Source organism: Arvicanthis niloticus, chromosome X (genome assembly GCF_011762505.2).
Source record: "Arvicanthis niloticus isolate mArvNil1 chromosome X, mArvNil1.pat.X, whole genome shotgun sequence".
Taxonomy (NCBI): Eukaryota; Metazoa; Chordata; class Mammalia; order Rodentia; family Muridae; genus Arvicanthis; species Arvicanthis niloticus.
The window spans coordinates 99578527-99722705 of NC_047679.1; the positions used below are offsets into that span (position 1 = coordinate 99578527).

The 144179-nt window shown below is 40.7% G+C and overlaps 2 protein-coding genes across 5 annotated transcripts; one reads left to right on the top strand and one right to left on the bottom strand.

Annotated features, from left to right (window-relative positions):
• Positions 1–21871: 21871 nt before the first annotated feature.
• On the top strand, positions 21872–23630 carry LOC117694038 (testis-expressed protein 13C-1-like). The gene is made up of 2 exons (XM_034484764.2): positions 21872–22589; positions 23503–23630. The coding sequence occupies exons 1-2, from the start codon at positions 21980–21982 to the stop codon at positions 23550–23552; spliced, it is 660 nt and encodes a 219-aa protein (XP_034340655.1). The 5' UTR covers positions 21872–21979; the 3' UTR covers positions 23553–23630.
• Positions 23631–47366: 23736 nt separating this feature from the next.
• On the bottom strand, positions 47367–104662 carry Lamp2 (lysosomal associated membrane protein 2). 4 transcript variants are annotated; one of them, XM_076918146.1, is made up of 11 exons: positions 104593–104662; positions 102067–102131; positions 94734–94854; positions 80980–81095; positions 79022–79235; positions 73650–73808; positions 72237–72436; positions 71304–71426; positions 64903–64966; positions 63859–64023; positions 47367–48275 (listed from the first exon to the last, which is right to left on the bottom strand). In XM_076918146.1, the coding sequence occupies exons 3-11, from the start codon at positions 94792–94794 to the stop codon at positions 48133–48135; spliced, it is 1245 nt and encodes a 414-aa protein (XP_076774261.1). In that variant the 5' UTR covers positions 94795–94854; positions 102067–102131; positions 104593–104662; the 3' UTR covers positions 47367–48132. The 4 variants fall into 4 exon arrangements, with proteins under 4 accessions (XP_076774261.1, XP_034340723.1, XP_034340724.1 ...); XM_034484832.2 differs by lacking the exons at positions 102067–102131; positions 104593–104662 and having other exon boundaries at positions 94734–94930; XM_034484833.2 differs by lacking the exons at positions 47367–48275; positions 102067–102131; positions 104593–104662 and adding an exon at positions 51070–51577 and having other exon boundaries at positions 94734–94928.
• Positions 104663–144179: the final 39517 nt, after the last annotated feature.

Genomic DNA, 144179 nt, shown 5'->3' on the forward strand with positions numbered 1-144179 from the left:
ATTATTATTTATTTATTTTGGGTTTTTCAGTACAGGCTTTCTCTGTGTAGCCCTGGCTCTTCTGGAACTCACTCTGAGATGAGGCAGGGCCTCAAGCTCAGAGATCTGCCTTTCTCTGTCTTTCAAATGTTGAGATTAAAGGCACATGTCACTACCACCTGACAACATTTTTAATATAATATTTTATTAATTTGTTAAAAGTTTCATGTGTATGTAATGTATTTTACACTTATTCCCATTCTTCTCCTTAACTTCTCCCCAATATACTTCCATTTCCCCTTTTAAAGATTATTTTTATTTTTGATTTTTTATATGTATATGTGTGCTCGTGCACATGAGTATAGATGCCTGTAAAGTCTGGAAGAGAGTGTCAGCTACCCTGGAACTGGATTTACAGCTTATAAGCTGCCCGACCTAAGTTCTGGAAATGAAACTTATGCTCTTCACCACTGAGCCATCACTCTCGTCCCCAAGCCATGCTTCTTAACTTCATTTATTATTATTGTTGTTGTTTTTGTTGTTGTTGCTGCTGCTACTGCTGCTGCTGTTGTTGTTGTAACCCACAGTGTCGAATATGTGCTGGTCATACGCACATGAGCTTAGGGTCACCCACTGGAACTATTGCCTCATGGTGAGTTAAATTTTCCTTCAGTTTTATGCCCTATAATTTTGACTGGCTGCCCAACAGTGTCAAATTATATTTTCAGGACATTACAAATATTTTTTAACTTTTTGAAGATAGCGAATTTCATGGAAATAGTTGACGCTTTTAGTTTCATTTTTTAAAGTTCTTTCAAATGAGTAAAGAGAACCTTTCAATTAGGCATGATAGCGAACACTTGTAATCCTGAATATATGAGAGGCTGAGGAAGGAGGATTGTAAATTTGAGGTCAGCTATGTTAGCAAAACCATCTCAAAAATGCTAGCTCAATGATGGGATACTTGTCTGGCTATCATGTGTAAGATCAGAAGTTTGACTCCTATGGCTGAAAATAACAACACATCACCGTATAGTCTATTCTTCACTACTTGGGCAAGGCCTGCTTCAAATCTTCTTCTATCTTATGAATACTAGGCAGTCTGGCTGAAAGGAATAGACACTACTTAAATATCTGGGTTTCTAACCATTCTCTGTGGCTAATTCCTTAGCCTTTGGTAGTTTTCTCAAGTGCAAGGATCCATAGGTACCTGAGAGGACAATCAGTGATCCAGGGTGCTCTCTTCAAGTCTAGGGAGTTCATTCTACAAAACCTACTTACTCTAGTTGCTATAGATTCTCTACTCTCCTCCTCAATTCCAGCTTTTACTTGAGTTCCTCCTCTCCATCCCATGGTCCAGATAATATATATGACAAACATGAGGCTCAACTCATGTTTCCCACTTCTCACAGATTATGATCCTTAATTATTTTATACACCCACGACTAGAAATATCAGTATTTTGTATCTTTTGTTCATGTAAAAACATTTTCCCTTGTTGAAGACTATATCCAGTTTATAACATAGCAATTTGATCAATACTGAAAGTCTGCCTCATTTTATTTATTTTATAAGTTGGTATGTGTAAGATGGCTTAGTTAGGGTTTTATTGCTGTAAAGAGACACCATGACCAGGGCAACTCTTATACAAGAAAGCCTGACCAATACAGATGCAGATGCTTGCAGTCAGCCATCAGACTGAGCACAAGAATCCCAATGGAGGAGTTAGGGGAAGGACTGAGGGAGCTGAAGGGGTTTGCAACCCCATAGGAAGAACAATAATATCAACCAACCAGACCCCCCCCCCAGAGCTCCCAGGGACTAAACCACCAACCAAAGAGTACACATGAAGGGACCCATGGCTCCAGCTGCATATGTAGCAGAGGATGACCTTGTCTGGCATCAATGGGAAGGGAGGCCCTTGGTCCTATGAAGGCTCAATGCCCCAGTGTTGTGGAATGCAAGGACGGTGAAGCAGGAGTGGGTGGGTGGGTGGGTTGGGGAGCACCTTCATAGAAGCAGGGGGAGGGAGGATGGGATAGGGTTCCAGAGGGGAAACCGGGAAAGGGGATAACATTTGGAATGTAAATACATAAAATAAACAATAAAAAAGAAAGCATTTAGTTGGGGCTGTCTTACAGTTTCAGAAGTTTAGATTATTATCCTCAGGGTAGGGAGCATGGCAGCATGCAGGCAGACATGGTAGCTGAGAGCTCTATATCCAGATCTGCAGGCAGTAGGAAGAGAGAGCCACTGGGCCTAACTTGAACTTTAGAAACCCCAAAGCCCACCAACACATTTCCTCCAATAAGACCACAGCTACGCCAAACAAGGGCACACCTCTTGATCCCTCTCAAGTAAAGCCATTCCCTGATGACCAAATACTCCAATATATGAGCCCATGAGGCCATTCTTATTCAAACCACCACACAAGATAATATGCTCCGTATGGCATCTCTGTTGATATATATCCTTTTACTTTGTTCTTATGCATCCTTATTCCTCACTATCTTCCTCTTTCTCACTTCAACTTAAATTTTTTTTCTATGTGTGCAAGTCAGGCCTCAGTCAGAATAGTAAAACTACTCCTTATCTCTATCTCTGCCTTTCTGTCTCTCTGTGTATATGTGAATCTGTATGTGTGCATCTCATCTTTGAGACAGGATGTCTCTGTGTAGCTCAGGCTTCTTTTGAACTCATGATCTTCCTGCCTCAGCCTCCTGAGTAATGGGATTACAATTATCTACCACTAGGCCCACCTGTGCATAACATTTTAAAACCTGTGTAACAGACAACTGTGTGAGGTAGATAAAGTGTCTCTCAAAGGCTGCCCTCCATGTCTGATGCTGAAATTTCAGAGTCCAGGATGTGAATAGTTAGGAAGCTAAGACAAAGACAGACAAGACAGGGTCCCTGTGATCCACAAGTGTAAATCCCCAAAGGTGGATTGAACTCTGAAACCATTCTCTTTTCCCTCTCTGATCTTGATGGTAAGAGTTTCGTGCACAAACCAAGACATTTTGTGTCAGATAAACTCATACCCCTGGCTCAGGGGTGAAGAGTCTGTGAACAAAAGTTCCTGAAAAGAACAGCACCTTCCATTGAACCTTCTCCAAAACTGACTGGCTGATTCTAACGTCAATTATGTGAAGAAGTTGAATGTTTGAAGTCCAGAGACAAATTATCCTTGTGCATCTGAATCTCCCATAACAACAGTTTCTTACCCTCTTCTGTATGTGACCATTGGCATGTACAACTATACCCTTAATTTCCAAACTACCAAAGGGCTAAATGTTCTTTCTTTTATTTTTATTTATTTTTTATTGGATATTTTATTTACATTTCAGATGCCATCCTCTTTCCCCATTTCCCCTCCCTAGAAAACCCCTATCTCACGCCCCTTCTCCTGATTTCTTTCCTAGGTTTTCTATCTCCAGGGTAGTCTCCCTTTGTGATTTCTTTATTGTTTCTACTTCCATTTTTATGTCCTGGATGGTTTTGTTCAATTCCTTCACCTATTTGGTTGTGTTTTCTTGTGATTCTTTAAGGGATTTTTGTGTTTCCACTTTAAGGGCTTCTACCTGTTTACCTGTGTTCTCCTCAGATTCTTTGAGAGTGTTATTTATATCCTTCTTAAAGTCCTCTATCATTCTCATGAGAAGTGATTTTAAATCTGAATCTTGCTTTCCTAGTAATACGGGGAATTCAGGACTTTCTTGTGTGGGAGAACTAGGTTCTAATGATGCCAAGTACCCTGGGTTGCTGATGCTTATGTTCTTGTGCTTGCCTTTTGCCATCTGTATCTCCTTAGTGCTACCTGCACTGTCTCTGACTGGAGCCTGTCTTTCCTATTATCTTGGTTGTATCAGAACTGTGTCGGGTGGGTGTAACTACTGGGGTAACAGCTGGGGCCCAAAATCTGCTCAATGCTCAGGCACAGACGAGATACTGACTAGGTTAGAGCTCTAGGAGCCCCGCTTCCTCTAGGTTCTTAGAGATTGGGGGCAGAGCTGCCATCCAAGATCTGCTCAGTGCTCTGGCCCAGACCGAAAGGAACCAGTGCTCTGGGCCAGGAGTGACTTCCTGGGTCCTTGTGGGTCCCAGTTACTCCCTGTTTGGGGCAGATGTTGCTGTCTGCTTACCTAAGATACTGCCCAGGTTAGGGTTCCTGGGAGCCCCACTTCCTCTGGGTTCTGTGTGATTGGAGGCAGAGCTGCCGTCCGGAATCTGCTCAGTTACTGGGCCCAGACCAGAAGGCCTAAGTGTTCTTTCTGTCAGAGGCCTACAGCAGAATTTTCTCTGTTTTGATATAACTGACCTACCTACTGTCTCCACCCATGTATTTGAAAAGTGCCTTGATTTATGACTTTCTTTGTTCTGTTACCATGAAAACTTCATCAAATTGTTACCACTTTGTAGCATGAAATTTGGAGTAACCTGACTTGTGTTCCTGAGCCATAGTCACTCATTGAAGGAAGTCAGGGCAGGAAGTCAAATAGGGTAGGAACCTGGAGGCAGGAGCTAATGCAGAGGTTATGGAGGGGTGCTGCTTATTGGCTTGCCCCTCATGACTTGCTCAGCCTGCTTTCTTATAGAACTCAGGACGAACAGCCCAGTGATGAAACCATTCACAATGGTCTGGGACCTCCCACATCAATCATTAATCACAGACTAGCCTGGGGCATTTTCTCTATTGAGGTGTTCTCTTCTAGGCTGTATTAAGTTGACAAAATCACAACAACACAACCAGGGCACATACCATACTATGAACCTGTCATGTGGAGTACCTTATAATTTAAGTCAGTATAATGTGTGAAACATTTTACTCATTTCTATCTATCCCAAGTTATTCCTACTACAGAGATAAATCTCCTGTGTTTACCTTGTGTCTTTCAGTCTTGACATTTTCATTAATTCTATTGGTATTTATTAATGTCTCTTGAATTTCCCAAGAGCATATTTACATCCAAAATGTCAAAACTCTTTATTCAGTATTTATTTTGCTATATTATTTTCTCCCTTAATTACAGTTATTATAATCTGGAAGAGTATTGGAATAATAATTATAACAGCTTTCTTGATCATCTTGTAAAGATTTTAGTGTCTCACTCTGGAACATTTGTTTTCTTTCTTTTTAAGATTTAAGAATTAATGTTGCTTTTTTTTTTTTACTGAAACATGATATTTGCCCATATTTATCAGGCACAGTGCAATAATTTGGTTCATGTACACCTTGCACAATGAACAAATCATGATAATAGCATCTTAGGTAAGTAGATAATTCCTACTTGTGCTTTGTGTTTTTATTAAGAGTACCTGGTAGATTTTATGAGCGCCTTTTAAAGTATGTTGTCAATACTACCCTAATATATCATCCTTTAATTCATTTTGCTATGAATTACACTGAAAGGTCTATTTATACCGAATCACAATTGAGTTACTTCTACCCAACCACTCTTGCATTCCCTGTTATGTATTTAACACGATGATACCTTTGACATTATCAGTTGGAATTCTACGAGGAATAGAAAGCTGGTCATAAAATATCTTCAACCACAAAGACACATGATGTGAGTGCTTTGGCACTGTGAGAAACAGCCATTTTAGGGGTTGAATGGACTCAAGGACTCAAGCTCATTTATTTTTCCACACTGCCATTACCAGGATGTAACAATAGAGAAGTTGATTGCATTGTTCAGAGTCTGACTTCTGATAGTTCTTCCCATCTATGCTTTGCATCACAGCAAGCTATCAGAAAGTCCAGATTCTCCTTCTCTCTGTGGGACCTGGAATGACTTCAAAGCATATAGCCCCTTGTACTCACAGATCCTTCAGTTCAGCATACCTCCTAATCACCATAAAAAGCCATTCAATTCTCCCTTCCTTACTCGCTCATCTTTGGATGGCCCTAGTAAACCTCTGTGGTGGTCTAAGTGAAAATGTCCCCATAGGCTCATAGGGAGTGGCACTATTAGGAGGGGTGACCTTGTTGAATTAGGCATGGCCATTATTGAAAAAACTCTGTCACTGGGGTCTTTGAGGTCTCAGATGCTCAAGCCAAGCCTAATGTGTCTCAGGCTCTTCCTCTTGCTGTGATCCTAGATGTAGAACTTTCTAGGACTATGTCTGTCTGCATGCCACCATGTCTCCCAACATGATGATAATGTACTAAATCTCTATACTATAAGCCAGCTCCAATTTTCATATATATGAGTTGCTGTAAACATGGGGTCTTTTCACAGCAGTAGAAACCCTAACTAAGACACTCTCATTGAGCAAATCAGTCATAAATCTTCCCCATTCTCTTGACATCAAAACCAATTTTTGGTGGGGAATATGTTCTTCTGTCTAAAATCAGTACTGTGAAAAGGATGCAAAGACAACCACCACAGCCAGATGGCCTTTCTATTTTGCATTCAATTGCTAACTGACCCATGTCCAAAGGGGTCAGCATGTACTTTCAGCTGCTGCTGCTGCTGACTAACATGTATTTTGAGTTGGGCTGCATTGTGCTATGCTGGCTAGATTCTACAGAAATTCTGCTATGGATTTAACTGACCTAAATCAGAGGTTTTACTCATTAATAAGTAATTAGGATAGCAGTATGGGACTGGAACCCTCCTTGAAATACATTTAGGTTGTGTGTTTTGGTCTAGACCTAGCTATGCATCTCAGAATGATTCATTTGTCTTCCTCCTAGTGTTAAGTGTAACTGATGTTAGGATGAGGGGAAGGCTTTAGAGACTGTTTATGTCTCGAGGAAGCACTGAAAGCCAAGCACAACAGCACACATAAATGATTTTAACACTCGGGAAGCTGAAGCAGCAAGGTTGCAAGTTTAAATTCAGCCTGGGCTACATGGTAATACACTAACAATTACAACAACAACATTAAACAATATCAGGATGTCTCTGATAAAGAAAAGGACCTGGGTCAATACAGTTGTTCAAATGTCATACAGACATCTTAACGTTGTTTCTTCTGGCCAAATAACAGAATCATCTGCAGTGTTTTTCAGGCTCTGACTCTCTGGTCTGTCCAATGACAACAATAATTTCTTTCCCAAGGTTCCTCACTTTGATTTAAAGAACTATGACAGTATGCCAACTCATAGACACATATTTTGGGTAGAGTGTCATTCAAAATCACACATACCTTGTGTATATCATATATTAAAATCACAATGTAAGTCCCAATCAATGCATTTCTTATACCCTTTACTGACAGTGACCAAGGCACTTATTTGTTTCACAGAAAACTTGATAGTGGGCTCTTGAACAATGGCAGCTTTTCACCTTATTTATAAAGCTACAAGCTTCAGGCCTGGGGAGTGCCCAAATGTCTCACTTAAACAAATTTAAAATCAACTAAATGAAGCACAACTTATTTTTGTCATCAGTCAGAAATCAGAGGTGAATTAAAATAAAATCTTTGCACAAACTAGGCATGTACTCTGTTACTGAACTGGACCCCTTCATCTCCATGACTCCATTTTTTGTTTGATTAATAATAGCTTTTAAGGGGCCGGAGAGATGGCTCAGCCATCAAAGGCTAGGCTCACAACCAAAAATAATAGCTTTTAAGACTTACCTATGTGGGGCTGTAGAGATGGTTCAGTGGTTAAGAGCATTGGCTGTTCCTGCAGAGGACCCAAGTTCAATTCTCAGCACCTACATAGAAGTGGACAATTATCTGTACCTTCAATTCCAAGGAACACAACTCCTTCCTGCCTGCTTGGGGACTGCATACATGTGATGCATAAACATTTAGAAACACAATCACAGACACATAGGATAAATACATATTTTTAAAAGATGCACCTCTATACTCTCATTGTTCCCTACATTTGGCCAAGATTATATGAAAGGTTTAGTGCTTCTCTTTTGGTAAATGCAAAGGTTTCAAACCATACAAGCACCTACTCACATAAGGAGCATATCAAGACACACACACACAGACACACACACACAGAGAGACACACACTTAAAATTCCATGTTTATCTCCTCTCTCAATTTCCATCGGCTGGAATTCACTCATGATCTTCTGGGCTCCTTCAAAGGGCTTGCATTACTTCTCCAGCTCTGCCCTCTGTATCATTCTAGATTCTGGCCAGCTCTGCTCCCCTACTGCTACTTGGTGTTGTTCTTGGTGGTCATGTCATGATACTGGCATCTGCAATATGCTGGGGTCTTCTGCTACAACTGGCCTGCCCTTTCACCAATAGCCTCTTATTCATGTTGCCAAGCCTCAACTTTTCTATATAATTTCTTCAACTCTGGGCTTTCAACTGCTATTGAGTTGGCCCCTTTACTAATGGCCTCTCCTGGCCTCTCACAGTGCCAAACAATAGCTGCTTTCCATGACTCCTTGATGCCTTCAAACCAAGTACAATCTGGGTGTGACTCTTACACTACACAGTTAACCTAACAGCATGAGGTACAACCTTGACCACCTTTGAACACAACTTCTATGTGCTGATTCTCAGGAAAGATCTCACAGAAGATTTCACCTCAACAATGCTGGTCTCTTGTTAATCATCACTAATTTCTCAGCTCTGGCTAACCAGTATCAAGTATCCAGCAAAGCAAAGGCTTTACTTTAGTGGTTCTGGTCTCTTGTTAATCATGGCTGATTCTTCAGTTCCAGCTGACCAGATACCACAGATTCTTCCCACAAGGACCCTGGTAGAATCTTTGCTTCCCTCTGAAGCTTCACAAGCCAGGCCTCCATTGACTACACTGCTTTCAACAGTCTTCTCTTCCAAGTTCCTACAGAACAGCTCACTGAACTCTCAACACTCAATAACTTTTCTAGCCTAAAGTTCCAAAGTCCTTCCACAATCCTCCCCAGAACAATATGGTCAGGCCTGTCACAGAAATACCCTACAATTCTGGTACTAACTTGTCTTAGGGTTTCTACTGATGTGACAAAACCCCATGACCAAAGAAACTCACCTTAAGTTTCCACATCACAATCCATCATCCATAGAAGTCAGGGCAGGAACTCAAACAGGGCAGGAACCCGGAGGCAGGAGTTGATGCAGAGGCAATGGAAGGGTGCTGCTTACTGGCTTGCTCCTCGTGGCTTACTCAGCCTGCTTTCTTACAGAACCCAGGACCACCTTCCCAGCAATGGCACCACTCAAAATAGACTGGGCCTTTCCCCATCAATCACTAATTTTAAAAATGTCTTACCCACCTCCTGTAGCCAGACAGAAACCCCAGTGGAACGACAGAGACACTAATCCATCCACAAAACTTTCAACCCAAAATTTATCCTGTGTACAAGTAAAGCAGGCATGGCGAATGGAGCAGAAACTGAAGGAATGGCCAACAAATAACTGGCCCAACTTGAGACCCATTCCATGGGCAAGCACCAATCCCTAACATTACTAATGATACTCTCTTATGATTCTATTTAGTTGGTAGTTCAGTCTCTGTGAGTACCACACCCTGGGCCAAGGTTGGTTGACTCTATAGATCTTCTTGTGGTGTTCTTGACCGCTCTGGCCCTCTCATCCCTTTCCCTCTACTCTTCTATAAGACATCCTGAGCTCTGCATAATATTTGGCTGTGGTCTCTGCATCTATTTCTATCAGCTGATAGATGAAGCCTCTCAGGAGATATATTACACTTCTGCCTGCAAGCATAACAAAGTATCATTAATAGTGTCAGAGTTTGGCTGTCTCACATGGGATAGGTCATTGGTTGGCTGTTCCCTCAGTCTCTGTTCCATCTTCATCCTTGAGCATCATTCCACCACCATCTAAACAACCCATAATATATGTCCATTCTGCATTTTAAATATATTTTTCCTTTTATATTCATCACCATTAATAAAACTTTAGAATAACCTAAATTTTGGTGTCTTAGTTAGGGTTTCCATTTCTGTAAAGAGACAACATGACCACATCAACTCTTATGAAGGACAACATTTAATTGGAGCTGGCTTACAGGTTCAGAAGTTCAGCCCATTATCATCAAGGCAGGAAACATGGCAGCATCCAGGTAGGTATGATGCTGGAGGAGCCAAGAGTTCTATATTTTCATCCAAAGAAAGCCAGAAACAGACTTCTGCAATGGGCGGAGCCTGAGAATAGGAGGAAACCTCCAAAGCCTACTCCCACAGTGACATACTTCTTCCAACAAGGCCACACTTCCTAGCAGTACCACTCCCTATGGACCAAGCATATTCAAACCACCACACTTGGTCATGTTTTTAATCTAGTCAATATCTTAAAAGTATTAAATCCATTTATACACATGATCCAAAAACTTTCTAAGTCTGATGATGCCACCACTGAAAATACTTCAATATTAGCTCTTCATAGCGAGAATAGATAGATAGATAGATAGATAGATAGATAGAGATATATCGATAACTGTCTTAATCTCACTTCTGAGTCCAAGCAAGATGATATTGTCTCTACACCATCTCATTTGTGCCTCTGCTTCCTTGCTTACACTTTTATTTGTACTAATTCATGGAGCTGTGAAGCTTGCTCTACACTTAAACTTTTGCCACTAGTCTTCTGGATCTCAGATCAAATGCCATTTTCTCAAATGACATGTCAGGCAACAGAGATGGCTCAGTGAGTATAATGGCTTCAAAAACAAGTTTGCAGACCTGAATTTATATAAAAGCCGGGCTTGGTGTTGTGTCTGTGTTGTCCCTAGCACTCCTACAGTGAGATGAGAGGCAGAGATAGGAGAGTCCCCCAGAAGCTTGCAGGTTACTTAGTCTAGAGTACCATGTTCAGCAGGAGAAACAAGAGAGACCCTGCCTTAAACAAGATAGAAGGTAGACATGACTCCCGAGAGAAGTTGTCCTGTGACCTCCACCCACAAACTGTGCATCCTCATACACAAAATAAATACACACACACAATTATTAATTACTTTTATGTTCCTGTGGCAAACCACCATGACCAAGGCAACTTATAAAAGAAAGTGTTTAATTAGGCTTATAGTTTCAGAAGGCTAGAGTCCATGATGGCAGATCAAAGGAATGGTGACAGGAATACCTGGGAGTACACACCGTTATCTACAAGCAGGGGGCAGAGAGAGCATATGGGCAATGGCATAAGCCTTTTGAAATCTGAAAGCCCACCCTCCAATGACAGACCTACTCCAATAAGGGCACACTTCTGAATTCTTCCCCAAAAGCTCCACCAACTTAGGACCATGTACTCAAATATATGAGTCTATGGAGGCCATTTTCATCCAAACTACCACAAACACACACAGAGGAAGACTTATAATTAGTAAAACATTAAAAAATAAATGAACAAAAAATATTCAAATAAAGACATGAAGGAACAAATAATTCAATTCAAGATTTATATCAGAAACAGCAATTTGGATGGAAAAAAAGGGTAAGGGGGAAGGAAGAAGAGACATACTACTAATAAAAAGTGAATGTTGGAATTTGCTTAAAGTCATAAATCAAATAAAAACCTCTCAGTAGAATGTATCACCGACAGACCAGGTGGAAGAAAGAATATCAAGATAGAAGAAAACATTGAAAAATTAATACATTCATACAACAGTAGCCCTGTGACCAAAATAGTTAAAATTCCTGGGACACAATTACAAGGATGAAACCTACAAAAGTGCTGTATACAGAGAACCAAGATACAGACTGGACTGACAGAAAAAATAATCGATGGAATTTTAATTGAAAAGAAGTTTCAAATCAGAGAAAAGAAATGGATATCCAAGAGTAAGAAGTATTTAAAATGCCATTTAGACACAACCAGAAAACAGCCTTTTCCTGTTATATTATAGTTAAAATATTAAGAGCACAGAAAAAATAGTAAAAGCTGCAAGAGAAAAGTGTCAAGTTACATAGAAAAGCAAACCTATCAGAATAATAGCAGACTTCTCAGCAGAAACCCTAAAAGCCAGGAGAACATGAACTGATGTGTTTCAAGTGCTAAGGATAAATAACTGCAAAGCAAGGCTACTATATCTTGCAAAGTTCTCCTTTAAAATGAAAGAAGAACAACCTTCCATGGTAAATATAAACTAAAGCAATTTGTGTCCACTAAGTCAGCATTGCTTACCTTTCTTAAAGGAATGCTACACAGAGAAGAGGAAGAAGGCTTAAGAAAAAAAACAAATCACAAAAGCTCAAGAAAGAAAACATCTCACAAGGAGGATAGATTAAAAATAAGAATTATGAGCCAGGTGGGGGTGGCACATGCCTTTAATCCCAACACTGAGGAGGAGAGAAAGGCAGCTGTCTTTGAGTTCAAGGCCAGCCTGGTCTATAGAGTGAGCTCCAGGACAACCATGGCTACAGAGGAAAAACCCTGTCTCAAACAAAAACAAAAAAACAAAAACCAAAAACGAAAAGCATTCACATATTGGTCTTGCATGGTGGCACATTCCATTATTCCCAGAACTTGGAGACAGAAGCCTACAGAGCTCTATGAGTTTTAGGCCAGAGGCTAGCTTGGTCTACATAGAGAGTTCCAACTCATCCAGGAACATGTCTCAAAAGAAGTTGAAATAAACATTATCAACTTAGTAAAATAAGCAAACACCTAAGATGATGAAGAAAGTGATACATAACATTCAGTAATAACCCTAAAAGTGGGTGATGTTAATGGAACAATTAAATCAGAGTGGCTTAATAAATCAAAATACAAAAGCATTCTGTCCTAAGAATCTCACCTCACTAAGACATATACAAACAAAAAGGAAAAGGATAGAAAATGATATTTCAAGAAAATAGAATCCAAAATCAATCAGGAGTGTCTGTTTTAGTGTGTGACAAAACAGACTTTAGTCCAAATTTTGCCAGAAGGGATAAAGAAGATGATTGCATATTACTAAAGAAGGTGTATTAGTAAGGGCTCTCTAGAGGAACAGAACTGGGGTGGGTGTGTGTGTGTGTGTGTGTGTGTGTGTGTGTGTGTGTGTGTGTTTGATATTTTTTTAGAGTGGCTTACAGGATTTGGTTTGGGTAGTTGCATAATGGCTGTCTCCTGATGGAAAACCCAAGGGTAATTGTTCAGTTCATGAGACTGGATGTCTCAACAGTCCCAATCTGTTGCTGAAGTCCCAGGGACATCCTAGACAACTGTCTGTCTTCATCCTATATTGGACTCCCAGAGGAGAAGGTTTTAATACCAGTGAGGAATAGTTTCAAAAACAGAATAGGTGACTTGTCAGCAAGAGTGAGGGGAAGCAGGCAAAAAGCAAAAGCTTCCTCCTTCCATGTCTTTTTATGTGGGCTGCCACTAGAAGATGTGGCCCAGATTTGGGTATGTTTCCCACCTCAAATTATCTAGATCTAGGGTACATCTCCCAACCTCAAATGATCTAATCAAGACAATTCCCCACAGACATGGCTAGATGCTTGGTTTTTAGTTGTTTACAGATGCAGCCAAGTTGACAGCCAAAATTAGACATTACAGGGAGTAGTCCATCAAGAGGTTATAAAGGGGCCAGCAAGATGACTCAGCAGGTAAAAGCATTTGATGCCAAGCCTGACAATTTCAATTCCTGGAACCCACATTGTAGAAGAAGAACCTCCATAAATTTTCCTCTGACATCAACACTTGTGTGTTGTATTTGCATGTGCATGTGTGTGCAACATACATGTAATGTGCTCTCTCACTCTCTCTCATTTAAAAAAATTAAAGGTACTGAAAAGGCTCAACAGGTAAAGGTATTTGCTTTCTCGCCTAACAACCTGAACTTGATCCCCAGAGCTCACGTGGTAAAAGAAATGGACAACTCCTGTAACTTTTCCTCAGACCTCCACACACATATGTGCACCAACACACAACTCAAAATAAAGAAATGCTTTTTAAATATTTTCTAACTTAAAAAGAAGAAGAAAATAAAATACAATTTACCAAAACCTTTGGTACACAACTATAGCAATTCTAAGAAGAAAGTTTTGTAGCTATGAATACCTGTATGAACAAATTAGAGAGAGCCAAGCTGTGGTGGCAGGCACCTTTAATCCCAGAACTCAGAAGGCAGAAACAGAGGCAGCCAGCCTGGTCTACAGAGTGAGTTCCAGGATAGCCAGGACTACACAGAGAAACCCTATTTTGGGGAAAAATAGAGAGAAAGCAAGTCTGCTTTTTAATACAGATTATTGCTTGGTTACCCACCGGAACCTGACAGTAAGACCCTATTGGTAAACACATCACTAACTTTGGTCATAGGACATGGAGAAATCAAGCTGATAATTAATTGGAAGCTTCTTTCCTGCTGGCTAGCTTTCATAGTGCCATAAGCTGCTAGGCAGGCATCTAGGAAAGAAAAATCACCAAGTCTTATTACTCAGCAGTGAACCCTATGAACTACAGTAACAACTCACCTGGAAAGATATATCCCATTGTATAATAATGGTAACACGGATATCTTGAACATAGGTAGCCAAGAGCTGACTGTCTGGATTTGAGGCCCTGATCAACAGAAGAAATCATGCCTAGTAGGATAGATATGTCAAAAAAAAAAATCCTTGGCTAGAGAGGTGATAGACCCTAGGGGAGAATCTAATATTATTATTCTGCTTCATAGACATACATTAGCCTAGCTCAACCCTTTTGTTTGGGGTTGGGTAGGGTTGGGTTGAGTTGGTTTGGTTTGGTTTGGTTTGGTTTGGTTTGGTTTGGTTTGGTTTGGCAGTGAGGGAAATTAGTATGGAGAACCCAAATTATTAAAGTTCATGGGATAAGAGACTGGGGAACTCATCCCCAAATGGGGCATCTATATCAGAGCTCCTTCCCATAAAGCTCAGGGAACATCACAGAAGAGGGGGCATAAAGATTTTAAGATCCAGAGTTTATGGACAGTAAGCTTCAAAACTGTCTTCTTGTGTAGTTGCACTCCTAAATAGCTATGGTTGTCTACACAAGACCTTCACAAGAACAATCTAAACATTTCAAGATGATGGAGAGGGGAGTCATAAGGTCTTATTCCTAGTTGAAAAGCTATAGGAAGTCCATGGCTTTCAGAGAAGAGAAAGGTCAATTTTCTTCAAGGATAAAGCCCCTGGTAGCCACAGGCAGACCTTCTACACCCAAGTAATTGTGGGCAACACTAATTGGACTCAATAGGTTCTTTTTCTTTTTTCTTTGTATCTAATTTTCTCTCATACAGTCCATCCCGACCATAGTTTCCCTTCCCTCTACTCCTCCAGTCTCCCATCCACCTCCCCTCTCCCCCAGATTCACTCCTCCTCTGTGTCCCTTCTATAAAAATGCAGTCCTCTCAGAGATATCAACCAAATACAGCATAACAAGATACAATAAGGCAAGGCCTAAACCCTCATATCAATGCTGGATGAGGCAACCCTATAGGAGAAGAAGGGTCCCAAGAGCAGACAAAATAGTTAGAGACACTCCTACTCCCACTGTTAGGAGTCCCACAGGAACACCAAGCTACTTCTTTCCAATGCTTAGAACTGGGACTGCCAGGCCATTTTACTTCTTCCTAGACTCACTGAAATTCAGTACACTGCAAGTCAATGCTGATGCCAGATCATGCCTATCTGGCCCAAACTGTCTTTCCTATAGAAAAGGGAAACGTAGTAGGTAACAAATTTACTCTCCATTTACTCTTCAAATAAATGTGAAGCAAAATTTTTACCACAAACTCTACTTTAAAAGCAAAAATGTAAAGTTGTACACAGAAATGGGCCAGAGGCAAAATCTGCTTCCTTATCTAAAGTAAATTGTTAGATCTGTCCATCTAATATCAATGTCTCAGTTTGTGCTGCTGTAACAAAGCATCCCAGAAAGACATTTCTTTCTCCCAGTTGTCAAATAAAGAAAGGAAGTTCCCTGTTTCTGCTTTCTTCTCAAAAGGGCAGTGATTCCTATCATGATAATCTCACATGCATGATCTCATATAAATCAAATTTTCTTCCAAGGACCCCATCTCCAACTACTATGTGTATAAAAATTAGTACTAATAAATATTTATGTTAAATCTTCTAATAGAGTTAGATTATGTTAAAAAGCAGTAGGTTTGGGCTGAAGAGATGGCTCAGCAGTTAAGAGCACTGACTGCTCTTCCAGAGGTCCTGAGTTCATTTCCCAGCAACCACATGGTGGCTCACAACCATCTGTAATGGGATCTGATGCCCTCTTCTGCTGTGTCTGAAGACAGCTACAGTGTACTCATATACATAAAAAAATAAATCTTTTTTAAAAAGCAGTAGGTTCAAGATTGTATCCAGTGGTGTAATGGTTTGCATATGCTTGTCCCAGGGAGTGACATTATTAGAAGGTGTGGTCTTGTTGGAGAAATTGTGTCACTGTGGGAGTGGGCTTGGAGACCATCCTTCTAGCTGCCTAAGGATGCCTAATCTGTTCCTGGCTTCCTTCAGATAAAGATATAGAACTCCCAGCTCCTCCTGCATTATGCCCTCCTATATGCTGCCATGCTCCCACCTTGATGATAATGGATTGAACCTCTGAACCTGTAAGCCAGCCCCAATTAAATGTTGTCATTTATAAGACTTGCCTTGATCATGGTGTCTGTTCACAATAGTAAAACTCTAACAAAGACAAGTGGTCACATATGTTTCTCAGACTATTTTCTTTGTCTGTGAGCTCTGGAGATAAAATGATTTCAGAGTAAAAAGAAAAAAAAGTAAAGAATTCCCAAATAAATATCATATTGTTATACCCCATGGTCTTAGAAAATGAGCATAATACAAACCCCAAAGAAGTAGGGAGCAAAAGAAAAAATAAAGATCAACATAAAAGTTAGTAAAAATATGGACTAGAAATAATATATAGGCTCAATCAAACAAAAAGCTGGCTTTTAAGAGAAAAAAGATTGGGAAATCCCTAGCCAAATTAAGTCCCCCCCCAAAAAAAAGATCTGAATTAATAAAATTACAGAAGAAATGGGTGTTATTATAAAAACAAACTCCAATGAAACCTAAAGACTTGTTGGGAAATACTTGGAAAAATTCTATTCCAAAAATCTAGACTAGATGAAATGGATAGATTCCTAAAGACCTATGACATACCAAAACTAAGTCAAGATGATTTAAACAACTTAAACATGCCTAAAATAAAAAACAGGGTTAAAGTACCAATAAAAGTTCTCTAAACAAAGTAAAGACCTACAGACAGATTCACTGCAAGATTCTTTCAAACCATTAAAAAGCCAACACCAATGTTGCTCAACCTGTTCCATAAAATACAAAGTCAATGAATACTATATAACTCATTCTGCAAAACCACACTGCATAGAGACACACACACAAAAGAGAAAAGTATAGGCCGATTTTCCTGATGAACATAGATGCAAAGATTCTAAATACATGTTTCATAATCTGTATTCCAAAATACATTAAGAAGATGAACTTCAAGAAGATGAATACACCATAGATGAACTGTTTTCATTCTAGGAATACAAGTTTGACTTAACATAAGCAAAATAGAACTGTAATATAATATAAAAACAGAATTAATGGCAGGAACTAAGTGATAATCTCATCTAATGTGCCAAAGATCTTCAAGAAAATTTGACATCCATTTCTTCATGATAAAAGCCCTAAAAACAATCAAGGAATAGAGGGAATGTACCTCAAAATAATGAAGGCAAAGGTATGTGATCAACCTGTAGCCAACATTATACTAAATGGCAACGAAACTGTGACCATTGTTATATTATACTCATTTTTGTTTGTATTATACTTATTTTCTAAGCCCTTGGGGTATATCAATAGGGTATTTGTTTGAGAGTTCCTTACTTTTTTCACTCTAATATTATTTTATTTCCAGAACTGATAAACATTTTTATCAAACTAATAGGATACAAATCAACTGTACCATGCAAAAATAAATTTGGCAAGAAAAAAATAATAGGGGAAATGCCATTCACAATAGCTTAAAAATAAATATTTTCTAGGTGGTGGTGGCACAAGCCTTTAATCCTAGCACTTGTGAGGTAGAAGCAGGTGGATCTCTAAGTTTGAGGCCAGCCTGATCTTCACAGCAAGTTCCAGGACAGCCAGGACTACATAGTGAAACCTTGTCTTGAAAAAACAAAGATACATACATACATACATACACCTAAGTAATAAACTTAGGCAAAGAGGTAAAATACCTCTACAGTGAAAACATTAACATAATGAAAAAATAAACTTAAGAAGACACTAGAAGATAAGACCTCCCATACTCATGGATTGACAGAATTCATGTTGTGAAAATGGCTATATTACTTAAAGCAAGATACAAGTTCGATATAATCTCTATCAAAATGTCAGTAAAATGCCACTTTAAGGAAAGAACTTGCGTAATCCTAAAAACAATGAGTGATACTGAAGGTACCATCATACCGATCTCAAATTATATCTCAGAGAGAGATGCATCTGTGGGTAAGAGTACTTGAAGTGCAAACTCAGCAACCTGAGTTTGGATCCCCGGAACCCAGGTAAAAGCTAAACACAGCCTCTCCTCTGGTCTCCACACTTGGAGAAGAAAGAGCCCAATGATGATGAATAACTAGACTACAAAGAGAGCCACAATATTAAGCAGCAAAAAGAAATCATCCAATCATTATAAGCACTGATGAACTGAATAGAGAGCTCTCAAAAGAAAAATGCAAATGGCCAATAAATACTTGAAAAAATCTCATCCTCATTAGTCATCATAAAAATGCAATTTAAAACTACTTTGAGATTCCTTCTAAGCCCAGATAGAAAGGCTGTCATCAAGAAAACTAATGAGAACTACTGGCAAGGATGTGGGATAAGAGGAATTCTTATACACTGTTGGTGGGGATATAAACTTGTGAAGCTACTATGGAAATTAGTATAAAGGTTCCTCAAAAAAAAAAAAAACTAAAAATAGAACTACCACGTGACCTATCTAGACCACTATTGGGAATATGCTTGAAGGAGTCTGTCAACATATACCATAAGGATACTTAGTGCTGTATTCATGGCAGCTAAGAAATGCAACCAGTCTATATTTCCATCAACAGATAAAATAAATACAAATAAAAATAAGTAAATAAATAAAGCATGGTACATATACACATTGGAATTTTATTCAGCCAGAATGAAAAGTGAAATCATAGCTTTTGCAAGAAAATGGATTGACTTAGAAATCATTAACATAAATTATGCAAGTTAGAAAGACAAATATCATAGGTCTCCGCTCATATGTAGAACTTAGATTTAAAGTAATATCTAAGTGTAGATATAGGAGACTACAAGCTATCTTAAGTCAGAGAGAGAGTAATGGAATACATGTGACATGAAAGCAGAAGTGTGAGGAATTTGAAAGTGGCCAAAGAGAAGGAGGAAGCACTGGGAGGTAGTTGCAAGGGGGATACATCAGAACAAACCACAATGACTATTTGGGAGAAGGAAGGGGACAAGGAGGTAGTGTCTGTGTGTAAGAGTAATGGAATACATGTGACATGAAAGCAGAAGTGTGAGGAATTTGAAAGTGGCCAAAGAGAAGGAGGAAGCACTGGGAGGTAGTTGCAAGGGGGATACATCAGAACAAACCACAATGACTATTTGGGAGAAGGAAGGGGACAAGGAGGTAGTGTCTGTGTGTAAGAGAAGTGACTATAACCAAAACACATATATACATGTATAAAAATGTCACAATAAAACCCATTAATTTCAACTGAGGTAGGGGTGGCACATGCCTTTAATCTCAGCATTTGGGAGGCAGAGGCAGGCAGATCTCTCTGAGTTCAAGGCCAGCCTGATCTACAGAGGGACTTTTAGGGCAGCCATGGATACATACAGAGAAATCCTGTCTTGAAAGACAAAAAAAGCAAAATACCTATTAATTTGGTTTGTTGTTGTTTGTTTTGTTAACAGGGTCTTACTAAATAGCCCTAGCTATCTTGGACCTCACTATGAAGATCAAGGTGGCTTTGAACTCAGTAGGATCCACCCACCTCTACCTACCTCTGCCTCTCAAGTGCTGGAATTAAGGGTGGGGACCACCACTGCTGGCCCTATAGTTCGTTGTTTTGTACAATTGATATATGCTAATAAAAATGCCAAAAGGTAGACCAATGAGATGGCTTAGCAGGTAAAGGTGCCTGCTAACAAGTCCTGATAAATGATCTGAGTGCAATTGTAAGGCCCCATATAGAAGAAGGATAGAATTAACTTTGGAACATTTTCTGCTGGCCTCTACATGCATGCCATAGTACATGTAGAAACATGTTCAAAAAAAACATACATGCACACCAAATAAATAAAGTGACTTTCTAATGCCAAAATCAGAGCTGGATGGATGGTTCAGCAGTTAAGAGGATAGTTTCCAGCTCCCATCTATCGTCACTCTCACAACCTCCTGTAACTCCAGTTCTAAGGGATCCATTGCCCTCTTCTGGTCTCTATGGGCAACTGTACATATAATCACATACACTCCATAAAGACACACATGCATATGCATAATTCTTATTTTAAAACTTTTATTTTAAAAAACTTTCTGCAGATAGAAGTTTTGATTGTATGTATACTTGTGTACCACATGTACGCCTGGTGTCCAGGGAAGCCATACAGCATGGCTTGGATTCCCTGAACTGGACTGATCCAATTGGGGGCCAGCATGTGGATCCTGGGAATCAAACCCAGGTACTCTGGAAGAGAAGCCAGTACTCTTAACTGCTAAGTCATCTCTCCAGCCACACCTAACACGGTACCTATAAAACAGATATAAACCTTTTGTAAAAGGTCAAAAGAAAACCTAAGCCAATGTGGAATCTCAAAGAAAGCATAGTCAACAGAACCATACTGTGCTGAAACATCACAGAAAAACCACCTGCCAAACAACTTTCATAGTAAGGTAGAAACTGCTGCCAGCCTTTGGAATTGTCACTAAAGTTTTGGGAATGAAATCCAAAGTGTAGCATTGACTGTTGATGGGACAGTAGGGTGGTGTTGACCAATACAAGACATGGGACCAGAAAAATATGTTTAAGCAGGAAGAAGGAACTTAGGAACTTGACCAGCTTTACTATATTGAATAAGTTATCCAGTAGCAGAAGAGAGAGGAGCTATGCAGGGGAAACTGGTAATGAAATATCCTAAGATTATCAAGGAAAGTCATTGGGGGTGCAGACCAATAATCCTGGCACAGGGGAGGATCGGTAGTCAGTTTAAGACCAACCTGAGCTATGTAGCAAGATCCTGTCTTGACAAATAGGACAGACAGATAAACAACGATAAAAACCCAGAGAAAACAGAATAGAAATTCCTGGCATCTAGAATAAGATTAGGTGTTTAAAAGGGAAACTGAGGGAGTTCTGTCACTCATGTTTGATTTGGGGAACTTAGCACTTCGAAAAAATTTTGTTACAGAAAGAGAGTTATGGGACAGGGAGCTGACTCATTAAGCATCCATGTTCTCCTATTCCAGGTTGGAAATTCTTGTCAAATCCCATCTGTATGGCATCACTATAGATCTCAGCAATCAGAAGATGGTAGCAGATGAATTGAAAGTTCAATATGGGCTTTACAGGGAGATGTGGTCTTTAAAAAAATGGAAGATGGGAAGAAAGAAGGGGAAAAGAAGGAGGGGATTAAGGAAGGAAAGGGAAGGAGGAGGAAAGGAAGAAGAAAGAGGGGGAGGAGGAAGGAGGAGAAGAAAAGGAAGAAAGAGGAAAACCTTCCATGCCAGATAGGGTGCAACCTTTCAGTAGCTCTCAGGAAACTATGGACTCACTGCTATTCCCAGGACAGTTGTACTGCCATGGTGTACTTTAAAGAGCGGATACGCAACTTGACAGACAAGCAAGAAATATCTCTCCCACTGCATTTTGGTCCAAGCAGGCCATGCTGCAGGTCTCATAGCCCATTGTCTATGACGTGGCATGTTAATCTCTTGCGTGGGAGGAGTTGGTGTGAATGGCCCTGTGACTTCAGGGCTTCAGTGTAAAGAGGGGGAGGAAGAAGGGAGGCGCTAGGACCTAGGACTGGACAAGGCGGGGAGTTGACGGGTGAGCCCATTGCAGTCCACTACTTAGAGCAGGTTTGATTATGGCCGTGGACATTGATGACCCCAAGAGTGGTTTCCGCCACTGCGAAGTGGTCCTGTTCATCAATGAAGAGGTGACAAGAAACGGAGGTGGCCCTGGCTTCTACCTGACCTTCCGTTCACGGCCCTGGAAGGATATAGAAGATGGCCTGAAGTCTGTCGTTGTTGATACCCATGTACCGCGTTCCATCAAGAGGGCCTGTGCCTGGAGTGCTCTGGCCCTAGGAGTGAGGGTGGCTGTGAGGCAACGAGAAAAGCAGTTACGCCGTGTGCAGCAGCTACACGATCAGGTAGAAGAGCATGAGGCAGCCACCTGGACTTTGGCCACAGACCTGCAACGGCTGCGTGAGGAACGTGATGAAGTGGTCTCTGAGCTTCGCAGTGCAAAAGACAACCTGAAGCAGGTGATACTAGAACGCGATATGTTACAAAGGAGGCTAGTAGAGTTCGAGCTGTCACAGCAACTCCTCGCCGAGTACCAAGATGCTGATTATCCGGGTATTCCACCAAGGCCTCTAAATGTCAAAGAAAATAGAGAGGCTCTTGACGCGGGCTTGCAGAATGGGCAGTGTGCAGTGTCCCAGAAGAAAGCCCAGCTGGCATCTCTAACAGGTATGCTAAGATCCTCTAGTCCTTAAGCCAAGGCCCCACAGTCCTCTCTATGTCAGAGTTTTCTCTATGTTGTTCCCAATGGCATCCCCTCCCCCATCCAGAGTACTCTCAGAAGGGAAGGAAGGATCTGGACCCACTAGCTCACTCGCTGCTGCGGGATCCCTGTGCCCAGGCCTGAGTAACCAAATTCATGGACAAAAACAAATCTAGATGTAACCAGGGGAGCTGGGAAGCCTTAACCCCAAACAAGCTTCTCACTGAATTTGGGGGGGGGATAAAATCATTTCTCGGGGCCCCTTGCCTGTTTTTCTTGTATTTACATCATAGAATATTTGAAAACTCAAGTAAAAGCTTTTCGCTATTCTACTACCAAGCAATAACCTCTGGGCTTCTTTGTTTGCTGTGCTAAGGGATCTAACCCAAGGCCTCACAAATGCTCCAACAGTACTCCACCAGCAAGCTATATCCTTAATCTGCAACTAACATAGTAAATCTAGTTGCATATATGGATATCTTTCTGCAGATTCAATTATGTATGTATATATGTGTATATAATTTGCATTGGTTTTGAGAAGGATGAAATTCTACTGAATATGTCCATTTATCTTTAAAAGGAAAACATTTCCAGTTGCAGGTACATTTACAACTGGACAGTAGTTGACTTCTATGCATTTAGTTAAAACAGGAAAGAAGCTGATGTTATGGAACATTCTCTTTCTTTTTCTGTACTCTCCTTAACTTCCTTCTTGCATGACACCAAATCTTCTGCAGGGCATAGCTATGCTTTTAAAACGTAAGAGGCAGTGTGTTCTGGATACGTTGCTTTTTCTTTGAGAATGCTATTGCTTTACTGTAGTGATTCTTTAATTTGTTTTTTATAACATTCACTGGTGCTATTCTTTGTGTCTCTAAGTTCTAGATACTTTGCATGAGGCTGAAGAATTCCCAGCTTCCAATGTGTGAATCTTCGTGAAATGACTTTCAAAACCAATCTCCGCCTCAGTAAAATCTCAGCTACTTGCTGCTACAAAAAAAAAAAAAAAAAAAAAAAAAAAAAAAAAAGTGAAGGAATTGGAGAAATGTCTGGGTATATATTTTAGGGGAGAAAAGCATACAGATTTTGTTATAACTTAATCCATTGACATTGCAGCGTTCAAAGGGATTCACAGGCCAATGTAAAATGTTAGAGAACATCACAAATTCATTGAATTGCATTCATTGGTCCACTGAATGGTTACTGAAAAATTGACACATGATAGAAACTACAACCTATTTTTATCTAGTATGCACATTATAATCCCTTTTGTAAGGTTGGTTAGATAATAATAGGGAACATAATTTCAGACACAGCATGGCTCATGGTATCCTTTGTCCTGCATAAAAAGCAGCCTTTGGACAAACTCACATGAAAAAAGAAATCAAGATACATTTCTGTAATTTGGGGGGTAGCAACATTAAGAGACTTTTATATGGGGAACACCAAAGAACAAAATAGACTTGCTAAAATTTCATATCTCCCTTTTTCAAGGGATTAACTTGATAACTGAACATTTTAGAGGGCTATAGTATTTTGGAGGGGTTGTATAGTACTCACTATTTTTATTTTTAAATTTTTATTGGATATTTTATTTATATTTCAGATGTAATCCCCTTTCCCCATTCCCCCCCACCAGGAACCCCCTATCCCATTCCCCCTCCTCCTGCTGAGGGCTACAGTATTAATAGCAAATTTGATACATTTCATGTAATTCATAAAAACAAATAGTTATTGATTGCTTGGGGTTTGCTAAGAGTTGGAACTATATGCTCTATTAACTGATATACATCATAATCCTTCTTGGTTAGGTTATCTAGATGACAATAATTAGCATTTGGAATACAGATTAGATCAGAAGTGTTTTCTCTCTTGCATATAGTGTGGTCCTGAGTAAAACAACAGAAAGAATATCTGGGTCCATTTTTGCAATCAGTATTGGGGACAGCATGAAAGAGATCTTCACTGACCGATTTGAGTGATCAAACTGTCTGTTGTCTTAGTTGCAAGTTAGACAGATATGAGCAGTGGCAAAGACCGGGAAGGTGATCTTGTAAAACTGTAGGTAGGGCTTTTCTGATCCTCTGACCATTTCATCTCTTGAAGGTCATAGGTGTTTTCCTGGCTTCCCACCAGCCCAGTAGAGAAAAATCACTGGGTTGTCTTGAAGAAAGTAGTTAGAGGAGTGTTAACTCTTCACAACCCTGAACTGCCCCCATCCCAAGCCCCTGTCCTGTCAGAAGTGAATGAAAAACATCAGGGTCACCACGGCACTCCACATTGATGGTGCCTCCTTGTGGGGATTAATTACGTTTTAAATAGAACTGATGTGTGGGGAGTAGGTTTGTGGACTCCTCTTCCAGTAGGTGTGGAGTTTCCAGGATTTCTACTCCTCTGAACCAACGGCTGCAAGGCATGGAGGAGCCAGAGTGGAGCTAGGCCTGAGAGGTTAAATCCAACTTCAGTTTGAACCACAAGCGTTCGTAAGTTCCTGGAAGGATCCTGCCCAGCTAACCAGGAGCCACTTTTGTCAGAGTTTTTCTGTTAATTAGTAATAGAGAGTAGAGTTGCCTGGTATGTGTTCTGGGTAGTTTGTATTTCAGGGATTTGTTTAGATGTGGCAGCTCCAATCCTCACTTTCCTCCCATCCCAACTAGGTAAAGTTCAGTCTCATTTCCTATTGGAATGCTGCTCTTCTTGTGATGATTGTAAGGTACCCTCACTATCTGGTACTGCATGGGCCTTTGAAAGTGGGTATATCTATTCCTGAGCTAGGAGAGTGAGGTATTTCTGCCCTGATATCTGGGGGTCTAAGATCCTTTTGTAGGATCATTTTCCTGAGGTTCTCTATGTGTGATGCTTTGTATATGCTTGACCCAGAGAGCAGCATGCTTAGAAGGTGTGGTCCTGTTGGAGTAGGTGTGTCACTGTGGGTATGGACTTTAAGACCCACATCCTAGCTGTCTGGAAGTCAGTATTCTGCTAGCAGCCTTCAGAAGAAGATGTAGAAGTCTCAGCTCCTCCTGAACTGTACCTGCCTAGATGCCATGCTCCCACCTTGATTATAATGGACTGAACTTCTGAACCTGTAAGTTAGACCCAATTAAATTTTGTCCTTATAAGAGTTGCCTTCGTCATGGTGTCTCTTCTCAGCAGTAAAACCTTAACTAAGACAGAAGTTGGTACCAGGGACTAGGGTATTGCTGTGATAGGCCTGACCATGCTTTTGTTTGGAAGAATGTGGATTTGGGGACTTTGGATTTGGAAAGCAGTGGAAATGCTTTAAATGGGGCTTAATGAGCCATCCTCATAGGAATATGGAAGACTTTTTTACTGAGAGTGATTTGAACTGTGCAGACCTGGCCCAAGAGGTTTCAGTAAGAAGAACTTCAATATATGGCCTAGAGCGACTATTTTTGTGATATTTTGGTGAAGAATGTGGCTACTTCTTGCCCTTGTCTGAAGAGTCTGCCTGCAACTAAGGTTAAGAGACTCAGATTAATTGCACTGACAAAGTAAGTCTCAGAAATACCCATCATAGACTTTGTTCTCTGGTTAAGTCTCATGAAGAGCACTTTAAACAAGCATAGCAAGCTGAGAAAGGAAAAATATAAAATATATGATTCAAGTATTAAAAGGGCACCAGGAAGTGAAATGGAGCTAAATCCTGTGTTCAAGGTTATTAAATTGAATTAAGGGAGCAGTGACCTTAAGGTCCAGATATGGTAGGTAGTATAAGCCTTTAACCCCAGGAGGCAAAGACAAACAGCTCTCTGAGTTCAAGGCCAGTCTAGAACAGAGAAAGTTCTAGGTGAAAAAAAAAAAAAAAACAAACTTAAACCCAGGCTTGGTGGACCACACCTTTAATCCCAGTGCTTAGGAGACAGGCATGCAGATCTGAGTTCAAAATCAGTCTACAGAGCAAGTTCCAGGACAGCCAAGCTTAGGCAGGGAAGGAGTTGAAAAACAGAAAGCTGGTGATAATAGGACAAGGGGGCCATGTTCCAGCCCCAGCAAGCAGCAGAACTCGGCAGCTTTGCCCACATAGCTCTAGCTTTTGCGTCCAGAATAGAAAGGACTAGCTGGTTAGCTAACGCTAAGAAATTAGTGGTGATTACCGAGGTGAAATCTTCTGGAAAGTGTTTTCTGACAGCACAAAGAGGCTGTGATCCAGAGATAGCCAAGGTTGTACCTCGTGCTGCAACTGTACTTGGTAATGTGCAAGAGTCACCCAGGTTGTACTGGTTTTGAAGGCATGAGGGGGTCATGAAGAGCAGCTGAGGCTCGGCACTGTGAGAGGTCATGGAAGGCCATTGGTGAAGGTGTAGCCTTAGTTGTAGTTGATGGCCCAGAACTGAAGAGATCATGCAAAGGATTTGAGGCTTGGCACCATGAAGAGAGCCTATGAGAGGCTATTGGTGAAGCCTAGTTGCAGCACAAGAACCCAGTATATTGGAGATGCCAGTACTATGGGATAATAACTAAAAGCAGCAGCAGAAGCAGTGGAGTAGATCGACCTGAGCTTAGAGTACTACAGAGAGCAGAGCTGGTGAAGTGATGCCAGCCCTTAGGAGGAGCCCAGAAGATCGTGTATGGATCCCAGACACTGGAACAAGAAGCTGTAACATTGAAGTTGCTTTGGAGACCCCAAGATGTTTGAGATGACTGAGCCATGGGATACCTGCTGAGGAAATCAGCTAAGAAAGAATGAACCAGTCCCAGAGAAGGAAGTTTGTTACAGTCAACAAAGATGAAAAGGAAGTTGGAGATCTTAAGACTGCTTTGACATCAGACAGGGAGGTGCAGAATTTGGAGTTTGCCCAGCTGATTTCCTGTCTTGCTTTGGGAATTACAGCTAAGTGTTTGGGTGAATCTCAGAAGAGACTTTAAACTTCGAACTTTTAATATTATTGAGACTGCTATAGACTATGGGGACTTTTGAAATTGGACTAAATGTATTTTTATTATGCTATGTTTAGGTACGTCCCCCATAGACTCATATGTTTGAACAAGCCTATGGAGCCAGGGAGTTGAATATGATGGTTTGTATATGCTTGGCCCAGGGAGTGACACTATTAGAAGGTGTGTCCCTGTTGGAGTAGGTGTGTCACTGTAGGTGTGGGCTATAAGACCCTATCCTAGCTGCCTGGAGCCAGTATTCTGCTAGCAGCCTTCAGATGAAGATGTAGAACTCTTATCTCCTCCTGCATCATGCCTGCCTGGATACTACTTCCCACCTTGATGATAATGGACTGAACCTCTAAACCTGTAATCTAGCCCCATTAAATGTTGTCCTTATAAGAGTTGCCTTGGTCATGTTATCTGTTCATAGCAGTAAAACCCCAAGACACTAGGGTTTCCTAATATATTGTAAGTGGTTTCTCTTGCTTTTCTGCCCTGTAAGGCTTTGTCCCCACACTCCCAAACATAATTTTTCTTTCTTTTCTTTCTTCCATCTTTCCACCCTCCTCCTTCCTCTCTCCCCTACCATTCAGCCTCTCTTTCTCTTCTCCCATCTGTCTGTCCATTAGGCTGGCTTTGTAGCCCAGACTGGTCTTGAAATCACTAGCTAACTGATGATCCCTCAGAGCCTCTTGCCTCCATCTACTGAGTGTTGGGATTATACATGGCTCACCAGTCCTGGGTTATGTGAAGCTGAGGAATGTCATCCAGAGCCTTGTGCATCTCAGGTTCCAATGGAACTACATCCTCAACTCTCTCCTACACGTAAGCTTACCAAGATGCTTATGATTCTAGAAAGCAGTCAGACCATAGACTAGTCACAAGATAAAAATTCCATGAGGCTTAGCAAGGCTACCTACTTAGTATTGGGATAGGTAAAGGAGCAAATTACAAAAGTGACTCTGCCTCAGAAATCAATCTTACACCCCAGATTTGTGATTAGTTATAGTCTGAAATGTTAGCAAGAAAGGAGTCCACGAGGGCTATTAATCCCATAGCTAGACTGTCTGGGGAAAGTTTTATAATATTCTTGTATTCTATCATATCTCCATGAATATGGGAAAAACAGAATGATGAGACTTGGTTGTGTCATGGTTCTCTTTAGTATGGACCAACATGTCAGATGCATGCTGAAATTTGAGGTTTGTCTTAATCCACAGCATAATGTGGACAAATTGTCCTAGATCTCATTATGGCTGTTTCTTCAAAACAGACCTTTCCATTTATACTCTTGAGTCCCACGAAAGTATCTGTAAGTCTATGTGTGGCTTTTGTATAGATTAATATGATTATCTAATATTATAGAAATTTTTTTCACATCAAAGTTGCAGGAGTCTTTGACTAGATTCATTTACAATGGTTCCCAATTCCCTCTTCTTCATCCTAGTCTGGACACATGAAGGTAAAGATAGTATGAATGTTTTTACTACAGGGAGCTGGACTGTGAAGCTTAAAAAAATGGGCTCAAAAGGCTACTGTGCTCTGCAACCTCAAACATGTTTCTGAATATTTCCAAGCCCCCTCAAGTGTTGGCTCCTCCATCTACCATCTGGGCTGTTCTAACAATGAGGTAATGGTCTAGAGGAGTAACAACTAAGAACCTATTCATATTATTGAGCGCTTACTATCTGAGACCTTGTGGTTGTTATCCTGTAGAACTTGCTGCTAAGGTGTGAATGTTGTTTATCCCTCTGTCAAAGGTTTATGTGTTGGACACTTGCCTCCACGGGGCTAAGAAGTAATAAGTCCTAGTGGTTGGTCTCTAAGATATTGGGAGCACTCCATAGGAAGTAAACAGTCTTAAAGTGAGTTCTGAGGAGAGCACATTGTAAAAGCATGAGTGTGAGTCCTGAAAAACAGTTTACTTCCTGTCTCAAGAAGTCATTTCATCCACATGCCCTGCCAGGTGATGTGGCCAATAAGGCCATTAATAGAGTTAACCAGATGCCATTGCCATACTTTTGGATCTCCAACAATGAGAGACAAACTTTTTCCCAACATTTTTTCATTTATTTTTGAGATTATATAATTTCTCCCTTCTCTTTTCTCCCACTGTACCCTCCTATAATACCCCTGTACTCTTCCAAATCCATGTCCTCATTTTTCATTAATAGTTGTTATACATATATATGGATATACATAGATATTTCTAAATATAACCTGTTCAGTTTGTATAGTGTTACTCCAATATATGTTTTTAGGGTTGACCATTTGTTATTGGATAGCCAATGAGTGTCCTCTTCCCTCGAGAGGATTTCTACCACTCTTAGTATTCTTTGCTTTCCTGTAGTTCTTTGTGTAGAGTTGAGAGCTCCTGGGATTTACCCCATCGACTTTGACATGTATATTATTTTCCTTATTCAGCTCATGTTTAGACAGTCATGGTAGTGAGACTTCATGGGCATAGCTCTGGCATTCCTAGGAGACAGAATCGCACAACAAATGCTTTGATTCTCTGTCTTTTATAATCTTCTCACCTCCTCATGTGCAATGTTCCTTGCACCTTAAGTTCAGTAGTATTTTGTAGATATATCCACTGAGACTGTGTTCCACAACTCTGCATTTTGATTGGTTGTGCTCTTCTGGGATTGTCTCTGTCTGTTGCAAAGTTTCTCACCTAGATGAAGGGTGAGAACTACACTTATCTGTGGGTATAATTAGGGATTGTGCTGTTTAGTGAAGCAGTGGTTGTAGGTTCTCCTCCAAGATCCATGATTTCACTAGCCCTGAGTTGTTGGCTAGATTTTCAGAACCAGGCATGACATCTCTCTTGTTGATTAGTTCCTGAGTCCAATTAGAGAGCTGTTGATTACCAGCAAAGTATATATTCCACTTTTGCACACCTAGGGTTATTGGACCTTGCTGGTTGTTATTGTGGTTCATAGGCATCATAGCTAATAAAGTAGGTATATTGGTTGCTTCCTTCCTTTGGAAGCTTCCATAGTGCTTTCTGGTACCATGAGATCTAGTCCTCAGGGAGGAGGCATTCAGGTCAGATCTAGCTCAGGGATCTCTGAGCCCTGTGTCTGAAATGCACACTCTCTTCAGCAATAGGGACTTAGCTTCCACCTCTTTGGGGCAACCAATAGCAATAGCAATAGGCTGCATGTTTGGAAAGTCTCTTAGACAACCCTGACCAAACCACTCTAAAGAGGCTTTCTCATGCTTGGTTTTGGGATTACATGGTCTTTCACTCTTGGAGGGAGCACTGTAAACCAAGATGTCATTTAAATTATTTTCCTGGTTTCTGCAGTTAATCCAGGTTATGTACTCACATCTGAAGATTTGAGAAAGAGAATGCAACATTTGCTTTTCTGGGTCTGGGTTCCTTTACTCAATATGATCGTTTTCTAGCTTCCTTTGTTTACTGTAAAGTCCATGATTTCACTTTTTGTACAGCCGAATAATATCCCATAGTTTATACATAACACATTTTCATTGTCCACTCATCAATTGAAAGGCAGTTAGGTTGTTTCAATTTCCTATCTATTGTAAATAGGGCAGCAATGAAACATGACTGAGCAAGTAACAGTGGTGTTAGCTGCTGAGTCTTTTGGGCATATGCCAAAAAGTGATATAGCTGGGTCCTGTGGATGATTTATTTTTAGCTTAAGAATTCTACATACTGGTTTCCATAGTGGCTGCATCATTTTGCAATCTCACCAACAGTGAATGAGGGTTCCTTTTTCCTGAATCCCTCTAGCATTTGTTGCTCTGTGTGTGTGTGTGTGTGTGTGTGTGTGTATGTGTGTGTGTGTGTGTGTCTGATTTTGTCAACACCTTATCTGCCTCTATTGAAATGATCATGTGATTTTTGCTTTTAAGCTCATTTTTATGGCTTATTGCATTTTATTGACCTGTATGTGCTAAACCATCCCTGTATTTCAAGGATAAAACCAAATAGGTCATGGGACATAATATTTTGAGATATGTCTATATTCTGTTTGCAAGTATCTTACTAAGCATTTTTGAGTCAATGTTCATCAGGGATACTGGCCTATAGTTTTCTGGTTTTGTTTTGTGTTTACCTGGTTTTGGTATTAGTGGTGATGGCTCTGTAGGAGTGTGAGACCTCCCTCCCCATACCTTTCTTTCTTCTCCTCCTGCTCCTTTGTATATTTTAAGGATTGGCTGTAGATCTTCTTTTAAAAATCTGGTAGGAGTCTGCTGTGTATTCTTGCCCTGAACAATTTCTTTTAGCCTGGAAGATTGCAGTGGTTGTTGTTGTTTTTATCATCATTGTTGCCATTTTAATCTACTCACGTGTTATAGGTCTGTTTAGGTTACTGAGTTCTTTTTGGTTTAATTTTGGTGGTTTGGTTGAACCTAAAAATTCATCCATTTCCTTTAGGTTTTCCAGCTTAATGGCGTATAGGTAGTCTATTTAAAAATATTCCTTTATAACACTGTGAGTTTATTCAGTATCTGTCATTTCCCTGTTCATTTCTGATCATGTTAATGTGGGTCCTCTCTTTCTTCTTTTGGCTAGTTGTGACATAGGTCTGTCAAGCTATTATTGCCAAGAACCAACCTTGACTTGGAGACAGGTTATAAGGGAGAGGTGTTTGAGAGTGGCAACTTGAAGTCACATGGCGGGTACAATCTGATAGCCTGTGTTCTGCTTGAGACAACTATCTCTGAAGATCTCCAGCAGCTCTTCCAGATAGCTCAGCTCTCACAGACCAAAGCCCAATCTTTTATTTACATATCAGTTCAATCATCCACATCAGTTTCCCTTTTGATTATTCCATGAACCAGCATCCCCTGACCCTAGCCCCCTGATTCTTAGAAAAAGTAAGTACATTCTTTTTTTTTTCTTAACATTGCAAATGAATTCAGAGATTTACCTGCCTTTGTAAGCAAAAACAATAAGTTTAGCTGGATGGAATCCTGTCCTAAAAATTACCATTCCCAATATGCCTGGGCCTGGACCTAAACTGGGTCTGTCCCAGGCTAACCTTAAACTCAGGAATCTGCCTGCCTTTGTAAGCACAAACAATAAACTTAGCTGGGTGAGCTAAGTTGCCCACCCAGCTAAGTTTATCTTGCCCTGCCATCATCATTCCCCAAATCTCTATATCTCATCCTTTGATAATCTTTCTGAGAAGCTGGCTCATACACAGTGCACCTGCCTCTGTTTTTAGGTCCATGGAGCCTCTCATATAATTCATATTGCATCCATATATTTTACATAGTTGAAGAATTATATATTTTTGAACTAATGTTTTCAGAGTTCTTTCCCACAGCCTTAAGGACTGTCCTGAAAGTCACAGCATTTATCATTTTTGTTAAGGACATAGGCATACCCTCGTCTCCAAGACTCATGCTGTTTCTAATTATCATGGAGTCATTAACTTTAGCAGAGAGGATATTCCTGTGAAGGAGGAACATAAAGTAAGATATACAAACAAGACTTATGCCTAGCAACTGCCAACACTCGTGGAGGCCCACACTCTGATGGCTCTGCTCCAGGGACAGGAAACCATGTCACCCTGTCCCTTCCACATAGCCATGCAGGATTTGGCAGTTTATCTTCTCAAAGAACCAGCTCTTACATTTGTTCACTTTTTTGGTATTGTTTTCCTTGTTTCTATTGCACTAATAACTACTCTGATTTTCACTATCTTTTGCCATTAACTGGGTATGGATTTGTTCTTGTTTTTCTAAAAGTTCCAGTTGTATCACCATGCTATTTATATGCTCTTTCTGTTTTTGTTTGTTTAATGTAGAAACTTAGAACTATAAATTTCTCTCATAGGACTGCTTTCATTCTGTCCCAAGAGATTATTTTTGTGTTCTATTTTCATTTTCATTTAGTTACAGAAAGCTTTTTAAATTTATTGATTTATTCTTTGGCCCATTCATTGTTCAGTAGTGAGTTGTTTGATGTTTGGGTAGAATATCCTATGGATGTATAATGTCAATTAATTCTGATGTTTATTTTTTCCAAATGACCTATTTATTGGAGAATGTGGAGTACTGAAGTCACCTACTACTAATGGATTATTGTTATTCTGCCATTAAATCCAGTAATACATTTTTTAAATGAAACTGCGTACTCTAGAGTTTGGTGGATGTTTAGGATAGTAATGTCTTCCATGTTAACTTGTTCACTTGATTAGAATGAAGTATACCTTTATCTCTTGAGATTAGTTTTAGTTTGATGTTTATTTTATCAGAGTAGGATATTAAAGCATGCTTGCTTCCTGGTCCTATTTGATTAAGTATTTTTGCTCATCCTTTTATTCTAAGGCAGTGTCTATCTTTAATGCTGTTTCCTATGGAGAACTCATAGATAAATTTTGTTTCTTGATCCATTATTCATCCTGTGTCATTTGATTGGGGAATTAAGGCTACTGATATTTAAAGTTATTATTGAAATGTGTGTACTAATTATGTTCATCCTTTTGTTGATTTTTAGCACTGTGTTCTCAAGTGATACTTTGTGTTTTAGTGCTTATGGCTCATTATTTCTTCCCACAATTTTTCTGCTCTGCTCATTTTTCTCTTTAGTCAGAAATAATACTTCATGTATTTTCTTTACATTTGGTTTGCTGGATATAAAAAACCTTTTAAAGCATCTTTATGTTATGGAAAGTTTTTCTATCTTCATCAGTACTGGAAGATAGTTATACTGAGTATATTAATCTAGGCTTCCATCACAGTCTTTAAGAACTGGGAATGCATTGCTCCAGGCTCTTCTGGCTTCCAAAGTTGTCACTGAGAAATCGGCTGTGTTCTGATGGGTTTTGTTTTATATGTGACATACATTTATTTTTCTCTTTCGGCTTTCAATACATTTTCTGTTATGTAGAGTTTTTGTTTTAACTATGATATGCTATAAGGATTTTCCCGTCTCATCTTTTTGGTGTTCAGTATGCTTCTTATATCTACATAGGTGTGTCTTTCCTTAGTTTAGGAGCTTTTTTTCCTATGATCTTGTTGAAGAGCTAGTCATCCTATTAAACTCTTCTCCCTCATCTATGCCTATAATTCAAAGATTGGTTTTTTCATGGTATTACATATTTCCTGTGTGCTCCTTCCTTGTAGTGTTTGAAACTGTTCATGTTCCATGCTTATTTGGTCTAGATACTCTTATTAATCTTCAAGTCCTAATATTCTGATTCTATGTCCTATTTGTAAGGCTTTCCTTCAAGTTTCCTAGTTGAATTCATTGGGGTTTTCAATTCCATTTTCATTTCAGCTTGAGTCGTCTTCATGTTTCCACCTACTCATTGTATTTTGTTCTCAAGTCCTGTATTGTTTTTGTCATTTCCATCAGCATTATGGTTGTGCTTTTTAGGTATCACTTAGACATTTATTCTCCTTAAGCTATTTCTCCTTAATTTCATTGAATTACTGCTTTCTGTCTTCTTTAAGCTCCTTGAGTTCTCTGATGAAGTTTACAGTTGTTCTTTTAAATACTACGCCCTGGGTCGATCTAGAAAACTGTCATTGGCAAACACTTCTACAAGACTGGTTTCATCTTTCATACTGTTGGTATTTTTGTGATGAAATCTGGGCACATGGACTTCTTTTGTTAGTTCTCATTCAGATAATGATAGAGCAGGTTGGGGCAGAAGAGAGGAAATACAGGTAGGTTAGGCCTAGAAGTTGAAAATAGCTTGGGTGAAATGAAGTCAGGTAGACAGAGGGGACTAAACTCGTGTACAAAATATGTTTCCTGGTCCAGTCCTGGAGTGTGGGGGTAGATCTGGCTGGTAGGAAAGGTTGGCTATGGCATGGGAAGGGCCTGACTTGGAGAATAATTAGGAAAGATCTTGGCCAAAGCCTAGAGATCTTTTGCGGTCTAGGCAGGGGAGCCAGATCAAGCTTATGAGCTCAGCACCATGTGACTAGACTAAATCAACAACAACAAAAGAAAGGAACTCTTCTTCATAAATGTAAAGTGCTGGGAGATGGGGCAAAAGTCAAGGCCTTGTCCTTTCATGGGGGTAGGGTCTTATTTATCTGCAGAAGATAAGAGAAAGCCGACAGGATTCAAAACCCACTGTGAGGAAATTATTTTTCCTAAGGCCTTTCTCATTATCAAAGCAAACCTAAATTAAACTCAAAAAGTAGTGAAAGCAATTCATAACCCCAAAACCAGAAGCAAGGTATTTATAGTTTGGTCTATTTACTTTGCTCATATGAACACATACCCTTTTACATATATGCATAGAAACTATGGGATTTTTTGTATAGATTCCAGAGTTGTAGAAGCAGTGGCCCCTGAATGAGGGAAGATCCAGGGACGGGAAGGATGTTTGAAGAAGTAGTGGTGAACAGGAAGAGAGGTTTACTTACCCAAACAAAATGGGACATAGTTATGAGAGTCAATCTTATGTATCCCCAGATAGCCTTGAATTTGTTATGTAGCCAAAGATGACCTTAAACTTTTGGTATTCCTGCCTCCAGTGCCCAGTCACTATGATAGAGGCATGCAGTGCTAGGAGTAAAACTGTGTTTCATGCCTGCTAGGCAAGCACCTTATCCATTGACTACATCCTCAGCCCATTATTTTTCCTTAACAGACATAATCATATTGCTGTTCTTATTTGAGAATGTGATTTTTTTAAAAAAATGGCTATATGGTATTCTATCATATGCATGTTTCATGATGTATTTGTCAAATCAAGAATTTTGACTACTTGCAAATTTTCACTTTCACTCAGTATTATGCTAATGTACAGTTTTCTGATTCACAAGCAAAAGTAAATATTATCATTTTAAAAATAAAACCAATCTAGGGGGCTGGAGAGATTGCTTAGTGGGTAAAGCACTTACTGTGCATGCCTGGTAATCGGGATGTGAGCCCTCAGAACCCACATAAGAGTGGAAGGAGAGAAGCAGTCCCACAACTTGTCCTCTGTGCCATCCATGTGCCAGTATGAGCACCCACACACTCTCACACATCACACACACACACACACACACACACACACACACACACGATAATAATTTCTAATTTAACATGTAACCTGATAGTTATCTTGTTTTAGTTCCCATTCCCTCCCTGACTAGGAAGATGGAGCATCTTCTCAAGTTGTTGGCTACTTGCAGCTTTTCTGCTTTGATTCACCTATTCAAGTCTTTGTTTCAGTTCACTCCTGGGAATGGCTGTCTTCTCTTGTTTTGTATTTGGTAGTAAGGATATTATCCTAACCCATATACTTCAGAGAACAAATATTTTCTTTTGTTTTTGCTGTCATAGTCATGTTTAACTTTGTGTCTGGTGTCACTTAGATGCTCAGAAATAATACATTTTTATATATTGAAATGTCTTTTTCACTGTCATTTTCAGGTGTTCGTGTGTGCGCACACGTGTGTGTGTGCGTGTGCGTGTGCGTGTGCGTGTGTGTGTGTGTGTGTGTGTGTGTGCTGGGATTACTCCACAGCCCTGTACATGCCAAGCAAGTGTTTCTACCACAACATCCCCACTACTGTGCTCTTGAGATACGATATGTAGCTAGCTATGTTCAATTCTGGATCTTCTGTAGTTTAAATTTTAACCTCTTTAATCATATTTGCATTTGTTTTAATGTTACAAAATTGGGTGTCTAAACCTATTTCCCCAAAAATAAGTAAACTATTGTTTTACTAGCTAAGCATTATTTTCAATGCTCTACTTTTTCTCTACTGATTGAAGAGAGCAACCTTATAAAGTAACACACACACACACACACACACACACACACACACACACACACACACACACAGGTACACGTCAGCCAGACAGTGGTGGTACATGCTTTTAATCCCAGCACTTGTGAGGTAGAAGCAGGTGAATCTGAGTTTGAGACCAGACTGGCCCACAAGTTTCAGGATAGCTAAAAGTTACACAGAGAAACCCTGTCTGAAAATAACAAAAAACAAAACAACATTCAAAAATAAAAGCACAGCATGCTTGTATGGTTTATCTGTTAAGTGGTTGATCTATTAAAATCATCTAATGTTTGGTTCTAGTTTTATAACACATTTCAATAAATGCACGATTTTATTACTCACCAGTTGTCTTTTGAATTCATCCAAATGTGGACTTTTAAATTATTTTATATATGATGTGTGTATGCTGTACATGCATATGTGTACCATATGAATGGGTATGTGTACCAGCAGAGACTAAAGGACCGTGGGTGTATTCTCTTGAGACACAGTCTCTCACCTATCCTGAAGCCCACCATTTCAACAGCCCTGTTTGACCAGCAAGCTCCTGGGATCCATCTGTCTCTTTCCCACAGCTCTGAAGTAAAAGGCATACATGATGACCTGGATTTTACATGGGTCCTGGGGACTCAAATCAAGGTGCTCTTCCTTGCATAGTAAGCCTCTTACCCATTGGGCCATATCCTCAGCCCAGACTTTTAAAAAAAAAAAACGGACACATAACTGTACATAATAATGGGGTACACTGTGACGTTTTAATATATTTCGCTATACATATGTAATGATAAGTTCAGGGCAATTGATATATATTTCTCTGTGATGTAAAATTATTCCTACTTGTTTTTTTAATGTTCAAAATGATATTTTCCAACTATAGTTATCGTACTTTGCAAGTGAACATTAGAGGATATTCATCCTATCCAGCTTTGTCTCTGTGCTCTGAAAGCATTCTCTGCCCATCCTCTTTCAGCACTCTGGGAACAACTTTTTAAGGTTGCTCTTATCAATGAGAACATATGGCATTGTTTTCCTATGCCAGATACATTTCACAGAACATAACCTCCAATTCTATGCATACTGCTGCAAATGACCAAACTGCATTTTTTCCTCTTTCCATTTTAAAAAAAAATGTATGCATATGGGTGTTTCACCTGTCAAGCATGTCTGTTCACCATGTGAGTGAGCTGTCTGTGGAGGTCAGAAGAGGGTGTCAGACACCCTGGAACTAGAGTTTCAGATGCAAGTGAGCTGCCAGATGGGCAACGGGAATTGAACCTAGGGCCTCTGGAAAACTGTAGCCAGTGTTCTTAATTACTGAGCCAAAAACTCCAGTCCCAAACTGCATTCGTCACAACTAGAAATAGAGCTTTCACACAATACAGCAGTCCCACCACTGGGTTCAACATCTGGGCTCTGGTGAACAGTACTGATTAACCTCTGAGTGTAGAACCATACTGATCTCATTTCCTCTGGATTTGAACCCAGTGGTGAGACTGCTGTATTGTGTGATGGCTCTATTTCTAGTTGTGATGAATCTTCATGTGGTTTTCTACAAATATATGTCCACACCGACAGTTTTTAAACCTTTGTTAGTTTTTACCCTTTTAGTGGAGGTGAAGTAGTATCTCACTGTGGCTTCTTGGTATTCTTCACCTATGTATTCTTTTAGCTTAAACTTTAAAATCAAAATATTTATTCCTTTGCATCTCATGTGTGTGCATTTCAAGTAGATTCTGCAACTCCCTGCATAACTTCACAATTCAGTCCTGTTTTTTAACGTGGTTTAAGCAGAGTTTTTCTGTTCATCTGGGTCTTATCTCAGCCCTATTTCCTCTCTACTCCCTCTTCTTAGGATCACAACATCTGAAATTTATCATCTTTTAAGGAAAAGATTCAGCCTGATATCATTAAGCTTACTATATCACTTATTGCTCACTATATTCGGTGGCATTCTCTTCAATCTTTTAAAAACTTTAAAACTCTACACCATAGAATGTATTGTTACTTTAGAGATGGGCAAACCTAACCTAGAGAGGTTAAGTAAATTGTCCAGGGCCACATAGCTACTCTGGATTTTAAAGGGCAAAGTTCAAAAATCTATCCTGACATATAAATCATATTATAAGATACAGCATTTAAAAGAAGCAAACGGAATTCTGAACATGCCATCTACCTTAAAATAGAAAGTGGGGAATCAAGTCATAGCTTTTAGAGTGCTGGAAGGGTGTGAGGATGTGAAGAAAGGAGAATGGACAGGGAATGCTTTCAGAGCACAGAGACAAAGTTGGATAGGGCAAATATCCTCTAATGTTCTATAGCAAAGTAGTATAACTATAGTTGAAAGATACCATTTTGAACACAAAAAAAAACTAGTAGGGAGAATTTTGAATGCTCACATCACAGAAAAATATATATTAGATACCTAACAGTGGGGACATGGAACCTCCTGTAGCCAGGCAGGACCTCCAGTGGAGGGATAAGGGATACCAACCCACTCACAAAACTTTGACCCAAAATTTGTCCTGTCTACATGAAATGCAGGGACAGAGATGGAGCAGAGACTGAAGGAAATGCCAACCAATAACTGGCCCTACTCAGAATCCATCCCATGGGCAAGCACCAATCCCTGACACTATTATTGATACTCTGTTATGCTTGCAGACAGAAGTGTAGCATAACTATTCTCTGAAAGGCTCTACCCAGCAGCAGAGTGAAACAGATGCAGATACCCAGAGCCAGACATTGCATGGAGGTTGTGGACACTTATGGAAGAGTTGGGGGAAGGACTGAAGGAGCTGAAGGGGAAGGGAACCCCACTGGAAGACCAATAGAGTCAACTAACCTGGACCCTTGGAGCTCTCAGAGACTGAACCAACATCCAAAGAACATACACGGGCTGGACCAAAGCCTCCCAGCACATTATGTAGGAGATTTGCAGCTCAGTCTCCATGGCTGCCTTGTCAGGCCTCAGTGGGAGAGGATGCTCCTAATCTGCCAGAAACTTGATGGAGTCTACCCTCTCAGAAAAGAAGGGAGGAGTATGGGGAAGAAACTCTGGAAAGGAGGAACTGGGAGAGGGAGCAGCACTTGGGATGGAGAGAGACAGAGACAGAGAAAGAGAGGCAGAGAGAGAGAGAGAAAAAGGCAGAGAGAGACAGAGAAAGAGAGGGAGAGAGGGAGAGAGAGAGAGAGAGAGAGAGAGAGAGAGAGAGAGAGAGAGAGAGAGAGAGATTGATTCCAGAAATCACAGATACAGGCTACTTTTTGGAATTAGAAGTGACACAAGAAACACTCTGTTGTTCCTTTAGCCATCTGGAAAATGGAAATTAAAACTACAGTGAGATTCAATCTCACCCCAGACTACCAACAAGAAAACTGATAATGACAAATGCTGGAGAGGATGTGAGGAAAGAGAAAGTCTTACACACTGCTGTTAGGGATATAAACTGGTGTAGCCAGTACACAAATCAAAAGACTTAAAGTGCAACTATCATATGATCTAGCCATAACACTAACTATACAAATTGGTCCTACCTACAAGATATACTGGGGTAAAGGTAGAGCAGAAATTGTGGGAATGGCCAACCAATGGCTGGTCTGGCTTGAGACCCATGCCAAAAGATCACCCCTGACACTGTCTGGAAGGCCAGGATGCAGAAGATGGATAGCCAGAGGCCTAGAATAGAAAATTATTCCTAATGATATTCTGCTATACTCATAGATTGGTGCCTTGCCCAGTTGTTACCAGAGAAGGTTCACCCAGCAATTGATGAAAACAGATGCAGACACCCACAGCCAAACATTAGGCAGAGCTCAGACAATCCTGTGGAAGAGGGGAAACGAATGTAGGAATCATAAGGTTCAAGGCCATCACAAGAAAATCCAGACTCAACTAACATGGACTCACAGGGGCTCACAGAGACTGAACCACCAACCAGGAAGCCTGCATGGGTGTGACCTAGGCCCTTTGCCCACATGTTACAATTATATAGCTTAATCTTCTTGTAAGATTCCTAACAGAGAAAGCAAGGGCTTTCTCTGACTCTTATGCCTGCTTTAGGGAGCGCTGTCCTACTGGGTTGCCTCATCCTGCCTCAATATGAGAGGAAGTGCTTAGTCTTACTGCAACTTGATATGCCATGGTTGATTGATATCCATGGGAAGCCTATTCTTTTCTGAAGAGAACTGGAGGAGTAGATGGGGGGAAAGGAGAGGTGGTGGGGAGACTGGGAGGAGAGGAGGGAGGGGAAACTGTGGTCAGAATGGAGAGGGAGAGAGAATATTTATATTTATATTTATATTTATATTTATATTTATATTTATATAATGGACGTAAGCCTTACCACAGAGACCACACATCCATGTATATTGCTGTACTCTTCATAACAGCTAATAAATAGAATCAGATCAATGGATAAAGAAAAAGTGTTCAATGTATACAATGGATATTTTTATTGCCTTTTTAAAAAAACAATGAAATCATAGGGCTGGAGAGAAGGCCAACCATTAAGAGTATTTGCTACTCTTCCAGAGGATCTGAGCTCAACCACCTGTAATTTCAGCTCCTGGAGATTTAACACCGTCTCTGACCTCCACAGACCCCCACACTCACGTTCATACACAGAACACACAAGGGTACGCGTATACACACAAATAAAAATAAATCTGTAAAAGAAAGTTTACAGAAAATCAGCAGAACTAGAAATTATGTTAAGTGGTATAGCAGACAATTATCACACATGCACACATTTTAAAAACATTTTCTTTCCTGTGGATCCTAGTAAAAATACACATTTTAACTTTATATGTTTATGTTTCTGTGGATGTGTGAGATGCCCTGTGGTTGCTGGGAATCTAACCCAGGTCCTCTGTAAGAGCAGCCAGTACTCTTATCTGCTGAACCATCTCTCCAGCCCGCACATGTCAATTGTTATTAAAGTGTTCAGAAGAGGATCAATGACATACATAGCTCAGTGGGTGAGCACAACTGGCACCAAGCCTGGCAACCTGGATTTGATTGACACTCATGTGGTGGAGGGAGAACCAACTCCCATAAGTGGTCCTCTGACCTCTGCACATACATGCATGTGTGTATACAAAATAAAAATGTATTAAGTTTCAAAAGAGAACTGGTATGTTGTTTAATTGAAAGGTTGTAATAAGAGAATATAAGCCCTGGCTTGATCTGCTTCCATAATATAGATGGTATATAGTTAGCTATTCATTATTAGATAATGTTTAGTGGTGGATGACATAATCTATGTATAGCACACTCCATGGTGCCTGGAAAATATCAATTCCAAAATCTTTTTTACTTCAATTTTTAACATCTTTGAAATCAGCAGGCCTCTTATGGCCTCATTATAATTGGCAATATTGACCTTATAATTGATAGATCTTAGACTTGATAGAATAAGGCATTTGGTGCTTAATAAATGTTTAAGCCTATTTCATGAGATGATTGCTCACTTCAATAATTTTTCCTGTGCAAATTATATACCAGGCAGTAAGTATTTTAGGGATTGGAACAGAATAGCAAATTCATCAATAATACCTGTTCTCACTAAATTCATCTTCTAGAAGAAAACATACTTGAAATACACATTAACAAGAGACACAGCATATCTGATGCAGTTAAATGACACAAGGTAGGGAGAATGGAAAATCATAAGAATGCTGGGGGGTATGCACATGCCCATACATGTACACATGTGCTTGCACGCGTGCATGCACACACCTGCTCATTGTATGCATGATTAGTGCATGTCCATGTGCATATGCAAAGACCAGATGACATTGGGTGTCCTGGTCTGTCATTTTCTGCCTTATTTGCTTAAAACAGGGTTTCTCTCTTTTTTTTTCATACAATATATTTTTATCATGTTTCTACTCCCCCAACTCATCTCCCTCCTTCAATCAAAACAAAAACTAGTAAAATTAAAAAATTCAAAAGAAAATGAAATAGCACACACACAAACACACAAACCCATAGGGTTTCTTACTGGCCTGAAGTATGCCATTTCAACTCCACTGGCTGGCCAGGGAGCTCTTCCCAGATCTGTGTCTGCTCTCCAGTGCTGGGGGCTATGAGTATGCATGGCCATAGCCAGCTAGGGCTTCAAATGCAGATCCTTAACCTTCCACAGCAAGTGCTCTTAGCCACTGAGCCATCTCTTCAGCCCTGAAGTACCATTTTAAACAGGCTGGGCAGGTAATGCTTTATTGACAAGATGACAGTTCAAAGCGACCTGACTGGGGTGGGAGGGTGAGCTACGAAGGGAGCTAGGAAGCAAGCTTTCCAGCTAGAATGCAGATAAGTACAAGGACCGTGAGATGAAAGCACCCTTGGGGGTTTTGGAGGGTCAATAAGGCTAGAAAGGAGTACAGGGATGCACTAGACAAGATATGCTACAGATTATAGATGAAGTTTAAATATGAAGGTAAGCATCTCTTGAAACTCAAAACTGCCCTAGATTTGGAAGTAGGAGCTGTGTATCAGGGCTCAAACTGCCAAGTGTCCTAGCTACAGTGCATTTAAATCCAAGGGATGACTCCAGGATAGGAGTGACATTAAGGAAAGAGAGGACAGAGAGAGTTCCATTTAGTTTCTTAAACACACTAATGCACAGTCAAAATGATTCATGATGCAGAAGAATCTGAGGGCAGAATGATAATGATACGTGATCAGAATAAATGGATGAGGCTAGCTTGGAAAAAAAAATGATACCCAAAGCTTAACATCAGTAATAAGGCACACTACAAATTGGCACTGAGTTTTCAAAAAGGCATGTTGCCACAAAATTCATCTACCCTTCCAAACTCAAGAATAATGAAGAGTATTTATGGATTGATTTAAGGGGAGCTAGTAGAGCACAAAAGTCACATTTCTGTGACTAATACAAGGCCTAATATAAGCCTAAAGCTTCTTAGAGGTGCAGGATGTCTAATGCTAAATGGCATGGTCTGTGGAGGCAGACAAACCTGAACTCAGATATCTGCTTGACCACTGACTTCAATGCTTCAGTGACCTCACTTCTGTGAACTGGGAATAATTTGCAACCCCAGAATTACTGTCCTGAATGATACAGCGTGGGTCAGGAGCTTAGCACTGGAGCTGCTCATTGAAAAACTAGAGTTGCTATCAGGTGGTGGTGGTGGTGCACACTTTTAATCTCAGCATTGGGGCGGGGGGGGGGCGGGCAGAAGAATCTCTGTGAAGTTTGAGGCCATCCAGAGCTATATCGTGAGACTTTGTATTGAGAAAACAAAAGAAACTAGAGTTGCTTTGCTATTTAAAAAAATGTGAAAACAAAAGGCAGTTGATTTCCATGCCACCATTCCCATTTGGGCAGTTGGAGCACAGACCTTTAATCCCAGCAGAGTCAGAAGGATCTCTGTGAGGTTGAGGCCAGAGCGAGTTCCAGGACAGCTAGTGAAACCCTGTTTCACAGAAACAAACAAACAAACAAAACACTGTGTACCAAAAGTTGCTGTTCATTGTGTACACCTCTTGAAACAAAGTGATCCAAGTTTACAGTGCCCTAAAAATACATAAACAATAAAAGTAATGGAAAAGAGGAAATATTTCCTCAGAGTTCTACAGACAGTAGTAGCGTTCAGGGATTACACACACTGAACTTAGAAGGAGGTCGATCCTTCAAGTTGGCTTAGATCCTTAGGAAGCCTTACAGCCAACATACATAGAGTACTCTTGGAAGCTGTACTCTTAAGTATTGAATTGTGAATACATTTGGTAAAGAAGATGAAACAAGAAATACTCTGTTGAGACTCCTCTTCCCTAGCCAGTCCCACAAATCTTGTGTAGTGCCACTTTTCTAACTAAAGTTGTGTGTGCCGGTGCTGCCTATAACATCAGTACCCAGGACTTCAAAACCGGAGGCTCAGGACTTCAAAACCCCAGCCTGGGTTATGTGTAATCATATTCTCAGAAAGAAACAGTGGATGGGGATAAAACATGTAGCAATCACAAAATGAAATGCTAACATTTAAGAACTGAGAAACAATACTAAATTCCTTCCCCCAATATCCAAATTAATGTAAACAGTAATAAATATATTTATGTATTATCTAATGTCATCCAGGTGAGCAGACAGAGGGCTTGTAAGGAATGTAAGGGGACATCTCAGCCCCCTCCTGTCCCTGCTGGAAAGCATCTTACAGGTCATTAGTATTCACAAACATGTTAGTGCATTTATTAAGTTCTTAGAATTGTTGATGTATACATTTCATTATGGATATTTTCTTGATATTTTCACAAATATGTAGGCCCTCATATTTGAATTGTCTATTTTAAAAGATTCTAGTGGCTTCCTTATAATGGGGCCTGAGTCAAGTTGCAGACCTTTGAGATAATGATTCATGCTGACACTTCAAAAGAAAAGGATTTAAGGATATAAATCCATCTAAGTTCTTGAGGCTGTACACACAGAATAAAAAGGAGGTTATCCATGGTGGCATGGAATGTATCGTATCACCTTTATGAGCGATAATGTATCAATCTAAAATCAGACATATGAGATCAAACAAGGATACCACAGTATACTTTATTTTCCCTGGATCCATTAGTTTCTTAAATGGACAAATCCAAAACTTGAAAGAACAGCAAGCATCAGTTCTCCCAAAGAGGATTAGGTAGAAAATGATTCACCATTCATGAGTTCAAAGTCTTAGTTTGATCCACTGTTATACTGGTATAACATGAACTCACAAAGAAAAGCTAATTGAACACTCGACTCAGTTCACGCTTTGAACTTCATTGGAATTGAAGCAACTTTTTTAACCTCCTATTTTAATGCTCAGAAAATAAAAGACATGTCTGCTAATTGCCTAAGATAAAGCCATAACACCTAATGAAGAATTAGTTACATTAGTTTCCTGCTCAAAATGTAGAAAGGTTTTGAATATACCCATATTTTTGGAATCTCTCTGAACATTCAAATCATATACTTAGCAAGCCAAAAAGTCCATTTAATTAATTAGACTTGGCAATAGCCAAAATATATATTGAAAGGAAGCCACTGTTCTTTATAGTACCTGCATTTGGGCTAAATGACTTTTGCTAAGTAACAAATAAGCAGAAGCTTTTGGAGGACATTTTGTTAAAAGCCGTTCTGTATCTATTAGAGCAAATAGAGCACTTGACTCTGCTAAAGGAAAGGGATTGAGTTGCCCAGCATTCTACACAGTTGGGCATCTCTACTTTTGAGATTCGTAAGATAGTAGAAAAGCATCTTGGCAAACCTGCTTTCTTTTTTAACAGGATTTCATAATTGCAGTTAATGGTAAAACACCCTGGCATCAGCTCACGGCAGCAGCACAGTGGTGAGCAGCTGCAGTATGCTGAGAGGTAGATTGGGATTTGATCCTGGGATCTGCTACCAAAGTAACATCACTTAACCCAGTGGTCCTCAACCTTCCTAATGCTTCAGCCCTTTGTGTTGACACCCAACCACAAAACATTTTTGTTGCCACTTCATACCTAATTTTGCTACTGTTACGAATTGTAATATAAATATTTTTGGAGACAGGGGTTTGTTAATGGGGTTAAAATCCACAGGTTGAGAACCACTGACCTGGACTTAAGATTAATATATTAGGATTAACTAAAATCTCTGAAGTGAAAACAGATCTTTGGACTCTTCAGTTCTTAGTAGAGAGAAAATAGCTCGAGAAAATTCAACATCTGCCTCGCACTAGTATCAGGTGTGCGAAGCTGACATCTGGGACATAAACATGCCATGGGCACTTGTGGCCCCTACAGGGATACAAGTATCTATCAAGATCAATACATTTGTAAGATCATCCCAGGAGAGCTTTGGTTAGGCAGCCACCTGACAGATGACATGTCAGGGTCCACTAGATTCCACAGTGAGCACTTGCAACGGGGAGAGGAAAAAGTCAATGCATTAGAAATATCAATTTTTTAACTCACTGAGGCACAAAAAGTATACCAAAGGATTTTTCTTTTTGTTAGTGCAGGATAAATTAACTTTCTCAACAAGTTAAAGCTGGGAAACAATTCTACATTATACCCTTCAACAACATAGCCCACTCTAATTCAAAACGTTAAGAAACACAAACAGTATTGCTTCATCTTGTGGTAGAAATACCAGGTTTAATATAATCAATACATCCCAAACTGCAGAAGCCAAACAAACAAACAATTCCTTCTTAAAATATAGTAGCTCTGACAGTAATGGAGAAATAGGCAGAATTTTCTGTTGAGTGCAGTTTGTTTAAAATGCTACTTTCGAAGTTGTGAGGCCGGAACCCAGAACTTCACATATTCATGCAGTAAGTACTACTGGGTTACATCCTCGACCTCTTTTTATTTTTGGTTGTGGGTCTAACCTTCGATGACTGAGCCATCTCTCTAGCCCCCAGACCCCTTTTTAAAGTAACAGAATTACACAGATTTAAACAATTCCCCTTAGAAGGTGCAGAAAGTCATTCTTATTATGAGCTAAATTTTATGTTTGTCCTCGAAGATGATGAACTCATTATGTTTCAAAACTTATTTAGGGAAGCAAGTGATATTCTCTATCAGCTCTGATTTTGCAAATAACATCAAAGTAGCAAAATACAATTAATCGCAACATATAAAATTATACTTCGGTAGAAATGCTTCCAAAATTGGATCCAGATGCTTAAAATTATTTACTTTAAAAAGACAGTCTAAGTTGTAAGTTTTCTTTCGGTTACATCTTATTGAATGGAGAGGAAAATGACAGAAATAAATACATTTTTAAAGTTCTACTCATACCCAAGTCAGCTTGCAACTCACTGAAGTCAGTCTGTGAGTCCTATTTATCACACAGGGATTCTTGGCTTTTGGCCAATGGAAGCACTAGACTGGTTTGATTATACAGACTGATAACCAGTACGACTTTTCTGTCTTCCAATCATGTAAGATATAAACACAGCAATTATAAGGAAGCCCAAGGCCACACCCACTGCAACAGGAATAAGAAAGTTGAGGTCAGAGTCAGCAGCACATTCTTCAGCTGTTAGAAAAGAACAGACAGACAGCAAAGAACGGAAATTAGTAAAGAATACAATGAGACAGGAAGAAGCAAACACGAAGCATTGAGAGTGTAGACACACACTATCTTTTTCTTTAGAGCATTACTCTTATTTTCTCAATATTCACCGGAACATTTCACAGTAAGATCATTGTTTCTTAACATTTCATGTAAAAAAAAAAAAAAAAAAGTTCTCAGTATGGAAAGGGAAACTGGGAAATGGTTCAAATTCTGAATTAAGCTTAACAATATTGAGTTATATTATTAGCTTATACAACTTTAGCGTTGCCTGATGGCATTAGGGAAATTATTGCCTCTGCATCTCCCCATTTCCTTTCTCCCTCGCCATATCCAGACTTAGTGTCAAGTGGGAAACGGAAGCTAGCTCAGCACTATGGTGCTTCTACAGCATGCCTAAGGCTCTCGAGTTCCATACCAAGCACATCTGGAAAAAAAAAAACTTCTAAGCAAGTAAAAGACAGGATCAAGATAATGTGCTATAGCTTTCTAAAGATTAATTTACAAATATCTTATTATGAAGGTGTTTTGCCTATGTGTATGGCTATATATACCACATGTGTTCAGCGCCCTGGAGGCCAGAAAAGAGCATCTGATCCTCAGAACTGAAGTTACAGGTGGGTGCTGGCAATCAAACCTAGGTCCTCCGCAAGACCAACACATATGCTCAGTAACCTGTCCAGGGAATATATTTTTTCATACAGGCATTAGGTAGCTCACGGGTTACAAGTAATTCTTTCCAACTAACTTATGGCCGTGGTGAAGAATAGCAGTATCAAAAGCATACAAGTCCATCCCATGGAATCACCAGAGCACAGCATGAGCAATGTGGACACTAAACTCTGACTCAAGACATAACTGAATTGGAAATCAGACTCTGAAGTCTAACTTAAGGAAGCTGTCAAGTTGTTTAAGCTGGGCCTCCCTTCCTTCCACTAATGCTGACATTATGCAGTACTTCAGGATGAAATATATTTTAAAGTACCTGGACCACAGCAAGTTAGCCACAATTACCTTCCCTTTTCCTCCTGTACGTATGATCTAAAGAGGTCTGAGTTTTGACAACATAGGAATCCTAACACTTGTGTCTTAGTGGACAACTGAGAAGGCCTGTATTCATTATTTCAAAACGACTGAAGCAAAACAAAGGACAACTCTCAAAGTGCAAAGCTTTGGACTCAAAAGCTCAAGTTTTAATCAATCATCATTTTACTATTGAGTGATTACATTTTATTGAGATTTTAATCCAAATACTAATGGTTTCACTGCTGCTGAACATGTAGTAACAGTGGAAGTCGTGTCCCTTTCCATACAGGGAAGGACTTAAGGAGAACCTGATCACTAACGTCTTCTCAGCACAAGGCTAAAGCCATGAATAAATTATAATGTTTTGTGTTATCTGAGACTTTCTCTTACACTTTTGTCATCACACAAATGTCATGGTTCTGAAAACATAATGTCAATTTCAATAACTACAATTAGCCTTTTTTCTTTGAGGACTACTGTGTTCCAAAAAGCTCCCTAACAGACACTGACAGCTGGATACCTAAACACATTTTCACTGTTAATTAGTACGTGACAGAAACTCTGAGCAAGCCAATATACACATTAAAATGAATTAATGATAATTTCACTGTGTACACGGTCTCATCTGTTAAATCCTTTGATTTATGTATTCCATCAGCACTTCACTTTTACCAGGAAAATGTTTTAATCTGGACTAGCTTCCTAGCTCGTTTGAATGCCAACAGCCTCCTTCTCCACCCCTCTCAGAGCTGTGCCCCACAGCGGCTGTCTTGGAGAAGCAAGAGCATAGCCGCTGTGCTTCATTGCCTCCCTTCTGAGATTGCTGTTAGCTTACATTTCATAAGTACCAGTCTGATGACAACACTAAATAGATTTTAATGCTCCAGAGATCAACAAGATGAGGTAGAGAAACACAACACGATCTGTCCTAATTAGTTCATAGAATCCGCTATCCTTCAGTGCTAACCAGGCATCCAAAGAGGAGGAGAGTATGGTGAGTGGTTAACTGAGTCCTTTCAGTTTATATTGCTGAAAAAGAAACATTTTCTTAAAAGCCCGGGATGAGCATGGTAACACACATGCCTGGGACCTTAGCATCTGGCCAGCCATGGCAGGTAGATCTCTGAGCTTGAAGCCAGCGTGGACTACACAGCAACTACCAGTTCAGGCAGAGCTACAGAAAGACTCTTTAACACCACCACCCCCCCCAAAAAAAAAAAAAACTCTTCTAATTAAGAAGCCAGTCTGAGCTCTGTTAGAGCCTTCTGAGCCTGTTTTTAACCTATGGAAAAAAATCACAAGTTTGAGAATCAATTTCATATTTAGCTTGAACTCAAAAGGTATCAAGTCATAACCTTTATAAAAATGTAATACTTAGCTGGGTGATAATAGGACATGCCTTAATTTCAGCATTTGAGAGGCAAAGACAGGTGGATCTCTGTGAGTTCAAGGCCAGCCTGGTCTACAGAGTGACTTCCAGGTCAAGGGCTACACAGAGAAACCCTGTTTCAAAAAAAAAAAAAAAAAAAAAAAAACAATCAAACAAACAAAAACCCTCTGGTTCCTCTTCAGATCTTATTTAAAAAAAAAATGTGGATGGCCCTAAGGACTCTACTTCATCCCCTAAAAACGAAGTCTGAGCATATCTGATAGGTATTGTAAGTATATACAAAGGCACAGCAGTGGTGAGTTTAAATGAGGACAGCTGTTACAAATGGAAACAGAACACCAGTGGTGAAGCAGTGTTTATTAATTCCAGTAAGATACAACTCCATATATCTTTTCTTATAATGGTCATGTTAATAAGTTTAAGGCATCTTAGGTTAGGATCCCAATTTGGCCAAAGCTTCTTAAGACAGACCTTAAAACATTGCACATGTGTGTTCACTTTCTTTTTTTTCAAACCAGTCTGCATTTTAAGCAGATTAGAGGATTTAAAAAAAAAAAAAAAAAAAGACTTATCTTGAACTGTGGGGACTGATTTCCGAATGAAAGTTCCAAGGTGTCTGTCTTAAGGAGCAAAGTGCTTCATACACTGACAGGTAAGACCACTTTGTAATTTGTATGTATTTGGTAATATAATCAATCAGATTGCAGGTGCTAAAATTGCTCATATCCAGTATGGTGGCGCTTGAGACCAATAAAATAAGCCAGCAACACTAGAATAAGTACTCCTCCCAGGGCTGCTCCCACTGCTATGGGCACAAGGAAGTTGTCTTCATCTGCACTGCAGTCTTGAGCTGGATGTGGAGAAAGGACAATTGAGAACAGAAACAATGGCATTTCATATGTCTCAATTTTTAAGTTAGAATGACAGCCCTTCCCCCACATACAGATTTTTACATCAAAATAGCAAGTCATTGGCATTCATTATCAGTAGAGAGATATGATATCTCATGAGATGTTCCCCAAAAGCTTTTTAAACAAACAAAAAAAACCCAGTGATTCCATGCAGTTCCCCTTATGCAGTCATTGGGGGGAAAAATGTATAGTGATCACATACTCCCAGGCTTCTTACAGAAATTTGCTTTTCCTTGATCAGCCTGGAGCTTTCAAAGCCAACTATGACATTGAATCCTGAATGTTAGAGAGAACTAACTCACCAAATAAACAGATATATAAAGCAGACACAGCACTCAGTGCATAAGATGTGAACTCACTTAGAAATAAGGAAAGATAATCTGGCCCTGCTGGCATTAATTGCTGGCTTCAAGATGTGTATGTAGCTGAGGAAAGAAAGGAGTACTTATTCACTACTGGTAGGAATGTTTTGGTTTAGCAACCATGGAAATCAATATCAAGTTCCCTTAGAAAGAAAGAAAGAAAGAAAGAAAAAGGAAGGAAGGAAGGGTAGATGGATGAATCTGGAAAAGGAAAAAGTCAGGAAGGGGGCACATTGATAGGAATGGGGGAAACAAAAGGTTGCAGGGGAGAGTTCTAATGAGAAGACAATATATAGGTCTATCAAATTTTCAGGGAAACAACATTAATCTGAAAAATTAAAAAGAGAAATACCATATATACAGTGATCCAGAAACTCCACTACTGCTTATGTATCCAGAGAAAATAATTTAGTGATCAAAACAAAAACCTTAATAATAGAATTACCATATAAGCCAGCTATCCCACTCCTGAGTAGGTATCCAACAAATGAAATCAAGGTCAGAGATAATTGTACATCCACATTTACTACAGCACTAGTCACAAGATGTATCAATACCTAACCCAGATGTCCAGCAAGTCAACAGATAAGAAAATTGAATGAATATGAATATATAGACTATATATATATGAATTTTATATAGCCATAAAGAAAAGTGCAATTATGTCATTTGCTGGAAAAACTGCAACTGAAGATCATTACGTTAACCAAAATAAGCCAGACTAACACAAATTTCACTTTTTATATGGGACTTAAATGTGCGTGTAAATACAAGGGGGGGGGGGGTAAAAGCTTCTAGAGAGGAAGGAAATGGTATAGATGTGTGGTCTACAGGTAAAGGTTTATCGATGCCATGAAACAAGAGAGGCTATTTGTCAAGAAGGGATCAGCAAGAGGAAAGAAAGGACAGAGAAGATACTGGGGAAGAAAAAAATGAAAACATATAATGCAATATATGTGTGGAATGCTATAATAAAACACTGTATGATAACTTAAAAATAAAATATGCAGTCTGGCGTGAGAGTCAAACATAGAAATCAGTAGTTAGAAATTCAAGATGTGATATGGTGGGGCAAGAAATACACAAAATATCATGGAAATATTTTAGGGACCCAGTCAACTCAGCTTAGTTAAATAAGACACTTCGGAAAAGTGACATTTGATGTGAGTGTTTAAGACAAAGAATTAATCATTAATTAATTGTAATTAACTATGCAGATAGTGGGAGGGCACTGCAGGTGTAAGAAACAGTGCAAAGTACCAGGTGGTGGTGCACACCTTTAATCCCAGCACTCAGGAGACAGGTGATCTCTGAGTTTGAGGCCAGCCTGATCTACAAAGTGAGTTTAAGACAGCCAGGACTACACAGAGAAACCCTGTGGAGAAAAACAAAAGCAAAACAAAACAAAACAAAAAAAAACAGTAACGACAAATAAAAGCAAAAAAAAAAAAAGAACAGTACAGACAAAAACATGGAGGGTTAAGAAAACATAAAAACTCCAGGAGCAATGCCAAGGAAGGTGACACAGAACAGTGGGTGGAAGCCAGAAAAGGTATATTTAAGACCAGCTCACAAAAGTACACTCTCAGGTGGTTCTGCCTTATCCCAATGGAAAAACAAAAACAGTAACAGGAATTCAAGCAGGGTACATTTCAGAACTGCAGATGGAAGAAGACTACAGGTAGTAAGCTAGGAACCATCTCTATTGCTAGCATCCAAGTGACCCATAACACTTTTCTGAACTGGATTAATGACATGTAGGTGCAATAGGGAGACCACAGATCCATTTAGAAGGTAAAATTGGCAAAAATGGATGTGAGGCATGTAACAGGCTGTGATAACAGTAGTATGCTTTCCAATTCCACACTTAACTGCTTATGCAGATGCTGGTGCCCTTCACCATCCACCATGATAGTAACCCAAAAGAAAGAAATGTGAATTTTAGTCTTGTTGCATAGTAGTTATGAAAGATAAGTGGATAGATTGTAAAAGGGGATATGTAGAAAAGGGAGATACTCAGTTTGGGTTTGCATTTAAGATGCTTGTGTCCCTAGCTATACCATTCCTGAGTACATAACTAAAGGGGTCTATCCTACCACAAATACCTGTATATCTGTACTTATTGCTGCACTGTACATAGTAGTAAACAAATTCATAGTAGGAACCAGCCTAGATGTCTACAAAAAGGTGACTAGGTAAGGAAAATGTGGTGCATATATACACTAGCATTTTATTTAGATATAAATAAAAATAAAATCATTCCATTTTCAGTCAAATTGATCAAACTAATATTAGCATGTTGAGCAAAAATAAGGCAGACTCAAAGATAAATACTCCAATTTCTCTAATACTCAGATACTGTATTTTAGTTTGTATATAGTCATAAAACTAGACCATGAGAGGGGGAAAGCAATTTTTAAGGGAAGTGTGTAATACATGTGATATGAGAGCAGTAAAGGGGAGGGGAAAAGAGCAGAAGCAAGAATGAGTATGTGGGAAACCATCACAATGAAAACTCTTAGTCTGGGTAGCATTTTTAAAACACTAAGAAAACAAGATGTCTGGGTCCCAAACAAAATGTCAATAAACTGGAATGAGTAAACTGAAAAGGTACCAGAGAGAAAACTCCTAGGAAAACTTGACGAACTAAGGTATAAAAATAGAAGTAGGAAAGGCGGGTAGAAGATGGTGTCACAGCTCAGGAAGGGGAGAGCTCCCACTGTCATGAGCAGAGTTTAATATGTTAGAGAATTCTAAAACAATGCCTATAGGATCTAGCAACGTACAGGATGAGTTATGAGTCAAACTGCTGCAGAGACAACTGAATGGCAAGTGAATAGCTAATGATCAGTCACGACATCAGGGACTGAGAAGAGAGTCTTCTTTATAAATTTAAGATTAAGAAAAAGACAGCATGGGGTGCTTAGAATAGGGACAGAAAGAAAAGGTAGCATCTAGATAGATAAATACGTTTGTAAGATGAGATAAATGTTCATAAAAAGAACAAGGCTAATGAACAGCATTATACATTATACATTATAATACAGAGTATTATACATTATACATCAGAATACAGAGTATTCTGTATTTATGAATGCAGACTTTGGAGTTTTTAGAAGTTAGGGTCTTTTATTACCACCTCCAGTTTGAAGAAATACTTATATTTAGTAAAAAAAAAAAAAAAAAAAAAGAAAGAAAAAAATTAAAAAGAGCAAGGCTAATGACGATGTTCAATGAAAGGTTGCCTCGGACCTAGGAGGAATGAGATTCCAGAAGAACTGATGGTGGAAAGTCTACTATGACTGCAGGGAAGGACGAAGTGCTAAGACACTTGCAAAGACATACAAAGAGAATCAGAATGCTGAAACACCACTGAGCTGGAGCCCCCACTCCCTTGCCTCATGTTGCCTAAAGTTTTCTTCCAGGGGTTGGACTCTACCAGAGGTTGATAAATCACAGTTAAATAAGTCTATTAAGATTATGCCAAAAGAAGAATGGGGGGGGGATTAGAGTTAAGAGCAGTACTAGTTGTTCTTCAGAAGACCTGGGTTTGATTTCCAGCATCCACAACCATTCATAACTCCTGTTCCAGGGGATCTGATGGCCTCTTCTTTATTCCACATTCAAAAGGCACACAAGTGGTACACATACATACGAATAGGGAAAAACTCATATACAGAAAAAAAAAAGAAAAGAAGAGAAAAAGAATGAGGAGGCTGCAATGCAGTGCTGACTACGCTCTGCAATTACAAAATGTACCAAACTTTCCTCTGACTGCCAGCCTCTGGAGCAGTAACTGGAAACAAGATGCAACCCTAGAGTTTATAGACATTTTGACATTGACTTTGGCTGCCAACTTGATGGTCATTTTAAACTGTGTTCTATTAAGAATCCAGAGAGTCGATGATGCTGGATTTGACTTGAGAACAGACGGTACTAAAGAGTTCCCAGTTAACTCCACCCCTTCAATTTCCCACATTACCACCCAGCCTATAAACTATTAGGTGGCACATACCATAAAGAATTATGCCTTGAATACCTCTTGGATTTAAAAAAATTCATTAGTAGATTAATTTATTTTGGCAAAAAGTCTCAACTGTCCTCTCTTTCCCATATTAGGTGTTTGACCTAATGCTGAGATGACTTTCATAAATACTGCCAATAAGGCTTTCATGGAAGACAAATATTCCCAGAGCAGATCAAAAAGGCAATTCCACTAACAAAAAGATTTTTCTAGATGCTGTCACTTACTTAAAATGCCCAATTAGTATATGAAATAGTAATTTATAATAACTATTGATTTTATAAATTCAACTTTAAAGGAATCTGTGGGTAACTGAAAAAATCTGATTTTAAAAAGGTTTTTTTAACTCTTTGTTCTTTGCTGTTTTGGAAACAGGATCTCATGCAGTCCAAATTGGACTCAAATTTGCTATGTGGCCATGGATGACCCAGAAATCCTGATCTGCCTCCACCTCCCAAGTGTTCATTATGGATGTGCTCCAGCACTGAAACAGTTAATGTCAATAGAAGTGTGTCCTGAAGAAAAGGAGCTAGGTATGTAGGCCAAGTTCAGTTCAGCTAGTCGACTAATGTACAGTTAATGCTGCAAAGAAACTGTATTTGGGTTTTTTTTGAAACAGAGTCTCACTGTGCCATCTTGTTTGACTTAAAACTCACTATATAGTCCTGGCTGGGCTTCAACTTGCAGAGATCTGCCTGTTTGTGTCCCAGGTGCTGCAATTAAAGGAATGTGTGGCATTGTGCCCGACTGCTGAGATTCTCCACACCCACACTGCACCCTCACCTCTATCACTGCACACTGAACTCAGGGCCTGATCCATGTTAAGAAAGTGCTCTACCACTGAGAAACACCCAACCTTGTGAGAAGGTTTCAGAGCCACAGGAGCAATACAAACTTTAAAGATTGTGGGAGGGGGCACACACCTTTGATCTCAGCAATCAGGAAGCAGAGGCAGAAGGATCTCTGAGTTCCAGGTCAGTCTAGTCTACAGAGTGAGTTCCAGGACAACAAACAGTATAGAAAAACTCTGCCAAAAAACAAAACAAGACAAAAAACCCAACCAAAATAAAAAAATAAAAATTAAAGATTACAAAGTTTCAAGGCCATATAAATAAAAATAAAAATCCCATCTTCAATTTTGTACTCAGAAATCTTCCAAAGAGAATTTTCTGTCTAAGATTTAGACAACAGTTATCTATAATGAAATATAAAATGCCTCTTAAAAACTAATTAGGGGTTTTTTTAAAGAGTAACTTTGTGACTCACCTTCTACTGTAACATGTTACTTATATTTCTTTTAGATCTATATTCAAAACATTTCAAGTGTATCACATGAAGCTGAACAGATACTTGAAGTCCACACTGAAGAAACAGCTCAGTGGGGAAAGTGCATGTTGTGTAAGCGTGAGGAACTAAGCTCAGATGCCTAGCATCTACTGTGTGCATCTGCAATCCCAGGACAGCACTGGGGAAAGGAGGTCACTGGATCCGACAAGCACTTTGGCCAGTCAGTCTAGCAAAAAGAGCAGGCTCCACATTAATAAAGACCCTGTCTCAAAAATAAGGTAGAAAGCACACAAGAAACCTAACTTAGATGCAAGAACATGCATGTGTATACAGAAAATATTTGAAGCTATTCAATATAACTTAGATATGTCTACACCAATTTCAAAGACAAGACATAATGATTACTGACAGAATTTTAGTTCCCAGGTAGAAGAAAAGGAGATGAGTAGAAGAGATGTGAACCCAAGACAATTCAACTTTATCTACCTAAACAGATGGTAATGCTATCATCTTCAAAATAGATGAATCTTGTACAAATTCTTCCTGATAATATGCAGGAAATGTAAAGTGGTACACTGTTCACTGAGTTTAAGTATGTGTTTGAAATAATACACGTGGCTTCTTCTCAGGTTCTTTTGAAAATACTCAAAGGTGCACTTAAGTCTTCTGAAACGAAAGGCATTACTCAAAGAGGTAAGAATAAGCAGAATTTTAAAGCCCCCACAATCCCTAGGTGAAGAAATCTGTGAGACTAACATCCTAGGAAGTTCAGAAACTTGGCCAAAGAAGCTACCAATCGAGTTGAGAGCTGTGATAATGAGCTGCAATGCCATGGCTTACCTCAGTATCTCAGGGGAAAGCTGCCAGGCGAACTGCTACGTTGTCTTGCATAACATATTAATATGATTGGGAAATTACATGGGGATTGAAAAAGCAAGTGTGAGCTATCTAAGAGACAGGCTGTGTTATGGATGTGAAATGCTAGCCTCAATTTAAGAATTAAGAAAAGTGTACCAAAAAGATGCTCTGAAGTTTTACTATAAAATAAATATCCTAGATTACTGTTTACATCACTAGCTATGAGTTAAAGATTCCACAAGAGTGTTTATGCTTGCTCTCTCTCTCTCTCCTCTCTCCCTTCCCTCTCTCCTCTCTCCCCTCCCTCTCTCCTCTCTCTCCCCTCTTTTCTCTCTCCCCTCTCTCCTCTCTCCCCCTCTCCCCCCTCTCTCTCCCCCTCTCCCTCTCTCTCCCCCCTCTCCCCTCTCTCTCCCCCCTCTCCCCTCTCTCTCCCCCCTCTCCCTTCTCTCTCCCTCCTCCCCTCTCTCTCCCTCCTCCCCTCTCTCTCCCCCCTCTCCCCCTCCTCTCCTCTCTCCCCCTTCCCCCTCTCCCCCTTCCCCCTCTCCCTTCTCCCCCTCTCCTTCCCCTCCCTCCCCCTCCCTCTCTCCCTCTCCCTCTCCCTCTCTCTCTCTCTCTCTCTCTCTCTCTCTCTCTCTCTCTGTCTCTCTCTCTGTCTCTCTCTCTCTCTCTCTCTCTCCTTATAACAGACTTTCCAAATAAAATCATCCAGACCTAAAGACTAGGTAAAGATGCTGTCTCAGGTAATTCCTATTCTGCAGCCATCCTTGTGCCACTCAAACCTTACAACTGGGACGTTCTTTCCAGACAGAGTAGCACGCAGACAACATGTATTGAAAACAATCTAGTTCTATATACTTAAGTACTTCTAAGGTTTTTTTTTTAAACTGCCATCATGTAATATACAAAATCTTCACTTTAACCAGTGGGAAAAAATGTGAGCAAGTTTCCTTAAGAAATAAAAGAATCTTTATTGATTTAGAAGCAATGTTGGGCAAACAGACAGGCAAATATCTGAGAAGAGATATCATACAACAACTAGCACTTTAAACATTTGAAAAGAAAACATGGAAAGTACTTACATGGACCAGTTTGTTATACAAATTCTAAAGTGTGGAAAACATACCAAACCAAGTAAGAGTATTACCATCAAGAAGCAAAATCAGTAAAACAAAACAAAAATACAAAAAAATACAAAGATAGTATGTATTATCTATAGGAAATAATAGTGTAAATAGCAGTACATAAACTGGCCCATGTAAAATACAAAAATATTTATTGAAGTCAAATCTTTCTATAAAACAGTGCTTTGGAGGTATCTTAATATGAATCTGATATATAATCTAAATGTAAAATGGTTTTGAAACGTTAAGCCAGTGCCACGCACTTGTTCCAATTAGTCTTTTTTTAAAGCTGTTTTGCTGATTTGTGACAAATACATAAGACCTATGTTCTTAAAGCACAATGCATTCTTTCAGGATTAACAAACTTATGCAAAAACACAGTGAAAATGAAAAATGTATTTTAAATATCAGATTTCTGGTTCATTTATAACAAGTGTTTTAAGTTGGCCATGCAGTTCCCTGTTGCTCTAGAAAACAGTCAGGAATATGATTCTGAACTAGTAAGGTTTTCAGGCTAAGTGGGCAGCAAGTTAAAGTGACACAATGTGTTACTCTTATATAACTCAAAAGACAGTCACAGACATAAACATGCTAACATGCAAGTGCCTATATGTGTGCATATATATCATGTATTCAACATCAGCATTTTGGAACCCAGATAGCTCTTCATTTTCTTGTGAATTAAAGGCATTTAATCTGTCCTCCCCAAATAACAAGAACCTTCTATATATGGCTGCAGATCTTAAGAAATATTTGCTGGGCCATACCAGTATGTACACACGTACACATACATGTATGGAAGATGTCCTAGAAGCTGCAAGGAATACATGATGTGTTAAGTATCGGGCTGAAATAATTAGCTCTCTCATATAAGCAGTAGGTGGTGCATAGTAAATGAACAATTGGTGCCATCTCTGAGTACAGCACTAAATAGAAAAGTACCACAATGAACAGTAACTATTTAAGTTTTGATTATCGCAGAACCATTTAAACATGAAAGCCAAATTAGTAAGTGCTGTAGCAGTCAATGCAAACTGGAAATGAAGACCATGTTAATGGACTAAGGCAAAACCACGACTTTTGGATTAGGTGCAAGCAATTTTATGAGTAAGTGCACTTCGTTATCTAGGTTCTCAGACATATTAACATTTCTTCTTGAGGAAAAAAGGAAAGAACAAAGCACATTGCCACCAACAAGGAAGACTGGAAGGTTCAAGAGAAATCTGCAATAATCTTAGTGCTGCATGGAGAGGCCAATTTCTGGGTACAAAGCACTAATGCCCTCATTTGGCACTGCCTAGCAATTATCTCTAAAGCACCTAAAACCAGATTGAAATGCCCAGTTGGAATTGCCTTGTGTCTTGCAATTTAAAAGATTGAAACATCCAGTTTTCTTTTTAAAAGATTAAATAAAAAGATTAACATCTATTGTAAAATTTAGAACTTTTGTGTTTTTGTCATTTCAGCCACATTAAATACAAATGTATTCAAAAACATGGGAAAGAATTTTACTGGCAAGATCCCTTATACTTCTGGGCTCTGCTCAAGTCTACTGATACCTTTTTCCAATGGTCAGATATAGAGCAAGGCCGAAGTAGCTAAGTCAACCTGCAAACAAAAGTCACAAGCAATGCAAAAGGAGCAAGTACAAATCCACTGGAGATCATGATGGCCAAAGTCAACCTCATGCAGGCAGAAGAAACCTGCTCTTTTTCCTACATTGGGCATTGTCATCAGAAATTTCAGACAGTGAAACAGAACCTATAGTCCAGATAATTTTGTACATGCCTTTTGCTATAGTAGTCTTAAACTCCTTAGTCAGGAAATCCAAAATCCCATGATTCATTTGTAGTTGATAGTATTTGGAATTCTTTTGTTTTCATTTGAGATCTAACATACCACCCAATCTAAGAGCAGAGCTATAACTAAATGTACCTTCAATAGTACTGCATGCGAGAACTTGTACTTGCTTTATTGTTTTGGAACAGAGATCACATGTGGATTAGTGTTACAGAGTCTGATATCCAGCATAGGTCTTTCTTCTGCCAATTAGGTAAGCAATCACTATAACAATAATCAAGCCTGAAAGACCAGCACCAACTATAATTGGTATTAGAATGGTGTCATCATCCAGCGAACACTCCTGGGCTGTAGGTGAGAAAAAGTGTGTAACAAATAATGAGTATAATCAAAAAGAAATATCCAAAAGTAAAAGATGCTGATTTAAAAGTCAGAAATGCTCTTATAAAATAAATTTCAACTAACAAAAGCAGGTATATTTTTATGATAAAGTACAGAAAGTGGTGACCAGTTAAAGCTACAATTGTAAAGTGCATTTGCCCTTTCATTTGTGAGTACATATGAAGATATGTGTGAATAACACAGATTTATTTATAGCTCTAAGTAAACAATGTATCACATGTTATGCACACATGGTGTTGTATATACTTCTAAGATGGGAGAATTATTTTGTCATAAATGAAGAGATCTAACCCAGCCTATGTCTACAGAACCACTTTAACCTCTAAGTGGGAGGGTGTACATCTCTGGGGAAATAGAAAACATTAAGAGTATTACTGGACTGAACAACCAATCAGGCTGGCTCTGGAGTTCATTAACAATAGGGGTCAGCAAACTATAGTATAAACACCAAACCTGGCTAAAAAGATAAAAAGAACATGAATAATTTTAAATGACTGGAAAAAAAAAGATAGTCTTTTGTGAAACATGGGGGTTATATGAAATTCCAATTTTCATATCCTTACAGTTTTACTAGAATACAGACACACTCATCTGTATGAACTGCCTAGGGAGGTTTCCAGGCTAAAACTGCAGGAGTTGCAACACAGACTGTTTGACCTCAAAGCTTGAGAAATCACTGTTGAAACTGTTTCACAAAAAGCTTCTGTCCCTGGCTTAAAATATGTGACTTGAGTGGTGGAAGAGCTGAGAAACTAGGACCTCTTACTAATTTGAGTGTGTTTACTACATGTTTTATCAATCTGGCTCAGAATAGCAGACCAAAGGGGCTATTTTTTTCTATTTATAGCAAGTAGTCTGATCTAATAAAATCCAATCAACACTCTTCAACCTGACTGCAATTCTATTTCCTCCCTGAATACACTTAAGTATTACCTGGGTGTGATATTTATAGTTACCCACAACCAAGAACCTAGTTCCATAAATAGATCATGCATTCAATATCAGTATTAAACATTGTATCTCTCTGGCACCCAAACTTTCAAATTAGGCAAAGAGCATTGGCTCATCTCGGGCCACTGCCAACTAGATAAACAGACCTGAACTGAGAATAGTACTGCAGATGATTTTAAATTTTAAACACAAAATCGAACCTCAAATTACGATAATGATATAGGGAGCTAGATGAAGATTTCAAAAAATGATTGTACTGTAAGATCAAAATAATTAAAGTAATAAGCAAACAAACACAGAAAGAAATTGGATTCTGTTTTTTGTTTTTGTGAAACAGGATCTCATATACCCCAGGTTAGCCTGGAAGTAACTATTGAGCCAAGGATGACCCTGAACCCCAGATGACTCTACCTTGATCAGCTGAGTACCATGATTATAAACACGTATCACCACTTCTATCAAAGGAAATGGCGTCTTGAATATTTTTTTTAAGTTGTGATTAACCTTTCTACCCACAAGAATGGTAAAGGGCCTGGTCTCTTTTGGGCTAAGCAAGGCCAAGTTGGTATTTGGTAGCACTGTAAAGGAAGCTGAATAGTTCACAGCACATTCACTTTAAACACAGCATCTCCATTTACTTATAAGCCTCTAGATTAATTGTCTAAAAGGATGGAAATTACTGGAAAGCTCTGCTCAGCAAAGCTCTGCTCCACAAACCCCCAATTTAAGTAATTGGTTTAAAAGCACAAGTCACTTAAGGAATTTGCTGTACTTTTTTTCTGTCATGCAAAACGTAATCTTGCAATGCCAAATACATCTTCTGTATTCATACAAATATAGTATAATGAACCCTATATGGGAATTTAATTAAAACCCAAATAAAGGACATTATTTGCCCTTCTAAAGGAGGTCTTCAAAAAGCCTTATTTGAACTAAATTGTACTTGCAGATCTGCCTATGTCACTCTGGCTAGCAAGATGAATTCATGGGTGTGAGGCTTTGCTACTACCCTGTATCTTGTGTCTTAAGCAAATCAAACCAAATTGTTTTCATAAGGGTATGAAAATGTTCCCAAAGAAGATGCTCCCAAGAAAGCAGATATAAGATAGTTAAAGCTGCTGCTCCAAGTGCCATCCCCACCCAAACTCAACCCGGGAAAGTACCTCTTCCTTAAAAAGGATCCCTAAATATTTCAAATTATTTTCAGGTTTTCAAAAACTGCATCGACTTTGAGCAAAATGATGAGCCAAATGAAGAGTTACACAGTTGGTTCCAGGCTGTAAGAACTTTCTATCAGAACCAACAGAGGAATTCTTATTTCTCTATGTTTATGTACAGAATCCCTTTGACTCAGAGGAAAAGCCACCTATAGGGTAATAGAAGAATGTAATGAATAAGGTCTGTTTGTTTCTTACCTGTAGAATACTCTCCTTTTGTCACGTTAAAAGGTTGCACCTTTAGGTTAAAGGTATTTATCTGAAATGTTCTGGACACGGAAATCACCTGCTCTTTGTTGCACATGTAAGAACTTCCCAGAGGGGCATCCCAGAAGCTAAGGTTGTTATTTGAAATGTTGAAAGCTGTAGGAAAAAGACAGGTTAGTAATTTCTTAGTGTATCAATATAAGAAAAATGAGACAGTCATTAAAGCTGTGTCTCATGTGTGTGGGTGGAGGGTGTGTATGTGTATGTGTGTGTGTGTGTGTGTGTGTGCCTGTGCAGATTCACCTGGATGTGTGCATGCATGTGGGGGGTTGGCCAGAGGACAACCTTGAGTATTGTTCCTCAGATGCTGTCCATCTTGGTTTTGAAGACAGGGTCTTCCATTGGCTTAAAAGCTTGCCAAGTAAGCTAGACCAGCTGGCAAGCTAGCTCCTGCACTCCACCTGCCTCTGACTCCCCAGCACTGAAATCACAAGTGCACACTGCCACACCTACCTTTTTAAAAATCAGATCTTTGTGTTCTGCAAACGCTTGAAAAACTGAGCTATCCTAAGAGTTTGGAGTCAGGCTCTGACCACCTGCCCCCTCCAAAAAAAGCACCTGTTGCCACTACTAAGTTCACTTGTTTCTTTTGTTTCCTGAGACAAGATATCATTATATAGACTAGGGCTGACCTAGGGCTCACTATGTGACCCAGGCTGGCCTCACACTTATGATCTTCCTGTCTCGGCTTCCCAAGGCTGTAATCCCAGGCATGCACCACCTCATTCACTTCCCCCTAATCTTTTCATAGAGGTTTCAGTCACCACTTCCCTAACAAATATCTACCATACTTTGAAAAGATAATTCTGCAAGGGAGAGAACACTATAGTTCTACATTCGATTTTAAGTTGTGATCAAAAATATTTTTACATAGCATCTTCTATTTCATAAGATACAATCTGGCCATAAGCTAATTAGCATCTCTTCTCCGTCCATAAAACCCACTCTTCTCCTCCAAGCCAATGCTGTGCTTACCTGAGCCATTAGCCAAATACATGTTGACATTCACTTCCTTCAGATAGAATCGTTTTTCATTTTTCTGTTTGAAAAAGAGCTTCTAGTTAACAACACGTCACAACCATCTAAAGAAAGAGTTGCTATCTACAGAATAGGAATCTAGTACCATTATACAGATGAGGAAACAAGCCATAAGACCCGGGCCAGCAGCATAAACTACAACTAAGTCTTGTCACTAATTGTCACAAAACTATTTTCCAATTCATTTCATTTCTAAAGTCTTTGATTGCAGCAGGCAGACATTTCTGGATAGAGGATAATTCATCCTCTCCTCTGTTTATTCTTCTTGTCGCCTGCTGAGTCCACATTATCTAGCCTAGATCACAATGTGACCTTTTTGTTGTTTTTTTGTTTGTTTGTTTTGGGTTTTTTTTGTTGTTTGTTTTTGTTTTTGTTTTTGTTTTTGTTTTGCTTTTATGAGACAGGGTTTCTCTGCATAACCGTGGCTGTCCTGGAACTCAGCTCTGTATATCAAGCTGGCCTGGAACACAGAGATCCTCCTGCCTCTGCCCAAATGAGGTACATGTACACAATTGAATTCTATTCAGCTAAAACAGAGAGATAAGTGAAATTTTCAGGCAAATGGATGGAACTTGAGAATATCACCCTGAGTGAACTAACCCAGACCCAGAAAGACAAAGATGACATGTAGTCACTTATAAGTGGATATTAGCCATAAAGTACAGGATAACCATGCTACAATCCACAGACTCAAAGAACCTGGGTAATAAGGAGAGCCCAAGGGAGGATGCATGAATCTCCCTCAGAAGGGGAAACAAGATAGTCATTGGAAGTGGATGAAGAGAGGGAACTGGGTGGAAGAGTGGGTGAGGAAGGGAACAGGGATAGCAAGCATGAGTGAGGTGAGGGCGACAGGAGAGGGTTAGGAGTGAGAATGGAAATCAATGGGGGCATCTGGGACTAGTTGGAGGCCTGGGACAGGGGAGGCTTCTGGGAGTCTATAGGGGTGACCTATAGCTGAGATTCCTACCAGAGGGGGGATATAGAGACTGAAGTAGCTACCTCCTACAGCCAGATAGGTCTTCCAATAGAGGGAGGGGGACGCCAATCCCCACACAAAACCTTCAACCCAAAATGTGTCCTGCCTATAAGATGTGCAGGGATAAAGATGGAGCAGAGATTGAAAAAATGACCAATGAATAGCTTCCCCAACTTGAGACTCATCCCATGTGAGAGAGCCAACCCCTGACACTATTAATGATACTTTGCTATACATGCAGACAGGAGTCTAGTGTAACTGTTTCCCAAGAGGCTTCATCCAGCAGCAGATAGAAACAAATGCAGAGACCCACAGCCAAACATCAGTTGGAGCTCAGGAGTCTTATGGAAGAGTGGGAATATCATTGAGTGAGCCGGAGGGGTCAAAGACACCACAAGAAGACCTACAGGGTCAACTAAACTGGGCCCATGCCGGTTCACAGAGACTGAACCACCAACCAAAGAGCATGCAGGCACTGGACCTAGGACCCCTACACATTTGAAGCAGATGTGTAGCTTGGTCTTCATGTGGGCCCAAGAATGACTGGAACAGGAGTTGTCTCTAACTCTGTTGCCTGCCATTGAATCCCCTTCCCCTACCTGGACTGGCTGGTTCAGCCTCAGTGGGAGAGGATGTACACTGTCCTGCTCAGACTAGATTCCCAGGATGGGATGGTACCCAAGGGGGGGTTCCCCTTTTCTGAGGTGAAAGGGAGAGGGTAAAAGAGGGAAGGATTTGTAAGGGCAGGACTGGGAAGAGAGGAGAGAAGGGGACTAGGATCAGGTGTAAAGTGAATTTAAAAATGAATTATTGGCATGTGCTACCATGGCCAGCTCACCATGTGATCTTTTAACCCACTCAGCTCTCTGCTTTTCACTATTATCTCTTTTGTTTGCTCATTATCCTGATCTTTTAATACTATTTATTACCTTTGCATTTTGTTTTGTTTTCTAAATTTTGTGATTTGTGATTTGGGTCTAGGACTCAAGGCTTATTGCAGGTAACAGGCAAGTATTATTTAATTGAGGCCAATATTTATCTATTAAAATGTTTATTATACTTATTTTGTTTGTGTGTGTACATGAATAAACTCATATGTGTGGAGGTCCAAAGACCACTCATGGCTCTCTCCCTCAGTCATGTTGCTACTAAGGACAAAACACAAGTCATCATCAGGCCTGGCAGCAAGTGCCTTTACCCACTGACCTATTTTTGCCAAGTTTTTATCTGTCTGTCTGTCTGTCTGTTTATTAGAGGCAGGGTCTCTCTATTATATACCTTCTGGCTATCCTGGAACTTTCTCACACTCAGAGATTCACATGCCTCTGCCTACTAAGTGCTGGGAAGTTTATTTTTTTTATGAACATATGTTTTACTTTTATTTTGATCAGTAGCTCACTATATGGCCTTGGATAGGTTGGAACTTATTATGTAGACCAGGCTAGCTCAACTCAGCTATCCCCCTGCCTCTGTCTCCCAAGTGCTGGATCAAAGGCTTGCACTACCACATCCAGCTAAATATGTTAATTGTATGTATTCTGTTTTTGAGACAGGGTTTTCCTGACATAGCCAGAACTGTTCTGGAGCTCACTATGTAGATAGAGCAAGCTAGCCTGGAACTCACAGAAATCCAACTGCCTCTGCCTCCTAAGTGCTAGGATTAAAGGTGTGTACCACCACGCCCAGCACTTCATTATATGTACTGATACAGCTCAGTGTGCTATTCTGACACATGCATACACCATATACTCATCAAATAAAGGGCAATCGGCATTGCTCTTGCCTTAGTACTGTTAATGTTTGAAGCTCTGAAGTCCCCTTTTCTAGATCTTCAAAAAACACAACATATGCCGGGCGGTGGTGGCACACGCCTTTAATCCCAGCACTTGGGAGGCAGAGGCAGGAGGATTTCTGAGTTCGAGGCCAGCCTGGTCTACAGAGTGAGTTCCAGGACAGCCAGGGCTACACAGAGAAACCCTGTCTCGAAAAACCAAAAAAAAAAAAAAAAAAAAACAAAAAAACAAAAAAACACAACATAGGATACTTTGAACTAGCCATCCTATTGTAGTATGGAACATTTACTGTCCCTCTTCCTAGCCTAGGATCCCTATTATCTTTCTTAAGCATTTAACTGATCAACTACCCATTCTAATTGTCTACATGCTTAGTATCCACAAAGTAACATGTCTAAATACTCCATGGGACTAGCAAGATGAATCGGGCTTGTATCTTGCACTCTAAGTTCTTGTAATCTGCCAGGGAACATAGATAAATACACAAGAAAGTAAAGATACAGTTCAGTGGTGGAGGGCTTGCTTAGCATTTATGAGTCCTGGAGTTGTAACCCCCATGCCCCTTGACTTGAAAGAAGAGATATACAAATAAGTTAATCCTGTCCAAAAAAAAAAAAAAGTGACAAGTTGGAAATTTGACAGGAAAGAAATTATCTCCAATGAGGGAAGATGCACAACTCATGCCAGCTGAGAGATGGGGAATTTGGGGTGGGCGAGATTTGGTTAGGACACAAGTGGACCAAGGATATGTTCAAGAAGGCAAGAGCATAAGCAATTAGCTGGGAGTATAGAGCTATGCCACCAGCCTGGGCTCCAACCTCCCTATACTACTGATGCTGTTACTATGCCGTTTAGGATGAGTCATTCAAGCATAGAGTTGCTAAGTGACCTCCCCCACTGCTGCCAATTAGCAATCAGTGAGCTGGAATTTAAACCCAAAGTCTGGCTCCAAACATATGGACTGCTTACTGCTGTGCTTACTTACTGAATAGACTTCACAAGCTATTGCAGAATGAAGAAGGTTCATAAAGTGAAATAAAAGCTGCAAGAGCAGAGATCACTGCGTGGAGGAAAGGGCTTGAGCTGCCCTTCTGTCATTTAGATGTTACCTTGTTGGCAAACACAATCACTGAAGACTTATGGAAAGAGTTGTGCTTTGGAAAGATTAATCTAAGTGAGATAGACAAAAGGAAAGGTTAGGTAACAGGCTTTTGAACAACCCAGATGAGAGAAACCACAGCTGGAAGCAGACCTGAGGTAGAGAGAGTGGGATGAAATGAAGACAGAGAAATTTCAGCAGCAAGTGTAATGGAGGACTTGATGTTTCCTCTTACTATGTTCTCTCTCTGTTCAGCCAATGCCTCTGCCTGGCACTCAAGATGTGCTAACTCTGTACTAACTACCTTCATATGCTCAGCTGAACACACAGCTCGCCGTTATTCTCCCAGCTGGCATTGATTACGTTCTTTTATCCAGGGACAACCTCTACTTTTCCACTTCTCCTTACCTCTTGTACAGATCTGACCTACCCTTGAATGCCCTCAGAATGTCATCTTTTCCATTAAACCTTTGCCTCTCCTCCAGTCAGAACTAAGCTCTTCGCTTCCTCGCTTCCTCTTTGTGTTAACATCTGGCCTGGCACTAGGCATGTAGCCAGGTAGCTGCATGCTTCCTTAGCATCTGTGAGGCCCTGAATTCGATCCCAATTGAGAGAGACAAAGAGAAAAGAGAATGAGAGGGAGAGAAGAGGGAAGGCAGGCCTGTCCTCGACACATTGAAGAGGCTAATTCTTTTTTCTTTATTTTGTAGTTTTTCACAGTGCTGAAGATGGAACCCCAGAGTGACATGCTCACCATGCAAACACCTGACCACTGAAACTCCAGGTACTTGGACATTTTTAGTCATAAATGGGTAGTCACAAATATATTGTAACAAAGGATTTACCTGAATACTGGGGGAAAAATTTTGTCAATATTTCTAAAATAAAGTTGCTTAATATATTCACTAATTACTCAAGTCTCTGACAAACAAGTTATACTAGAGATAACAGGTTCAAATCTGAAATATCATCCTGACATTTTTTGTTGTGTGTTATTTTTGAGACAGCGGCTCACTACATAGCCCAGGCAGGCTTAGATTTGGGATCCTCTGCTTCACTCTAGGTAGGTATGTACCACTTTGCCTGGCCATAGCTACTTTTTACACATCAGATGCTGAGACTGTATTCCCATCCCTATATATAGTAATATGAATTGAAATCAAAAGTGGCTTTTACACAATTACATACTACTTCTGCTCAAGACGAGCAGTGGCTCCTCATCTCCCCTCACCTATATAACTATCTCCTAGTCTTTGTTCCCATTTGCTACTACTACTGTATACATACATCCAATCACATAAAATTAAGACTAGCAATTGTTTCTGAGATGCTAGAAATTAAGGGCTCCAATTATTAATGGATGCTAGCAAGAAGTAGAACAGGTATACCTAACTTGTTACAGTTCAGCTCTTAATATAAGCATAACTAACAGAAACCCGAATACTAGCACTGTAAAGGATGCTAATTTAATGAGTCAATATATGGACTTACACAGCCTGTAGATAACAAAGGAACTGGTCCCTCAGATTCTTGGGAGGATTAGTACCAGGACCCATTACAGATACCAAAATCTAGGAAGTCCAAGTCCCCCTTTCAAAATGGTGCACTGTACAGTTTACATGTGGTTCCTGTATACTTTCAGTCATTCCCCAAATTACTTATAATCCTTAAATATAAATGTGTAAAGGAAATAGTGCATTGTTTATATTTTAATAACAAAACTGTGCATGTTCACAATAAATGCAAATTTTGTGGTTTTGGAGATCACCCGCAGGGTCCTTGTGCATTCTAAGCAAGAATGTCTACCACAGACATTGAACTTAATTTTTACTTAATACTAATTCAAGATTGGTTTAATCTGTGTATGCAGGACGTAGAGAGATAGACAGCTAACCATTCTCATTAATGCTAGCTATTACAAGTACAAACACTACTATAAAGAATGCTAACAGGGGCAAAAGAGATGGCTCAGCAATTGGGAGCACTGGCTGCTCTTCAAGGACCCGGGTTCGATTCCCAGCACCCATGTGGCAACTCACAGCTATCTGTGATTCTAGTTCCATAGCATCTGGCACCTTCACTCAGACATACATACAGGCAAAACACCAACGAACATAATAAATGTATCTTTATAAAAAAGAATATAACTATAAAATGTCTTAAATGGTGTGTTAGCATGAGAATTGTTTAATAATAAAGAAAACACTATAAAAACTAATAATAGTTTTATTTTAATGTGAGTTCATTCTTGCTTCTACACTGAAGTACACATAATGGTACAATGACCACCTTTTGCGATCATTAATACAAGAGGTCCAGCCCATAGATAGTGCAGCTGACTCAGAGATGAGCAGGGATAAGTAACCCAATTATCGACCCCACCCTATGCATCCACCTAGCACTGTTCAGACTTGCAGATGCACTTCTCAGAGAAAGCACTTCACTTTAAAAACCAGTCAGTACTCACCACAGCAAAGATAAAGTCGAGATACTTAATTTGGCTGTTGTTCAGCCTAAGTTGAGCACTTTGAGGATGACAGCTGCCGGTGAAGTTGGTTGTGGCGGGGTTGATGTTAAAAATGAAAGGAACCTTCGGGAGAATAAAGTGAAGAAAGGTGCAGATTAACTGTAAAAGTCAACACCAAAGCCCCGTACACTGACAAAACCAATGTCAATCTACAACACAACCTCTTCTGTGCGGACATTTGAATTCCTGGTGTCTTACTTTCATGAGAACTTGATGCAAGCCTTCAAACTATGACTCAGCCAACTTCAACAACAACAATAACAAGAGGGAAGTTTCTTCATTAATGAGCCAAATGAAAACACATTTTTTTTTCCCCTCCCAGAGCACAAGAGCCATCTGGCTTGTTTCAATCACAGAATCCTGAAAAATGGGATTTGTTCACTGGCACTCCCTCTGGTGTCCCAATGAGGTATTGCAACTCGACAAGTACTTGAGCATTACTCTGCTCTGACTCATCGAATAGGTTGCACCAACCTACAGTGTGGTTCAAATAAAAGGCTGAAAAGGCTTGGGTCTGAGTTTTCATTTTTGGCAGTGTTGGGATGGTACCCAGACCTTGTGAATGTGATGCAAGTGCTCTACCCCTGAACTTTATCTGATCCCATTTCCAACTTAACTATGTGTGCTGAGCTACTGAAAGCCTATAGAATCTAAGCTGTAAAGAAGTCTTTTAATAAATTGGCAGGTTTCCTGCTGGTCAAGATGCCTTGATGGTGACATAAACTATACATGGATATAGTCTTTTCAAACTATTCAAAACTCAACACCAACTCTGCATTTAAACTTGAATCAGTCTAGCAATGGTTCTGAAGTGCACGGTACACTATATATTACTTGAGGTGCAATTTAAAAAAAAGTTTCACTAAAGCCTACCTTCTCCTCAGTGATGTTGAGCTGCAGCCCCATGGTAGCAAGCAGACAGGTAGTGTTGCCATTAGTAATGGTGTAGTTTCCAACCGTTGGAGGTGGGATGGGTACTGAAGTTGGAGTGAGTGTGGTCGTAGTCGATGGCACGGTGGTATGAATGACGGGTGCCATAGTGGTTACAGTTTGGTCTTCCTTACACACTTGTTCTAAAACAAAGGACAAAATAAGCTAAGGTGGTCTTGCCAGGGAACAACAAACTACTTCTCCCAGTCAGGTTCTCACAGTCCAAGAGGGTTAAGTAGAGCAAAAAAAGACCTTGGTGGTATATTTTTAAAGTGGATAAAGCAGGGTTTCTAAACTAGTATTTCATAGACAAATAATCTCTTAGGAGTTGTGACCAGAGTAGACAAACTCAGAATGTATCAAAAGTTATAGCTACTCAGGTGTGGCCACATACTCTTCTTTCTCAGGCCCACAAAGGCCTTTATTTCAAAGAATTTCACCTGTCTCTGATGAGAAATTCAGAGACAAGTCTAAAAACAATGCTCCCCACAAGCTAAAGTATCTTTTGCTTTCAAACATTAACAACCACTGTGAAGGATACTGCTTAGCCTGGAAATGGTTGAAAGGTGTAAACACAAAGGAATCTTTTATTTCTATCACTCCTATAGTGGGTTACTGGTATTTAAATTCCTTCTTAGGAAGTATTAGTACTTTTCTAGTAATGAATGTGAAATTACTACACTTCCATTAAATGGTTCACTGTGGGCCTCTACTGCATACACTCATTCTCTCAACCTCTCTCAATCTCTCTCTCTGTCTCTCTCTTTCACACACACACACACACAATACATAACTACAAACAAGACGATTCCATGTATATCCTAAGCTTTCAACTGAAATCAGTAACAATGGTTATCACTGTAAGCCTATGCTTACAGCGCACACCTTTGATCCCAGGAGGCAGGTGGATCTCTGTGAGTTCGAGGCCAGCCTGATCTATAGAGTGAGTTCCAGGATGGCCAGGACTACACAGAGAAATCCTGCCTTGCAAAAAAAAAAAAAAAGAGAGAGAGAGAGAGAGAGAGAGAAAAAAAAGAAAGAAAAAGGAAGAAAAAAGGAAAGAAAAATCAGTTCAAAAATACTCTGCACCTTAAGGAATGTTCTCAGATGATGATCTCAATGAATGCTACGTGATATAGTCTGCCCTTAAAATAAGAGCCACATATATAAATCAACACTTTAAGGACTCCCGGTTTTTGGTTGGGCAGTGGAGGCAAGTGTCTTTAATGTCAGCACTAGGGAGGTAGATCCTTTGGGAGTTGGAGGCCAGCCTGGTCTACAGAGTTAAAGGACAGCCTGGACCATTACACAGAGAAACCCTGTGTCAAAAAATAAACAAAGAAACAAAAAACTCACCATTTTTACTCACTGTACCATTTTGGACAAAAGCTTGGAGGTGAATGCCCCAATAGCGCTGAACAACAGGATTCTGGTTGAAAGGTAAAACACTATTGCACTTAAAGATGACATCCAATGGAACTTCAAATTTCTCAGGAAGAGTAACAGTATGAACTCCTATAAAACATGGTTAATTAACAATGGCACTTCCAGGAAGACATGAGAAACTGCTAATATATTTATATTAACACAAATACAGGTTCTCTTTTCTTCTAGGTCTTGCAATATCAAAGGTGATAAACTGTGGAGCATTGACAGAAATGACAAATTCACTGTGACTGAAACTGTAGACTGTAGGGAAGGTAAGGAATGAGGGTTATGAAAGAAAGCAGAAAAGGGTAAGACTGGAGGGATGGATTCGTGGTTAAGTGTGCTGGCAGCTATACCAGAGCAAGCAAATTCAATTCCTAGTACCCATTTGGTGGCTTGGTGGCTCACAAATACCTGTAACTCCAATCCCATGGGGATGTGACACCTCTTCTGGCCTCTATGGGCAATAGGCACACACATGATACACAGACATTCGTGCAGGCAAAACACCAATACACATAAAATAAAAGTCAAAACAATAAAGAATCATTATTTTTTTTAAAAAAGGTATATATAGGCAGTGTTACTCTGAAACTTCTCACATCTAAGGACAGTATGAGCTTGGTTGATGATGGAGCTTCTGTTCTTCACTATATCTGTTACTGATTTGAGTGCATGGACACTCATGCAAGCTGGTTATGAAGAGTACACATGTGGGGTGGTCAGAGGATAAACTGCAAGTTCTCTCCTTCTTCACAGGTTCCAGACAACCAACTCGGATTGTCAGACTTGACAGCAAATACTCCTACACACAGTCATCATGCTCTCCCTCCCCCAACCCCTCTCTGACCCTCCCACCTCCTTACTCACCCAACTTCATGTTCCTTCCTCTCCCTACACCCTCACTCTCAAAATAACCAAGAGCACAGCCAATGAAAGTTGAAACATAAAGAACAGTAAGACAAAAAGTGTCAAAAGGTGTACACACACAAAACAACAACAAAAACCCACAAGGCAGTCCATTTTTGCTGGAGAAAAATGATCTCCTTTCCCAGCAGGTACCAATCTTAGGAGTGGACCTTAAGAGAGAAAATAAGGCCTAATGTATTCTAAAGAATGTTAACAAATATGTAGCCATAGGCAGAGAAAAACTCTGACCCTAACTTTTAATTAACAGGGGAAACAGAAAGCCAATGGGCTGCTTAGGTGAAAAGCAAGATACAGTAAAAAGCAGGAGGAAGAAAACCAAGGTTAAGTTCAAAACACCTTTCTACAGTCAATAGATAGGACTTAGTGACTGTAAAAGACAGAGTGCTGAGAAAGTAGCACAGTGGGTAGAATACTGGCCTACAAGCATAGCAGAGGCCCCCAGGTTCAATACTCAGCACCCCATCAAATAAGGTGGTGGTATCACAGAGGCCAGCACTGAAATGCCTGCTGCTCCAGAGGTAGAAAGGCTAGAGGACTGGGACTTCAAGCTCATTCTTGGCTTCAGCTAGCTAGAGGCCCATCTGGCCTACATTAGAAATGATAGAGCCTTCCTCTTTCTGGGGCTAGTGAGGTGATTCAGAGAAGTGACTTGGTACTTAGGCCTGGTGACAAAGTCTGACATTGGTGACACATGCCTTGAATCCCAGCATTTTGGCAGGAGGATTTTGGTGAGTTTGAGGCCAACTTGGTCTACAAAGTGAATTCCAGGAAAGCCACGGCTGTTACACAGAGAAACTATCTCAAAAATAAAACAAAATAAAATAAAAATGTAATAAATAAAATATAAAGCACATGATTCCATTTCAGGAAATCTTCAGATAAAATGTTATGCCACTGTGAACAGAAGTTTTACTGGAATGACCATAGTGAAACTGCAAAATACTGAAATCATACAGATCTAAGTAGCTCGGTCTCTTGGAGAAGCAGAAAAGAATGTATTCATGATCCTTAACACACAGGCCTTCTATGGGTCTCCATCATGTAACAAGGTGACCCCTTAGTGCTGTCTTGGCACCCCCTAATGGACAGATGGGGTTTGGAAGATTTTTAAATTTGAATGTTTTCCTAAAATTGTCTCCTAGTTATCATAAAGGAACCGATGTGGCCGGGCGGTGGTGGCGCACGCCTTTAATACCAGCACTTGGGAGGCAGAGGCAGGCGGATTTCTGAGTTCGAGGCCAGCCTGGTCTACAGAGTGAGTTCCAGGACAGCCAGGACTACACAGAGAAACCCTGTCTCGAAAAAAAAAAAAAAAAAAAAAGGAACCGATGTGAACTCGCTCTATAAAGATAGACCTCAAAAAACAATGAGCGGAAGCCAGGGGTTGTGGTGGTGCAGGCCTTTAATTCCAATACTCAGGAAGCAAGAGTCAGATGGATCTCTGTGAGTTTGAGGCCAGCCCTAGACTACATAGTTGAGTTCCAGGCAAACCAGAGCTACTTGGTGAGCTGTTTCAAAACCAAAACCAACAAACAAAAATGATGATAGGAAAAAAAAACAGTTCCTAAACATATTAGGATTATACTATAAAACTATATAAAAGGTAAAACTATTACCTATTAACACATACAGGAATATTACACCCTGAAGTAATTATAAGGCTGGTTGCCTCTATCAGGCAGGAAGGAAAATGGAGCCAAGGAGTATCTCAAATCTATCAGTAAAGTTTTATTTCTTTAAATAATGAAGCAGCCATTTAAAATATTACATTTATTAGCCTAGGCATATTCTTTTAATCCCAGCACCCAGGAGACAGAGGCCAGCAGATATCTGTAAATTGGAAACCAATCTGGTCTACATAGGGAATTCCAGGCTAGCCATGGCTATACAATGAGACTCCACAATTCAAAAAAAAATCTGGGTAATAAGTCTCTAATGGGTCTGCTATATCATTTTCTCTGGCTTTTTTAAGTATATATTTTAATCATAAAAACATTTTTAAGTAGCAGCTTCAAAGTTATTACAATTGATTAAATGCCTAAAAATTAGTATTTCAGAGTAGGGCAGTGGTAGCACACGCCTTTAATCTCAGCACTCAGAAGGCAGAAACAGGACTATTTCTGTGAGTTGAAGGCCAGTGTAGTCTAGACTGAGTTCCAGGAAAGCAAAGGCTAAACAAAGAAACCTTGTCTCAAAAAACAAACAAAGCAAAACAAAACACAAAAGTAGCATTTCAAAATACTAAATTATTTCAAAGGCAATTCTCTAAAGTGCAAATAAGGAAAAGCATTTTAAATTCCAAAGTTTTGATAAATACTTTATTATACAGAAGACAGTCACAGAAAAAGTCAACCACTTGTTTAAAATAAAGACAAGGAAGGGAGTTAGCATGTTAGTGATTTTATCTAACATGTCTGTAAAGCCATCTTCCTTTAACAGTTGCCCACGTGGTTAAGGGATGAGTTACATCAATCCCCTGATTATTATAACAGACTCTGAAGCTGGCTTCTCTGCTTATAGTCTCCTCACTTCCAAATTAATCCAGCAGTATATTCTCTATAAACCGTTCTCTCTGCTTTCCTTATATCACTTTCTGGCTTAGAAAAACCTACCACAGTTTCCCTAGTGCCTACCTTCACCATGCTAAAAGCCCTTTCTTGGCTTCCCAGGCCCCTATAATGAGGCCCACTGCACTGAGCCAAGTGGCTTTGCCTCCTGCTACATAGACAGCCTGGATTTTAATCAGGCAACCCTCCAATGACTGTTGTGCATCCTCTGGCTCCCCCTGGTGGAAGCATTGTGCTCCAATTCTTCCACTTAACATTCTACCATTAGCCTGCAGCTTAGGACCAAGCACCTTTACCACTCCATCATAAACTGACCTCTCAGTCTGTTCCCAATGCCTCTTCTTTTCTCATGCTGCTCCTCATCAGGACCCCTGGTGAGAATACTCAGAAAGCAGGCACTCAGCCCAAGGATCCACAGATTTAACTATAGAATTCACATTGCATTCTGAATTTACTGTGTGCTTTTTTTGTTAAGAAGGTATAGAGCTTTCCTCACAGGGTCACAAAAGATTTATAAACTGTCCACCCACTTAAACAGAAAATACAAACAAAAAAATTCAGAGTGAGCTCCATGTTCTTCATATCACTTGGGAACACAATTAAGCTTTGTCTCCCTCAGTGATTTCTAAACTTGAAAGTCAAGAACAAATCTTATCCTAGTAACTAAAGATAATGCAACCAGAGATACCCCAACCAGAGATAAACATCGAAAAATAGCCAATAACCTCTTGCCTCGGTTCTTCTCTCAAAATAAGAGATTAGTAGAATTAAAACTTGGGTTTGATTTCTGAGTAGACCAGGATAGCCTTGAACTCAAGAGATCCATGGCTTTAAAGTATGATTTTTCCATCCACAAGTCCAAAGGTGATATTAACCTGATGTTGACCTGCCAGTGCTTCTGTAGTCAGAATGGCACTGTGGTATGCATAAGAGAGCAAACGACACCAGATACCCTGCTAATCTAACATCACTGGAAAGAGAATTACATTCCTAATAAAATCAGCATCACAAACAGAGCATGGTGGTATACAAACACCAAGGATTTCAATCCTCAAGGGTGCTGATAGAAGGAGTACAGATTTCAGGTCAGCCTGGCTTGACAAAAAAAAAAAAATCCTTAAATTCTCCACCACACACACTTTCAGAATATTTGAATGCATAATTGTTTAAGAATGACAAGACTGGCCTAATCATCTAAATTGTCCTTGACCTGAAGTTGTCTCAAAATAGCAAACATTTAGTTACTTTAACTTTATCATCATTTACTTTTCAAGTAAAGGTTCATCTTAATAGTAAAGAGATCTGAAGGTGAGGCATTTTTCTACATTACTGAACTTGTACACTTTGAATCAGTAAAGAGTTTTCTCACTCATCCAACATTTGTTGAGCACCCACTACTGAATAGATAATAGTTAACTGTATGAACTCTCAGTAAACTTCTTTCAAACGCTAGCTCTTTGCTCCCTTACTAAATTTAGAGACTTTGGGGAAGTCAACAAGCCTCATTCCCTTTATTTCTTCCCAGGGTTGCTATAAATGGTATGCTCCGTAAAATACTGCATATGACAATCAGGATAATCTATGGCATAGAGTAAAACACTCCAGAAATGACAGTCAATATCACCTTGTGTCCAACACTAGTCTATGCATGGACTCAGGGCTGAAATGAGTAAGAGGACTTGACTTTTCACTCTTATTAGGAAGATGGATAGGCATAATAATCATTATTTTATTTTAGTTGTTGATACTTTTTGTTACTAATAAAAGCAAGAGAATATAAAACAAATCCAATTGTAAGGTTACCTTTATCTACAGCGCCAGGAAATGTTGTGCTATCACTAGTATTGTAGGAAAGCGTGATGTTGTGAATAGAATAATGAGATGATTCCTTGGTAAAATTCAGACCCCAAAGGAGAGTGGATCCAAACTGTATCATTATTTTGGCGCCATTCTGGTCATTGCCACAGCTGCTTCCATTGTGTGTCACTTTGTCAGGTACTGCAATGGTTATAGTTCTCTAAAAGATAAAAAAAAAAAAAGTTTAGGAGTGGGGGAGAAAAAACAGACATCATTAAGCCCACCCATGGAGTACCCAGTTGGGTGTACCACTTTTAGCTAAATCCCACTTTCCCCTCAGCCAAGAGTCCCTTTGCTTGGTGTGCTATGAAAGCCAATCTCAGATTCTTTAGCTACATACCAGTTGTCTGGGCAAGCTCATGTACGTCTAAAGAAGAGACCTTGTAGTCTTTTTTTAAGTCATGTTATACATAGGACTTTAACAAAATGAAAATAAGGCAGAAAGACCAAAGAAACCAACAAAAAGGTAGAGAGATACAGCAAACTTTTCTTAGAAGTTGGGAGCTTGACAGATGGCTTAGTGGTTAAGAGCATTGCTTACTCATCTGGAGGACCTGGGCTGGATTTATAGAACACACATTGTGGACTCAGAATTGTCTGTAATTCTAGTTCCAGGGGAGGCTATGCTCTCTTCTGCCCTCCTCTGACACCAGACACACAAATGGTGCCCAAACACACATAGAAAAATAGTTAAACCCCAAAACCCTATACACACATAAAAAAATTTTAAAACATAATTTTTAAAGATAAAAAAATTCAAGTTTGAGCCGGGCGGTGGTGGCACACGCCTTTAATCCTAGCACTTGGGAGGCAGAGGCAGGAGGATTTCTGAGTTCGAGGCCAGCCTGGTCTACAGAGTGAGTTCCAGGACAGCCAGGGCTACACAGAGAAACCCCGTCTCAAAAAAAAACAAAAAAAGAAATTCAAGTTTGAATGTTAGTATATTCTATTATTACAAAAGTACTTGCAACTAAAATACCATGAAGTCTTTCCTCATTTGCATATAATCATCTCCAAGGAAAACTCCAAAGAATCAATAAATTCAAAGTATCCCCTTCAATCTTAAACAGAATATGTGTAAGAGTATAATACTTTTAGAACACAGGACTTAAGTGTTAGGGTAATTAATAGTATATTATCTGTATGCAGTATAAAAGGTAAAAAAAAAAAAAAAAGTAGGGTGCGGAGAGATGGCTAAGTGGTTAAGAACACAGACTGTTCTTCCAGAGGTCCTGAGTTCAATTCCTGGCAACCACATGGTGGCTCACAACCATCTGTAATGGGATCTGATGCCGTCTTCTGGCCTGCAGGCATGCATGCAGGTAGAATGCTGAATACATAATAAATCTTTTTTGAAAAAGGTAAAAAACTAAAGGGTTAAAAACCGTCTAAATGTAAAGCTGGACATGGTAGCACATACCTTTAATCTCAGCACTTAGGAGGCAGAGCCACGTGAATCTGAGTTCCAGGACAGCAAGGGCTACACAGAGACACTGTCTTAGGTAGTGGATGACAAACAAAAAAAGGCTAAAAGTAAATAAATCCCTGATAGAAAACTCAAGACATATATGGGACTGGAAATAGTACAGTGTTTACCTAGCACCTACTAGACCCTGGATTCAAATCCTAGTACCATCACCACCCAAACAAAAAAATCTGTTTACTCAAGTGGACTAGAAAAACTGCTCCCTGGTTAACAGCATCAGCTGCTCTTCAGAGGATTCCCAGTACCAACATGGCAGCTCACTCTCATCTGTAATTTCAGTTCCACAGGATTCAATGCCCTCTACTGACCTCTCAGGGCAGTGTATGAATATGGTGCACAGACACCCATTCAGGCAAAACACAATATACATATAAAAAGCAAATAAACCTAAAAAAAGAAGGCAGCTATGTTTACTTACATTGGTTTGGTTTGTAACTTCATAGGTTATTGTGAAATTCATCTCCCATTCTGCATAAAGGCAAGTACCGTTTGAGTCTGTCAAATTAAGTTTCAATGCATTGGACTGAATGGCTCCTAAATAAAAAAAAATGTACAATATAAGATAAAAGTAAATTCTAGCCATGGCTGACGTTCAACCAGCTCTAAAATAAAACATGTATGTTTAAGTAGATGGTTATCTTGGTGAGTATATTTCTTTGTAGTTTTTAACAGGCCACTAGTAATAAAGGTAGCATTTTCTCTTCTGGAAATGGTTAGTAGATCCTTTATACTTAGGGGATGGCAGAAACTTAGTGACGTCTGATCCCTACATTCATTCACTCATGCCTTGGTAGTTCAGTTTTAGACATTCCAGTTGTCTTGTTGCTGTTCTTATTTGGTTTTGCAGTGCTGCGAATCAAAGCCAGGGCTCCATACATTTGGCAAGTACTCCACTGCGCTCCATCCAATGCTTTCTTTAGTATTTGAAGTAACTAAGGTAGGGGCAAGTTTGGAAGGTGTATTAAAGTCCTGCTTCTCTTAACCCAGTCAGTGATACTTTCTCTGCAATGATGATTAATCAGATGGCTCACGTTCTTACTCAAAATTCTGTTGCCAACTATATGACCTAGGACACACGGAGATCTTGCCAAATGACTTGATTCTGATGTGATAAGGTTTACTTTTTCTAAACACATGAATCACGATACCAGAGAAGCAACATGTCCAAGGGCTGTTACAGCCTAGATCCATAAGATAAGTCAATCTTTACAAATGCAGAATTCATAACTTTATTTCTTGTTAAAGTTGAACTGAGTAAAAAGGTTGATGAACCTTTCTCACGGACCCACAATCACTTCCTAAATTCTCAACCTGCTCCTTCTGTAAATGGAAAAACTTTCCTGCAGAAATGCTTTGGGACTTTTCATCTAACTCAACTCTAACTTTCTATTACGTAAAGGTTGCTGAAACATTACCTATTAAACTCAAGCCCCTAAAGCTTCAATATTTTAACGGAGGAGAGGGAAATATGCCAGCGAACACACCTGCAACATAAATAACTGGCAGCCTTCTGAGAATTGTCTTGCCTGTCTAATAATTACCAAAGGGAAACTGTTTCCTGTTAAGATCACTGTGCACCCTTTAACGCTATCCAAGCAAGCCAGTGTCATCTACAGGCAGGGACATGCTATTAGACTAAAGAGAAAACTCCTAAGAGCAATACCAAGCCGGCGTGCATCAGCAACAGCTTTCAAGCTGTACACAAAAGGCTATCTTTCATGCGCCAGAGACCTAGCTGCCAGAGACCTAGCTGCCTTAGCAAGCCCAAACACTATGCTAAGACCTAGCTGCCAGAGACCTAGCTGCCTTAGCAAGCCCAAACACTATGCTAAAGCTTGTGGTGGCTGACAGTGACTAAGTATTGGCAAAGATTCATTTCAGAAAGACCTTGTATGAGGAAAGTAGTGCTTTGCCACCATTCTTTTCTCCATAGACAGGAATGGAGCTGTCAAGCAGATCCAAGTCTACCTGTAGAGCGCTGCTGAGAACTCCAACTTAACAACTCCTAATCAGCTGGAGTTTTGCTTTACCTGTGCTCAATCTCAAAGCTTGGCATTAAGTCCCCAGCTTGTATCCCTGGTATAAAGACTACTTGGTCAGGATAAATGATCTTTTTAATATGTTGTTGCATTCGATTTGTTATGGTTTTTAGAGTTTTGCATCTATACTCATTACAGGTATGAGTGTACATCTCTCTTTTGCCATAGTCTTTAGAAGTTGAGAGTACACTCATGGCTACAAGAAGCTGGGCAGAGTGGATGAGAAGAGATGGAGAAATGCCAATCAACAGAAACTAAGTTACAGTTAGGATACTTAGGAGTAAGCATCCCTGATATGCTTCAATATCAACACTGCATGGGACAGCAGCAGTGTACTGCACACTTCAAAAAGAAAGGATTTTCAAAGCTTTCCCACAAACAACTGAGCAACACCAGGGATCAATATTTAGTTTGATTCTTTAAAATTAGACAATATTCATATGCATCCAAAAATCATGATCTCATTTTATTGTGTACAATTTTATGTGATACTTAAAATCAATTTAAAAATAAAGGATAATCTTCTTCTATCCAAACCACTCAAAACTATTATGAAAGTAATTGAGAAGCCAGGCACAATGGTGCACATTTACAACCCCAGCATCCAGGAAACTGGGGCACGGGATTCAGGAAGCTTAGGCTGCAGAAATAGCTGAGTGGGTAAGAGCACTTGTTCTTGCAGAGGATGAAGGTTTGATTCCCAGTAACCACATGGCAGCTCACAACTGTCTAAAACTCTAGTTCCGAGGGATCTCATGTCCTCTTCTGGCTTCCATGGGTACTAGGCATCCATATGGTACACCAACATATATTCATGTAAAATACTAATACACTTAAAAATAAATCTAAAATACTTGAATGAAACAAAAAGAGGGAGGAGACAAAAGCTGGGTGGAGAGATGACTCAGTAGTTAAGAGAACCAGATGCTGTTCCAGAGGACCTGGGTTTGATTCCCAGCACCACCACATGGCGACTCACAACCAATATTACCTCTAGTTCCAGGAGATCTGATGTCCTCTTCTGGCCTAGGCTGGCACCAGGAACACATGTGGTCACAGACATATATGCACATAAAATTAAAATATTTAAAAAGATGCTGAGGCAGGTAAAATGCTAACCTAAGCTGGTCTCAAAAAAACAGTATCTCAAGGCAAGTGGATCTCTATGAGTTGAGAGGCCACATTGGTCTACAGAGCAAGTTTCAGGACAGCTAAGGCTACAGGAGAAACCCTGTCTTAAAAAAAAGAAAGAAAGAAAAGAAAAAAGAAAACAATTAAAGCAAGAAAGAATGTTGTGGAAGGCAGGAACAGAATCAATTTGCCATGGTGAGAAAGTAAAGGTTTAAGAAGAGAATTTGGGTTGTAGTTCACTTTTATCTCTTTCAATAAAACTCAAGATACCCAATCTACCTCCTAGAACAAGACAGAACAGAGAGATGCCCCAAGAACCCAGACACACCTATCCATCCTTCTCCAAGTCCACCTTTGCACTCTAGGCTCATCAGCTCAAACTAAACAATTCTAAAATCAAGATTCGTTGTTTTACTTCCTCCACCAAATGGACTCCCTTGATCCCTCCCATACCATAAAATACAAAGGCATTTCTTCCTACTTCTATTCCCAATCTACCACTCCATCCTTACTTGCATTCCTAAAGATCCCTCTGAGCTGTCTCTAAAAAACACTGCCAGATACCACTTCTTTCTCCAACACTCAGGCCTATTTTTTTTTACTGGTTCCCAAACTCCCAAACCAAATTTAAATTCCTGTCTGACTTTCAAAGTAACTCTTAATCTTGTCCCACCCTATTGCTTTACCATCACTCAGACCATTTTCCCAGAACACACCCTTTAATCTGGTTGAACTGGTTTCCACTGGGCCCAAAGGCTACACTCCACTCAGCTTCACTTCTACTGTTTGTAGCACTTGAGCTCCACTTCCTTCTGATGGCTTAAATCTTCACCTCAAGGACTACTACTTGGGGGTTGTAAAGGTAAAATAACTGTACCCTTCAACATGATTCTAACTTCTGGTCCACTCATCATTGGCTACTATAGAAACCGGAAATGCTGAACACTTGCTTTCCCAACCTCCCTTACAGCTAAACTGTCCCTAACAACTCCACCCCCGACTTAAAGTAAAGTAAAAGAGCTGAGGATGGAACCAGCTACAGAAAAAGCATCCTGTGGACAAGGAAATAGCTTAGCAGGTTCGAGGACCCAGGAAAAAAGGTATGCTAGCCAATGGTAGAAGCTTAACTTTTTTCACTTGATCATAGCAATGCAATCCAGTAGCATGACCTGGGATACTGGATTTTAGTATACATGACCAGAGTTCGTCCTCTTTCTAAGTAACTTGATAAAAACTTTATGTACCTTTTTTTACACATTATTTTGTGATTTGGGTACAGGAGACTGAACTGGGGAGCAAGTTCACACAACTACATTCTCAACCCTTGCTCACTTTAAAGCAACATATGTTACTGAGATGTAACATACACAACATAACATGTAAGGAAAAGGTGTACACAGCTCAGAGCTTTTTTTTTATTACATGGGCAACTGTGAACCCTCCTTCAAGAAGCAGAACATTCCAAGTACAGTGTCAGAACCTATTGGAACCACTTCCAGGACACTCAAAGGATACTCGGGTTCACAGATGTTCTAGTTCCTTACATAAAATGGTGTATACAGTATCTGCACATACCCCATCCACATCCTTCTATAACCCCACTGGATCACTTACATAATACAACACAAATGTGATGTTAAAAAAAAGTCCATAGTATTCAGTATACTTTTTTTCTCTCATCCTTTGATTCATACCTGGTTTAATTTGTGGATATGGAACCTATAGAGGACAAAAAAGGCTGACTATACCCCCAAAGTTCCTATAGCTTCTTCATTCAGTTAATATTCCTTTTCCAAAGTAAAATGCCATCCTGACTTGTAACAGATGACTACTGCCTCTTTTTTAGCTATGCACTATGCTCTCCTCTGGGTCTGTCTTCCTTCACTCAACATTATGACTTGTGAGATTCACTGTGGTGTGTGTGTGACTGCAATCCATTCATTCTATTGTACTGCTTGATTATGGGGTGAACCTTTGCTATATATCTGTGGTATTGTTGATGGACAGCTAGAAATGTTCTAGTCTATTCAATCACAAATGCTACTGTAAACACTCTTTCATGGATTGATAAACCTGTGTGTTGAATATTTATCTAACAGTGGAATTATGGTTTCAAAGACTATATAATATGTCCCACTATAGTTTTCTGGTTTTATTGTTGTTGCTACCTGAGGGAAGGGGTTATCTGGTTTTCTGGTTTGTCTGTCTGTTTTAAGACAGTCTTTTTTCTTCCTTCCCCCCCCTCTTTTTTTCGGTTTTTTCGAGACAGGATTTCTCTGTGTAGTCCTGGCTGTCCTGGAACTCACTCTGTAGACCAGGCTGTCCTCAAACTCAGAAATCCACCTGCCTCTGCCTCCCAAGTGCTGGGATTAAAGGCGTGTGCCACCACTGCCCAGCTTTTCCCCCCTTTCTTTTTGAGACAGTGTCTCACTATGTAAACTAAGCTGGTCTTGAACTCAGAAATCGCTTGATTCTGCCTCCCAATCCCCAGGAATCACCCTGCCCAGTCAGACAGTCTTGCTATATATCCCAGAATGCCTTAAACTCACTGTTTTCCAAGCTGGCTAAGAACGTCATTCTCCTGACTGGAATTACAGGTCTGTGCTACCAAACTCTACCCCACTATGATTTCAATAAACTCCCTTTTTGCTTAAAATCCATCGGATTTTCTTTCTCATGCTTATAACTGAGGCTGAAGCTGGGTGTGGTCATACAGGCCTGAAATCCTAGCACTTCGGAAGCTGAGGCAGGAAGATCATGAGTTCAAGGCCAATCTAGGCCAGATAAGCCCCCTACAACCAACCTGTTTCAAAAAAATAAAAATAAAAAAAGAGACCCATACTTACATTGTTTAGTAGACATTTCTCCACAAAGTTCCCTTGAATATAAAAGCCCTTACAGACAGTCCATAAAACATATTTGCACATCTCAGTGGACTTTACACTATCTTGAATTACTGATATTTTTAATGCTCTTTCAATATTTTTTATTATAGGGACAAATGACAGATAATTTTCAAATGAAAAACTACAACTGGCCGATAAATATATTTAAAAGTATTCAACATCATCAGCTCTCAGGGCAATGCAAATCCAACTTATTTTGTCATTGAATCCTGTCTCTCCTACTGACAAAGGCTCCAAAATATAACACTTCCAAACTGCCACTTCACAGCAATTAGTATGCTGTGGAAACTGATGTATAGTAAGCAATTTATTATTAATAAAATACCAAAGTCTGTGAGTGGGTGATTGGATAAAGATTTCCTTTACAAATGTTTCCATCACTCATTTGAATTCCAATATGCTCCTTTAATAAGATCTTATCCAAGCCACAGTTCCTAATAGTGTGTCTCTCATATGAATGTCATCTATCTTGTCTGTCACACTAAAGAACAGGTCTGTTACTGTTCCTCTATCTCTTAGTGTTCTTAGTAATACTGAATACATATTAGGTTTTCAATAAATACTGATTGATTACATCAAAGTGAAAATACCCTGCAATGTGGACCTGAAATACAGCTCAGTCTTATTACAGGAGGCCAGTTCTTTTGAACTTGCAAATCATGAACTTATCAGTGTTCTGGATATTGCCACAAGGGTCAAGCCAATTTTCCATAAACTGTGACTCAGATTTCAAGCCATGAATAATGCTTTTCCCATAAAGTGAGAGTTTAATTCTGAAATGTAATACCTGAATGTCTCTAGCAAGTGATTTCCACACTTAACTGCTATGCTTGATTTTTAGAACAGCCAAACTATTTTAAAGTCAATTTGTATTTTAAATGCTGTCCTGCTTTTCAAAGCCATAGCTGAATATATCCTATAATATGTGATTATGGAGCTGAGACTCAAAAGAAAAGAAAAAAGATCGTGCCTCAAAAAGCAACATTCTCAAGTTCGATGCTGCTGTCAGGGCTGCTCCAAATGGTCATGTATAGGTTTTCAGAACTCGGCTATCCAAACAGGAAGCATTGGGAAAAAAAACACGTGGCTAGGTTTTCACAGGTCTGTTTGGCCCAAAATGTGCCTGAAAGGTACACAGACTAAAACTTAAAACAAAGCACCATGCCAGCACATGCTTTTAATCAGCAGATACAGGCAGATTTCTGAGGTCGAGGCCAGTTTGCTCTATAGAACAAGTTACAGGTCAACCAAAGCTGTTACACAGAAAAATCCTGTTTTGGAAAAAAAAAATAGATAGAAACAAAATCCATACAACAAGGGATGGAGAAATGGCTTGGTCATTCTAGAAGACTCAGGCTGGATTCCCAGAACCCACATGGCTGCTCACAATAGTCTAATTCTAGTCCCACGAGACCCAACAACCTCCCATCGCATCAAGTACCAGGCATAAACATGGCAGACATACAAGCAGGCCTCCCTTTCAGTAAACATAGGACATAAAGGATGGGATCCTGTCCCACTCTCAGTCCATTAAGTCCTATCCTAAACTTTACCCATTTACCTTGAGGTTGGCCAAAGAGCGGGGTGTTTTTCAGTGTGTGTTGGGGGTGGGGGGCAGGATACAGATCTGGAGAAATGGCTCAGTGGTTAAAAGCATTTGTTGTTCTTGCAGAGGACCTGGGTTTCCATTCCCAGCACCCTTATGATGCTCACAACCATCCATAACTCCAGCTCCAGGGCAACCAACTCCCACTTCTTGTCTTTATGGAGCACCAGGGCATGAATGTAGAACACAGACATACACGCAAACAAAACACTCATACATATAAAATAGATGTTTTTTCTTAAAGGCATGGGGTCAGAGAGATGGCTCAGAAGTAAAGGTACTTGTACTAACCTGACAACTTAGGAACTAGGTTCAATTCCTAGAACCCACAGAATAGAAGAACTGACTCCTGCAAACTGCCCTCTACTTCCCACACGTACAACATGTACATATGTACTCATATACATGTGCACACACACTCTCTCTTTACAAAACAGGGCACAGTGTATAATCTCAGCACTCAGGAGGTTAAGACAGGAGGACTGCCACGAATTCCAGGCCAACCCAGGCTACAGAGTATGAGCTGCAGGTGAGCTTGGGCTACAGAATGAGACCACTAAAAACACCACAGCAGGACAAAAGGTCCACAATTTCTTTCCTGTTTTCTTTGTTAAGTGACGGTTTTCCCATGAGTTTACATCTGGTTAGCTGTTCTCACGTTTACCTGTGACTCCCCTGTTTACATTTTTCTTTTTGTTATGTCCACTGCAACAGCAAATAAGATTTTAAGCTATGAATGTTGGTACGTGAAAGCAACAGTTAAAATTAACAAAACAAACTGTTTCAAACCATAAAACAACTTCCTTGATTCTTTTTTAAGGTCAGGGAGTAGGTAAGAAAATGAGACAACTTTACTGAAGTAATGGAGACTGCCTATTACCGAGCCACACAGCTGGCAGGCCTCCAGAGTGCTTTTGCAATGTACACTGGGATACCAACAAGCACTCATAAAATACACTTCTGGAATGGAAGAATCTCTGACCACTTTAGAAATTGTGATTAGGAAGTACAGCCTTCCTGAAGCAGGGTCACAGAAGCTCTCTCCAGTGCTGAGACAATGCTGGGTTGCAGACACAAGTCCACTGTAAATTCCAGGGAAAGAAGGCTAGATACACAGGAATATTTAAACATTTAGAACCCTTCAGATGTGATAACGAATTGACTCGTGGACATTGTCGAGCCTGTCCTTTTGAGTGTCTCTACCACAGATAGATGAATTTTAATTGAATCATGAAATCAAAGTTACTGTTTAAACAAACTGTGGTAAGGCTACAGGGGGAAAACAAACTAACAGGAAAATGGTGTTAAACATTTTCTCTTTCTGATGCTCTCCAAAAGGAGAGGTGCTGGTTGTTTGAGAAAATTAATTCTCCTCACCAACTTTTTAGCTCTCCACATTAGGCCTCACGCCTGCCTACACGGGCATATTTCAAACGCCCAATGTGATGGTGCACATCTTAAATCCCTGCACTAAAGAGCTATTGGTAGGTGATCTCTTCAATTTGAGGTTGACCTGATTTACACAGAGTGTTCCAGGGCTACACGGTAAGACCATGTTTCCCCTAACCCCCCAAAAAGGAGCCCAAGTAGGAGAGACTAGCATTATCATGTGAGGCCAGCCTATAATTACCTGCACTCTTACTGCTCATTCAAAGACACAAAAGGGCTTTTTGTAAAACATCGTGTAAAAGCCACAGAAGACTAATTCACCATCTTACCTACAGAGCCTGCCCCCTAGCAAAAACTTACTGACCTTTGGCCACCCCACAGTAGGTCTAACTGCTAGCTCCGGCAAACATCAGTCACCTCATCCTCTCAGAGACTAAGACCATTGGGAAAAAAAAAAAAAAACAGAAAATAGGCTACTATACCTAAGAGCTGGGAAACATCCTTTTTTAGCCTAAATAATTTATTTGTTGTATTTTGACTGAAAATTCACATTAGTCTGATCATGATTTCCCATTCCCCATCTCTTCCCCAGAACCTCCTCACCCACATTGTCCCAAATACTTACAGGTATGGTGGGCCTCCTCTCAGCACCAAGGTCTCCACCCAAACGTCATTGAACACAAGAAAGCCTTTTGACCACATAATATAAGCACACAGGTCACCCCAGCACCCACTATCTCCACTATCTCAGCTATTCATTTTCATTCCTTGTTATCTTGCTTCGTATCTGTTACACTATCTGAAATGTTACTTACCTATCAGGCTATCTTCACCCTCTAAAACGTAGGCTCTAGGACAGCGGACCCTCCACTGTCCACTGCTGTCTCCCTTTCGCCTGGCTGAGGTGTTTTAGCCTACAGCGGGCAGTTAATAATTTGTGGGAGGGAGTGGCCCCAACCTGAACTACACTCAGGATAGTTAGTAAAGCTGGTTTTTTTTTAAGTTTCATTCAAGCCTTTAAATAAAACAGAAGTTACGCAGGGCATGGTGGGGGGGGGGTTTAAATGTTTAATCCCAGCACTAAAGAGGCAGGGGCATGTGGATCTCTGTGAGCTGGAGGCTAGCTTGGTCTGCAGAGTGAGTTTCAGGACAGCCAGGGCTATTTCACTGAAAAACCCTGTCTGAGGGAAAAAAAAAAAAACAGAAGTTAAGCTAGTTATAAAAAAATCGATGACCACAGAGGAAACGATGGAAACAATTAAGCAATGCTGTTAGGCAAGAACTTTCATCTGTTGCCCTTTCCATGTCTCTAACTGATAGGCTTTTCCCCCAAATGGTCATCTTTCATTGTTTATAATTCATTCAAATGAAAGCCAACAAAAGGTTTTTGTGAGCCATTTGTAGTGGTGCACCCCTTTAATTCCAGCACTCAGGAGGCAGAGACAGCCTGGTCTACACAGTGAGTACCAAGAAAGCCAAGACTAGCCGGGCAGTGGTGGCGCACGCCCTTAATCCCAGCACTTGGGAGGCAGAGGCAGGTGGATTTCTGAGTTCGAGGCCAGCCTGGTCTACAGAGTGAGTTCCAGGACAGCCAGGGCTACACAGAAAAACCCTGTCTTAAAAAAACAAAAAAAGAAAGAAAGAAAGAAAGCAAGAAAGCAAGCAAGAAAGCAAGCAAGCCAGCCAAGACTACACAGACAAACCTGGACTTGAAAAAAATAAAAATAATTAAAAAATAATTTTTAAAACTTAAAAAATAAAAGTCTACGGAAAACACCAATATAAAGAAAGTTTAAGCGTATCTCCTATACTTACTTTAAAGCAAGGGTTTTGGTCTTCCTTTTTTACAGAACTGGCTGGAGATTAAACCTAGGGCTTCATCTACTCTGTGTAAGTGCTCTCTACCCAGCATTAAAGTAGATTGGTTTTGTTTTTGTTTTTCAAGATGAGGTTTCTCTGTGTAGCACTGGCTGGCTGGCCAGGAACTCACCCTGTAGACCAGGCTGACCTCAAACTCACAGAACTACCTGCTTCTGTCTCCCAAGGGCTAGGATTAAAGGTGTGCATTTAACTACTCCGCCACTAAAATAGTTAAAAAAAGAGGCTACTGATAGATATGGACTACAGTTAGGAAGTTGCAAGATGAACCAGTACACCGATGACAGTAGACATTCAGGACTAGCACCTACTTAAGTACCAAAACACACTATGCCTACAGTTTTCAAAACCCTATTCTTAGGTGTCCATTTTGACATGGAAATGTAAAACACAAAATCCAAAAACAATTCTTAAGTAAAAGGGCACACAGCATCTTCCTCAGCCTCACAGCAGACCAGGAAATGCCTTGAAAGAGTTAAAACCTAGATCCTGGGGCTGGAGGTGGCTCAGCCATCACTCTTCCAGAGAACCCAGTTGATTCCCAGCACCCACATGGCAGCTTACAAGTGTCTGTATAAACTACAGTTCCAGGGGGTTGTGATACCCCCTCAAACTGCCACTGGTACCAGGGACATGTGTACCAGGGACACTGACATACAGGCAGGGGAAAAACACATAAAATATAGATAAATCAAAAAAAATATTTAAAAAAACCTGCACCCTACATGGTTGTTCCTGTAACTCCCTTTCTGAATTTCGGGATGGAGAGAATTGCCTTCAAAAACCATACAAAAGGATAAATCTAGTTAACTAAAATCACTAGGTTTTAACTGTTCTATGTACTAACTCTTGTCTGTTTACTTTCTGCAACAAGCGTGCACTGCTTTTTTTAAACGCAAAAGAAAAGATTTCATTAAAAAAATTTTTAATGGCACAAAAGCCAGCACATAGGTCAAGTATTTTTCTCACCTTCTCTGAACAATAACAGCGTTGTGTTTGTGCAGATTCAATTGGCAGGGAATTACTGGTTAATAGGCCAATGCCAGATGTTTTCTTGTCACTGATAAGGTGTTTTCCATTGCAAACAAGCTTCTCTTTGGGGTCAGCCAGCCCTAAGTAAGTGCCTCACAGGTAAGGCTTAGAATTGAGTGTTCATGCCAAGCCTGGTGACCCAATTTCATTAGTGTTATAGGAGTTTCTCACACAGTATGGTCAGCTAGACCAAGGGCCTGCAAATGTATTAGACTCAGAATATCCGGTCTATGGAAGACTTCACAGAGCCTTGGCTTAGGTGAAGTATATTTGCTGGCATTTACTATATTAGAAATAAAAGCTGATAAATTAATAAGTAGAGAGAACACTAGAATCATAAGGGTGGTGATATCAGCCCATATTATGCTCATAGCTTCTAGAACTCTACTGTATATAAGTCAAGGAGGGGAAAAAAAGACCTCACTATCGTTGGGGAAAGTTGTGATTCCAAAGGCTCCCTATTAAGCTCCTTGGGAGTTACTGGATGAACTCATTGACTGTTATGCTCTCAAGCTGGACTCCTCACATGTGGCACTGCTGATATGTTGAAAGAGAGAACTCTTTATTGAGAAAAGCTGCGCCTGTTCATGCAAACAGGTTCGAAGCTGCCCAGTGGGACAAATGAAAAATTCCTCTAGAATACATATGTGTACACAACTACTTATAAGCATGCAATAACAATAAATGAAAACAGGTCATGGATTTGAAGAGCAGGGAGAAACAGATAGGAAGATTTGGAGGTGGGGAAGGGAAAGAAAAAAGTAATTGAAATACAATCTCAAAAAAAAAAAAAAAACCCTCAAAAGCTATTAAAGAAAAAAAATGTTAATGCCTCTAAGAAGATATTGCCAAATGCCCACTGGGTAAGAACACAGTGTTCCAGCAGATTCTATTCCACCAACATGTGAATTGCAAATGCAGTTCTTTTGCCTTCCCAAAGCCCCTCAATATACCTATCTCCAGCCCATTCATGTCTGGGTCTTTTCCTTCAATCCCTTTATTAAAGCACAAACAGCAGGAGGCACTAGGTAACAACAGGCAGAGTAAATCAGGTCAGGAGGACACAGTGGGATCAAAGTTCAAGTTTAGGCTGTTTGTTATGGACTCTTCAGTCTATTGGGGCAGATCACACAAATAACCAACATTATGAAAACATTACTCTTCCCACCTAGTAACAGCACAACTCTTAGGCTATTACCTACCACTTTAAAACCACGAATAAGCTGAACGTGGTGAGAAAAAAAGAAAAAAAAATCCAAGAGGCTGTGAAGAAAACGGATTTGAGTATACAAAGCTCAGATACACAACTACCATCTTGGAAGCTCCCAGGCTTCAGCATCTAGGGATATTTCTCTCGGAATCTGGCTGGGAGGAAGGAGTGAAAGTTACAGGAGAAAAACAAAAACACAAACAAATGAACAAAAAAAGGAGATCCTCAACACCTTCAAGTCAGATACTCACTCCCCACCAAAGTTTATCACTCATCCCTGTAGTCTCCTTTAGAGGTTGGGTATAAGTTTTCTTTCCGGGAAGTCACTCCAGTCACCTTAGATATATATCCCTTTACCCTCAAAACTCCAAGGCTATTCCTATTTCCTTATCACTTCAATCACCTTTTCTCCCAGCCTCAAATCCTACCTACAAAGCTCCTAAACGGTGTCTCTGCCCCTTAGGCCCTACTGTTCTATCTACCTACCCCCTGTGCTCTTCCCCGCAACAATTTCGCGAGGGTACAGCGCCTTCCTTTCCAAATTTCCTTTCTAGCTCTACACTTTCTTTCCACCATCTTCAAAACTCTCCCCTGATCCAGGAAACCAAGACTCCCCGGTGTCTGCTCCCCGACTCTTTTCCAAGTTGCTCTCTCTACCCCAGAGGTCTATAACTCTTCGATCCTCTTGCCTAGTCCTCTGAAGTCCTCCTCATCCCCTTACTTGCCCTATTGTTACTCTCAAAGGCCCTCCTTGCCAGCCATCCCATGGCCAGGCCTTTCTCTAGGTCCTGTGTCGCCACCCCCACCCCCCTCCCGCCGCCGCCTCGGGCCGCCGCCGCCGCCCTGTGTCAGCTGTTCAGTCCCTCAACGCCTCCTCAAAGACCAGTCTTTCAGGTTGTGGCCTTTGAAACTCCCCCCCCCCCCCCCCAATCCCCCAGGGCCCAGCGAAAAGATACTAAAGGAGAGGGCCCGAAAACTCACCCAGGATCAGAAAGATCAGGACGAGCTTCTTCCGGCCCGAAAGCAAAGAGAGGAGGTGCATCGTGATCCCTCGGGACAGGCGACGACCAGACCTGCAACTCCAACGAACACCCTCGCAGCCCTGGAAAAGCCAAAGCTCAGGCGACCACCAACTGAACAGCAAAAGCCTGGACTCGCCGCTTCGGCTGAAGTCATAAGACCAGGGGCGGGGCTCTTTAGTCCTTTCAACCAATCAACATGCTTGAAGGCAGAGTAAGGGGCGGTGTTGTGCGGGCCGGAGGGCCGGGTGGCCACGCCCTGGCTTCTTGGTTCACAGCCATTATTACACTAGGAAGAGGTGTGCGAGGAGGGCATTTTTTAAGGCTAACAGGAAAGAAAGAACTTTGATGCTTGTAGACAGTGGGTTATTTCTATCCTAGGTCCTTGAGAACAAGCAGAATCTTTTTTTTTTTCTGGCAACAAAACGGTTGCTGGGCATCTCAAGATAATATATGTAAAAATAATATACGATTATTCAAGTACTGAGACCAGCTACACAGTTTATACTATAGGTGGACGGGGAACCTAGGGGATAGTGTGGAGTCACTGACCACCAGATCAGACCATGCTCTTGAAGTTCACCAAGTTATAACACTCTCTTTCCTTGATGGGGAAATTGAAGCCAGAAAGAGGAAGCATATTTTTAAATAGAGGAAGAAAAAAAAGAGAGAGAAATAAGAATAGAAAGAAAGAAAGATCTTTCCCATTACTACCCAGAGATGCTCTTTACAAAATACATAAACAAGACTATACTTTCAGGGATTATTTATATAGTTTGTCACAAAATACATAAACTTCCAGATATTTTTCTATCTGGAATACAAATACACTAATGTTCTCTAATGAATTCATACTAAACAGTATTCTGTACACTTGCCAAGGGAACAGTAAACAAACACGACTTAAAACAACAGAGGAAAACATTAACATAAAACTCCAGAGTTAGAATAAAGCAATGACCCTCAAAGGTTCTTTTCCAAAACACACACAAATACACACACACACACACACACACACACACACACACAATCATCACAGGGATTTTAGAAGTCGTTTTTTGATTTGTTTTGTTTATTTTATCTGATGCCGTAAAGATTCTGAAACAAATGCCCTTTGTCCTACAAGCTTACTGTTGGTTTGAGGTTGAATCCTCACACATGCTAAGCGAGCACTGAGCCCTTTTTGAGTTTTTTTTTTTTTTTTTTTTTAAAGATAGTCTCACTAAGTTGCCTAATAGTTTGACCTTAAACTCAAAGTATAGCTGTAGTTCAGGCAACACTTGAACATATAATTCCCCTGCTTCAGCATGCCAGGTAGCTGGGATTGCAGGCTTTCCCCTCCAATCCTGTCTTATTCCTTTCTTAAACAAACACCTGGAATGATTCTGATGCTGAGGTCCATGAACTGCACTTAGAGAAGTACTAAAAGCATAGTGGCATATGCCTTTAATCCCAGCACTCTGGAGGCAGATGCAGGCTGATCTTTGTGAGTTCGAGGTCAGCCTGCTCTACAAAGCAAGTTTCAGGACAGCAGAGGTCTGTTTACACAGAGAATCCCTGTTTCAAAACAAACAAACAAACAAACAAAAACATAAAGAGAAACTCTAAAACATAGCTTCAAAGTCATGCAGTCCAAGAGATCTTTAATCTGGGGTTCTATTTAAAATTAACCTTGAGAAGAGATTTGTGGGGGCAGTTTAGTGGATTCTCAGAAATTATAGGAGACACTGATGAGGATTTTTCTGTGGAACTTTATAGATTTGTAGATTTAATTCTTTAATGGGACTAGTGACTACCCACTCTTGTCCCCCACTCCAACCCAAATATTAATAACCAGGGATCTACATTCACGGTCATTTCCTTTAACATGATTCATTCCTGAAAGTAAGAACACTTGCTAATGAATGTTTTCTATCATGAGTAAAAGTAAGTCATGAGCAAATGCCTTGCTGAACATGGGACTAACATACATTACAGCATTAGTCATTAACTTTAGCAAAATGTCATTTGATCGTTCCCTGGCTCATAATAGCTGGCTAGAGCCAAGTCCTGGATCTGCCAAGAACACATGACTGAATCAAGCCCTCAGAAGTTGCCCCACCAATCTTACAAAAGAACTCTTTCCTTAACTCTCTTTTGTTATTGTTGTTGTTGCTGCTGCTGCTGCTGCAGCTGCTGTTATTTTGGTTTGGGTTTTTTGTTTTGTTTTTTGTTTTGTTTTTTTGAGACAAGTTCTCCCTAAGTGGCCCTGGCTGGCCTGGATCTCCTATAGACTAGGCTGGCCTAGAACTCACAGAGATCCTCCTGCCTCTGTCTCCAGTGCTGGGATTAAAGTTGTGCACAATCAGGTCTGGCTGGAAGATCACTGATAAACCTTTTCCCCAGCATCAAGACAACGAATGATGTAAAAAAGACCCCATGAATATGGTGACTATAATCATACATATACAAACATATGAAAAGAACATACTGAAGTCTATTAGTGTGTATAAATAACAAATGTTATTTATAATAAAAAACAAGTAATGACTGGGCATGGTGGTAAACAACTCTAATCCCAGCACTAGAAAGGCAGAGGCAGAAGGATTTCTGTGAGGGATCTTCGAGTTTGAGGCTAGCCTGGTCTACAGAGTGAGTTCCAGGACAGCCAGCACTACACAGAGAAACTCTGTCTCCAGGGGGGGAAAAAAGCAAAAATAAAAAAGTTATATAGCTTTACCTCATTCTTTTCCTTTAAGACAGGGCCTTGCATTTAGTATGCCACCAAGGATGGCCTTGAACTGCTGTTCTTCCTGCCTCTACCTCCCAGGACCCCAGTGTTTAAATAACTCTGTAAACTGAATTTGTATAGCTTTATGACCATTTATTTTAAAAATAAATAAATAAACATTCTCGTCAAGCATGGTGGCACATGCCTGAAATCCCAGCACGAAGGAGTCTAAAGTAGGATTATCAGAAATTCAAGCCTGAGCTATACAGTAAGGCCCTGCATAAGAAAAAAAAAAAAAAGCTATGCCACACTCCCTAAACTCACATGGTTAGTATCTCAGAACACCACAATTTTATTTTATTTTATTTTTTTTATTTACTTGAGACCTGGTCCACTCCATTATCCAGACTGGTTTTTGAAAGGTTAGTTAGATCCAAGCAATCCTCCTTCCAGAAAGCCCTGACTAGCTGGTACTCCAAGCACACGCCACCATTCCTGCCTCATCAGCCTTTTCTTTAACATGGAGTTTTAACCAACAACTTAGATGTGCCTTACTGGTTAAGGCGTTTGGAGAAGTGTCTCAGGTAAGTACTTGCCAGTGAGGCAAGAGCAAAGTAGATTCAAGCCATTGCAATGCTGAAACTAGATTTCTGGGGACCCTTCCACCATCAGATTATCACACGAGCTTCCATTCTCAGAATCGCCAATGAGTTGGATTCGGCCCACCCACTGTCTTTCCTCTTCAGAGAGCTGCAGTGCTCTTCTAAATACCTTTGAACTAGTTGCATATTATGACCACAGTCCACCTGGCATAACTCCTGTTCCTTAAAGTCAACAGATTAACGAACTTCAAAACCAATTGAACAATACCATCACAGTAGCTAGGCTAGTTTTAGGTTGATTGATTAATTAGCCTTGCTGACGCATCAAAAGATCATCAAAAAGGAGCATGTTCTTTCATTTCAAAACATCTTCATAATAGGGTTGTTCCAAGGACAATCCAGTCCACGGAACAGAATGGACAATTTAAAGATACACCTGTGTGCATATGTGGGACCAGTTATCTTGTGTTGGGGGTTGCATGTGATGTACTGGGCCTACTGGGCAAGCACCTTCTCAGTGCACAATAGTTCCAGCCCCTTCTGCTTTTATATTTTTACTTTGAAACTGAGTCTTACAGGGTTGCCCAGGTTGCCCTTGAATTCCCTTTGTAGCTCTCGAAGGCCTGAAATTTACAGTTTCTGCCACAGCATCCAAAATGCCTGGGAGTGTGTGCTTGCACCACAAGGCCTTGGCTTCGGCAATGTAGTATATTAGTGTTCTCACCCTTCCTAATGCTGAGACCCTTCAATACAGTTCCTCATGTTGTGCTGACCCCCAGCCATAATGTTATTTTCATAATTCATACAGTTATTTCATAACTGTAATTTTGCTACTGTTATGAATCATAATGTAAATATTTTTGGAGCTAGAGTTTACCAAAGGGGTTAAGATGCACAGGTTGAGAACCGCTATAGTACATACTTAAAAATACCACTACAAGGAAATGAAGGAGCCTGGGGTAATCTCTCACACTTTTATTCCCAGCTCTTAGAAGACAGAGGCAGGGGATCTCTGTTAGTTCAAGGTCACCCTGGTCTATATGCCAGTTCCAGGCCAGGTAGGGTGACATAGTGGTAACACTTGCCTCAAAAAGCAAACAACAACCGGGGCGGTGGTGGCGCACGCCTTTAATCCCAGCACTTGGGAGGCAGAGGCAGGCGGATTTCTGAGTTTGAGGCCAGCCTGGTCTACAGAGTGAGTTCCAGGACAGCCAGGGCTACACAGAAAAACCCTGTCTCGAAAAACAGAAAAAACAAACAAACAACAACAAAATTGACAAATTATTTAGTGCCTAATCCTGGAAGAATGATTTTTTTTAATTATCATGCAATGCCACCACTTTCTCCCTTGGTTTATCTTATCCTCTCCACATATAAATCATTACAACCAAGTTGACTTTTATATTTTATAATTATTCTATACAAATCATATACTCATTGAATGGAGAACATTATAAAACCACTGCTGCACACAAAAAGAAAACTTGAAATAACCTCTAGTCTATAGTCCCCAACTTCTGCCCAGAAGGCTCCTCCTCCCACCTCTCCCCTGTCAGGTGACAGTTTCTCTTAGGAACCCCTCTTAAGTCAGTGAAAGAGCAAAGGGATTGAGCCTATGTGCTTCCTCAACACCCTGGCTGTCCCTCCAATGCTGTGTCTTCAGGGCAGAGAATGTGGCTGTATCTTTTAACATTCTGTTCTTATAATCTGTACTCATAAATGTTAAATGATTTTTTGAGACAGGGCTTCTTTGTGTACCCTTGGCTGTCCTGGAACTTTCTGTGTAAACCAGGCTGGCCTCAAACTCAGAGATTCACCTGCCTCTGTGGAGTATAGGGGTTATGGGTGTGCACCACCACTGTCCTGAACAGTTCTTGAATTAATAAGTAAAAAGAGGATACAGGAAAAAATAGAGAGCATATAACATCAACACAGAGCTGGGGGAATTATCTCAGCCTACTTCCTGTTTTCTCCATCTGTGTCATGTCAGGGAAAGTGGAAGGGTTTTTTTTTTTTTCCCAAGTTGACTAAGCAGCTGTAAGTACCAAACTTCTGACCCCTACTTTGACCACTTTCTCCTTGCATATGTCTTTTTGTCATTATTGAGTTACAGTTGTGATATACAGCCTAGGCTGCCCTTGGACTTTCTGGTTGTTGTTGTTTGGGGTTTCAGTGATTTTATTTTTGCTTTGAGATAGGATTTCACTATGTAGCCTTGACTAGCCTGGAACTCTGCTGTGTACAGCAGGCTGGCCTCAAACGCATAGAAGTCCACCAGTCTTTAGAGTGCTGGGATTAAAGGCAGGGGATACTTCACCCTGCTAGCCTTGAGTTTATTTCCCTACTGCAGCCTCTGGAGTACTTAGGCTAAAAGAATGCAGCACCAGGTCTGACATATATCTCTAGCCTACTGTCTCTTCCTTTCTGAGTCTTTGTTTTCCGTCTACTTCTGTGTTCTAACACACACACACACACACACACACTTTTAGCAAACCTTCTTCATAACTCCTTTCTATGATTTTCTTTTGTTGCTTTTTTGAAAGTTTATTTTAAGTGTGTGTGTGTGTGTGTGTGTGTGTGTGTGTACTTGAATACATGTGCACTTTTGAATATGTACACCTGTGTATGGAGGAGCTTGAGGAGTCAGATCCCATGGAACTGGAGTTACAGGAGGTCATAAGCTGTCTGACGTGGGCCTTCCTACTCCAGTCTCTAGTTTCCTCCTTTTGGCCCAGGTTGGCCTTGAACGCTCCTTTCCCAGCATTATAATTACAAGCATGTACTACCCTGCCTTTCTCCATAGTTTTCTTTTCTTCTCTTTTCATTTTTCGTTTCATTTTATAGTCCAGGACAGCTTTGAACTTGAAGTGATCTTCCTGCCTTGGCCTCCCAAGTGCTGGAATTACAGGTGAGAGCCACCATCCCTGGCTTTAATATTGTCTTTCTACTCAATAGGTTATAGAAGCACTAGATCCTAAGACAACATTATATAGCAATTGTGAAATGACACTCTATGGGAAATAATGTCATATTGTTCTCTTCCTTCTTAACGGCAGTTTAGAGGAGAGAATCAGATTCAGGAAGTCTTACCTTCCCCCCTCCCCAAGTTGGCAGCAGAGCTGAGAACAGAACTCTTACCTCTGAATTTCTTGTCTGCTGCTCTACTCTCATTTGGCTCTAGCTCTGTGCTCTAAAAGGCTCCCTTCATTAAAGTTTCATGTCAATGAGGGAGACACAGGAACCACTGAAAGCACTGTGCATTTCTGCTACAGAATTTATTAGATGGTGACCTTAGCACTCTCACCAATTGAAATGCACAAGTTTGCAAGCAATATCATGCTTTGGAGGTTGTTTTGTTACCCCAGTGCATACTCATGGAGAGATGTCTGGACTTGCAATAGGCTTTTTAAAAGACTGTCTGTCCAGCCAGCCAAACTCTTCATTGGTAATGCAATAAAAATTAGTAAAAAGAAACCATCAAGAATAGCATAGTGTGCAGCTTAAATGTGTTCAACTTGTATTTAATAACTAATAATTACTACTAGTCCTGGTGGTAGTATTACCAATATTTATTATTATATTAATAGTAGCCAAGCAGTGGTGGTCACACCTTTGATCCCAGCACTTGAAAGGTAGAGGCAGGCAGATCTCTGTGAGTTCAGTGCCTCCCTTGTCTACAGAGTGAGCTCCAAGACAGCCAGGGCTATGCAGAGAAACTGTCTCAAAAAACAAAAATAAATAAATAAATGAATATTTAAAAAGAACGACCATGCTGAGCGGTGGTGGCGCACGCCTTTAATCCCAGCACTTGGGAGGCAGAGGCAGGCAGATTTCTGAGTTTGAGGCCAGCCTGGTCTACAGAGTGAGTTCTAGGACAGCCAGGGCTATACAGAGAAACCCTGTCAAAAAAACATAATAAAATAATAAAAAAAAAAAGAATGACCACACACAGAGGACAGCAGGGCTCATTTGATATTACTTACTCCTTTCCAAGTCACACTTTCCAGTCCTTTCTTCTGAGACTCAGTGGTTTCTGGGTGGCAAAGTTCTGTAACCAGGGATAAAGACAACAGACAGACAAATAAACCTGTTGAGTCTTCAGGGCACTGAAGACTCAACATCTAACAAGATGCTCATACCTAAGAGCCACTTGTTCTCCTTAGCAAAAAAGCAAAACAACTAGTTAGTAGTTACTCTCCTTAACCCTAACCCATCCCCCCTGTGTGTGTGTGTGTTTCTCTCCTTCTTCCATCCTCTCCCTTTCATTTCCTTTTTAGAGATACTATAAGTCTTTGAAGCCAGCCTGTGGCTATACAGTAAAACTTTACACACACACACACACACACACACACACACACACACACACACACAAAGGTAAAAGGTTTCTGAACCCTATTACCAAAGTATCTAAAGGTCTTAGTGGGGCTGGGGAAATCTACATTTTAATGAACTAGCCAAATGATAAAGATGTTTGTGGTATTTGTAGACTTTGATAGACTCTTTTCTAAATAAACTTATATTGAGAGATTTTAGTAGTGTATTTTTTTCTTACTTACTCAAAAGAATACCATTTTCAACTTTTGAGTCAGACACAATGGGTGGCTCATTTCTCTCTATAATCCGAAAATGGTAGCAAAGAACTCAGGAAGCAGATGCAGGAGAATTGCCATGAGTTCAAGGCCAGACTAGGACACATAGCAAAAAATAAAATAAAATAAAACAAAACAAAAACTCTTTCTCAAAGACCTCTCTAAACATTTTTTCTTTTTATAAAAGTTTTTTATGTTTGACAGAAAATCAGTCTGTGGCTGATATAGTCAGATATGGAAAAACCAATCAAACCTTCCTGCTCTAAAGAGGACGAGGAGTCGGGGTGGGGGGGAGCTGGGCAGTGGTAGCACAGGCTTTTAATCCCAGCATTAGGGAGACAGAGGCAGGTGGATCTCTGTGTTCAAGACCAGCCTGGTCTACAGAACGAGTTCCAGAACAGCCAGGGCTACACAGAGAAACCCTGTCTCAAATAACTGAGGAGGAAGAGGAAAAGGAAGAAGAGGAAGAAGAGGAAGAGGAGGAGGGAGAGGAGAGAGCTAAACTGTTAAATGTATGAATAAGTGTGTAAGTGTTGCTCTATGCCTGAGAACAAGTATGAAAGAGAAAAGGAGAATCACAATGTTGTTGTTTGTAACACAGCACTACACAGCACTATTCAGCCCAGGCTAGCTTCTAACTTATCCTGTAGCTGAAGTCACTGTCACACTGGCAATCTTCTTGCTTCAGTCTCCCTAGAGCCACCCGTACAGGTGTGTGCCTGCTACCATGCTTGACCAGCAACTAACATTAATGGCCTGAATATTATCCAGGGAATTAAGTGATCATCAACTGCAAATGATCCACATTTAATGTGATCCTTCAAACTCAAATGCCTCAAAATTTACTGTTAGCCAACTTGAATAGTGGATTCCCATCAGCGAGATTATACTGAATATAGCCAAATATGAAAGGGAGGGGTTTGATTTCTGTGCCGCCATGCTCAGATGTAAAGCTTGATTTTTATGTTCATTTTTAAAATTCTCTTAAGACTGAGAGTGGTGGTGCACACCTTTAGCCCAAGTACGAAGGAGACAGGGGCAGGCAGATCTCTTATGAGTTTGAGCTACATAATGAGTTCCAAGCCAGCCTGGGCTACAAAGTGAGATTCTGTCATGGGGAGTGGGGAGAAGGAGGAAAGGAGAGGAGAGGAGAGGAGAGGAGAGGAGAGGAGAGGAGAGGAGAGGAGAGGAGAGGAGAGGAGAGGAGAGGAGAGGAGAGGGTGAGAGGAGAGGAGGGGGGAGGAGAGGAGAAAAGAGAAAAGGAAGAAAAGAAAAGAATTATTTTAGGAGCTGGAGGAAGCTCAGTGGTTAAAAATACTTGTTCGTGCAGAGGATCCAGGTTCAGTTCCCAGTACCCATATGACAGCTAACAGCCATCTGTAACTCCAGTTCTAGGGGATCTGATGCCTCTACTGCTTAGAGAGGCATATTTGTAACACGTGCACACACACACATAAAACAAAACAAAATAAATACACATTTTAACATCTACCTTACAAGAGGAAAAGAACAGTCTCTTTTTTAAAAGTGCAAAGTCCAAGTGCTAAGGCCACTTGGAGGGAAAGTTCAAGTGAAGGAAGGGACTGTCCCACTGAACTCTGAGATAGTTGTACGTTGTTTCCTTCTGGGCTCCACAGTTGCAGACAGACATTGACAAAGTCAAGAGCCACATTCAGGCAGGAGAACGGAAGTCTCAGTAAGATAGGCATCTTCAAATACCTATAGATGGACTTGAGAGATGGCTCAGTGGTTAACAATGCTTATTACTCTTGTGTAGGGCCAGGGTTCAGTTCCCAGCACCCACAAGAGCCTGTGACTCTTACAACAGGGATCAAATGCCTCTGGCCTTGGCTGGCACCCACATATGCTTACACATACTGCCCCCCACCCCACACACACAATGAAGAAGAAAGTACATACCTTTTAAGTTAGTGCATAAATACCTACAGAGGCAAGGGAAGGGAGGAAACAAAAGTTATTTCTTGCAGTTCTAGAAAAGGAAGTAGAAAGAACAGTTAGAACTTCTCCCTTCCTGCTGCCTGACCTTTAGATCCTTTTAAATTTTCAAACAAGACCTTGAAAATTATTAACTCATCTGGGTAGTGCTGGCGCAGCCTTTAATCTCAACACTGGGAAAGTAGAAGACCTCTAACTCTTTGTGAGTTCAAAATCAGCCTACAAAATGAGATCCAGGACAGCCTAGGCTACACAGAGAAATCCTGTCTTGAAAAACCAAAACCAAAAGTAAGTCACTTAAAGTCATGTGCTCTAAATAAATGACTGTTTACAGAGAAACCAAAGACTGTTTGACAGGAAACTGCACAAAGAGATTTGCCATCAGAAGTTAGGTTAGGTGACTTCTAAGGATTCTGCCAACACATACTCCAGGGCTTTTGAACATTTCTTGGGCCTCAGTGTTTGATACAGGATGTACTGTACAGTAAATGAGAACAGACACTTTACTACTGGCATCTAAGGACAAACACATTCAGTGTCAACACAATTTCTTTGACAAATGCCTCGAAAAGACTTTGATCTTTTTAAAATTTACAAAGTAATCAGAGGTGGGCGTGGGCAGGAGGGGAGGGTCACACACAGTTCATTATTAGAGAGGGCTTGCCCAACACACACAAAGCTCCGTGTTCAATGCTAAAATTATTGAAAAAAAATGATCTATATACATATATTTTAAAAGATTCAAATTTATTTTATGTATGTGGGTGTTTGTCTGCATGTATGTGTACCATGCGCATGCAGTAAGTGCCTGCTGAGGCCAGAAGAGCTGGTTGGATTCCCTGGAGCTGGAGTTCTGGCACATTGTGGGCCTGTGTGCTGGGAACTGAACTCAGGTCCTCTGCAAGAGCAAGAGCGTGATGGGAACTGAACTCAGGTCCTCTGCAAGAGCAAGAGCGTGATCTACTAGTCTTTTTAAAAATGCTTACAGGTGTTTGTAATTGCACCATGTCCATGCAGTGCTGGTGGAGAACCCTCTGAACTAGAACTACAGATAGTTGTGAGCCAACAGCTAAGTGCTGGGAACCTCTGACCCACTGAGCCATCTCTCCAGCACCATTCCTCCAAATAATATATACTTTAAGCAAAACCAAACAACTAATGAAAGGCTGTGAATGTGGTTTCTTGGTACAGCAGCTTCCTAGCATATGCAATGCCCTAGGTTCAATGGCTAGTACAGAGAATGAAAACAAGCAAACCAAAGTAACACTAGTAGGGGCTGAAGAGACGGAGAGAGCAAGTTGCTAAGTCCTGAGTTTGATTTTGGTTCCCAGAACCCACATGGCAGCTCACAAGTCTGTAACTCCAGTTTTAAGGGATCTAAAGCCACCTCTGGCCTCTTTAGACACCAGACATGCACATTAATATACATGCAGTCACAAACAAACAAACAAAAAACACCCATATGCATAAAATAAAAATAATGAAAATGACTAAACAGTAGTGGTGGCACATGCCTTTTTAATCCCAGCACTTGGGAGGCAGGGGCATATGGATCTCTATGAGTTTGAGGCCAGCCTGGCCTACAGAGTGAGTTCCAGGACAGCCAGACTATACAGAAAGACCCTGCCTTTAAAAACCTGAATGAGTGAATGAATGAATGAATGAATGAATGAATAAAAATATGTTGAGAACTAAGCTGGCCCACTTTGGGCGGCCTAAAATGTTGGGAACCGCACTAGCCCCACATTCAGGCGGCTAAAAATGTCATGGCCCGAGCAAAATGTTGAAGCCCGGGCTGCCTCGCGTTTGGCGGCCACTGTATCCCGGTCCAAGCTCAGGTCCTCGGGTCAGGGTTCAGCAAGAGAGAGAGAGTGAGGGTGGACTCGAAGAATGGAGACCAGACAGAATGCGTTTCAGTTCCGTTTATTCTTCAGTCTCTCTTCTTAGTCCAAGTCCCAAGTCTTGAGTTCCTAGTTCCTAGTGCCTCCAAGTTCCAAGTTACTTCTTCCAAGTTGTCTCCCAAGTGCCTGCTTCTCTGTCTCCTCTGTCTGATTCTCTGATCTCTGTCTGCCTCTGCCTTTTATATGTCTCACTTCTAAGCCATGCCTTTTGGTCACACCTTTAATCGTGCCCTTAGGTCTTGTCTATAAATCTGATCTCTACACTTCTAAGTCATGCTCTTAAATTACACACCTTTAATCTCACACACCTTTAATCTCACACACCCAAGGTATCTAAACCAAGATTATTGGAGTGTGTTCAGCTGTTGTAGGCTATTGTAATCCAAGTCTCATGTCAGGGTATATGGCTCAAGATGGCTGCAAAGCTGATAGCCGCTTTTTGCTAAAAGTCGGCCTCCAACAAAAATAATTTAAACTAATGCTAGTAGAGGCAGAGTTTCTACCTCTGGTCAGGTTTGATATGCAGAATAATGTTCCTACAAAGATGCCCATATCAGGGCTGGAGAGATGTCTCAGCGGTTATGAGCACTGATTGCTCTTCCAGAGGTCCTGAGTTCAATTCCCAGCAACCATATGGTGGTTCACAACCATCTGTAATGGGATCTGATGCCCTCTTCTGATGTGTCTGAAGACAACTACAGTGTACTTACATATATAAAATAAGTGTTCAGGAAAAAAAAAAGATGCCCATATCTTAATTGTCAGGAAAAGTTTTTTTTTTTTTAAGTAAATTAATGTTTCTCTGTTAAAACTAAGCTTCTATCATTTGGCTTTTATTTTATTTTATTTTATTGAGACAGGATTTCAAGTTGACTTCAAACTCAGGATCTCCTTGCCTCTGCCTCCTGAGCACTGGGATTACAGATGGCTTTCATCTGACTTTAAAATGAGCAAAGTATGATAGATTTTCTCCACTGGGCCTAATGTGGTCACGGAGTCACTATAAGTGAAAGAAGGAGGTGGCAGAGTCACTCTGAGAAAGAGATGTAACAGTGGAAGCAGGAATCAGTGACATGAAGATAGCTCCAGGAGGGACTAACCAATAAGCCTTTGATAGGGCATAAGGAACAGTGGGTGGGACAGCTCAAGGCCCCAGGACAAGGTGTGAAGACACTGGGATTTCAATTTCCGGTATGCTAGATCTAAGGGAGGGTGTGAGATGGTGCTTCAAGTGCACTCCGTCAGATTAAAGCAACTTCAAGGCTCCCTTTCCAAAAGAGTATGCAAAGAGTGCTGATGTTCTTTCCCTGGACCTGTCAGCTTTACATAAAGCCCTATACACTTTCTTGCATTTCACACATCTAAGAATGAATTCTGGTTAAAGTGGGTTTCTGAGGAAAGTGCCTTTTTTTTTCTAGAAGTGACTGCCCTGGATGGGAGGAGGCACAGGGAGGGGACAGCAGAGAAGGTAGAATGCAGGCTCCTGCTGCTTGGCTTACTGGCACTTCTGGATTCTTTGTCCAGAGTTCAAGAAGCAAGACGGCTGTTGGGGTGGAGCTCGAGAAAACTGGACACTTCTACATCAGAGCATAGCACTACCAGTGGTTCAGATGGAAGATGGAAGTGGGGCCTGGGCACCAAGAGCATCCGGCTGACAGTGTAAACTGGAAAGGGCAAGCAGTCTCCCTTGCAAGAACCTCCAAAAGGACTGCCATCCTGCGGACACCTTGGTTTTGGGTCAATGGACTTCTAAAATGGTGCTACAATACACCTGCATTGTTTTAAGCCACCTACTCTACATGCTGATTTGATGAATCAGCAAAAGACATGTTTTTGGGTGGAAAACAGTGGGTCTTCCATTATTTTTCCTTGGAAAGTGATGTTTAGAACACGTTGAAAGGAAACAGGAAATTTTCTGGGTTTTTTCTTTCCTTTTTTTTTACTTAAATCAAAACTGGGTAGTAGAGGAGAAGAGGTGAGCTGAGGGAGGGGTGGGGGAAGAGGAGGGTCAAAGTGTGAGGAAGACAAAAACAGATGGAAAAATATCAATATGGGGAAGAGACGAGTGAGAGGTGGGGATAAGAAAGGAGAAGGCAGCATTGAGAGGACTGGGGGTGGTGGCAGGGGCAGGGGGAGCAGGGCAAAGGGGAGGGGTGAAGGGAGGAAAGGGGGGGAGGGAGAAGCAGAGGTGAGGGCGGTGATAGGGAGAAGGGATGGTCAGGAGGTGAGGAAATAAAAGGAGAGGGTGGGACTTCATAGGAAAAGAAGACAGGAGAGGTAATGTGGGCAGTGACTAGAGGAGGAGGAAGACAGGCTGTGGAAGAGAGGAGAGGCGGGAAGGGACTGGGGTGTGTGTGGAAAGGGTAGGGTAGGAAATGAGTGGGGATCTGGAAGGTAGAAAGACGAGACAGGAGGGGAGAGGGGAGAGGATGAGAGGAGGTAGGCTGAGGAAGAGGGAAGAGTGGAGAGAGAAAAGGAAGGCAGTAAAAGGTGCAGCAGAGCTCAGAGTCACCAAATGAGACAGTGTTGGGGTTGAAGGGCACAGTAACAAGGAATCCTGGATAATGCAGGAGCGGGAGGAAGAGAGGGGAGAGCAGGGGATGTGGGGAGGAGAGGAAATGGAAAAGTTTATAAAGCTCTGGAGGCTTGGACCAAAGAGGAAGGAAGGGGAATTGGGTAGGGATGATAGGTAGAACAGAGGGGAGATGGAAACTAAAAGGAGAGGAAGCAGGAAATAGAATGGGAAGAAGAAGGGGGAAGGAGAAGGGATGCAGAAAAGGGAAAAACATCACAAAACCAGAACAATCCAGGGAGTGAGCGCATGCTGATCTCAACAGTCTCAGGACTACTCCTCCTAGAACCTGCAAGTCTGAACAGAGTGACTGACATCACGGGCATTTGAGGGCTCCGGATCCACTTTATAGCACAATGGTATCTTCTCCTGAGATTCCAGTTCTAGGAAAGCAACCTAGAAGCATCTTCCAATCCCTTGTCTCCATCTCAGGAGCTGCTCATACATCCTCGAGTCTGCAGTGTTAGGCGGAACTAAAATCTTGCTTGGTAGCCACATATTGGCAATTTATCCATTTACTCGTTTAGAAACAGACTTTCCTTGTATATCCCTGACTAACCTGGAACTTGTGAGTCTCCTGCCTCAGGATCCTGAGCTCTGGGATTGCAGCAGGGTGCTATCACCACTGGCTTCTATACATTTGTTCATCAAAACATCTAGGCTCCTGGTCTGTCAGTAGCACCCCTGTTAGCCTTCATGGTCTTTCCTTGATTGTCACTTTCCTTTTTAAATGTTTTTTTCTGTAGAATTATCCATTCTATTTTAGGTGTATGAATGTTTTTCCTGCATGTATGCATGTGTGCCTTGTGCCTTGTGCCTTGGATGCCCTGGAACTGGCGTTAGGGATGGTCATGAGACACCATGTGGGTGCTGAGAATTGAACCCAGGTCCTCAGCAAGAACAAGTGTTTTTAACCACTGAGTCATCTCCACAGCCCACTGTCACTTTTCTAAATGACTACCATATTTAATACTGAGCCCCTCCCCCCCCATATTCCTCATTCCTATTTTTACATAGCACCTCCTTCTACCATAAAATAAGTGTTTCGCATTAAGTCTTCTCTCATTAAAGCATTAATGCCCGAAGTGCAGGAATTTCTCTTTCATGTTTACTAATATTAATGTAAAGACCAAGAACAACACATGCTAAATAGCTGGTCCTCAGAAAATATTATTGAATGGATCAATTTTTCTTCTTTGCCTATTATGAGAATAGATCTTGGGATAGAGCTATAAAAGAAACAAGACAGTATGTGGTTTAAAATCTGTCTGACCAAGTAGTACGTACATATTTGATTACATATTGGCTAGCCTGAACTATAAACACTTGGAGATGAATACCCTGGCTGCCTTTAACTTTGCCTTAACTACTGTGATGCCCAGCACTTTTCCTGTGTTCCAGCCCTGATTGCTAATCTAATGGACAACTATTCCTTTCAAGTTTCTCTTCACTATTCAGTACAAACGGAGTTAAATCACTGTTTCACACAACCTGGGTATTGATGGAAACATCCATATATGTATATTGTTGAAACCCTGTGGACAAGCACAAAACAAATTATTTTTGTGGTGTGTTTTGAGACAGGTTCTATTTATGTAGCACTGGATGGCTTGGAACTCATGTAGACCAGACTGGTTTTTTTTTATCCTATATGTGAGGGAAAACCTTAAACAAGTCTCAGTCTTCAAAAGTAAGGCTCAGATGTTCAAGCATACTCTGACTCCAATAAATAAGAGTGCCAACTTATAAACATAGACTGGTTTGGGAGTGGCAATTAGCATTTCAAAGGCTGTCTCATGTCACAAAAAGAATTCACTACAGGGTTCAGCAAACACACACACATCCAAAAATGGAGAAACTGGGCTTATGTGATCCATATTCAACTCATAAAATGAACCATGAACAAATGAACCATGAACTGGCCATTAAATTACATGTGGGGGATAGGCTGGACTTCAATTGTGGAGCACTTGCCTATCATGTGACAGAGACCTTGCCTTCAGTCCTCTCAGTACCATTAAAAGAAAATAAGTTGTCAGTAAATGGAAAATTCAGGCATTGTAATGGGGGAAATATTTTAGAAACAAAATTGTTAGTGGCAATAATTTCTTTAAAGATAATAACAAAATAAACACCAAATATTAACAGATTTCCAAGGACAGAGATTAATAATGCCTTCCATTTTGTCTTTTGAGCTTTCCAATTGCCCATATCTTGAATAATCAGCATGTAATGATACAAACAAACGTTTAGGGTCTGCAGAGATGGTTCCCCATTTAAGGGTTCTGTTCCCATGTCAGGTGTTCCTACCTGCCTGTAAAATGGGCATGGTGGGCATTAACCACAGCTCTCGGGAGCATCTCTGTGAATTTGAGACCAGCTGGTCTATATAGTGAGTTCCAGGAGAGCCAAGACTAGAGAATAAAAATTTAAAAGTGACAGTAAACGTTTGCTTTCTAAGAAATTGATATGTACAGAACTGTGAGGAGGAGGAGGAGGAGGAGAAGAAAGTCTTGGCAATTATTTATCAAATCTCTTCAAAATTTTGAGGGCAGAGAGCAGTTATAACAGGCAGACCTTGAATTCCAGGCATTTAATGTCCCTGCCTCTCCAGGCATCACAGGTGTGTCCACAACTAGACCTGATTTTATTTTTTTATCCTGTCTTTTAATTCTTCCATTGGGTCTGTAGATACTATCCATCACAGTGACAGTATTTGGTAGCTATATTTTAAGACCCTCCCAAAAGTAGCTTTTGTGTTTTCATTACAGGAAATAAGAATGATAAATCATGTATGTGTTCATTAGCTTGATTTTGATATTTCAAAAGAAAAGTTTCCATGGGGGCTGAAGAACATACTGCTCTTCCAGAGGGCCCATGTTAGGTTCCCAGCAACCATGTTCTTTGCCACAACCACTTCTAACTCCAACTCCAGGGCAATCTGAGCCCTCCAGCACCATAGACATATATGCATGTAGACAGTTATACACATAATTAAAATAAAAATAAAAAATGTAGTAGCCACATATCAAAATATAGTGTACATTATAAACTTTAATAATTTATATTATTAGTAAGCATATATGGTTTTATCCATTAACAAAAAGAGAAATAAGAACAATCTATAATAATTCAAAATTATGGTAGAATAAGAAAATATGTAATCTTTGCTTCCCTGGGAAATCAGCCACATGGTTATTTAAAAACATGTTATCGTTTTGTAGGCTTGAAATAAATTGGGCTAAAAGAAATAGCTAGCTTAGTTTTTAAATAGTTATGACTTTTTTCAAACAGGGTCTCGCTTATGTCCTAGGCTGGCCTCCCATCTCGTGATCCTAAACCTGAAGAAGCAGTTACCACTCCCGGCTTTCAAGTCTTGATTTTTTAAGTTTCCAAGTCATTTGTAGTTTGTGTGGAATAAGAAAGTTCCGTTTCAAATGTTCAAAGGTGGTAGCTAGGACCGTAAAAGAAAAAGGAGAAGGCGGTGATGACAAACCAAGAAATTACAGGCAGAGGTTGGGGGAAACAGCTGAGTCAGGAGTCGGACAATCACGTGAATAGTTGAATTGGAAGAAAAAAACCGAAACTTAGGCCGACCCAGCCTCCACCCCCTCTAGCCACTGTTCAGGGCTGGGAAGCGTTGAGTTCAGAGTGTCCTTTGCTTTTGTCCCGTGGGCGGGACCTAGGCTGAGAGTGGAGCGCCTTTAGGGCACGTAGAAGCCTTTAGGGCATTTAGAAGCCGAGGGGCCCTGAGGCTCTGGAGGCGGCTTTGACTTTTTTGTGTACTCCGAGGTCCAGACCCTTACCCGCTGCCCTAGGAGGCCTTGTGTGCTGCCAAAGATCAAATCAACTTTGTTCAAAAAGGGGCTATTGTACTTTTGAGCGAAAGACTCCCCGGGCTCCGCTGCCTTCCAGGCATTCTTCCAGGAGCTTTCTCCCCCTGCAGGCCTGGGCTTTAAATGCAGTTTGTTTTTTTACCGTGGGATGCTGCTTTATTCTTGGCGTTGGCGCCAAGAACAGCATTCATGTCCTACCAATTAATTATGGCCTTTTCGAGAAAAGGGGTTGTGCCTTAGGTCTAAAGTTGGTGCTCCTGGCTTTACTGGCAGGATGTGCTTTTGAAGTCTTATGCGTACCTACTCAGCCAGCATCCTTTATACAAGCATGAGCATGCCCGGAAGCCCGGTTTGGTTTTGGCTTGGCACATAACTTACTTGGATCCACAAGAGACATCACCATTTCCTGCGCCTAATTTCCTTCAAAACTTACCAAACTGTACACGAGAAATATGTAATTTCCATGTCAACAAAACATGCTTCAAACTGCATACTCCCAAGATTCAATAATCAGTTATCACCCTAGCTTCTAAGTAACAAGTTAGAAAAAAAATTTTTTTTAATCACATCTATTATTCCTTTCATTGGATAACTTGTTTACTTTAAAATCTTGAGCGTCTATAAGTTTAGGAACACAGTTTTTATTTGCAGAGTTTTTTATTAGAATATTTCACTAATATTTTGCCATTATAAAAACTGAAGGGGGAACATACCTCTGTTAAATTACAAAGATATATAACATCTTGATTGTAGCTAGTTGAAATTTTGCAAACACAAAACCAAATTGTTTTGAGTTCCCTTAATAGCCACCCATTGTCCACCTAAGACGACATCTTTTTGACTGCCATGTGAAGCCTTTGAGGATGTTTTAATTTAGATAGCTGGCTTCCTCCAGCCCCAACCTGAAGCATGTCATCAGTGAGAACCTGTAGTCTGCGTAGCTGGTATTTCCATCACTGTCTTTTAAAAGTATCTTGACTGATGGTTTTATTTGATTTTTATAAATATAAAAACTTCACTAAACTGCTGCTGCATGCTAACATGCTATTTGAAACAACCCGAGTCTGTGTTCTGAGGCTGTGGTGGTTCATATTTGAACCAAAATAAAATATCTCTTATTTTCTTTAAAGTGAAAGCTGCGTTTTTATGTTGATAGCTGTAATAGCAAAGAAAACACAATGTCCGCCGGCCTCAATAGAAAGACACTGGAGGTGAGGCCACATGCTTGAGAAGCAAATGTTGGAGGATCCCAAGTTCAAGATCATCTCAGGTTAGAGATGTCATTACTCACCACCATTACCACCCTTCCACTCCTAAAGAAAATAACCAGATGACAGAAAGGAAAAGAAAAAAAAAAACTAAAAAGACCAAACCATTGGTCTGGTCTGGTGATTAGCTCTACTGGCAGAACACTTTCCCAGCTTGACTGAAGCCCTGGATTGATCCCCAGGCACTGCATAAACTGGGCAGGGTGGCACACATCTACACTCAGAAGGTAGGTGCAGGAGGAGAGATCATAGTCCCCCTCAGCTACATACTCAACACTGAGCTCCCTAAGACCCCGTCTCAAAGCAACCAAACAAAAACCTGTAGCAGACAAGTAGGCAATAACACAGCATAGAAATGAGAACCCCTGACTAAGTGTGTCCGGGCTGCCACAGATCTGAATTCAAGCTATGGCACCTTTCCTTGCCAACTGAGAGTGCTAAAATTAGCCTTTTATTTTCCCTGTGCCTCTGCTTCCTTAGAGAGCTCTTGAGTAAGCCAGTGTTAGCTGAGGAGGAGGCACAGGACAAACCCTTTGGTCGGTGCCTTCAATCTAGCTGGGTCTCAAATATAGGCTGCTGCCTCGTAATACATATGTGTGTAGATTTACTAAGAGAATAAGGATCACAAACATGGACCTTAGTGTTCTGGGGCCATTTAAATCCAACATAAACCCACCAGATCTCAAACACCAGGTCTGTGCAGATGACAAAAATTGATTGTAGTCAAGCTGCTACTGATCCATCAGGGACCACAGAACAGACTCTGAAGCTGACAACCCTGAAGAGAAATTGCACAGCATATTGAAAGATCACAAAGCAGGTAGGTTGTAGCATTGTCCAACCATAGTTTGACATAAGCGTTGAACAAGGGAGTTTTCATCAATCCAGTTAGGAGTAGGTTCCTGGGCCTGGGAACATGAACGTCCCAGCAGATTGCCCTTGAGATGGCTGGACTCAAACAACTATTTCCTTATAATATAAGCTGTCTCTAGCTATTGGGAAGTTCCTAGCACCCTTAGGGCCTGGGACCCTGGATTCAGTTTTTCCCTATGATTAAATGGAGTCTGAAGACGAAATGGTAGTACTTAGGCTAAGTTTCTTTTGTTTCTACATTAGTTGCACTCTATTGACTCTAGTACTACAGAAGATATGGGTGCAGGCATACCTTTTTTGCAGCCTACTTTTAATAAGGATCCAACCTCTCCTCTAGCCCACCACCCAGCAGAGGTAGTGGAAGAGAAAAATTATTAGGATATGGGAAAAGTGGACCTGTTCAGCAATAGATCTTTGGGGGCCGGGGCTTGATCTTCTCTGGCAGCAGTTCAGTCCCATAGCAAACACCAAATATAACTCAGCAGCTGCAGACCAGTCTTCTAGGCAGGCAACTGTAGTTCAATCCTGAAGAAACCGCCATCCAGCCCAAGGAGAAGTCATGGAGGTGGCAAGCTGCTGCAGGAACCACAGAAGCCATTCTTGGGCGAGTTTCTCTCAATAGCAGTATTATCACAAGTTCAGCTCAACAACACTATGTAAAGCAAACCAGAACTTGTGTGTCTTCAGCAAAGAATAGCGAGGCAAAGCAAACCAAAGCTCAGTGCCCATCTCCCACTGTCTGTGGGATGGTAGTTATACTCCATCACATGGCCTTCCACATGTTTGCTATATCCAAACATCCTTTCACCTGTGTCTGCTTCAGGAAAACAGTCTTTCACATATTTGCTTCAGCAAGACATCCTGTCACCTGTGTGCCCCAGCAAAACATCATTCAACATAAATAACTTTCCAAAGAACTTGAAGTTTCCGGTTTATGTGGGTATGGGATTGGGGGATTGGGAGGGGCTAGTTAGTATCATCAGAGTGAAAGTTTTCCCGTCTTTGAGGACTTTTAAGAGTCAAACAAGACAAAAGGGATAGTGATAGGTCAGAACGGTGCCTGATATATTGTTGGGGGCCGACTTTTAGCAGAAAGCGGCTATCAGCTTTGCAGCCATCTTGAGCCATATACCCTGACATGAGACTTGGATTACAATAGCCTACAACAGCTGAGAACACTCCGATAATCTTGGTTTAGATACCTTGAGATTAAAGGTGCGTGAGATTAAAGGTGTGTGATTTAAGAGTATGACTTAGAACTGTAGAGATCAGATTTAGAGATAAGACCTAAGGGCATGATTAAAGGTGTAACTTAGAGGCGTGGCTTAGAAGTAAGACATATAAAAGACAGAGGCAGACATCAGACACACCAGACATTAGGGAGACGCAGCAGAGAGAAGACAGAGAAACAGTACAAGTTGGAGGAAAACAGATTACTTGATATTAGGTAGGAGACACTTTTAGGAGACACTTAGAGGAAGAGAGACTGAAGAATAAAAGGGATTGAAACACACTCTGTCTGGTCTCCATTCTTCGAGTCTGCCCTCACCCTCTCTCTTGCTGAACCCTGACCCGTGGACCGGAGCAGCAGCTTGGACAAGGATACAGTGGCCGCCCAAACGTGGGTCGGCCCCAGGCCTCAACATTTTGCTCGGGCCGTGACAATATATAGTACTATGAAATAAGTAGTACTTAATTAGTTTGTCACTATCATTGGTGGCAGAGCTATCTATCTTGTAGTATCATTGTGAGAAGAGTATTAAATGAAGTAATAAAGTTTCTAGCAGAGACCCTAAGACACAGGCTGAGCTGGGATTAGTTTCTTTTCTTTCTTTTTCTTTTTTTTTTTTTTTTAGATTTATTTTGTGTATATGAGTACACTGCAGCTGTCTTCAGACACACCACCAGAAGAGGGCATCAGATCCCATTACAGATGGTTGTGAGCCACCATGTGGTTGCTGGGAATTGAACTCAGGACCTCGGGAAGAGCAGTCAGTGCTCTTAACCGCTGAGCCATCTCTCCAGCCCCTGGGATTAGTTTCTGTCTCCATTCTGAGTGTTCCTCCCCAGTCCAGTCCACTCCATGACCTGAGTTACAGGGAAGCAAGTAAGCTTGTTTAGAGGTAGCATCCTGGACTCCAAATGGTGAAGTTGAGACCCCTGTGCTGGTTTGGCTGAGACTGGCCCTATATGCTTGTATGTATGAATATTTGGTCCCCAGTTAGTGAACTGTTTTGGATTAGGAGGTGTGTCAATGGGAGTAGGCTTTGGGGTTTCAAAAACCCATGCCATTCCCAGTAAATTCTCTCTCTCTCTTTCTCTCTCTCTCTGTGTCTCTGTCTCTGATACTAGATGCAGCGCCCTCACTGTTACAAACGGGAGGAAGAAATGTTCCTCTCAGCACGTGTCCCTGTAAGACTCAGATGACAGAAATAGTAAGCTCAGTAAGAAAGAAACCTGTGACATATGCCATAAAGATACGTGTAAGAGACTTTTCTTGGACATACCAGATTGTCACAATCACTTGGAGTGCATCATCCATTAAGTGCTGAGGACACAGAATAAAGAAAGGACTATTAGAGTAGAACCCTGAGGAACAGAAATAATGTGGCCTCTCTCAGCATCTAGAGATAGAATTCAGGAAATGCACACAGTGCAAAAGGAAAAACAGCATAATCACCTAAAGTAGTGGTTCTCAACCTTCCTACAGCTGAGACCCTTTAAGACATGTCTCAGTTATGGTTTTACTGCTGTGAACAGACACTATGACCAAGGCAACTCTTATAAGGACATTTAATTGGGGCTGGCTTCCAGGTTCAGAGGTTCAGTCTATTATCATCAAGGTAGAAATATGATAGTGTCCAGGCAGGCATGGTGCAGAAGGAGCTGAGAGTTCTACATCTTCATCTGAAGGCTGCTAGGAGAAGACTGGCTTCTAGGCAGCTAGGATGAGGGTCTTAAAGCCCACCTCCCACAGTGACATGCCTACTCCAACAAGGCCACACCTCCCAACAGTGTCACTCCCTGGGCCAAGCATATACAAACCATCACAATACAGTTCCTCGTGTTGTGGTGACCCCCAACCATAACATTATTTTCGTTGCTACTCCATAACCATAAATTTGCTACTGTTATAACTCATACTGTCTGATATGCAGGATATCTGATATTCGACCACCCACGAAAGGATCCTTCAATCCCTACAGGTTGAGAACCACTGCTCCAACCAAAATCTGGAACTTCCTTAAATCATGAATATCAGCTTAAACCTCAGCAGACTTAGTAAACACCTGAACCACCATCACTAATTGAACCCATTTTTGTGTTTTTCAAGATTATTTTTGTTGTTGTTTTGTTTTGGAGACAGGATCTCACTATGTAGTCCTGTCATGTATGTAGTCTGTCATGGAAGTTGCTGGATTATAGATTAGGCTGGCCTTGAAGTCACATAGATCTGCTTGCCTCAGCCTCCCTAGTGCTGGAATTGACACAGTCAGTTTTGTGGTTTTATATCACAATTATTATTATTGTGGATCTCCTGAAACATGGTTTGTGTTGCCCAGTCCTTTAGGACTATTACTCTCTCGTGTTTTAATTGTTTAATCATCATCTAGTGTATTCGCTATCATTATAACCTTTTCCAATGGAGTATGCTCATGTGCTTCTTCGTCACCTCGTCTCCTCCACCCCTTGCTAACAATGTTTCTCCATCTATGTCCCCCCAACCTGCTCTGTTTTTTCTCATGTTCCATCTGTCCTTTGTCCACTCACCTTCCTTTCTCATCCCTAGTATTACCCTCTCTTGGTCTCCTAAACTTTTTGACTTTACCCACATTTATACCTGTTTGCTTATATGCCTTTTGTTCTGTGCTCCAAATTGAACCCAGAGCCTCATGCATGCTGGCAAGCACTTTAACACTGACCTACATTAACAACGATTGGTCTGTTACTTTCTAAATTCTCCTTCAGCTCTTGGTATTTAATATGTTAACAGAGAAACACGGTCACTATTATATCACACATTTTTTTCGAGATGAGTTTCTCTATGTAGCCCTAGCTGACCTAGAACTTGCTATGTAGATATAGTGATTTGAATGAGAAAGCCCCCCCCCATAGGCTCATATATTCAAGTGCTTGGTCTCCAGGTGAAGGGGGGAGGATTAGGCAGTGTGGCCTCACTGGAGTAGGATGTCCACTTGGGGTGGGTTTTGAAGTTCCAAAGCTCACAGCATTCTTAGTTCACTGTCTCTGCCTCATGCTTGTAAATCAGATGTAAACTATTAGCTACTGCTCCAGTGCCATGCTTGTCGTGCTCCCCTGCCCCATGATGGTCATGGGATCACCGTCTAAAAGTGTACGCCCCATTAAATGCTCTTGTCTATAAGTTGCCTTGGTCATGATGTTTTGTCATGATAAGAGAAAAGTAATTAAGACAGTTGCTCAATCTGATATTGAATTTGTAATAATCCTCTGCTCCTGCCTCCTAAGTGCTTCAATTATAGACATGAGTCATCATACCTGCCCCTTAAATCACATAGTTTTAATTAAATATTCTTCTGGGGAGACAAGGTCTTTCTACATAGCCCTATTGTCCTGGAACTCTATCTATGTAGGCTGGCCTCTAACTCATAGAGATCCACCTTCTGCCTCTGCCTCCTGAGTGTTTTAAAAGTGTGTGCCATAGTGCCTGGTGTTCTTACTTAAAAAATTATATAGTTGGGGCTGGAGAAATGGCTCAGCAGTTAAGAGCACTGACTTTTCATCTAATAGACACAGGTTGAATTACCAGCACCCCCACATCACCGAGACTCCAGTTCCAAGGGATCCGATACCTTCACACAGACATATATGCAGGTAAAACACCAATACATATAGAATTAAAAAAAAATAGCTGAGCAGCCTGCAATCCCAGGAGGAACCTCCCCCCTCCACCTTCACCTGACCTGTGGATCCCGAACCATAAAGGTTAGCTTCCTTTCCACCAACCATCTTTCCTGCTGACTGAGTCCTCTGGGGCAAGCCAAGCAGCCCTGAGCAGCCTGCTATCCTAGGGGGACCTCCAGTTTCCCACATCTCCCCTACCACCTTCATCTGACCTGGGGCTCATGAACTATACAGACCAGCAGATCCTGAAACATTCAGAACTGCAGGTCCAGAACCATACAGCTTAAGGATACTCATCAGAGGCCTGCCACAGCAGGACCATCAAGGTTCACCTGCACCCCCACCCCCAATACCTACTGTAAGGCTCGGGAAGCACCCAAAGGGGACCCCACTCGAGTCACAGGATGGCGCGCACCCAAAGGACACACGGAAGACCAACTTGCTGCAAGAACACGAGGTAGTTTAATGGTGGAACGTTCCGGGCCGACACGTGTCTCAATGTGGGAGACAGGGGCATCGACCTCGTGGCTCCAGGGTTTAGGGTTTATATAAGCTCGGGGTGGGGAAAAGGAGAAACTTTCGCGCGGGTGCATACGATTGGTTGTTTTCCAATTTTTGAACATCTGGCCAAACCGGTCCATGGGGGCGGGGAGCAGTTCCTTATCAGGATCTTCATTCCTGGGATGCCTCGGTAGCCCATTGTCCTGTAACTCTGCATTCTTTGTTTATGAATTAACTGGCCTCTGGTTGGCAGACCAGAGGGGCAACTTTAGCTACTCAGGCTAGGGAAAAAGAATCTATAATTCATGGGACCCATAAAATTTTCTTTTACTACTACAACAGGAACAAAAACCATCCAGATGGCTAAAGGCCCTGGAAAAAATACAATCAACAAGAGCCAGTGTCGGGCCGTGGAAGGGTATCCTTGTTCTTGGGTTGTGGGTTCGGCCAGGCCCCCAGAATCCAGGCTCCTGACAGGAGATCTAATCTCCATTCAACCTGCACCCTTCAGTCATGTAGGACACAGGTGGAGGGTGTGATTAACAGGCCTGGGCCCTAGAGAGATTTACATACTAATGAGGTATCTGAAGGCCAGAGGGTGGAGCCAAATCAGCATTTCTCCCCAGCCCCTCCCCCCTCTTTCCCTCCCTATTTAACTCAGGACTGCCCTGGATTTTATGGGGGGTGCATCCAGATCCATCCACCATCGTCACGTCAATAAAACAGTTTTGGAAACCCAAGGACTTTCTCGTGTTTGGGACCGCTCTGTGAGGAACTGTGGAACCACAGCAGCCGGGCCTAACTTCCAGCTGGAGGAACCCAGAGCGTTCCCAGCCAACTACCCACAGTCTGGTGTGAGAAATCCTGCGTTTCCCAGCCACTATTACCTACAAGCCAGGGCAACATGAAACCTCCAAAGCACAGCTAGCCCACTACGGCAGGCCCTGGATATCCAAACACAAGAGAAACACAAGAAAATGACTTTAAATTCAATCTTATAAAGATGATAGAGGCCTCTAAAGAGGAAATGAATAAATTTTTTAAGAAATACAGGAAAATACAATCAAACAGATAGAGGTCTTCAAAGAAGAAACAAAGCCCTTAAAGACATACAGGAAAATACAATCAAACAGGCGAAGAACATTAATAAAACTGTGCAAAACCTGGAAGAGGAAATAGAAGCAATGAAGAAAGCACATACTAAGGCAATCCTGGAGAAGGAAAACCTAGGGAAGAGAACAGGAACAACAGATGCAAGCATCACCACCAGAATATATGAGGTGGAAGAGAGAATCTCAGGCATAGAAGATACAATAGAAGAAATTGATACATCAGTCAAGAAAATGTTACATTGAAAAACAATCCTGACAGAAAACATCCAGGAAATCTGGGATACCATGAAAAGACCTAACTTAAGAATAATAGAAATAGAAGAAGGTGAAGAGTCTCAGATCCAAGGCCCAGAAATATTCTCAACAAAATCACAGAAGAAAACTTTCCCGTTCTAAAGAAAAAGATGCCTATAAACATACAAGAAGCTTATAGAACACCAATTAGACTGGACCAGAAAAAAAGTCCTCTGGTCACATAATAATCATAACATAAAATCTACAGAACAAAGAAGGAATATTAAAAGCAGCAAGGGGGGAAGGGCAGGTAACAGACAATGCAGATCTATCAGAATTACAGCCAACTTCTCAATAGAGACTACTTTAGAAGGGTCTGGACAGATATCTTGCAATCTTAAAAAAAAAAAAAACAAAAAAAAAAAAAAAAAAAAACACAGGTATCAATGTACCCTGCAAAACTCTCAATCATCATAGAGGGAGAAAACAAGACATTTCAAGACAAATCCAAATTCAAACAATATATAGCCACAAATCCAGCTCTGCCCAAATATTAGAAGAAAATATTAGAAGGAAAACTCCAACACAAGGAGGATTAATACATCTAAGAAAACACAGGAAATAAGTAATTCCATACCAGCAAAAGCAAGAGAAGCACATGCACCAGCAAGGCATGCACATACATATACCCCAACATCAAAATAACAGGAAATAAATCACTGGTCATTATAGACTGGACCAGAAAAGAAAGTCCTTTGGTCACATAATAACCATAACATAAAATCTACAGAACAAAGAAGGAATAATCACTGGTCATTAATATCTCTCAACATCAATGAACTCAATTTCCCAATAAAAAGATACAGACTAACAGAATGGATGTGACAACAGGATCCATCATTCTGCTACATACAAGAAACACACCTCAGCAATAAAGACAGACATTACCTCAAAGTAAGGAGCAAGAAAAGACATTTTCCAAGCAAATGGACCCAAGAAGCAAGCTGGAGTAGCCATTCTAATATCTAATAAAATAGATTTTTTTCAACCAAAATTAATCCAAAGAGACAGGGAAGGGCATTTCATACTCAAATAAAAAAATCTACCAAGATTATATTTCAGTTCTGAATATCTATGTTCCAAATGCAAGGGCACCCACATTTGAAAAAAAAAAAAACATTGCTACAGATTAAATCACACATCGAACCCCACACATTAATAGTGGGAGACTTCAACAACCCACTCTTACCAATTGGCAGGTCATTCAGACAACAGAGAAATCATGAAACTAACAGACATCATGAATCAAATGGACCTAACAGACATCTATAGAATCTTTCACCCAAACAGGAAAGAATATACCTATTTCTCAGCACCTCCTGGATCCTTCTCCAAAATTGACCATATAATTGTTCACAAAGCATTCCTTAACAGATACAAGAAAATTGAAATAACATACATCTTATCAGACCACCATGGATTAAAACTGGACTTCAACAACACCAGAAACACCAAAAAGCATGCACACTCATGGAAATTGAACAACTCCCTACTCAATGATCTCTGGGTCAGGGAAGAAATAAATAAATTCAAGACATTCTAGAATTCAATGAAAATGAAGGTACAACATATCCAAACTATGGGACATAATGAAAGCAGTGCTAAGAGGAAATTTTATAGCACTAACTTCCTCCAAAAAGAAATTTGAAAGCAATTTAAAAGTACACCTGAAAACTCTAGGGGAAAAAAAAGAAGCAAGCACACCAAAAAGGAGTAGAAGGCAAAAAAAATAATTAAAATCAAGGATGAAACCAATCAACTAGAAACAAAATAATAAAAAGAATCAAGATAATCAAGATGTGGTTCTTTGAGAAAATCCACAAAATAGACAAACCCTTACTAAACTAACCAAAAGACATAGAGACAGTATCCGAATAAACAAAATCAGAAATGGAAAGGGAGATATAACAACTGACACTGAGGAAGTTCAAAGAATCATTAGGTCTTACTTCAAAAACTTCAAGAACCTGTATGCCACAAAATTGGAAAATCTCAAAAAAAAAAAAAAATAGTCAATTTTCTAGACAGATACCACTTACCAAAGTTAAATCGAGATCAGGTAAACTACTGAAACAGTTTATAACTATAATTCCTAAACTATATCTCCTAAAGACATAGAAGCAGTCATTAAAATTCTTCCAAACAAAAAGAGCTTTGGGGCCAGATGGTTTTGGTGCAGAATTCTACCAAACTTTCAAAGAGCTAACACCAACCCTCCTCAAACTATTACACAAAATAGAAACAGAAGGAACACTGCCAAACTCACTCTATGAAACCACAGTCACCCTAATACCTAAACCTCACAAAGACTCAACAAAGAAAGAAAATTTTAGACCAATTTCTCTTATGAACATTGATGTAAAAATACTCAATAAAATACTTGCCAACAGAATCCAGGAATACATCAAAGACATCATCCACCATGATCAAGTAGGCTTCATCCTAGAGATGGAGGCATGGCTCAATATAGGAAAATCCATCAATGTAATCCACTATATAAACAAACTCAAAGAAAAAAATCACATGATCATCTCGCTAGATGCTGAAAAAGCATTTGACAAAATCCAACACCCCTTCATGTTAAAAGTCTTAGAGAGATCAGAGATACAGGGCACATACTTAAACATAATCAAAACAATGTACAGCAAGCCAATAGCTGTATTGCTTCCTTTTTTCCATCAAACTAAATGGAAAGAAACTTAAAGCAACTCCAGTAAAATCAGGGACAGGTACATGTTGCCTACTCTCTCCCTATCTATTCAGTACTTTGTTGCCTGAGTCCTCTGTCCTGCCTGGCATCCACCTTGAGGACAGTGGGTGAGAAGGCAAGAATCAAGGGCTCAAACTTGTGGAGCAGGTGAGAATGCAGCAGCAAACTTGTTTATTAACTCTTGGGAGTGCCCTTTAATCACTCCACCTGCATCCCATTGGTCTCAAGCAAACCAGTCCTCCAAGTGGCAGATTCCGATTGGCTGTCATTGTCTGCATCACCAATCCCTAGTCACTCAGGCAAGCTTCAGTTTGGCCTTCATACAGAAGTTGCCTCTGTGGCTGAGTGGCCAGTCTAGCTGTTTATTGACCTTTATGCAGAATTGGCCACTATCTTGTCAATGAAGCCTGCCATTCCTCTGACAGTACTTGAAGTTCTAGCCAGAGCAATAAGACAACTAAAGGAGATCAAGGAGCTCTCTTTTACAAATTGTAAAATAAAAAGTCAAAATATACCTATTTGCAGATAATATGATAGTATACATAAGCAACTCCAAAAATTCAACCAGAGGACTCCTCTAGCTGATAAACACCTTAAGCAAAGTGGCTGGATTCAAAATTAACTAAAAAAAAAAATCAGTAGCCCTTTATATGAATGATAAATGGGGAAAAGAAAAAAATAGAGAAACAACACCCTTTACAAAAGGCACAAATAAAATATCTTGGAGTGAATCTAACCAAGCAAGTGAAAGATCTGTATGACAAGAACTTCAAGTCTCTGAACAAAAAATTGAAGATCTCAGAAGATGGAAAGTTTTCCCAGGCTTAACATAGTGAAAATGGCCATTTTACCAAAAATAATCTACAGATTCAATGCAATCCCCATCAAAATTCCAACACAATTATTATAGACCTTGCAAGAGCAATTCTCAACTTCATATTGAAAAACAAAAAATCCAAGATAGTGCAAACAATGCTGAACACTGAAAGAACTTTGGAGGAATCATTAAACTGTACTACAGAACAGTAGTGATAAAAGCTGCCAAGTATACTGGGCAGTGGTGGCGCACGCCTTTAATCCCAGCACTTGGGAGGCAGAGGCAGGTAGATTTCTGAGTTTGAGGCCAGCCTGGTCTACAGAGTGAGTTCCAGGACAGCCAGGGCAACACAGAGAAACCCTGTCTTAGAAAAAAAAAGCTGCAAGGTATTGGTTCAGAAACAGACATACTGACCAGTGGAATCAACTCAGAAATAAACCCACCTATGGACACTTGATTTTTGATAAAGAAGTCAAAATCATATAATGGAAAAAAGAAAGCATCTTCAACAAATAGTGCTGGTCTAACTGGGTGTCTACATGTAGAAGAGTGAAAATAGATCCATATTTATAACACTGCACAACACTCAAGTCCAAGTAGATCAAGGACCTCAGCATAAAACCATATACACTAAATCTCATACAAGAGAAAATGGGAAACACCCTTGAATGCATTGGTACAGGAGACAAATTTCTGAACAGAACACCAATGGTTTAGGCTCTAAGATCACAATTGATAAATGGGATCTCATGAAACTGAAAAGCTTCTGTAAGGCCAAGGACACTGTCAATAGGACAAAATGGCAGCCTACAGATTGGGAAAAGAACCTCACCAACCCTACATCTGACAGAAGGCTAATATCCAAAATTTACAAAGAACTCAAGAAGTTAAACACCAACAACTCAAATAAACCAATTAAAAATGGGGTACAGAGCTAAACAGAATTCTCAACAGAGTAATCTCTTATGCCTGAGAAGAACTTAAAGAAAGTCCTTAGTCATTGGGGAAATGCAAATCAAAACAACTATGAGGTTCTATCTTACATTCATCAGAATGGCTAAGATCAAAAACTCAAGAGATAGCACATGCTGGCGAGGATGTGGAACAGGGGACCACTCCTCCTTTGTTGGTGGGAGTGCAAACTTGTACTACCACTCTGTAAATAAATTTGGCAGTTTCTCAGAAAACTGTGAATAGTTCTACCAGAGGACCCAGCCATACCACTCTTGGCCATATACCCAAAAGATGGCCCACCATACAACAAGACACTTGCTCAACTATGTTCATAGCAACTTTTTTCGTAATAGAAACTGGAAACAACCTAGATTTCCCCCCAACCAAAGAATGGATAAAGAAAATGAGGTTCATTTACACAATGGAATACTTACTATTCAGCTATTAAAAATGAGGACATCAAGAATTTTACAGGCAAATGGATGGAACTAGAAAATATCATCCTGAGTGAGATAATACAGAGCCAGAAAGATACATATAGCATATACTCACATATAAGTGGACATTGCCATAGTATGCAGGATATCTATGCTACAATCAACAGACCCAAAGAAACTGGAGAGTAAAAAGGTCCCAAGGGAGGATGTGTGAATCTCACTCAGAGGGGGGAAACTAAATAGTCATCTGAGATGGATGGAGAGAGGAACTGGGTAGGAGAGGGGGTGAGGAGGGGAACAGAGATGGTCATCAGGTGTGTGGAGGTGAGACAGGGTTGGGATGTGAGAATGGAAATCGGTGGTGGTGGGCATCTCTGGGACTAGCCTCCAGGCCTGGGACAGAGGAGGCTATAGGGTGTCTATGGGGGTAACCCTAGCTGAGATTCTCACCAGAGGGCAACAACAATACAGACCAACCAGAGCTCCCAGGGTCTAAAACACCAGCCTGGGAACACACAGGGAGGGACCCATGACTTCAGCTGCATATGTAGGGGAGAATGACATTGTAGGGCATAGGTGGGAGAGGAGGTCCTTGGTCCAGTGAAGACTGGACACCCCAGTGTTGGGGAATTCGAGGGCAGGGAGGTGGGAGTGGGTAGGTGGGTGGGGAGACATCCTCATAGAAGCAGGAGGAGTGGGGATGGGACGGGGGTGCCTGGGGGAGGGGATAACATCTGAAATGTAAACAAAATATTCAATAAAAAATATTTTTAAAAAAGACTGAAGTGGCCACTTCCTGCAGCCAGACATGACTTCCAGAGGAGAAAAGGAGACATCAATCCACCCATAAAACCTTCAACCCAAAATTTGTCTTGCCTACAAGATGTGCAGAAATAAAGATAGAGCAGAGACTGGGGGAACAGCCAACTAATGACTGCACCAACTGGAGACTCATCCTCTGGGAGAGAGCTAACCCTGACACTATTAATGATACTCTGCTATGCTTGCAGGAAAAAAAAACCTAGCATAACTGTCTCCTGAGAGGTTTCACCTAGCAGCAGATGGAGAAAGATGCAGAGAACCACAGCCAAACATGGGGCAGAGTCTGGGGATTCTTGTGGAAGAGTAGGGGATAGAAGTGAACAAGTTGGATGGGTCAAGGACACCACAAGAAGATCCACAGAGTCAACTAACCTGAGACCATGAGGGCTTACAGAGCCTGGGCCACCAACTACCAAGCATGCAGGAACTGAAACTCCTAAGCATTTGTAGCAAATATATAGCTTGGTCTTCCTGTGGGTCCCCTAACTGGTAAAGCAAGAGCTATCTCTGACTGTTGCCTGCCTTTGGATCCCCTTCCCTCTACCTGCAGTGCTTAGTCAGGCCTCAGTGCCTAGTCCTCCTGGGACTAGATGTCCCAGGGCAGGGTGGAGTGGTTCTCAAATGGGGGCTCCCCTTCTCTGACAATAAGGTGAGGGGCCAAGGGGGAGAGATTTATAAGGGTAGGACTGGGAAGAGAGGAGGGAGGGGGTTGTGATCTGATGGAAAGAGAATTTAAAAAGAGAGGAAGGACATGTATCAAATATTGTTTATGTAACCCTAGCAGCTTCTGAGTTTACCTTATCAGATTCTACTTCCACCCCATATATCTATGAAGCCACCTCCTGTAGCTCTCTTCTCAAATGGGGAAGAAATGAATAGGAAAGGTTTCTTAGCAACAACCTGAGATAATAACTCAAGCCATCAAAAGGATGGATATGACTAATACTGAGACAACTAATTGCTTACTCTTTCTTGGAGAAGCTTGTAGACAGTCCAGTACATGTTAATTTTCCCTCCTGGGAAACATGTACCCCCACTTGGTAAATCCTCAAAGTACCTTTCTTTTTAACCCTTCTGTTCAAGCCTATATTAAAAATCTTTAAGAAAATAACAAACTCTGCCTTATTGTACAGGCTAGACCCAGAATTCTTTTCAGCATACAAGCCATGAGTCCCCATTTGGTCTGAGTCAGGCTTCTAAGAGCTAATGTGAATGCCTCAGGCTACCCAGGTGGTAGTACAGAGGTATGTCCTGTCTGCTTTTCCTCACCCTTGACACACTGAGGTTACCAAGGATGCTGCAAGGGAGAGAAAGGCATATGTGAGGAGAAACTGATCAGGCTAGGTTTGACAGTTGCCATAAAGGTTAAAGGAACTCAGTAATGATTTTAAACAGGACACAGCTCACCTCCTACGCTGAGATTGAGATCAGTCCTCCAGCAATGCGGAAGCAGCAACAGGAACCAGAACACCTGGATGACATCAGAGGAAGAGAAAATTATCAGCCAGGATAGTGGATAGAAAGGTCACTTTTTCGCACATCGAGATAAAAAAATTAGGAAATACATGAACATTAGAAAAACAACAATTCCGTACTTGGTATGGTTTAATGGCTTTAAAGATAGGTGGGATAAATAAAATTGGAGGGGGTGGGCAAGTAGCTCAGTATTAGGACATCCACCTAAAGTGCATAAGGACCTGGGAAAGAGCTCAGCATCTCAAACATTTTAAATTAAAATTGTGTGCTCTTTCTGCCTCAGCCTCTTGTGTAGCTGGGATTACAGTCCTATACTATTGGTTACCCATTCTTACTGGAGTGAAATGTGCTACAGCTTCTTCTCCCTCCTCCTTCTCCTTCTCCTTCTTCCTCCTCCTCTTCCTCCTCCTCCTCTTCCTCTTTTTTAAAAGAGACTAACATAAAGTTACATGAGTAGGGAGGTAGAAGGGATCTTGGAAGAAAGGAAAAACATGATTAAAACACATAATATGGCCGGGCAGTGGTGGCACACACCTTTAATCCCAGCACTCAGGAGGCAGAGGCAGGCAGATTTCTGAGTTTGAGGCCAGCCTGGTCTACAGAGTGAGTTCCAGGACAGTCAGGGCTACACAGAGAAACCCTGTCTCGAAAAAGAAAAAAAACCACCTAATATGAAAAAATCAATTTAAAAAAGATCAAAAGACAAAGACAAAATTTTAGCTCTTTAGCTCTTTAATTTAAATAAATAATTGGAGATCTCAGAATGTGGTAAGTGGTACAGTACTTAGATAGCCTGAGAGAAGCCCCTACAGACACCTGGGTTTAATCCAGAGAGAGAGAGAGAGAGAGAGAGAGAGAGAGAGAGAGAGAGAGAGAGAGAGAGAGAGAGAGAGAGAGAGAGAGAGAGAGAGAGAATATCAAATATGTCCTCAGCTAGGGCTCCCACTTTTTTTTATAATTTTTTTTTTATATATATGTGAGTACACTGTCACTATCTTCAGACACACCAGACAGAAGAGGGCATCAGACCCCATTACAGATGGTCGTGAGCCACCATGTGGTTGCTGGGAATTGAATTCAGGACCTCTGGAAGAATAGTCAGTGCTCTTAACCACTGAGCCATCTCCCCAGCCCAGAACCTAACTTCTTATATGTTAGCCAACAACTCTGACACTGAGGAATATGCCAGTCCAAGAACATTATAGTTGTTTCTCTGAAAAAAAAAATTGTGTTTCTAGTATGATTTTTTTTTTAAAAAGGATCAAGTAATTCTATCTTCTAAAAGAAAGAGAATTTTGTAAAGTGAGTTTTATTGGCCGGGGTGTTGCTAGAGAGATGGCTCAATAGTTAACAACACTAGTTGGTCTTGCAGTAGATGTGGGTTTTGTTCCCAACACCCAAATGGGGGCTCATCACCATCCCTAACTCCAATTCCAGACATCCTCCTCTGACCCCTGTGGCCACCAGGCACTCACATGGTATACATGCATACATAAAAGCAAACATGCATGCCCATAAAACACCTGAAATAAACTAAGTTTTGTGAAAATACTTGTGGTAGAATGGTACTTTGAATAGTCTCTACGAGAATAGTCTCTACGAAATATTTACATAGTTCAATATTTAAAAGTACAATTGGTTGTAGCTTCCATTTTACATAACTTGACAACTTGTGGGGTACCTCAACACGTGTACACATTCTGAAATCAAAATTCTGTGGGGTCCTGGTGCTTGCCTACCTTGCATGAAGCCCAAGGTCCAATCCTCAGCACCAACAGAAAACATTAGAAACATTAGAACCAAACTTGATGGCGCACACCTTTAATCCCAACTCTGGAGAGACAAAGGCAGGTGAATTTCTGTGAGTTTGAGGCCAACCTGGTCTACAAAGCAAGTTCCAGAACAGTCAGGGCTGTTGTATAGAGAAGCCCAGTCTTGGGAAAAAAAAAGACAAAAATTAGAAATACTATGGTTTCTTATGATCCAGCAATCTGTGTGTATATCAAATGAAACTAAATCAGTAAGTGGAAGAGGCATCTGAACTCTTGTATTCATTAAAGCATATTCACAATTGAATGAGACTCCATCAACTGATGAACAGATAAAGAAAATGTGGTACATCTGCATAATGGAATATAATTCAGCAATAAAATAATAAAATCCTACCATTTGCAGCAACATGGATGGCACCAGAGAACATTATGGTAAATTAAATAAGTCAAGCACAAAAACACAAATATTGCATGTCCCCATTAATATAGAGGCCAGGAGTGGGTCTTATGGAGTACAAGGTATGGGGTTTTGCAAGCCTGGACGAGGGTGGGAATTTGAAGAGAAGATATTCCAATTACTCTGATTAGATCATTAAAGTATACCATATACATATTTTGAAATTTTATTTTATTTTTTAATTGGATATTTTCTTTATACACTTTTCAAATGTTATCCCCTTTCCCGTCCCCCCAGAAACTCCCTATCCCATCCCCCCTCCCCTGCTTCTATGAGGGTGTTCCTCCACCCACCCACCCACTCCCACCTCACCACCCTCGAATTCCTCGAATACACTGGAGCATTGAGCCTTCACAGGACCTCTCCTCCCACTGATGCCCCACAAGGCCATCCTCTGCTACATATGCAGCTAGAGGCATGGGTCCCCCCATGTGTATTCTTTGGTTGGTGGTTTAGTCCCTGGGAACTCTGGAGGAGGCCTGCTTGGTTGATATTGTTATTCTTCCTATGGGGTTGCAAACCCCTTCAGCTGCTTCAGTCCTTCTCTAACTCCCCCACTGGGCTCACTGGGCTCAGTCCAATAGTTGCCTGTGAGTATCCACATCTGTATTTGTCAGGCTCTGACAGAGCCTCTCAGGAGACAGCTGAATCAGGCCCTTGTCAGCAAGCACTTCTTGGCATCCACAATAGTGTCTGCATTTGACGACTGTATATGGGATGGATCCCCAGGTGGGGAAGTCTCTGGATGGCCTTTCCTCCAGTCTCTGCTCCATACTTTGTTTACGTATTTGCTCCTGTGAGTATTTTGTTCCCCTTTCTAAGAAGGACCAAAGCCTCCACACTTTGGCCTTCCTTCTTCTTGAGCTTCATGTGATCTGTGAATTATATCTTGGGTATTCCAAACTAATATCCACTTATCAGTGAGTGCATACCATGTGTAGGTTTTTTTGTGTGTGTGATTGGGTTAACTCAGTCAGGATGATATTTTCTAATTTCATCCATTTGCCTAAGAATTTCATGAATTTATTGTTTTTAATAGCTGAGTAGTATTCCATTGTGTAAACATACCACATTTCTGTATCCATTCTTCTGTTGAAGGACATCTGGGTTCTTTCCAGCTTCTGGCTATTATAAATAAGGCTGCTATGAACATAGTGGAGCATATGTCCTTATTATATGTTGGAGCATCTTTTGGGTATATGCCAAGGAGTGGTATAGCTGGGTCCTCAGGTAATGCTATGTCCAATTTTCTGAGATACTGCCAGACTGATTTCTAGAGTGGTTGTAGTAGCTTGCAATCCCACCAACAATGGAGGAGTGTTCCTCTTTCTCCTCCACATCCTTGAGAGCGTCTGCTGTCACCTGAGTTTTTGATCTTAGCCATTCTAACTGGTGTGAGGTGGAATCTCAGGGTTGTTTTGATTTGCATTTTCCTTATGCCTAAGAATGTTGACCATTTAAAAAGAGAGCCAACTCCTGAAAGTTGTTCTCTGACCTTCATGTGCATGTGTATGTTATGGCATGTATATATCCACACACATACAAACACACATATTTTTTTCTCATGTAAAAAATACTGACGTTGTTTTGGCTGACAAACCTTCTAAGAACAATATCCCCTTACATACCATTAAGATCATTGATGACTACAACTCAGATATACTTTTATATGGAAAGGTATTTCTGCTTGTTGCCTTTACTGTAAAAATATAAAGACTTGTGGAAGTCACCATATATTCCTAACAGCTTCCCTCACTTCTGTTCCAGAAAGCTCAGATCCCATTGCAAAACTTTGGATTTTCTTTCCCAGGCATCATCAAAGTAATGTAGATTTGAGAATAGTTATTTACAGTTTTATTGATGGATGAATTAGACTTTCAAAACCATCCATATAAACACACACTAATGTTTCTATTCTGAATCAGTTGCAATTATCACTTGAGGGGATTTTCATACACAAAAATATTGGTTGGACTTACTGGCACATAGCAACTCCAACAGAGTCAGGCAGATCCCTGAGAGGTTAAGGCCAGTCTGGTTTACACAGAGATGTGCAAGACCACCAGAGCTACACAGTGAAAATTTTTCTCAAAAAAGGGAGCCAGAAACATAGAAAGAATATAAAGCCCCTATAAAAGTACTTTTCATTTGACAGATGTGTCATCTCAGAGGCTTACTGCTGAATAAAATCACCCTTTCTAGTTCTTCCTGATGTCTGGCTGGCTGATTCAACCCAGCTGTTCTGACTCAAACTCATCTCCAAGGTGACTAATTCAAACTGGATTCTCTTGGCTTCTCACTGAATTGCTCTGCTTGGATAAACTGCCTCTTAAGTTCCACAAACTGAACCATATTGCTGAATGGAACTGAATGGAACTGAACAGAACTGCACAAACTCAACTGAACTCAACTGAATTCAACTGAACTGCACCAAATTCCACTCAATTGAACAACACTGTGTTGCCTGAACTCAACTGAACTGTACTCCCTAAACTGTCCTCATCCCTACATGTCCTGGTCTCCTTAGAGTTTGGCATATCTTATCTCTGACTCATTCTGTCAAATCTTTCTCTGATTTGTAACTTTGTCTACCCTTCGATTAGACATCGCTTTCAGCTACTTCCTTCTGCAAACTAACATTACCTACATTGTTAAGGTTTAAGGGTATGCACTAAGGGCATATTGTATTCCAACCAGAGGGATTATATTATTCTGGCTGGATCACACAAATCTAGAAAGTCTTTGGATGTGATCTCTTTCCAGAGCAGCCATGTTGCTGGATTAAATTTCCTCTACACAACTCACCATGGATATTAATCTTTAAATGGTCATTTAAGAAAAAACTCAGAAATTAAATTTGATTGCTTTATGAAATTCTTATGAGAGCTAGATATCACTCTGGAAGACAAATTATATTAGTTTTGTTGTTACATTTTCCACTTCATATATTTCAGAGTAAGATGGGTAGAGACTATAGGAAGGATGAGACATAAAAATTCAAGTTCAGGTCAACTCTAGGTCTGGAGACCTAGACCCCTATGCATGACTGTGTCTCAATCACTGGTCTACCAAAGTAGCACTAGGAGAACCATTTAACTGGCCACCCAAAAAGGCCTTTCAATCTAGTCCATTAGCTATAAACTATGATGTCTCCATAGCCATGGCTGAACGTGGATCTCACAGTGCTAGCTTGGAAGATGTAAAGATTTCAATTGCAGAGTTCATTTTTTGTTTGTTTGTTTAACCTATATTTTAACATCTTCATTTTAGTAGATAACAAAAGCTTCAAAACTGCAGGATCCAGGCCCTCTCTCTGTCATCAGAGGCCGTGCGTGTGGCTGCTCTGTTATGTTCCAGAGATACTGACCCTTCTTGTATCTCACCTCCCACATGACCATGGCTCTAGTTTTCCTTCCTGCCCAAGACTCTATGTTTAACCTCCTTTGCTTCTGTTTTAAGGGAGATCTCTTGTGATTTTTATTTGTATTGTTTTCCTTAATGTGGCCATTGCCCAACAGATCTAAAACCTCTGAATGGGTGCTTATTCTAGCTACCAGTCCACAATCCCTCCAAACTGAGATTGTTATTTTGAAGTTGATTCTTTTTGTAACAATTAAAACAGCCAATAAAGTTTATTTGGGAAGTTCTTATTTCTCCCATTATCTCTACCATTTTACACCATTCTGTCATATAGAACTAGGATATGACTAAGGATGAGCTTAATTGAAAAAAAAAGGAAAGATGACCCTTATCTTTCCTCACCACAGAAGTGCAATCGGTAAAGTATTTTGAAGACTTACAAAATATACAATACTAAATTAACATAGTATACTAATGGATTTATATTTCTATTAGGGAAACAAAGCTATTACTGGTATGCTGTCCCCATCTTTCTTCCTATTCATTTTTATGCTATTCTTAACTGTATAGAAGCCATACTTTCAGATGTGCCATAACTATATTAGATTCAATTAAATTCCTTTGTAAAATAATTCAGAAAATATTGTTGCATTAACTTCAAATTTTTTTCCATGACAAAGCAGTTTAACATTAAATTTGGTGCGATTATTGAAAAAAAAAAATGTTGACCATTTCTTTAGGTGTTTCTTGGCCATATGGTATTCCTCACTTGAGAATTCTTTGTTTAGCTCTGTACCCCATTTTTTATGTTGCACTCCATAAATAGGTACACTAATTGTTGATTAAAATTAAAATATATATTGTAAAATTAATATGGTTTACAGATATAAGGCAATGGGGAAACAATTTTATTGTCTGTGTGTCTGTATGCATGCAGGACCATGCATAAACTAAGCAAGTGTTCTACCACTGAGGTCTCTCCTCGCCCACTCAGCTCATTGAGACTGGATCTCACTATGCAGCTCAGGTTGGCCTCAAATCTGGCAATTCTCCTGCCTCAGCCTCCAGTAGGATAGGATTATTGACATGTACCACCACACCAGACTCAATTTCATCTTGGGGAGGGTGCTATTTTGAGAGAGGGTCTCACTCTGCAGCTCAGATTGGCCCTGACTTCATGGCAATCTTCCTACCTCAATGTCTCAAGTGCTTGGGTTACAGGCATGAGACACCATGTCTGACTCAACTTCAAAGTGTTTTATCTTGTGTATATGTGTGTACGTACATGTGTATATGTCCATGGCAAATGCACACAAATCTGAGGACAACTTTGGGTGTCAGCTCTCACCTTCCACCTTTTTTTTATTTATCTGAGCCTGATGGTGCCAGCACTCAGTAGGCAGTGGGTCTCTGAGTTCGAGACCAGCCTGGTCTGCATAGTGAGTTCCAGGACAGCCAGGGCTACATAGAGAGACTCTGTCTCTAAAACCAAAACCAAACAAAAAAAATCCATCCATTTTGTGTGAAACTTACTTTTCTGTGTGTATGTACAGGGGTACATGTGTTCATGGGGGGTGCACACACATGCAAGTACATGTAGAGGCCAGAGATCAACCAAGGGTATTATTTGACAAGAGCCATCTACTTTATTTTTTTGAGACAGGGTTTCTCATTGAGGCGTGGGGTGTAACAGTTAAGCCAGACTGGGCTGAGCAGTGAGCCTCAGGGGTCTTTCTGCCTCTCCCTTTCCAACACTGGAATTGTGGACGCACACCTCATTGGCCAGCTTATTATTATTATTATTATTATTATTATTATTATTATTATTACTACTACTACTACTTTTATTTTTTTACAGTCCAGTCATTACCCTCCTCCCAGCACCCCCCCCAAAGCTCCTCACCCTATTCTTCCTTCCCCTGTCTCCAAGAGGATGTCCTCCTCCCATGAGGGGTCTCCACTCCCTGGGGCCTCAAGTCTCTTGAAGGTTAGGTGCATCTTCTCTGACTGAACCCAGATTTGGTAGTCCTCTGCTGTGTATGTGTCAGGGTCTCTTACCAGCTAGTGTATGCTGCCTGGTTTGTGGTCCAATGTTTGAGAGATCTCGGGGGTCCAGGTTAGTTGAGACTGCTGATCCTCCTACAGGGTCAGCCTCCTCCTCAGCGTCTTCCAGCTTTTCCCTAGTTTAACCTTAGAGGACCTTGTCTTCAGTCCATTGGTTGGGTGTAAGTATTTGCATCTGACTCAGCTGCTTGTTGGGCCCCTCAGAGGGCAGCCATGCTAGGCTCCTGTTGGTAAGCACACCGACATCAGTAATAATGTCAGGCCTTGGAGTCTCCCCTTGAGATGGATCCCAATTTGGGCCTGTCACTAGACCTCCTCTTTCTCAGGCTCTTCTCCATTTTGTCCATGCAGTTCTTTTAGACAGGAACAATTGTGAGCCAGATTTTTTGACTGTGGGGTTGCAACTCCATCCCTCCACTTGATGTTCTTTCTACCGGAAGTGGACTCTACAAGTTCCCTCTCCACAATGTTGGGCACTTCATCTAATTTCGCCCTCTGAGTCCTGAGAGTCTCTCACCTCCCAGGTCTCTGGTACATTGCAGAGGTGTCCCCACCTCCTACCTCCTGAGGTTGCCTGTTTCCCTTCTTTCTGCTTGCCCCTTAGGGCTTCTCTCCTATTCTCCGCTCCCAATACCTGATCATGTTCTCCTTTTCCCCTTCCCCTCCCTGTCCCCTCCCCCCCAGGTCCCTCACTCCCCTTAGCCCCCACCCCCACCCCCTGTGACTGCTTCCCTCTACCCCCCAAGTGGGATTGAGACATTCTCACTTGGGTCCTTTGGCTTGTTGACCTTCTTGAATCCTGTGGGCTGTGTCCTGGGTATTCTGTACTTTTTTTTTTTTTTTTTTTACTAATATCCACTTATCAGTGAGTACACATCATGCATGTCCTTTTGGGTCTGAGTCACCTCACTCAGGATGATATTTTCTAGTTCCATCCATTTGCCTGCAAAACTCCTAATGTCCTCACTCTTAATAGCTGAGTAGTAGTCTATTGTGTAAATGAACCATGTTTTTGGATCCATTCTTCCTTTGTGGGACATCTGGGTTCTTTCCAGCTTCTGGCTATTATAAATAATGCCACTATGAACATAGTGGAACATGTGCCCTTGTGGCATGGTGGGGCATTTTCTGGGTATATGCCCAGGAGTGGTATAGCTGGGTCTTCAGGTAGACCTATTTCCAATTTTCTGAGGAACCACCAGACTGATTTCCAGAGTGGTTGTACCAGTTTGCAATCCCACCAGCAATGGAGGAGTGTTCCTCTTTCTCCATATCCTCGCCAGCATCTACTATTGACCAGCTTTCTTAAAGTCAAGATCACACTCGGAGCCCCATGCTTGCGCATTGAGGACACCACTGAGTAAGGCCAAAAGTACCAATGACACATTATAAACCATAGGCCTAAGGAAGTGATCCACAATGTGCATACGTGCCAGTGTGCCAGCAATAGTTGCTCTCCCTCTGGGAGCTTTAAATAGGCAGGTAATCATTACACATAACATCTGAAAAACTGAAGCAGAATCATGAGTTCAAGGCTCAGCCTAGGCAACACGGGAGAGTTCCTCACTACCACCACCCCTGCTCTGTGTGTGTGTGAGCGTGTGTGTGTGTGTGTGTGTGTGTGCATGTTTATCTTTTTAAAATATACATAGATGTTATTAATATATGCTTTTCTTTCATATACATAGATGGTATTTTTAAACAAAAGGTTTAATTTTTGAAAATAGGTTTTATATGACAATACAGTAAAATTCAGCTTGGGGCCAAAAATAAATATGTCAAAAGGTCTGGTGAGAGATAAGTGATGGGGTAGAAGTTCTTGTTGCCAAGCATGGGTTTCACCAATCCCTGGGTCCCACAAGGTAGAAGGGAAACTGACATCTGTAGCTTGCCGTTTTACCTCCACATGTTCACCGTGGCACCCTACACACACACACACACACACACACACACACACACACACACACACACACTAATTTCACAGTTGCACAGTAATCTTTAGAGCCCATCAGTCAGCAGTATCTGAGTTTGAACAAAATTTTCCCACAGTCACCCTAACTATTGACTTTGGTCTCACCCCAGTACTTCTGAACGTTGTGACTTTAGGTGAGCTATGCAGTTGCTCTCAGACTCATCTTGAGAGTAACAGAAGAAATTCTCTCAAAGGGTTGTTTCAAAATGCAATGAGAGGATGTAAAAAGACTAACCAAGCTGGGCGGTGGTGGCGCATGCCTTTAATCCCAGCACTTGGGAGGCAGAGGCAGGCGGATTTCTGAGTTCGAGGCCAGCCTGGTCTACAGAGTAAGTTCCAGGACAGCCAGGGCTACACAGAGAAACCCTGTCTCAAAAAACAAAAACAAACAAACAAAAAAACAAAAAAAAAAAGACTAACCAAAGGCTGGAGAGATGGCTCAGCAGTTAAGAGCACTGACTGCTCTGCTAGAGGTCCTGAGTTCAATTCCTGGCAACCACATGGTGGCTCACAACCTTCAGTAATGGGGTCTGATGCTCTCTTCTAGTGTGTCTGAAGACAGCTACAGTGTGCTCATATAAATAAAATAAATATTTTTTTAAAATTATTTTAAAAAGATTCAGAGGCAGGTGGATTTTTTTTTTATTTTTATTTTTGGTTTTTCGAGACAGGGTTTCTCTGTGTAGCCCTGGCTGTCCTGGAACTCACTCTGTAGACCAGGCTGGCCTCGAACTCAGAAATCCGCCTGCCTCTGCCTCCCAAGTGCTGGGATTAAAGGCGTGTGCCACCACTGCCCAGCTGGCAGGCGGATTTCTGAGTTTGAGGCCAGCCTGGTCTACAGAGTGACTTTCAGGACAACCAAGGCTATACAGAGAAACCCTGTCTCAAAAACAAACAAACAAACAAACAAAAAAAGACTCACCAAATGTATTTGTGCCACAGGCCAGCATTTTCAAGTGTTCAAGAAAACACTGCAGTGTCTAACAGAATACTGCAGTGTTGCAGAATACTGAAAGGTGGGTCTGCCACGGACTGGTGTTAAGAGGCTTGAGTCACTTCTTGCTAATTTAGAATATACATCAGCATCACACGTTTTCAGACAAGTCCTACAAGCAATGCTTTCGATTAACTCTCATTCTCCCAAACATTATCCAATAATGTAGCCTCCCCCCTCTTTTGTATGTGGGTGGTGCTTCAAAATGAATGGAACACACTACAAACTGATTTCGTGAAACAATGTAACCCTTGCACTTTGGAAATGGCCCGGATAAAGACAGTAGTCGTGGAGATGAAAGCCTACATCCCAGGACTCCAAATCTTGTGACTTCTTTTGGGAAGCTCTCTGTGTATACGATGACTCCTGTGCACAAATGCATTAAAGTGTGGGGTATATAAGGAGCGTTAACTGGGTTGGTACTTTGGAAAGTTTGGGAACAACATCGTCTTATAATAGAAATGTTGTATTGTGAACCTTTCTGGGCTCCAAGACTTAAGAGTTTCTGCTTAAAAGCTTTAGGCTGAACACTAGAGATATGGCTTAGCCATTAGCTAGTAATCTGACCCACTCTTCTGGCCTCCATGAACACCAGGAATATGCATGCATGCAGGCAAAACATCTACACATATACAAATAATTTGAAGAAAAAGAGAAGCAGGAGGAGGAGAAAAGAGAGACGGCAGAGAGAAGGAGGGAGGGAGGAAAGAAAGGAAGGAGGAAAGGAAGGAAGGAGGAAAGGAGAAGGAAGGAAGGAAGGAAGGAAGGAAGGAAGGAAGGAAGGAAGGAAGGAAGGAAGGAAGGAAGGAAAAGGCAGCTTTAAGCAGACTACAGAAATGGAAGCATGGTGTTTTGTAGTTACTTAAACTGACCGCGAGAGGGCGCGCGTTCCTAAATGGTAGCAATTTAGGACTCTTCAAGGAGATTGGAGAAGATGGAAGAATGTCTCTGTGAAGACATGACAGTGTTTAAAATATTAAAGCCGAGGGAAACAAATTATCAAAATGAAGGGAGGGCAAATATGATTATAACAATATATAAGACGTCTGTTTCTTAGTCAACAAAGATTAAAAAGAAAAAAATGAAGTCTTAACTGTGTAAAAGTAAAATATTATATGTATAAATTTGTGAGATGAAGTCTCTAAAAGTCAAAGTATCAACTTCGTATAAGAAGAAATAATGTAGAAATAATTGTTTATTGCTGGGTGGTGGTGGCATACGTCTAATTCCAGCATTCAAGAGACAGAGGAATTCATATTTCTGTGAGTTCAAGGCCAGCATGGTCTAAGGAGTGAGGTCCAGGACAGCCAGGGATACACAAATAAACCCTGTCTCAAAAAGAAAAGAAAAGAAGAGAAAAGAAAAGAGAAAAGGAAAGGAAAGAGAGAAAAAAATAGAAGGGAAGAAAGTTGCCTAGTCAGCACGTTAGGTATTTTATGTTCACTATCTATCACAAGCCTCTAACATCGGCATCCTTGAGTACTGTCCTCATTTTATGAGTGAACTGAGGCTTTTTAAACTCACGGATGATTTGTTCAAGTTCCTACTGTTAAGCAGGAGAGACAGTTGAGCGTGATGATCTCCCTCCGGAGCACTGAGTCTTCTCGTGCTTCATCAGGCTCGCCTTTGTTGCTTGGCTCGTATCCACCTCTGTAGCTTTCCTTGCTCAGTTCCACCAACAGGCTGTTGTCCCTGGACAGAACCTTTCGCGCTTTCACTCGATTCTATTCTGGGAGGTGTCTTGCTCTCCAAGCCTGGATTGTGTGGACTTCCTTCAAGTGTCCAGAGCTCCCCGCATGTTGCACGCTGCTTACTTCCTCATCTGTGTCCTCTAAAGGGAGTTAGAGCGGAGCAGAGACTAGCTCTGGCTTGCTCTCAGTGTACTCCCAGGTGCTGGCAATGAGGCTGACATAAATATTCATATCCTTTCTCCCTGTCTCCCGGTAACAACCTCGTGGCCTACCTCTGGGATATACCCCCAACCCAACTTAGGACATTTCATTTTTTTAAAATTTTCTTTCTGTCTTTTTTCTTGAGACAGGGTCTCACTCTGTAGCATTGACTAGCCTGAAACTCCCTGTGTAGACCAGGCTGGCCTCAAAGTATGTTCTGCCTCTGTTCTCAAGTTCTGCCTGCCTCGGCCTCCCTTATGCTGGGTTTAAAGGCATGTGCTCCTATGCCCAGCCAGAAGTCTTTGCAATTGTTTATGACAATATAGTCTTAAGAGTCTCTGAAGACTGCTATTGTTAACATCTTGAATTTGAGAGACAGGATACTTTTTGAAGAGTCACATCCTTAACACAGCAACAAATTCAGTGAATTACTCCAATCACATAGCCCTTGACCCTATTTATACAGGAATTTACAAAATCCTGTCATCTACATTTTCCAACATATTACCTTTTTTTTGTTTGTTTGTTTGTTTTGAGATAGGGTTTCTCTGTGTAGCCCTGGCTGTCCTAGAACTCACTCTGTAGATCAGGCTGGCCTTGAACTCAGAAATCCGCCTGCCTCTGCCTCCCAAGTGACATATTACCATTCTTAATGTTTATTATTTTATGTGTATGAAGGTTTTGCCTGCATAGATGTATGTGTGCCAGGTGTATGTGTTGCTACCAATGAGAACAGAAAAAGACATTAGATCCTCTGGGATGGCAGTTGCAGATGGTTGCGTGACACTGTTGTAACAAAACACTTGCATTTGCTGGATGTTGATGTTGTGTAGTTATGTGCACTGTGGATTTCACCTTCCAATCTGTGGATTTTCTGATTTTTTTAATGAGGTCTCTTAATGAGTCCACTATGTTGCCTTTGCATTTGGTTCAACTCTGCTTATTTGAATGCTGTACAGCTTACTATTCTTTTAGAGTCATCCCTAAAATGTTGGAAATTGATTTTTTAAAATGGGGAAAATTGATTTCCGGGGTACAATTCTGCAATTTTCCATGCTTATAGGTAAGGTAGAGGCTGATTCCATGGTGACTCACATTCTTGTGATCTGTGGCTCCCCTACTGCAGCTTGTGGGACTCAAGAATCTGGCTTCCACTTAGTTTTGCCTATTCTAGTATACAATGAAATGGAGTTGTGCCATGAAAAAGCCTTTTGGTTCTAGCTTCCTTCACTCAGCAGAATGAATTGGAGATACATGTACGTTGAATGCATTAATAGTTGTTCTTTATAGTGTTCAGTATTGCTCCATCACTTTAAGAATATTCTTAATTTTGAATGTTTTGGTAAGTATAATGAATAAAGCTACCAGACACATTTAGCATATAATTTTTAAATTGTGTATGTGTATGTGTGTATTAGATAGAAGCTAGAGGCATCATTCACCTTAAGTTTGGAGAAAGGGTCTCATTGGCCTGAGCCTTGCTGAATATGCTTGACTGGCTGGCCACCAGGCCCCAGGGATCTGCCTGCCTCTACCACCCCAGCATTGCAAGTACAGGCTAGCACAACTGGCTTTAAAACTGTGGCCACCAAAGATCTACCTTAGGTTCTTCTGCTTATACAGCAAGCACTTTGCCCACGGAGTTATTTCTCTAGCCTTTCTACAGCTTTTGTGAGACAGCAAGTTTTCACTCCTCTAGGAAGATTCTAAGAGTGTTCTCTCTGCAGGGATGTGTATGCATCCCATGTATGCCTGGTGCCAGTGTTCCTGGCCTTGGGCAAGAGACCTTCCCCTTCTTAGATACTTTTTTCCAGCCTTGGGATGGTAATGGGTTTTTTTGGCAAGCAGTAATGGGAGAGCACAGGCCTTCCAGCCTCTACTCTTAATTAAGGTATGTTGGAATTAATTTTTTGAGACAAAGTCTTATGAAAGCCAGGATGGCCTTGAGTTGCTATGTAGCCAAGGATGCCATGGAAATCCCCATCCTTCTGCCTCTATGTCCTAAGTGCTGGGGTTTCAAGAGTTTAGTATACCATCATGCTTAGCTTATAGGAATTAATTTATCAGTCCAAAAAAAAAAATCAACCCTCTTAGTTCACTTCAACTGTTAAGGAAGTTATACTCTGCTTATGAATTCCTATCTAAGCATAAACTTACAAGACTAAATACAGTCCTATGAGTTTCAAGAGGCCTGAGGTTTTCATGCTATCCATTCGGTTTTTTTGTTTGTTTGTTTGTTTGTTTTGTTTTGTTTTGTTTTTGAGACAGAGTTTCTCTGTGTTGCCCTGGCTGTCCTGGAACTCACTCTGTAGACCAGGCTGGCCTCAATCTCAGAAATCTGGCTGCCTCTGCCTCCCAAGTGTGGGATTACAGGTGGAACCCCATCTCTGGAGGAGAAAGGGTGACTGGATGATCTGGAGCCTTCGGACTTCCACCCTAGTAGAGATAACACAAGGCCCAGGTTCAATGCAAGACTCTCCCTCAAAGGGACAGAAAAAGAGGAAGACACCAAACACCTCTTCTGGTCACCTGTGTGCGCGCCCATGTGTGAACACACACACACACACACACAAACAGGCTTTC

Bases quoted from the DNA above. Each gene is read 5' to 3' on its own strand.
- LOC117694038 (XM_034484764.2), top strand. From the start codon at position 21,980: ATGGCCGTGGACATTGATGACCCCAAGAGTGGTTTCCGCCACTGCGAA. The intron at 22,590-23,502 runs GTATGCTAAGAT...TGTGTCTCTAAG, and splicing joins CCAGCTGGCATCTCTAACAG to TTCTAGATACTTTGCATGAG.
- Lamp2 (XM_076918146.1), bottom strand. From the start codon at position 94,794: ATGCACCTCCTCTCTTTGCTTTCGGGCCGGAAGAAGCTCGTCCTGATC. The intron at 79,236-80,979 runs GTAAGTAAACAT...TTTATCTTTTAG, and splicing joins AAGTTACAAACCAAACCAAT to AGAACTATAACCATTGCAGT. The intron at 64,024-64,902 runs GTAAGCACAGCA...TTTTTCCTACAG, and splicing joins GTATTTGGCTAATGGCTCAG to CTTTCAACATTTCAAATAAC.